At 48.4% G+C, this 135,136-nt stretch overlaps 3 protein-coding genes and 3 long non-coding RNA genes across 9 annotated transcripts; 3 read left to right on the plus strand and 3 right to left on the minus strand.

Annotated features, from left to right (window-relative positions):
* Nucleotides 1-15,918: 15,918 nt before the first annotated feature.
* Nucleotides 15,919-16,426, minus strand: LOC140421617 (uncharacterized). The gene is made up of 2 exons (XR_011946945.1): nucleotides 16,331-16,426; nucleotides 15,919-16,206 (listed from the first exon to the last, which is right to left on the minus strand). It is a non-coding gene; the product is annotated as an uncharacterized lncRNA (long non-coding RNA).
* Nucleotides 16,427-16,856: 430 nt separating this feature from the next.
* LOC140421615 (uncharacterized) lies at nucleotides 16,857-68,480 on the plus strand. Of its 3 annotated transcripts, none has more exons than XR_011946941.1 (3): nucleotides 16,857-16,961; nucleotides 30,762-31,057; nucleotides 67,844-68,480. It is a non-coding gene; the product is annotated as an uncharacterized lncRNA (long non-coding RNA). The 3 variants fall into 3 exon arrangements; XR_011946942.1 differs by having other exon boundaries at nucleotides 30,762-31,033; XR_011946943.1 differs by lacking the exons at nucleotides 16,857-16,961; nucleotides 30,762-31,057 and adding an exon at nucleotides 65,872-65,964.
* Nucleotides 51,661-65,535, minus strand: LOC140421599 (uncharacterized). The gene is made up of 2 exons (XM_072506391.1): nucleotides 65,365-65,535; nucleotides 51,661-52,766 (listed from the first exon to the last, which is right to left on the minus strand). The coding sequence occupies exon 2, from the start codon at nucleotides 52,671-52,673 to the stop codon at nucleotides 51,804-51,806; it is 870 nt and encodes a 289-aa protein (XP_072362492.1). The 5' UTR covers nucleotides 52,674-52,766; nucleotides 65,365-65,535; the 3' UTR covers nucleotides 51,661-51,803.
* A 3,015-nt stretch (nucleotides 68,481-71,495) lies between the features above and the next one.
* On the plus strand, nucleotides 71,496-78,248 carry LOC140421596 (uncharacterized). Of its 2 annotated transcripts, none has more exons than XM_072506384.1 (2): nucleotides 71,496-71,573; nucleotides 72,491-78,248. In XM_072506384.1, exon 2 carries the CDS (start codon nucleotides 72,840-72,842, stop codon nucleotides 73,872-73,874), a length of 1,035 nt encoding a protein of 344 aa, XP_072362485.1. In that variant the 5' UTR covers nucleotides 71,496-71,573; nucleotides 72,491-72,839; the 3' UTR covers nucleotides 73,875-78,248. The 2 variants fall into 2 exon arrangements, with proteins under 2 accessions (XP_072362485.1, XP_072362486.1); XM_072506385.1 differs by lacking the exon at nucleotides 71,496-71,573 and adding an exon at nucleotides 71,599-72,086.
* Nucleotides 78,249-85,342: 7,094 nt separating this feature from the next.
* On the minus strand, nucleotides 85,343-89,017 carry LOC140421607 (uncharacterized). Its single transcript, XR_011946934.1, has 2 exons — nucleotides 88,925-89,017; nucleotides 85,343-86,631 (listed from the first exon to the last, which is right to left on the minus strand). It is a non-coding gene; the product is annotated as an uncharacterized lncRNA (long non-coding RNA).
* A 12,677-nt stretch (nucleotides 89,018-101,694) lies between these two features.
* LOC140417839 (uncharacterized) lies at nucleotides 101,695-111,402 on the plus strand. The gene is made up of 3 exons (XM_072501287.1): nucleotides 101,695-101,706; nucleotides 102,195-104,014; nucleotides 107,837-111,402. The coding sequence occupies exons 1-3, from the start codon at nucleotides 101,695-101,697 to the stop codon at nucleotides 107,841-107,843; spliced, it is 1,839 nt and encodes a 612-aa protein (XP_072357388.1). The 3' UTR covers nucleotides 107,844-111,402.
* The last annotated feature ends 23,734 nt before the right edge of the window (nucleotides 111,403-135,136 follow it).

The raw sequence follows: 135,136 nt of genomic DNA on the forward strand, positions 1-135,136 counted from the left end.
AATCAAATATATATTTTACTCAATCAATCTCGATATGAAGTCTCCATTGTTACATTAGCCAAGCTAGCTTAAAACCAGTTTACTGCTGGTAAAGATTAGCAGAATATCGCATTCCATAACATGCAGACATGAAACAATTAAAAGCTAATGTTGCACATTGAAGATGGACGGCTTGCCATCAAATCAAATGTGTTTGTGTCTAACCCAAACCAATTAGGATTATATTGGGGTGTGATTAGATGACTTAAGACAGATATGAAAGTGTTTAACTGAAAAGTTTCCGCCCGCCATTTTAGTCTTTTTTCGGGGTGTTAGTCTGTGTCAGTGATGTAGTCTGTCAGTGTGTTAGTCTGTCGGTCTGTCCTTAATTGTCTGTCCTTAATAATCTGTCCTTAATAGTTTGTCTTTAGTTTTCTTTAATTTTGGGGGTTCTGTCTTTGATTCTGTCAGTCTGTTAGTCTGTTTCGTACTTTGAGTTTGAGTTTAGTTGAAGATTATCTCTCTCTCTCTCTTCATGTTTCATTTCCAGACTTTGACCTTTTAAAAGTTACTTTCGTGCTGTCTGCCTAAGCAAAGAAAGATAATGTCTGTAATTCTCTGAAAGCTTCAAATTGTCTACGAATTGCCTTTTAAATGACTTTCAAATTGTAATCAATAGAAGACAAAATAAAAGAATTCCTTTTGGCACCTGAGAAGTTTTAACTGCAAATTTCTGCTCAGTCCCAGTAATCGCAAAGTGCTACTGGTAACCGAATAGTAGAAATAATATAAATTCCTTCAACTTTACACAGTCAAATAATACTAGGAATCCATCAACTTGGCATAGCCCAGAAATATTACAGATCTTTCAACTTGTCGTAGTGCGCCAAGACTTTAATTCATCAACTAAGCTTCCCCCAACTTGGCGTAGTTCGGCAGGTTAAGATCCTTCAATTAAAGATTCCAACAGGTTCCCCACGGTAGGCTACTGCAGAAAATACAGAGGCATGGGATTCAGGGAGATTTAGCAGTTTGGATCAGAAATTGGCTAGCTGGAAGAAGACAAAGGGTGGTGGTTGATGGGAAGTGTTCAGACTGGAGTCCAGTTACTAGTGGTGTACCACAAGGATCTGTTTTGGGGCCACTGTTGTTTGTCATTTTTATAAATGACCTGGAGGGCGTAGAAGGATTGGTGAGTAAATTTGCGGATGACACTAAAGTCGGTGGAGCTGTGGACAGTGCGGAAGGATGTTACAAGGTACAGAGGGACATAGATAAGCTGCAGCGCTGGGCTGAGAGGTGGCAAATGGAGTTTAATGCAGAAAAGCGTGAGGTGATTCATTTTGGAAGGAATAACAGGAAGACTGAGTACTGGGCTAATGGTAAGATTCTTGGCAGTGTGGATGAGCAGAGAGATCTCGGTGTCCATGTACATAGATCCCTGAAAATTGCCACCCAGGTTGAGAGGGTTGTTAAGAAGGCGTACGGTGTGTTAGCTTTTATTGGTAGAGGGATTGAGTTTCGGAGTCATGAGGTCATGTTGCAACTGTACAAAACTCTGGTGCGGCCGCATTTGGAGTATTGCGTGCAATTCTGGTCGCTGCATTATAGGAAGGATGTGGAAGCATTGGAAAGGGTGCAGAGGAGATTTACCAGAATGTTGCCTGGTATGGAGGGAAGATCTTATGAGGAAAGGCTGAGGGACTTGAGGCTGTTTTCGTTAGAGAGAAGAAGGTTAAGAGGTGACTTAATTGAGGCATACAAGATGATCAGAGGATTGGATAGGGTGGACAGTGGGAGCCTTTTTCCTCGGATGGTAATGTCTAGCACGAGGGGACACAGCTTTAAATTGAGGGGAGATAGATATAAGACAGATGTCAGAGGTAGGTTCTTTACTCCGAGAGTAGTAAGGGCGTGGAATGCCCTGCCTGCAACAGTAGTGGACTCGCCAACACTAAGGGCATTCAAATGGTCATTGGATAGACATATGGATGATAAGGGAATAGTGTAGAAGAGCTTTCGAGTGGTTTCACAGGTCGGCACAATATCGAGGATCGAAGGGCCTGTACTGCGCTGTAATGTTCTATGTTCTGTGTTCTACAGTAGCTCAGAATTTGAGGATTTCACAACAATTCCTCAAAAAACATAATTCCTAAGAATTCAGCAACATCATTGAAAATGGCGAACAAAACACCAATACATTTAATACCAAATGTGATGGCCTCATTTAATTCTTTGAATTCAATTACTGGTCACAGTCACATAGTTTCACCACCATCAGGTGCACCAACCTGTACCGCAGATATGACCCGACTGGCAGCCCCGGTCCAGGCACAAACATGGGGCGCGATTCTCCCAACGGGAGTCTAAGTGCCGACGCCGGAGTGAAAACCGGAGTGTTTCACTCCGGCGTCAGCGCCCGCTCCCAGCCCCCTATTCACCCACCCCCGGGGGGCTAGGAGAGGCGTCGAGTATTTTACGCGCGCTGGGCCTTGGCGCTGTGCAAATGACATCACCCGCGCTTGCGCGGGTTGGCCGGCGCCATCGGAGGCCTCCCCCGGTGCAGGAACACCCCTCCCCCGCCACAGGCCCCCCCCCCCAGCGTTCCCGCGCAGTTCCCACCGGCAGCGACCAGGTGTGGCCAGCGCCAGCGGGAACCTGTCGTGTTGGGCCGGCCGCTCAGCCCATCGGGCCGGAGAATCACCGCTAGGCGAGCGGCGATTCTCCGAGCGGCCAGGCATGATTCCCGCGGCGCTGGTTTGGGGGTGTGGGTGGGTGGGAGAATCGCGTGCAGGTGTCGGGGCGGTGTGGCGGGACTCGCGCGGTGCCCCGGCGATTCTCCCACCTGTCGTGGGGGGGGGGGGGAAGAATTCCGCCCATGGTTCCACACTGCTGACAGCCCAGTTGAAAATAAAAACAGTCCTGTACAAACACCCAAAATGGACGTATCTTCTACCACACAGAAAAACCACATTGATGATGTCTCAACACCCTCATACATACTACAAAAATAAAAAATTGTTATTAGTTCCAAAAAATCCACACTGGCCATAGGGGACTCCAATCTCTCCAAAATTAACAGTTGCCCAGTCCCCAACATCCAATTCGACTGTTTCCCTAGAGCCAAATTTATCCATATTATATTCATTTTAAATAAACTAAAACATTATCCCAAAATAGAGAGGATAATATTTTCAATTGGTATTTTTAACCGGACACAGAGAGCTACTACTGCGATTAAACAACTCCAAATACTATTAAAAGTAGCAAAAGAGAAATTCCCCAAAACAGAAATCTTCATCACTGAATTTAATTACAGCCAGTCTCCCCAAAAAACAAATGGAGACAATTGTCGCCCAAATCAATTCATCAGGAGTAAAATGTTCATCCCAAGTATACCAAATGAGCTTTTCAGAGTGTCACATAACAACATACATTGGACAAGTGACACTGCCATTGCAATCCTAAACAACTGGATAAAATAACATACAACCAGAAAACAAACAACAATTAAATTATTTTTAACCCTAACCTGACCCAGGGACTAGCCCTCAGTCCCCTGATGGTTTTTGTGGTTCCGACCCTATCCCAAACCTCAATGACTCCTACCTTTGTCCTAATTTAGTTTAACCCCTTATTTAATATATCTCTACAGTTTAGTTGGCTTAATGCTAAAAAAAAAATGTCAAATTTTAATTTTTTGTTTTGAATTTTTAACCTATTACTTTCCATGGGATATACATAGTTTTCCAGGGTGGCAATATAGCACAAAGGTATAGGAGGCTTTTACGGTAACCATTGGCAAAGACAGTTGTAACAAGCGGTTTTCTGCAGCTGCTGATTGGCAGTTTGCCAGCAGGTTCCAGACACAATCAGGAGCCACTGGCGTTGTCAAGTTCTCCACAATTTGAGACATTTCTCAGAACAGCTTTGCTATTTTTGACTTTTTTGAGGTAAAACCATTTCAATAATTGAATATTTTTTCATAGTTGTAAGATTTACTAATCACGTAATTTGATTTTTTATAAGGATTTTTTTAATTTGGAAATTGGTGCTGCACACTTAGTGAGAGGAAGGCTCTTAGTGGACGAAAAACAGTCCCCTGAGGAGCAGTATTGTCTACGAAACATGTAGGGACCAATGTTTGCCTAAGAAACAGGTTTTAGTAGCCCACATAAAGAACTGTACTCTCTACTTTGATGCAGATAGCACATTTTTAAATTCTGTCGTTTTTTAATGTTAAAAAAAACTTGGAACATTTACAAAGGACGATTCCCATCGCTAAACAATCGAGGGTTAGTCTACCATCCGATTCAAAATTTCAATAGGACAACTCTTCAGGTAGCATTTTTCAATTCAAATATTTTTAATAAAACTAAAAATAAAGTCTAAAACAAAAAATGATTCCTTCCGCCAGACAGTCGAGTGTTAGACTACCATCTGATCCAAAATTTCAACAGGACCACTTTCCAGGTATGTCACAATTTGTTAGAGAAAAACTCCTCTTTGATCATCTTATATTTATTAATTTGTTTCTTAAAGTTCCTTTACAGTCTCACATCTGATTGATCTCAGGCTCTCTATCTTTATCACATTAAAATAATTTAAAGTGTAATAATAATTGCATTAATATTTTGATATATTTTTTAAAACAAATCATTTTTCATTTATCTTTCTCAAAAAATTGTTCTGATTTTAGATTGCATTCATTCTCGGTTTTTTCAAAAATAATTTATAGGTAATTATTACTCACATATAAAACGTTTAAAATTATATAAGAATTTAATTTTTTCTGTTTTCTTTTAAGGATGAATACCACCAGTCTTCCTACTGAAGAAAATATTGGTTCAACAACCAAAATTATATATAAAATGCTACAATCTATGCATCATCTTACAATAATAGGAGATATCCCCAAAAGTATCAAAAAATTGTCAAAAACATTAATTAATTCAATCCGACCCACAGGAGTCACCCCTGAAATAAGTACAAAATTGATGACTAATGCAAACAATTGGGCCCAAAATACTCAAATAATTCTAATGGACCATTATATAACAAATTTAAAAATAATACTTAATAAATTTAGAAAGAATTGATAATAAGGATAGATCACAAGAAGCATTCTGCACAGCAAAAAGATGGTACAAGAAAAACTTTAAGGAAAATGCTAAATTCGATATAATTTTTTTTAAAAACTTCATTTTCAACTCAAAAATAAATGTATCACCCAAGGATACTGACATCATTGATTCACCTAAGACACAGGACATGGATTCAGATTTCCATCATACAATGCCTCGTCACAACAACAGGATTTCACCCTCACCAGTAGTTCCAACTTGTACCGCATATCTCAACCCCGCATATCTCAACCCATTAACAGCTCCGGTCCAGGCACAATCATGGGTCGACACAATTGATAGCCCAATTGAAAAGAAAATCAATGCTACACAAACACCAAAAAAAGGACTTTACCCACTACCACAAATAACACAACCACAGATATCTCATACATATTAAAAGTGGCTTAGTCCCAAAAAAATCCATTCTAATCATAGGAGACTCCAATCTGTCCACAATTAAGAGTTGTCCAATCCCTAACATTCAATTTGACAGTTTTCCCCGAGCTAAATTCATCCACATTACTTCCATTCTAAATAAATTAAAATTCCACCCATAGTAAACACAATTATATTTTCAATTGGCATTTTAACCGTACGCAGAGCTACCACTGCAATCAAACAATTACAAATTCTTTTAAAAGTAGCCACACAAAAATTCCCCAAAACTAAAATCTTTATCACGGAAATTAATTATAGCCAGAGTCTTCCAAAAAAACAAATACAATTATCACCCTCAAAGAATTTATTAGAAAAAAATGTTTTATCCCACGTATATCAAATGTGGTGAATGTATTCACCATAATATAAATTGTCTGTATCGTACAGTGGCCTCTGGCCAGGGAATGGTAATATGATCTCCTTCCACGTATTGTTATGGAACCCTGGTGGGCTCTGCCTCTGGCTCCGCTCCCCCCTCCCCCGGGGAGGTATATAGACCTGCCGCCTGTGGGCGGTGCTCATTGTTACAGCAGTCACAGGCAGGAAAGTTCTTGGCTAATAAAGCCTATGTTCACTCGTTCTCATCGTCTTGTAGTGAATTGATGGTACCTCAATTTATTATCCAAAGACATCACGATGGAAGCCGCTCTGAAGCCTGATGAACTCGTCGCACGAGCAGCAGAAGCTAAAGAAATCTTCACCCACTGGCTCCACTGTTTTGAGGCCTACCTCGACTCCTCTGAAACGCCTCCGTCCGACGCCCGCAAGCTGTGCCTCCCCCACGCCCGGGTGAGCCACCGAATCTCGGGTATGATTGAGGACGCAGTCACACACGAAGCGGCGGTCGCGATTCTAAAGAGACATTTTGTGAAGCCCGAGAACGAAGTGTTCGCGCGGCTCCTCCTCACTGCCCGCCGTCAATGCGCCGGGGAATCGCTGGACGAGTATCTAGAGAACCTGACACTACTCGCCTGCAACTGCAACTACAGGGATGTGAAGGCCGATGGGCACATGAAGCTGATGATCCGGGACACCTACGTGGCTGGGGTCCGGTCGAACTACGTTCGGCAGCGACTGCTGGAAAACGGGGCCACTGATCTACAGGACACGGTAAAACTAACCACCTCATAGATCATTACTAGGGGGCATAGGTTTAAGGTGCGAGGGGCAAGGTTTAGAGGAGATGTACGAGGCAAGTTTTTTTACACAGAGGGTAGTGGGTGCCTGGAACTCGCTGGCAGAGGAGGTGGTGGAAGCAGGGACGATAGTGACATTTAAGGGGCATCTTGACAAATACATGAATAGGAATAGAGGGATATGGACCCAGGAAGTGTAGAAGATTGTAGTTTAGTCAGGCAGCATGGTCGGCATGGGCTTGTAGGGCCGAAGGGCCTGTTCCTGTGCTGTACTTTTCTTTGTTCTTTGTTCTATTTACACAATAACAAAACAAGCCTGCAAAAAGAACCACTTAATCTCGACAATACAATAGTTAACATATCAAACACATTCAAACTCACCACCATACAAGAAAAGATTTTAAATAAAGGTTTAACCTTCGTCCCAGTACAAAAGCCAGACAATACACAAATTCAAATAGATCTTGAAAGATTTTACAGAAGAATTAAAATTCTGAGTTTCTTTGAATACTCAACATCAGAGGATGAACAACCCTTCCTACCCCAATCGGATTGGAACCCACCGGAACAGAAAATCGACCCGAAAATGCAAAGTTTTATCCAAAACATTAACTCAGACATTACAAAGATCAAACAAGTAAACGATAAACAAAACTTAACAAGAATAGAGGCAAGCAATCATGCAGCTTAAATCTAACTCAAGATATCATTATAAAACTAGCAAAGGGAATAATATTATTATTATGAATCGGCAACAATACCTTTTTGAAGCTTATCGGCAACTCAACAACACTAAATATTATACTAAATTACCAGCACCAATATACCACCAAACATATGAGCAGATCACAGACTTGTTAGTACAATTATACAATTTACACTGTATTACTGAGAAACAAATGGACTATTTTAAACAATTTCAACCTTTACCACGAATATTTTACCTCCTCCCAAAAATACATAAAAATCCGGAAACATGGACTGTACCACATAAAATTCCCCCAGGTAGACCCACAGTTTCAGACTGTGGGAGCGAGTCCTATTGGATTGCGGAATACATTGACTCATTTTTAAATCCCTTAGCCCCAAAACATCCGAGTTACATTAAAGACACACATCATTTCATTGAAATTGTTAGATCCCTAACTATCACTTCTAACACAATACTATTCACCATGGACGTCGATAACCTCTACACCAACATTGAGACGGATAGAGGAATTGAGGCGGTGAGAAATATTTTCAAGAAATAGTGGCAACCTGACAGACCGGATGCAATCCTTGTTCAACTATTACACTTCGGACTGACAACAAATGACTTTCAATTTAATAACAAACATTATCTACAGATTAAGGGTACAGCAATGGGCAAAAAATCTGCACCGGTTTATGCCAATATCTACATGGCCGAATGGGAAGAAACTGTCTTCAAAAAGTGCCCCAAGACACCATGATGCTGCTGCAGATATCTAGATGATATGTGGGGCATTTGGACACACACACAACTGGAATTTGACCAATTTGTACATATCCTGAACAATCATCACCCATCTATTAAAATCAAAGTCATTACACATGAACACACAATTGATGTTTTGGACACCACTGTATATAAAGGCAAATGGTGAATACAAATTAGCTCCTAACGTTTTCTTTAAACCGACAGACACTCACGCACTTCTGCACACGAACAACCATCACCCGAAACACGTTTTTCGGGGCCTCATCAAATCGCCATTGACAAGGTTCCACCGCATTTGCTCAGAAAACTCAGATTTTGAGACTGCAGTACATACTTTATTTACAGCTTTACAACATAGAGGATACACAAAAAGATTTCTTAGATATTTTAAGTCAAACTTTCTCGCAGAATTACATAATCCCTCCAGCAATAAAACTTTGTCCTCAAAAATACCTTTTGTAATACAGTACAACAGTAAAACCACACAAATAAATAAACTCATCAAAAAACATTTGAGAAATTTAAACAGGACATTGTTCCATTAGCCCATTGGGATATAGTCTCTGCCGACAAGAGAAGCAAGAACCTAAAAGACCTTTAGGTCAAGAGCAAACTACCCTTGGAAAAGACCTACAATTGTGGACGTGCCAACTGCACAAGCTGTAAATATTTTAAAATCACATCTATAATTCACAATCCCAGAGTAGGAAAAGTACCTCAATAAAACAAAAAATAACATGCCAACATAAAAATTTGGTCTATGCTATACGGTGTAAAAGGTGTGATATTTTGTACATCGGCGAAACAGACTGACAGGACATTGCAGTGAGATCCGTACTTAGAAAATACATCAATTAATTAACATACATTTTGTAGAGCTTGGCCTTGATGCATTACAAATTATAGGCTAAGAAGCAAATAGCAAATGGTCAACTCCACAAAGAAAAAGACGTGAAAGACATTGGATTCTAAATCTTAGAACAAAGTCCCCGAACAGTCTAAATGAAAATTGAACAGAATTTTCAAACATGAATACATATTCCCTTGATAACAACGCTTATTCAGTCTTTCATCATACCCTGACCCCGAGTCTCGACCTTAACCTTAAACCCTGACCCCGGCCCTTGATCCCCACCCGAAAACCTTGGGCCTTGAGCTTTGTATCTTGGACCTCACCCTAATCTTAACCCTAACTAGGGTATAGTAAACACAAATCTATCCCTAAACCACCACCCCCACCCCAATCCCCCCCAAAAAAACCTGGTCGCTTGAAGTTGTAGCCCCAGGTAAGGGACAGGGAACAAAAACAAGGTAAATTATGATCTTTTCATAACACCAAAATATATGTTCATATGTATGTTATATGACATACGCAAACCCTAACCCCAATACAACAATAACTTATACATCACCTATCCACACCCTAAAACACAACCCTAAGTCCCTGGAGGGGTAGATTTATCCAGACTCGAACCCTAAATTACAACAACCTTTACATCACCTATCCACACCCTAAAATCTAACCCGAAGCCCCTTGAGGGATACATTTATCCAGACACTGAGCCTAACCCTGGATTACAACAACCTTTACATTACCTATCCACACCCTAAGACCTGACCCTAACCCACCCGAACCTGACCATAATCACCCGAACCATAACCCTAACCTAACCTAACCCCAATTCTTGGCTAACCCTAACCGTAATTTCTTCCCTCATCCTAAAATTACTACAACTTTTACATCACCTATCCACACCCTAAAACCTAACCCCAAGTCCCTTGAGGGGAACATTTATTCGGATCCTAACCTGGCGCTTCAATTACAACTTTTAGACCATCAATTCACACCCTACACCCTAACCCCAAGTCCCTTAATGGGAACTGTGGTAGTATCAGGTATTGCGGTACCCAAGAGGCTGATGTCCATTGGTTAGACCCAGGAGTCTACCATTGGCAGTTGTACGTAGCTCCGCCTGTCAAACGGTGCCGTCCCAGCAGCCTTCACTTTCTGTATCAAAGCTGCTGGGGAACAAGGTCTAGTAGATTAAAGCCTTCGGTTATGAAATCACTTCATCTTGAGTGTAATTGATCGCGCATCAATTTAATCTACTAGACTTAAGCTGGCAGGATGGATCTCCGAATCAAACCGGAGTGCCTTCAACTCAGCCCCCACGCGGAGAACTCGGCTGCAATATTTAAACGCTGGCTGGCGTGCTTTAACGGCTACCTCGAGACGGCCGGAGGCACCCCCACTGGACAGAAAATGCATCTCCTGCGCTCAAAGGTCAGCCCTGGGATCTACCCACTTATCGAGGAGGCGGAGAACTATGATGCCGCGATCGAACTGCTAGAAGGACATTATATCCGTCCTGTAAATCAGGTCTACGCACGTCACCTGCTTGCAACTAGACGGCAATGCCCCAGGGAATCGTTGGAAGATTTCTACCGGGCGCTACTGGTGCTGGGCTGAAACTGTGGCTGCCCGCACGTTTTGGGGGGCGAGCACACGGAACTTTAAATCAGAGATGCTTTCGTATCAGGTATGAGCTCCTCAGATATCCGCCAAAGACTTCTAGAAAGGGACACCCTGGGACTTAGAGAGGCACGGGCCCTGGCAGGGTCCATGGACGTTGCCTACAAAAACGCGCAGTCCTATGCGCCCGACCACGCGACGGCCCCCTGGGCTGCGTAGCACCCTGCAGACCTTCTCCCTGACCCCGCAGGCCTGCACTACGAGACGGCCCGCTATCGCCGCCGGGCCCCGGTTTCTTCTGCGGGCAGGCGAATCATCCCCGCCCGCACTGCCCGGCCCACACCGCCACCTGCAAAGGGTGCGGCAAGAAGGCCACTTTGTGGGGGTCTACTTGGCCCGCGCCGTGGTCGCGGTCTCCAGCGACCCCAGAGTGCCGCGGCAACCCCCCTTCAGGCCCCGACCGGCCAGCGCTCACCGCCACCCCCCTATCCTAGGGCCACGTGCGACCCACGGGCGCGGCCATCTTGCCCCCCGGACACCACGCTGGACAGGTGGGCGCCGCCATTTTGTCCATTGCCGCCGCCATCTTGTTCATCCACGGACACCATGTGCGACCCATGGGTGACGCCATCTTGGATGGGGCCCCAGGTCCCCAGCACGGCCGACTACAGGCTGCCCGATCAGAACTCGCAACTGCTTCATCTGGCCTCGGTGACACTGGACCAAAGTCGACCCCGGACACTCGCAACAGCTACAACGACGGACTTCATCAGCGGCCATGAGACGTCTTGCCTGATTGACTCTGGGAACACGGAAAGCTTTGTTCACCCCGACACGGAGCTGTTCACTTGTAACCCACCCTGTAAACCAAAGGATCTCCCTGGCCTCCGGGTCACACTAGGTGGAGATAAAGGGGTTCTGCCTCGCAAACCTCACTGTCCAAGGCAGGAAATTCGACAATTTCCGCCTGTATGTCCTGCCGCACCTCTGCGCGGCTACCCTCCTGGGGCTGGACTTCCAATGCCATTTGCAAAGCCTGACCTTTAAATTCGGCGGCCCTATACCTCCCCTTACTGTCTGCGGCCTCGCGACCCTTATGGTCGACCCGCCTTCCCTGTTTGCGAACCTCACCCCGGATTGCAAACCCATTCGCCATCCCCTGCCCAGACATGACCACAACCACCGTCATCAAGGCCCTCCAGGGTATCTTTACACTGTTCGGTTTCCCCGCGTACATACACAGTGATAGGGGGTCCTCCTTTATGAGCGACGAACTGCGTCAATTCCTGCTCAGCAAGGGCATCCTACAGACCAGGAATCTCCCAGTTTCCCGCTGGCAAGAAGTCCTCCCGATGGCCCTCCACGCCATCCGGTCGCTGCTCTGTACAACCACAAATCAGACACCTCATGAACGTCTCCTTGTTTTCCCCAGGATGTCCTCCTCCGGGACCTCGCTCCCAACCTGGCTAGCGACACCCGGACCCATCCTGCTTCAGAAGCACGTGAGGGTCCACCTGCTGCACGCTAACCCCCAGTACGCCTACGTGGCATTCCCTGACGGCCGGCAAGATACAGTCTCCCTTCGGGACCTGGCGCCCGCCGGAACCCCACACGCACCCGAACCATTACCCCCACCACTCCTGCCTAGGCCCGCCCACCCACCAATGCCCCCTACAGGCACCCCCCCCCCGCGTGTCAACAGTTTGCCCCAACAGCGCCGCCTAGGGTTGACGAAGCTGCCAGGGAGGCCAAAACCATGGTCCCGGAGTCGCAACCACCGGGACGCCCACCAGAATCACCACCGAAGCACAGACGCTCCAAAAGGACGACCAGGCCACCCGATCGACTGATTGCTTCACTGTGAACACTTTGTAAATATCCTCGACACCACGGTACCTCCATACCTGGTCATACCATGCTAAAGGCGACTGTTACCACTGGCCACCACCCCGGCCGGACTCTTTTTTAACAGGGGGTGAATGTGGTAGTACCAGGTATTGCGGTACCCAAGAGGCTGATGACCATTGGTTAGACCCAGGAGTCTACCATTGGCTGTTGTACGTAGCTCCGCCCTGACAGGCGGAGTATAAGAAACGGTGCCGTCCCAGCAGCCTTCACTTTCTGTATCGAAGCTGCTGGGGAACAAGTTCTAGTAGATTAAAGCCTTCGGTTATGAAATCACTTCGTCTTGAGTGTAATTGATCGCGTTTCAAAACATTTTCCAGGACCATACCCCTAAATATTAACCACTGTCTAACCCTCAGAAACCCACAACACTACAACTTAACCCGAGCTCACTACTATCCCATATTAGAAAAAAAATTATCTGAAGTGAATAAATTAACAGATATATCTGTATGAACGGCAATGTGTGGAGTGAACTGGTGCAAGGAACGCTTACTTGGTGCTACTTAACCCCATAAAGGGTGATCTCCTCGCTGCAAAACCTTCCCAGCTACACGTTCGGACATTGAATCTGTTCAAAAATTCAAATAACTTAATAAATATTTTAACTTAATAAACTATATATGTTTTTTCACTTGGGATGTTAGTTAATAAATTTTTTTAATTTTAAAACCCTAACCCAACAACTTCTACATTTTTTTAATGCACCATCCTCCCAACCTTCTCCTTAATACAACTACAATCTAATCTTTGCTTCGAACTTTCTACTTTCCATTTGTCTCAAATTTCCAAAATACGTGTTTAGTTTCGCGAAAAGAGATGACGTAAAATCCTATGCGGAAAAGAAAGTTGAACGTGCGCCAGTTAAAGTGGCAGACGCTCCGGCACTGTATCCCTCATTGGGTGCAGACGGAAAGGGGAATCCCTCATCTGTCCGCAACCCTATAATTTCTCATCTTCTACTTCCTTCCCTTCTTAAATTGGGGTGTTACATTAGCCATTTCCTTGTCCTCTGTGAGGCCCTTCACTACAGTGATCCCTGAAGGATCATCACCAATGGCTCCACAACCTCTGCAGTTATCTCCTTTGGTACCCTGCAGTGTACTCAATCCAGTCTGGGTGATTTATCCACCTTCAGACCTTTCAGCTTCCCCAGCACCTTCTCCTTAGTGATGGCCACTACACTCACCTCTGCCCCCGACTTTCTTTCCCCCACTCCCAGTTTTCCCTTTCCTCTGTTGAACTGCCCTCCTGCCCCTGGATTTGGAGCATCTTGTGAAGGCACTGCTAGAAGTTCCGCTCCAGTGCTTTTGAGCTGCCTGCTCCAGGTTTTTCGTGATTCTAAAGCCTTTAGAGGGTAGAGTGAGGGATAGCCAACAGCTCATGGAAAGCAATGGCATGCATGGTTTTATCAGCGCTGCCAATACAATTGATGACCTAAGCAGTCAATGGCCCACCCCACTGAGAGCAAAGTGTGGAGGGGAACTCATCAAGGACAGACAGTCAGTCAGTGCTCACTGGAGGGAACATTCTGAAGAATCCCTCGACCGAGACTCTGTCTTTGACTTCAACGTCCTCAAGTCAATTCCTCAGTATCCTGTCCCCGTGGTACCCAGTGAGTGAAAAAGCCATTCAACAGCTGGAAAACACCACGGCCTCTGGAGCAGAATGAATCCCTGCTGAAATTCTAAAGCATGGCAGGGTTACACTCCTGGCATAGCTACACAATCTCATATTCCTCACCTGGGAAGAAGGATGCATGCCGGGGATCTCAGACACTGTGACTGTATTGAAGTCAGACAAGTCAGGTCAGATTGTGGTAATTACACAGGGGACTCGCTGCTGTCTGCCAGAGAAGATCATTGCCAGGGCAGCACGGTGGCGCATTGGTTAGCATTGCTGCCTCATGGCACCGGGGTCCCAGAATCGATCCAGGCTCTGGGTCACTGTCCATGAAGAGTTTGGACATTCTCCTTGTGTTTGCGTGGGTTTCGCCCCCACAACCACAAAGAAGTGCCGGTTAGGTGGATTGGCCACGCTAAATTGCCCCTTAAATTGGAAAAAATGAATTGTGTACACGAAATCTATTTTTTAAAAAAGAGATCATTGCCAGGATCCTCCTCAATGATCTCATCTTAGCGGCAAAGAGTCACAGTTAGGTTTTCTCACTTCGTGAGGCACCAAAGACATTCTACAATATGTGACAAAATCAAGCAAAATACAAGGAACAGCACCAATCACAGGTCTTTTCCTTTTTTTAAATAAATTTAGAGTACCCAATTCTTTTTTTTTTCCAACTGAGGGGCAATTTAGCGTGGCAAATCCACCTACCCTGCATATCTTTGGGTTGTGGGGGTGAAACCCACGCAGACATGGGGAGAATGTGCAAACTCCACACGGACAGTGACCCAGGGCCGGGATGCGAACCTGGGTCCTCAGCGCAGCAGTCCCAGTGCTAACCGCTGTGCCACATGCTGCCCCTCACAGGTCTTTTCTGACATCACAAAAACACTTCACAATGTCAAAGTGATCTTTCATTCAGTATGTTCCTCAAATGTGGCTGTCCTCAGAACTTGTCCACCATCCTCCACCACGATGACACACAAGCCATATTCTCATCAATGGAAACACCCCAGACACTATCTCAATGAAGACTGGGATCAGACAAGACTGTGTCACTGCAGAAACCCTCTCCCCCTTCACGGTAGCACAGTGGTTAGCATTGTTGCTTCACAGCACCAGGGACCTTGGGTCACTGTCTGTGCGGAGTCTGCACGTTCTCCCCGTGTCTGTCTGGGTCTCCCACAAGTCCCAAAAGACGTGAGGTGAATTGTAAATTGAATTGGACATTCATTATTATTCTGATTTTCCCTCAATTTACCCCAACAGGCGCTGGAGTGTGGCAATTGGGGGATTTTCACAGTAACTTGATTGCAGTGTTACATAGAAGATACATAGAAGATAGCAGCAGGAGGAGGCCTTTTGGCCCTTCAAGCTTGAAAGTTACTTGAAATGAAATGGATGAAAATGAAAATCGTTTATTGTCACAAGTAGGCTTCAAATGAAGTTACTGTGAAAAGCCCCTAGTCGCCACATTCCGGTGCCTGTTCGGGGTGGCTGGTACGGGATTTGACCCGTGCTGCTGGCCTGCCTTGGTCTGCAAGGTTACTTAATGAAAGCTTACTTGTGACACCAATAAAGGTTATTATCCCACCTCCAACAAATTACCCATGGGTGTGGAGATAATCGACAGGACAGGAAACGAACACCACCTTCAAAACAAAAACAGAATCGGTTCAACCGCAAACATTGAGCTCCAGTTTGCAGATGCCTGATCTGTTTGTTAAATCCATCCATCTCCCTTGATTCTATAACCATTAATACTTTCATGTCACAAACTTCTATCAATCTCAGTTTTTATAGTTTCTGTTGACTGAATCTGAACAGAATTCCAGATTTCACTATATTTTGTGAAGTGATTTCTGACATTGCTGCTGAACAGCCCAGTCTCAGTTAAACAAATAATTATTGATTTGGACATTTAAATGGTGACAATTATATTACTCTGAACTGGTAATGTAACACAATTTCAAAACCATAATAATAATTTGAGTAAAACACTGCAGAAGCTGGAAATGTGAAGTGAAAACACAAAGTTGTGGAAATCCTCAGCAGGTTTGGCAGCTTCTGTGAAGAGAGAGAAAGAGAGTTAACATTTCCAATGCAACCTGATTCTTCTTCAGAACGGAGTGTTTGCAGCATTGTGATTTCATTTGCCAAACATACTGAATGTGAACTTTGTGGTTCTTACAGATATCTGGCTGTAAATCTGATTTCAGACCTTCCTCTGAACACTTTTCAACCTCAGCTCCAGCTCATTGTCCTTCACTAAAGACCCGGGTAGAAAGTCCCGCCACAAGATGGCGGCGGCCGCTGGGTGATGTCACCGGGGAGGAAGTCCCGCCCACTACCTCGAAGTCCCGCCCACTCCCTCTTCCCGTACTAAGATGGCCGCCCAAGCGCACTGCTCCAAGAACAAAAGACCCGACTTCCATTCCCAATATGGCGGCGTTCGCCGGTTGATCCGGGGCCTGTCACCGGGGAGGAAGTCCCGCCCACCCCGTCTTCCCTAACCAAGATGGCTATCCCAGCGCTCCGCGCCAAGAAAAGACCCGACTTCCATTCCCAAGATGGTGGTGGTCGCCGGTTGACCCGCGCCTGTCACAGTGGAGGAAGCCCTGCCCACTCCCTCTTCCCATACTAAGATGGCCGCCCCAGCGCTCCGCTCCAAGAACAAAAGACCCGACGCCCTTTCCCAAGATGGCGACCGGTTGCAGGGAAAATCCAGACCCGGATTACTTTCTTCCGATCGGCGTCAATCACTCCCCAGCCATTATGAGTTGGAGCAGACACAGTGCGGGTGTGAAGCTGGACTCAGGCGGGTGAGTAGAGGCCCCAAACCCCCCCAATAAGACCCATTGATTTGTTGTCAGTCTGCAGCCAGGAGCTGGAGAACTGAACCCAGGCAGAGGAGAGGGAGGGAGAAAACTGGGAGTGGAGGAAAGAAATGGTGCAGATGGTGAGATGGGTTTGGATTTCAGCCCAGGGAGAGTGTGTGGGACTGGGATTTACAGCTTTGGGGGAACAAGAGAGGAAAAAATGTTCCAGAGAAACTAGAATTGTCTGTTCAGAATTGCTATCCTGGACTTACAGTGATGACTTTTATAAACTCCTTTTACAGGATATTGGAAGTGGAGAATTGGCTGACAGAAAATTCAAACCAAACATCAAGGTCTGACAGAGTCACTCAATTTTTTTAAGCTGAATATCATCGGTATTTGAATGTGGAAGGAGTACTGTTTGTCTCAGGAAAAAGATAATGTTGTGGAGGAGAATGCTGAGACCCAGGCTATTAGAATAGATGGCATGGAGGTACGTAGAGAAGAGGTGTTGGCAATTCTGGACAGGCTGAAAATAGAGAAGTCCCCGGGGCCCGACGGGATTTATCCTAGGATTCTCTGGGAAGCCAGGGAAGAGATTGCTGAGCCTTTGGCTTTGATTTTTATGTCATCATTGGCTACAGGAATAGTGCCAGAGGACTGGAGGATAGCAAATGTGGTCCCTTTGTTCAAAAAGGGGAGCAGAGACAACCCCGGCAACTATAGACCGGTGAGCCTCACGTCTGTAGTGGGTAAAGTCTTGGAGGGGATTATAAGAGACAAGATTTATAATCATCTAGATAGGAATAATATGATCAGGGATAGTCAGCATGGCTTTGTGAAGGGTAGGTCATGCCTCACAAACCTTATCGAGTTCTTTGAGAAGGTGACTGAACAGGTAGACGAGGGTAGATGTGGTGTATATGGATTTCAGTAAAGCGTTTGATAAGGTTCCCCACTGTAGGCTATTGCAGAAAATACGGAGGCTGGGGATTGAGGGTGAGTTAGAGATGTGGATCAGAAATTGGCTAGCTGAAAGAAGACAGAGTGTGGTGGTTGATGGGAAATGTTCAGAATGGAGTTCAGTTACAAGTGGTGTACCACAAGGATCTGTTCTGGGGCCGTTGCTGTTTGTCATTTTTATCAATGACCTAGAGGAAGGCGCAGAAGGGTGGGTGAGTAAATTTGCAGACAACACTAAAGTCGGTGGTGTTGTCGACAGTGTGGAAGGATGGAGCAGGTTACAGAGGGACATAGATAAGCTGCAGAGCTGGGCTGAGAGATGGCAAATGGAGTTTAATGTAGAGAAGTGTGAGGTGATTCACTTTGGAAGGAATAACAGGAATGCGGAATATTTGGCTAATGGTAAAGTTCTTGGAAGTGTGGATGAGCAGAGGGATCTAGGCGTCCATGTACATAGATCCCTGAAAGTTGCCACCCAGGTTGATAGGGTTGTGAAGAAGGCCTATGGAGTGTTGGCCTTTATTGGTAGAGGGATTGAGTTCCGGAGTCAGGAGGTCATGTTGCAGCTGTACAAAACTCTGGTACGGCCGCATTTGGAGTATTGCGTACAGTTCTGGTCACCGCATTATAGGAAGGACGTGGAGGCTTTGGAGCGGGTGCAGAGGAGATTTACCGTGATGTTGCCTGGTATGGAGGGAAAATCTTATGAGGAAAGGCTGATGGACTTGAGGTTGTTTTCGTTGGAGAGAAGGTTAAGAGGAGACTTAATAGAGGCATACAAAATGATCAGGGGGTTAGCTAGGGTGGACAGTGAGAGCCTTCTCCCGTGGATGGAAATGGCTGGCACGAGGGAACATAGCTTTAAACTGAGGGGTAATAGATATAGGACAGAGGTCAGAGGTAGGTTCTTTACGCAAAGAGTGGTGAGGCCGTGGAATGCCCTACCTGCAACGGTAGTGAACTCGCCAACATTGAGGGCATTTAAAAGTTTATTGGATAAGCATATGGATGATAATGGCATAGTGTAGGTTAGATGGCTTTTGTTTCGGTGCAACATCGTGGGCCGAAGGGCCTGTACTGCGCTGTATCGTTCCATGTTCTATGTCTGTTCTGTTTGTTGGAAAAGATTTCAAACATCAGTGTAACTGGAAAAGCACAGAGACACACATACACAGTGAGTGTTCCAGTAAACTGAGTGTAGAAAGAGCTTTAAGCAGTTACACAGACAGAAAAACCATCACACCATTTACAGCGGAGAGAAACCCTACACGTGTTCTGTGTGGGCGAGAGTTCTATATAACTAACATAATTTTCGAGCTTTTACTCGATACTCGTCCTATGAAGGCAAGCATGCCATATGCTTTCTTTACCACCATTTCCACCTGTGCTGCCACTTTTAAGAATCTGTGGACCTACATGCCCAGATCTCTCGGTGTTTCTGCTCCTGATGGTTCTGCCATTTATTTTATAGGTCCCACCTGAATTGGATCTACCAAACTGCATCACCTTGCATTTGTCCGGGTTAAATTTTATCTGCCATTTCTCTAGCTAATTTTGCAGCCTATCTCTGCAGTTCTATTCTCTGACAATCTTCATCACTATCCGCAACTCCTGCAATCTTAGTATCATCCGCAAACTTGCTAATCAGACCCGCTATGTTTTCTTCCAAGTCGTTTATATATATATTACAAAGAGCAGAGGTCCCAGTACTGATCCCTGTGGAACACCACTAGTTACAGACCTCCATTCGGAAAAACACCCTTCTGCTGCTACTCTCTATGGCCAAACCAGTTCTGGATCCATCCAGCTAGTTCACCCCGACCCCATGTGATCTATGTTTTTGCACCAGCCTGTCATGAGGGACCTTATCAAATGCTTTACTAAAGTCCATGTAGACTTCCCTCGTCAATCATTTTTGTCACCTCAAAAAACCCAATTAAATTAGTGAGACATGATCTCCCTCGCACAAAACCATGCTGTCTGTCGCTAATAAAACCATTCGCATCCAAATGTGCATTGATCCTATCTCTGAGAATCTTTTCCAACAATTTCACTATCACTGAAGTCCAGCTCACTGGCCCATAATTACCCGGATTATCCTTGCAACTCTTCTTAAATAACGGTACAACATTGGCTATCCTCCAATCCTCTAGGATCTCACCAGTGACCAATGAGGACACAAAGATTTATGTTCGAGACCCAGCGATTTCATCTCTTATGTCCCTCAGTAATCTGGGATAGATGCCATCTGGCCATGGGGATTTGTCTACTTTAATGCTTTTTTAAAAAAAAAGATATTTTATTGAAAATGTTTGGCCAAACATCACCGTACATTGTGTATCCTTTACACAGTAATATAACAGTACAAATAACAATGGCCTGTTTTATAGACAAAAAATAAATAATATATAACAAAAACTAAAACTAAATGGCAACTGCCTTGTCTCAGATAAACACTCTCCAAAAATATGATTTAACGGTCCAATATACAATTATCTATAACAACAACCGATACATATTATACATATATATTAACAACCCTGAGAGTCCTTCTGGTTCCTCCCCCCCCCTCTCTTTCCCCCCCCCCTCCCCCTCTCTTCCCCCCCTCCCCCTCTCTTCCCCCCTCTCCCTCTCTTCCCCCCTCTCCCTCTCTTTCCCCCCCCCCTCTCTTCCCCCCCCTCCCCCTCTCTTCCCCCTCCCCCTCTCTTCCCCCCCTCCCCCTCTCTTCCCCCCCCTCCCCCTCTCTTCCCCCCCCTCCCCCTCTCTTCCCCCCCCTCCCCCTCTCTTCCCCCCTCCCCCTCTCTTCCCCCCTCCCCCTCTCTTCCCCCCCTCCCCCTCTCTTCCCCCTCTCTTCCCCCCCTCCCCCTCTCTTCCCCCCCCTCCCCCTCTCTTCCCCCCTCCTCCCCCTCTCTTTCCCCCCCCTCCCCCTCTCTTTCCCCCCCCTCTCCCTCTCTTTCTCCCCCCCCCCCCCACCGGGCTGCTGCTGCTGTCTTCTTCTTTTCCATTCCCTCTATCTTTCTGTGAGGTATTCGACGAACGGTTGCCACCGCCTGGTGAACCCTTGAGCCGATCCCCTTAGGACGAACTTAATCCTTTCCAGCTTTATAAACCCTGCCATGTCATTTAGCCAGGTCTCCACACCCGGGGGCTTGGCTTCCTTCCACATCAACAGTATCCTGCGCCGGGCTACTAGGGACGCAAAGCCCAAAACATCGGCCTCTCTCGCCTCCTGCACTCCCGGCTCTTCTGCAACCCCAAATATAGCCAACCCCCAGCTTGGTTCGACCTGGACCCCCACTACTTTCGAAAGCACCTTTGTCACCCCCACCCAAAACCCCTGTAGTGCCGGACATGACCAGAACATGTGGGTGTGATTCGCTGGGCTTCTCGAGCATCTCGCACACCTATCGTCTACCCCCAAAAATTTACTGAGCCGTGCTCCAGTCATATGCGCCCTGTGTAACACCTTAAATTGTATCAGGCTTAGCCTGGCACACGAGGACGATGAGTTTACCCTACGTAGGGCATCAGCCCACAGCCCCTCCTCAATCTCCTCCCCCAGCTCTTCTTCCCATTTCCCTTTCAGCTCATCTACCATAATCTCCCCCTCATCCCTCATTTCCCTATATATGTCTGATACCTTACCATCCCCCACCCATGTCTTTGAGATCACTCTGTCCTGCACCTCCTGCGTCGGGAGCTGCGGGAATTCCCTCACCTGTTGCCTCGCAAAAGCCCTCAGTTGCATATACCGGAATGCATTCCCTTGGGGCAACACATATTTCTCGGTCAGCGCTCCCAGACTTGCAAACTTCCCATCCACAAACAGATCTTTCAATTGTGTTACTCCTGCTCTTTGCCATATTCCAAATCCCCCATCCATTCTCCCTGGAGCAAACCTATGATTATTTCTTATCGGGGACCCCATCAAGGCTCCTGTCTTTCCCCTATGTCATCTCCACTGTCCCCAAATTTTCAAAGTAGCCACCACCACCGGTGAGAGCGGCAATGGGGCCGTCACCATAGCTTGTAGGCTAGTCCCCCTACAGGACGCCCTCTCCAATCTCTTCCACGCTGCTCTCTCCTCTTCTCCCATCCACTTACTCACCATTGAGATATTGGCGGCCCAGTAGTACTCACTTAGGCTCGGTAGTGCCAGCCCCCCCCCCTATCCCTACTACGCTGTAAAAATCCCTTCCTCACTCTCTGGGTCTTCCCGGCCCACACAAAACTCATGATACTCTTTTCAATCCTTTTGAAAAAAGCCTTTGTGATCACCACCGGGAGGCACTGAAACACAAAAAGGAATCTCGGGAGGACTACCATTTTAACCGCCTGCACCCTCCCTGCCAATGACAGGGATACCATGTCCCATCTCTTGAAGTCCTCCTCCATCTGTTCCACCAACCGCGTTAAATTTAACCTATGCAATGTGCCCCAATTCTTGGCTATCTGGATCCCCAAGTAACGAAAGTCCCTTGTTACCTTCCTCAGCGGTAAGTCGTCTATTTCTCTGCTCTGCTCCCCTGGATGCACCACAAACAACTCACTTTTCCCCATGTTCAGTTTATATCCTGAGAATTCTCCAAACTCACGAAGTGTCCGCATTATCTCTGGCATCCCCTCCGCCAGGTCCGCTACATATAGCAGCAAATCGTCCGCATACAGAGATACCCGGTGTTCTTCTCCTCCTCTGAGTACTCCCCTCCACTTCCTGGAACCCCTCAATGCTATTGCCAGAGGCTCAATCGCCAGCGCAAACAATAATGGGGACAGAGGGCATCCCTGCCTTGTCCCTCTATGGAGCCGAAAGTATGCAGATCCCCGTCCATTCGTGACCACACTCGCCATCGGGGCCCTATACAACAGCTGTACCCATCTAACATACTCATCTCCAAAACCAAATCTCCTCAGCACCTCCCACAAATAATCCCACTCCACTCTATCAAATGCTTTCTCGGCATCCATCGCCACCACTATCTCCGCTTCCCCCTCTGGTGGGGGCATCATCATTACCCCTAGCAGCCTCCGTATATTCGTATTCAGCTGTCTCCCCATCACAAACCCAGTTTGGTCCTTGTGGACCACCCCCGGGACACAATCCTCTATCCTCATTGCCATTACCTTAGCCAGAATCTTAGCGTCTACATTTAGGAGGAAAATAGGTTTATAGGACCCGCATTGCAGCGGGTCTTTTTCCTTCTTTAGGAGAAGCGATATCGTTGCCTCAGACATAGTCGGGGGCAGCTGTCCCCTTTCCTTTGCCTCATTAAAGGTCCTCATCAGTAGCGGGGCGAGCAAGTCCACATATTTCCTATAAAATTCAACTGGAAATCCATCCGGTCCCGGAGCCTTCCCCGCCTGCATGCTCCTCATTCCTTTCACTACTTCCTCTATTTCGATCTGTGCTCCCAGTCCCACCCTCTCCTGCTCCTCCACCTTAGGAAATTCCAGCCGGTCCAGAAAGCCCATCATTCTCTCCCTCCCATCCGGGGGTTGAGCTTCGTATAATCTTTTATAGAATGCCTTGAACACTCCATTCACTCTCTCCGCTCCCCGCTCCATCTCTCCTTCCTCATCCCTCACTCCCCCTATTTCCCTCGCTGCTCCCCTTTTCCTCAATTGGTGGGCCAGCAACTTGCTCGCCTTCTCCCCATATTCGTACTGTACACCCTGTGCCTTCCTCCACTGTGCCTCTGCAGTACCCGTTGTCAGCAAGTCAAATTCTACGTGTAACCTTTGCCTTTCCCTGTACAGTCCCTCCTCCGGTGCCTCCGCATATTGCCTGTCCACCCTCAGAAGTTCTTGCAGCAACCGCTCCCGTTCCCTACTCTCCTGCTTTCCTTTATGTGCCCTTATTGATATCAGCTCCCCTCTAACCACTGCCTTCAGCGCCTCCCAGACCACTCCCACCTGGACCTCCGCATTATCATTGAGTTCCAAGTACTTTTCAATGCACCCCCTCACCCTTAGACACACCCCCTCATCTGCCATTCGTCCCATGTCCATTCTCCAGGGTGGGCGCCCTTCTGTTTCCTCCCCTATCTCCAAGTCCACCCAATGTGGAGCGTGATCCGAAATGGCTATAGCCATATACTCCGTTCCCCTCACCTTCGGGATCAACGCCCTTCCCAAAACAAAAAAGTCTATTCGCGAATAGACTTTGTGGACATAGGAGAAAAACGAAAACTCCTTACTCCTAGGTCTGCTAAATCTCCACGGGTCTACTCCTCCCATCTGCTCCATAAAATCTTTAAGCACCTTAGCTGCTGCCGACCTCCTTCCAGTCCTGGACCTCGACCTGTCCAGCCCTGGTTCCAGCACCATATTGAAATCTCCCCCCATTACCAACTTTCCCACCTCTAGGTCCGGGATGCGTCCTAGCATACGCCTCATAAAATTGGCATCATCCCAGTTCGGGGCATATACGTTTACCAAAACCACCGTCTCCCCCTGCAGTTTGCCACTCACCATCACGTATCTGCCCCCGCTATCCGCCACTATAGTCTTTGCCTCAAACATTACCCGCTTCCCCACTAATATAGCCACCCCCCTGTTTTTCGCATCTAGCCCCGAATGAAACACCTGCCCCACCCATCCTTTGCGTAGTCTAACCTGGTCTATCAGTTTCAAGTGCGTCTCCTGTAACATAACCACGTCTGCCTTAAGTTTCTTCAGGTGTGCGAGTGCCCGTTCAGCCCTCTCACATTCCACGTGATCAGCCGGGTTAGGGGGCTTTTTACCCCCCCCCCCTCGTCGATTAGCAATCCCCTTTTTCCAGCTCCTCACCCGGTTCCCACGCAGCTGTGTCCCCCCCAGGCGGTGCACCCCCCCGCCCACCCCACCCCATGCCAGCTCCCCCCTCTCCCCAGCAGCAGCAACCCAATAACCCCCCCCCCCCCCCCCCGCTAGATCCTCCACTAGCGTAGTTACACCCCCATGTTGCTCCCAGAAGTCAGCAAACTCTGGCCGACCTCGGCTTCCCCCCGTGACCTCGGCTCGCACCATGCGACGCCCCCTCCTTCCTGCTTCCCTATTCCCGCCATGATTATCCTAGCGCGGGAACTAAGCCTGCGCTTCCCCCTTGGCCCCGCCCCCAATGGCCAACGCCCCATCTCCTCCACCTCCCCTCCTCCCCCCATCACCACCTGTGGAAGAGAGAAAAGTTACCACATCGCAGGAGTAATGACATAAAACTCCTCTTTCCCCCCTTTTTACCCCCCTCTTCGCCCCCCATACTCGCCCCACCACTTTGTTTCAAACGTTCTTTTTTAATATCCCGCTCATTCCAATTTTTCTTCTACAATAAAAGTCCACGCCTCATCCGCCGTCTCAAAGTAGTGGTGCCTCCCTTGATATGTGACCCATATATGGTTGCAGCATTCCGAATTTTATCTTCTTTTTGTGAAGCACCGCCTTGGCCCGATTAAAGCTCACCCTCCTTCTCGCCACCTCCGCACTCCAGTCTTGGTATACACGGATCACCGTGTTCTCCCACTTACTGCTCCGAGTTTTCTTTGCCCATCTAAGGACCATCTCTCTATCCTTAAAATGGAGGAATCTCACCACTATGGCTCTAGGAATTTCTCCTGCTCTCGGTCCTCGCGCCATCACTCGGTATGCTCCCTCCACCTCCAGCGAACCCGCCGGGGCCTCCGCTCCCATTAACGAGTGCAGCATCGTGCTCACATATGCCCCGACGTCCGCTCCCTCCGCACCTTCAGGAAGACCAAGAATCCTTAAGTTATTCCTCCTCGCGTTGTTCTCCAGCACCTCCAGTCTTTCCACACATCGTTTATGGTGTGCCTCGTGCATCTCCGTCTTCACCACCAGGCCCTGTATGTCGTCCTCATTCTCGGCAGCCTTTGCCTTCACGACCTGAAGCTCCCGCTCCTGGGTCTTTTGATCATCCTTTAGCCCTTCGATCGCCTGTAATATCGGGGCCAACAGCTCCTTCTTCATTTCCTTTTTAAGTTCTTCCACACAACATTTCAAGAACTCTTGTTGTTCAGGGCCCCATGTTAAACTACCACCTTCCGACGCCATCTTGGTTTTTGCTTGCCTTACTTGCCGCTGCTCTAGAGGATCCACCGCAATCTGGCCACTTTCCCCTCCTTTTTCCATCGGTATCCAGGGGGATTCCCTTCTGGTTTACCGCACAGTGTTTTTAGCCGTTAAAATTGCCGTTGGGGCTCCTATCAAGAGCCCAAAGGTCCGTTCCACCGGGAGCTGCCGAAACGTGCGACTTAGCTGGTCATCGCCGCACCCGGAAGTCCACTTTAATGCTTTTTAACATACGTAACACTTCCTCAATCATAATAACGACCTGTTCTAAAGTGTTTACACATCTCTGAGACACCACCAATCAGCATGTCCCTCTCCTTTGTGAATACCGATGCAAAATACTCATTAAGGACCACACCTACTTCCTCTGGTTCTACACATAATTTCCCTCCTTTGTCCTTGAGTGGACCAACTCTTTCTCTACCTACCCTCTTGTTCCTAATATATGTATAAATGCCTTGGGATTCTCCTTAATCCTATCTGCCAAGGACATTTGGTGACCCCTTTTTCCCCTCCTAACTCCCTGCTTGAGCTCTTTTCTACTTTCCTTGTATTCCTCAAGTGCTTCATCTGTTTTTAGTTGCCTTTACCTCACATATGCATTTTTTTCATTTTGACAAGATTCTCAATTTCCCTGGTCATCCATGGTTCCCGAATCGTGGGCGGGATTCTCCACTCCCGCGCCGAAGTGCCCACGCCCTCGTGAACGGCGTCGAGGTTCACGCCGGCGCGAAACGGCCCTTATCCAGACCGATTCAGGGCCCGATAATGGGCTAGGAGCGGGGCCGCGTCATCTACACGCGCCAGGTCTTGTCATCGCGTAAAGGCGGCACCGCATACCTGACGCGGCCGGCGCCGCATAACTGGCGTCACCCGCGCATGCGTGGTTGCCGTCCTCCCCGAGTCCGCCCCGCAAGACGATGGCGGACGGATCTTGTGGGACTGCGGAAGGAAGGAGGTTCTCCTTCAGAGAGGATGGCCCGACAATCAGTGGGCACCGATCGCAGGCCACCCCACATTTGAGGTACCCCCGGTGCAGGATCCACCCACCCCCCGCAGGCCGCCGCCCCCCCCTCCCCACCCCCCCTCCTCACCCCCCAGCATTCCTGCGCTGTTCCCTACGGCAGCGACCAGGTGTGGACGGCGCCGCGGGGAACCCGCCGTTTTGGGCTGGCCACTCGGCCCATCCGGGCCTAAGAATAGCAGGGGTGCCGGAGAATCGCCATTTTGGGTGTCTCGGGCGATTCTGCGGCCCACGGAACTCAACGGGGCCGTTCCCGCCACTTGGGAGAATCGTGGGAGGGCGACGGACCGGTGTCGCGGGAAATTTTGGCGGCCCAGGCGATTCTCCCAACCGGCGCGGGAGTGGAGAATCGCGCCCCCTGCCTTTCCTGTCCTTCATTTTTACCGGCACATGCCTGTCCTGCACTCCCATCTACTGCTCCTTAAGAGACTCACACATGTCAAATGTGGATTTTCCCCTCAAACAGCCTCTCCCAAACAACAGCATCCAAATCCTGCCTAATCTGGTTGTAGTTAGGCTGATCCCAATTTAGCACCTTAACCCGAGGACAGCACTCATCCTTTTCCCTGAATATCCGAAAGCTTACGGAATTGTGGTCACTGTTCGCCACATGTTCTCCCACTACAACTTTGATGACATGGCCAGGCTCGATCCCTAGTACTAGGTCCAATACAGCCCCCTCTCCAGTCGGACTACCCACATATTGCTCCAAAAAACCATCTTGGACACACTTAACAAATTCCTCACCATCCAGACCCCTCGCCCTAACGGATCTCCACTCACTATCAGGAAAATTAAAGGCTCGTGGGAGGGAGGGAAGCAGCAGAGGCGGCTGATCGGATTTACTCAATCTCAGTCACAAAGAAGCAACACAAGCTCCTCACACTTTTTGTTGGAGGTGAGGATGGAAGAGACAGGGGAGAGCGGGAGTACTTCAAAAGGAACTAACCTGTGTCAGAGATATTAAAACGTTTCAGCACTCTGCGTATTTCACACAAATCTAATTTATTTGACTTTTAGCCAGAATATTAGCCCCCTGTAAATGGGCTGGAGTTTGTTATCAGCAGAAAGAGACCCAAATGAACATGGTTCAGTCCTGAATGTAAGGAACAGCAAAATCCAATCACCGTGGTTACTTGTGGCCTCGTTGGTGTCTTAGCAGGTGGGATGAAGTGGTGAATCCCTTCCCACACTTGGAGCAGGCGAATGGCCTCTCCCCAGTGTGAATTCGCTGGTGTACAGTGAGCTGAGATGAATGTCTGAATCCAGTCCGCAGTGAGAGCACCTGAACGGTCCCTCGTCAGTGTGAACACGTTGATGGCTCATCAGTTCCCCAGAACTTTTATAGCACTTCCCGCAGTCTGGACATTGAAACGGTCTCTCATCAGTGTGAACTCGTTGGTGCTTCTGCAGGTTGGATGACTGAGTGAATGCCTTCCCACACTTGGCGCAGGTGAACGGCCTCTCCCCAGTGTGAATTCGCTGGTGACTCAGCAGGTGGGATGACTTAGTGAATCCCATCCCACACTTGGAGCAGGTGAATGGTCTCTCCCCAGTGTGAACTCGCTGGTGTGCGGACAGAGTGGATGACTCAGTGAATCCCTTCCCAAACTGTGAGCAGGTGAATGGTCTCTCCCCAATGTGAACTCGCTGCTGTGTGGACAGAGTGGATGACTCAGTGAATCCTTTCTCACACTGTGAGCAGGTGAATGGTCTCTGCCCAGTGTGACTGCGTTGATGAGTTTCCAGCTGGGATGGGGCAGTGAATCCTTTCCCACAGTCCCCACATTTCCATTGTTTCTCCTCAGTGCGACTGCATTTGTGGCTTGTGAGACCTGATGATTGACTGTATCCTCGTCCACACACACAACACGTGTACGGTTTCCCCGCACTGTGAACGATGCTTTTTCCTTCCATGTTCAAAGTACGATGATATTCAGGAGATGATAAATTGAGGACTCTGTCAGATCCTGATGTGATGCTTGGTTTGAGTTTCCGGACTTTGAATCTTCCCCTTCGAACACCCTGTGAAACTGATTTAAAACAGAAAATTGGGAATGAGAGAGAACCCACAAAACACAAAGGCAGGTTGTGAAATTGAGCTGAATGAATCTGGTCATTTGTGGGGACGGCTCTGGGAAAAAGTGACCATGAAAACTGCTGGATTGTTATAAGAACCCAACTGGCCTCTTTGGGAGGAGAGAGATAGATTGTGGTCTGAAGCTTTTTAAGTTACATCAATTCAAATGTCTGTTTAGCACAGGGCTAAATCGCTGGCTTTGAAAGCAGACTAAGGCAGGCCAGCACGGTTCAATTCCCATACCAGCCTCCTCGAACAGGCGCCGGAATGTGGCGACTAGGGGCTTTACACAGTAACTTCATTTGAAGCCTACTTGTGACAATAAGCGATTTTCATTTCATTTTATTCATTCATTCATTTCATCTTGAGTTTCATAAACAGTAACCAAAGAGAAAATGCTAGAAAACCTCAGCAGGTCTGGCAGCATCTATAGGGAGAGAAAAGAGCTAACTTTTCGAGTCTGCTGACCCTTTGTTAGCTCTTTTCTCTCCCAACAGATCCTGCCAGACCTGCTGAGGTTTTCCAGCATTTTCTCTTGGTTTCAGATTCCAGCATCCGCAGTAATTTGCTTTTACTCATAAACAGTAATCTTGATACCAAAACGTTGCTTCTGGTGGCACGGTGGTTAGCACTGCTGCCTCACAGCGCCAGGGACCCGGGTTCGATTCCGGCCTTGGTGACTGTCTGTGTGGAGTTTGCAATTTCTCCCCGTGTCTGCGTTGCTTTCCACCCAGTGCTCAGGATTTCTCCATCAGTCCAAAGAAGGGCAAGTTTGGTGGATTGGCCTTGATAAATTGCCCCTTAGTGTCCAGGGATGTGCAGGTTAGGTGGGGCTATGGGGTTACAGGGACAGGGGTGTGGGCCTAGGCAGGGTGCCCTTTCAGAGAATCAGTGCAGCCTCGATGGGCCAAATGGCCTTCTGCACTGTAGGAATTCTATGGTTCTAATTCTATTCTATGAATCTTTATAAAGCTCTGGTCACCACTCTTCAGGAAGAATGTGAAGGTTCTTGGAGAAGGTGCAGAGGAGATTTACCAGAATGGTTCCAGCAAAGGAGGTTGAGGGGAGATTTGATTCAGGGACACAAGATTATGCCAGATTTCCATCGGGTGGACAAAGAAACTCTGTTTCCATTCACTGATCGTACAAGCAGCCGGGACACAGATTTAAAGTTTTGGGTAAAACCTGGATTGAACGATATAAGATCCTGAGGGGTCTTGACAGGGTGGATGTGGAGAGGATGTTTCTCTTGTGGGAGAATCTAGAACGAGGGCATCCATTTCAGATGGAGATGAGGATTTTTTATTCTCTTGAGGGTTGTAAGACTTTGGAAATCACGTCCTTAAAAGGCAGCGGAAGCAGAGTCCTTGGATATTTTTAAGGCAGAGCTGGATAGATTCTTGATGAGCAAGGAAGTGAAAGGTTATCGGGGTTGTGGTAATACCAGGTATTGCAGTACCTGAGAGAGGAATGACCATTGGCTAGACCGCGGGGTCTACCATTGGGCAATGTACATAGCCCCGCCCTGAGAGGCGGGGTATAAGAACAGATGCCGTCCCAGCAGCCTCCATTTCTGTAACATCGCTGCTGGGTACAGTTCTATCTGATTAAAGCTGAATCGATATGACTCCTCGTGGTCTCAAGTGTATTGATTGTGCATCAATTTAATCAGATAAGTACTTTTGAAGGATGGACCTCCGCATCAAGCCGGCGTGCCTTCAGCTCAGCCCGCACGCAGAAAACTCTGCCGCGATTTTTAAGCATTGGCTGGCATGCTTCCAGAGCTACCTCGATACGGCTGCCGACACCCCCACGGAAAGGCAGAAGATACACCTCCTACGCTCGTGGTTCAGCCCGGCGATCTACCCCCTGATCGAAGGGGCAGCGAACTATGATAAAGCCATGGAACTGCTGGAAGGACATTACATTCGTCCACTGAACCAGGTAGCGTGCATCAGGGGTAGACAGGTATGTGGAGTTAAAGTGAGAGTTTGGTGAGTGAGGGAGTTCGGTGAGGAGGGAGCAAGGTGCTCCTTTCATTTAATTTCCGACATTTCCTCAAAAAGTGTGAAGGGAGCTGGGAGTTTACAGAGAGAGCAGCTGCCTGGGAGCAGCGTCGGAGGGCAGAGTTCCAGTTGGTTCACAGGGCAGCGACATTCCAGAAGATAACAGTTGTTTGATTTTGGGTTTTTAATTTTTTTAAATTATTTTATTCGTGTTTGTTTTGTTTTTTGGGGGCAGCAAGCTATCTTTGTATCGTTTAGCAGAATCACCAATTTTAGAGGCTTCACTTGAGAGAGTAGCAGCAGTGTATATGTATTTTATTTTTAAGGGCCTAACGCATGTTTAATCTTTTTTTTCCCCTTTAAATCTCTTTGGGAATTCAGATCAGAGGGGATGGAAGCTAGGGCAGTTGTTTGCTCCTCCTGTAGGATGTGGGTGGTGAGGGACACCGGTACACCTGCGGTAAGTGCATCCAACTCCAGCTCCTCAGAGACTGCGTTAGGGAACTGGAGCTGGATGAACTTTGGATCGTCCGGGAGGCAGAGTGGGTGATAGAGAGGAGTTACAGGGAGGTAGCCACACCCAAGGTGCAGGACAAGAGTAGCTGGGTTACAGTCAGGGGAAGGAAAAGGAACGGGCAGACAATGCAGGGATCCCTCGTGCGTTCAAAACAAGTATAACGTTTTGGATGCTACCAGGGGAGGCCCTAGCAGCCAGGTCTCTGCCTCTGAGCCCACCTCTGTGGCTCAGAAGGGAAGGGGGAGAATAGAAAAGCAATAGTGGTAGGAGACTCAATGGTTAGGGGAACTGATAGGAGGTTCTGTGGTCACGAACGAGACTCCCGGAAGGTATGTTGCCTCCCGGGTGCCAGGGCCAGGGATATCTTGGATCGAGTCTACAGGATTCTTAAGGGGGAGGGGTAGCAACCAGAAGTCGTGGTGCACATAGGCACCAATGACATAGCTGAGAAAAGGGATGAGGATTTAAAAAGTGATTTTAGGGAGTTAGGTTGACAGCTAAAGAGCAGGACAAGCAGAGTAGTGATCTCAGGATTGCTACTGGTGCCATGTGCAAGTGAGGCAAGGAACAGAGAGCGAGTGCAGCTGAACACGTGGCTACAAGGCTGGTGCAGGAGGGAAGGCTTCAGATATGTGGATCACTGGAATAGCTTCTGGGGAAGGTGGGACTTGTGCATGAAGGACGGATTGCACATAAACTGTCTTGGGTGGGTGGTTTTCTGGAGCTGTTCAGGAGGATTTAAACTAGTTTGGCAGGGGGATGGGAACCAGAGCTATGGATCAGAGGACAGGGTAGCTGTTGAACAGGCAGAAATCGTATGCAGCGAGTCGGTGAGGAAGGATAGACAGTTGATAGGGCAAAGTTGCACTCAGCGGAATGGGTCAAAGTGCGTCTGTTTCAATGTAAGGAGTGTCAGGAATAAGGGAGATGAACTTAGAGCGTTGATCGGCGATGTTGTGGCCATTACGGAAACATTACTGCAGCAGATCTTGGAAAGGTGCAGAAGTAACAGAGTTGTTGTCATGGGTGACTTCAACTTCCCTAATATTGACTGGAACCTCCTTAGTGCAAATGGTTTGGATGGAGCAGATTTTGTCAGGTATGTACAGGAAGGATTCCTGACTCAATATGTAGATAGGCCGACTAGGGGGGGGGGGCATATTGGACTTGGTGCTCGGCAACGAACCAGGCCAGGTGTCAGATGTCTCGGTGGGACAGCATTTTGGTGACAGTGACCACAACTCCTTGACCTTTACCATAGTCATAGAGAGGGATAGGAACAGACAATATGGGAAGGTATTTAATTGGGGGAGGGGAAATTATACAGCTATTAGACAGGAGCTGAGGAGCATAAAGTGGGAACAATTGTCCTTGGGGAAATGCACAACAGTAATGTGGGGGATGTTTAAGGAGCACTTGCTGCGAGTGCTGAATAGTTTTGTCCCAGTGAGACGAGGAAGGAATGGTAAGATGAAGGAGCCTTGGATGACAAGAGAAGTTTGCACTGAGTGCTGAATTTGGTGCATTTGAGTGCTATAGTGAGCGTTTGGTGACTGAGGGAGTATAAGGCTTCATTTTTATCTAAAGTCTAGACTTTCTTTTCTTTAGTTAATTAACTTAAAAGTTGCTGTTTGGTTTAGAAGAAGGTGAATTTTCAATCAGCTATAAACAAAGCTTCTACTTGTAGGCACTTGCAGCTGGAGCTTGTTAATTAGTTAATTGGATTAGGCCAGTTTTCAGAGGCTAGATTCACAGTATAAAAGTGATCCCCTACAGTGCAGACTTTGTTTGCACTGAGTGCTGAATTTGGTGCATTTGAGTGCTATCGTGAGAGTTTGGTGACTGAGGGAGTGCTGAATTTGGTGCATTTGAGTGCTATAGTGAGAGTTTGGTGACTGAGGGAGTGCTGAATTTGGTGCATTTGAGTGCTATAGTGAGAGTTTGGTGACAGAGAGTTAGGTGAGGAGGAAGTAAGGTGCTCCTTTCATTTTGTTTCCTACATTTCCGTAAAGAGTGAGAAGAGAGCCAGCAGTTTCCAGAGAGTGGAGCTGACTGGGAGCAGAGTCGGAGGGCGGAGATCCAATTGGTCCACAGGGCAGCTATATTCTGTCAGGTAAGAGGGGATGGAGGCTAGGCCAGTTGCATGCTCCTCCTGTAGGATGTGGGTGGTGAGGGATACCACCGGTGTCCCCGCTGACTATACCTGCGGGAAGTGCACCCAACTCCAGCTCCTCAAAGACCAAGTTAGGGAACTGGACCTGAAGCTGGATGAACTTTGGATCATCCGGGAGGCAGAGGGGGTGATAGAGAAGAGCTACAGGTAGGTAACCACACCCAAGGTACAGGACATCAATAGCTGGGTTACAGTCAGGGGAAATAAAAAACAGGCAGACAGTGCAGGGATCCCTCATGGCCGTTCCCCTTCAAAACAAGTATACCGTTTTGGATGCTGTTGGGGGGGATGACCTACCAGGGGAAGGCCCTAGCGCCAGGTCTCTGGCACTGAGTCTGGCTCTGGGGCTCAGAAGGGAAGGGGGGAGAATAGAACAGCAATAGTTGTAGGAGATTCAATGGTTAGGGGAATAGATAGGAGATTCTGTGGTCGCGAGCGAGACTCCCGGAAGGTATGTTGCCTCCCGGGGGCCAGGGATGTCTCGGATCGTGTCTTCAGGATCCTTAAGGGGGAGCGGGAGCAGCCAGAAGTCGTGGTGCACATTGGTACCAACGACGTAGGTAGGAAAAGGGGTGTGGAGGTAATAAATGAGTTTAGGGAGTTAGGCTGGAAGTTAAAAGCCAGGACAGACAGAGTTGTCATCTCTGGTTTGTTGCCGGTGCCACGTGATAGCGAGGCTAGGAATAGGGAGAGAGTGCAGCTGAACACGTGGCTGCAGGAATGGTGTAGGAGGGAGGGCTTCAGGTATTTGGATAATTGGAGTGCATTCTGGGGAAGGTGGGACCTGTACAAGCAGGACGGGTTGCATCTGAACCAGAGGGACACCAATATCCTGGGAGGGAGATTTTCTAGTACTCTTCGGGAGGGTTTAAACTAATTTGGCAGGGGAGTGGGAACTAGAGTAGGGCCAATCAGGGATAGTGGAGGGAACTTGTGCCTAGAATCTGAGGAGATGGGGGAGGCACTAAATGAATACTTTGCTTCAATATTCACAAGAGGGACCTTGTTGCTCATGAGAACAATGTGAACCAGGTTAATAGACTCAAAGAGGTTGATATTAAAAAGGAGGATGTGCTGGAAATTTTGAAAAGCATCAGGATAGATAAGTTCCCTGGGCCTGACGGGATTTACCCAAGGTTACTACGGGAAGCGAGGGAGGAGATTGCTGAGCCGTTAGCGATGATCTTTGTGTCCTCACTCTCCACTGGAGTAGTACCGGATGATTGTAGGGAGGCGAATGTTGTTCCCTTGTTCAAGAAAGGGAATAGGGTAATCCCTGGGAATTACAGACCCATCAGTCTTACGTCTGTGGTGAGCAAAATGTTGGAAAGGATTTTGAGAAATAGGATTTGATGATTATTTAGGAAAACATAGTTTGACTAAAGATAGTCAGCATGGCTTTTGAGGGGTAGGTTATGCCTCACAAGCCTCATTGAATTGTTTGAGGATGTGACAAGACACATTGATGAAGGTCGGGCAGTGGATGTGGTGTATATGGATTTCAGTTCGGCATTTGATAAGGTTCCCCATGGTAGGCTCATTCAGAAAGTTAGCCGACATGGGATACAGGGAAATTTGGCTGTCTGGATACAGAATTGGCTGGCCGAAAGAAGACAGCGAGTGGTAGTGGATGGAAAGTATTTAGCTTGGAGGTCGGTGACCAGTGGTGTCCCGCAGGGATCCGTGCTGGGACCTCTGCTCTTTGTGGTTTTTCAATGACTTGGATGAGGAAGTGGAAGGGTGGGTTAATAAGTTTGCCGAAGACACTAAGGTTGGTGGCGTTTTAGCTAGTGTTGAGGGCTATTGCAGGTTACAACAGGACATTGACAGGACGCAGAGCTGGGCTGAGAAGTGGCAGATGGCGTTCAACCTCAATAAATGTGAAGTGATTCATTTTGGAAGGTCGAATTTGAATGCTGAATACAGGGTTAAAGGCAGGATTCTTGGAAGTGTGGAGGAACAGAGCGATCTTGTTGTCTACGTACATAGATCCTGCAAAGTTGCCACCCAGGTTGATAGGGTTGTTAAGAAGGCGTATGGTGTGTTGGCTTTCATTTACAGGGGGATTGGGTTTCAGAGCCGTGAGGCTTTGCAGCTTTATAAAACCCTAGTTGGACCAAACTTGGAATATTGTGTCCAGTTCTGGTCGCCTCATTATAGGAAGGATGTGGATGCTTTGGAGAGGGTACAGAGAAGACTTACAAAGATGCTGCCTGGACTGGAGGGGCATGTCTTATGAAGAAAGGTTAAGGGAGCTAGTGCTTTTCTCACTGAAGCGAAGAAGGAAGAGAGGTGACTTGATAGAGGTGTACAAGGTGATGAGAGGCATGGATAGAGTGGAGAGCCAGAGACTTTCCCCAGGGCGGAAATGGCTGTCATGAGGGGACATAATTTTAAGGTGATTGGAGGAAGGTACGGGGAGATGTCAGAGGTAGGTTCTTTACACAGAGTGGTGGTTGCGTGGAATACACTGCCAGCAGAGGTGGTGGAGTTGAGTCATTAGGGACACTTAAGCGACTCTTGGACAGGCACATGGACTGCAGTAAATTGAAGGGGTGTAGGTTTGGTTGATCTTAGATTAGGATAAATAGTCGGCACAACATCGTGGGCCGAAGGGCCTGTACTGTGCTGTACTGTTCTATGTTCGATATGTTTTTACACAGCGAGCGGCAATGACCTGGAACTTGCTGCCTATGAGGGAGAAGGTAAAATTTGAATTCATTTAAAGTTGACCAAAGACCCTGAAACCATTGTCGATTGTTGGTTCACTCATGTCCTTCAGTGAAGGAAATCTATCCTTCCCTTGTCTGGCCTACATGGGACTCCAGATCCACAGTCAGCTAGTTGACCCTTCAAATGCTCTGAGTACACTTCCTGGACCAGCTGGAGTTCCCGAGGGTTGAGGAGCAGGAGGTGGCAGGTTTGGGAGCGCAGATCGAGGTGGAGGAGGTGATTAAAGGAATTGGGAACATGCAGGCAGGAAAGGCCCCGGGACCAGATGGGTTCCCGGTGGAATTTTACAGGAAATATGTGGACCTACTGGCCCCACTCCTGACGAGAACCTTCAATGAGGCTAAGGAAAGGGGGACACTACCCCCGACAATGTTGGAGGCGACGATATCGTTGATCCTGAAACGAGACAAAGACCCGCTGCAGTGCGGGTCATACAGGCCCATCTCCCTCCTAAATGTAGATGCCAAGTTACTGGCCAAAGTGATGGCGACAAGGATAGAGGACTGTGTCCCAGGGGTGGTACATGACGACCAGACAGGGTTTGTTAAAGGGAGGCAATTGAATGCCAATATACGAAGGTTGCTGGGGGTGATGATGATGTCCCCACCGGAGGGGGAGGCGGAGATAGTGGTGGCGATGGATGCAGAGAAGGCATTTGATAGAGTGGAGGGGGACTACCTGTGGGAGGTACTGAAGAGATTTGGATTTGGAGAGGGGTTCATCAGATGGGTTCAGCTCCTGTACGGGGCCCCGGTGGCAAGCGTGGTTACAAATAGGCAACAATCCGACTATTTCCGATTACATAGGGGCACAAGACACGGGTGCCCCCTGTCCCCGTTACTGTTCGCGTTGGCAATCGAGCCATTGGCCATAGCACTGAGGGGCTCTAAGAAGTGGAGGGGGGTGCTCAGAGGAGGAGAGGAACATCGGGTGTCATTATATGCGGATGATTTGCTGCTATATGTGGCGGACCCAGTGGAGGGGATGCCAGAGATAATGCTGACACTCAGGGAGTTTGGAGAGTTCTCGGGATATAAATTGAATATGGGAAAGAGGGAACTTTTTGTGATGCACCTCGGGGAACAGGGCAGGGGGATAGACGATCTGCCACTGAGGACAGTAGCAAGGGATTTTCGATATCTAGGGATCCAGGTGGCCAGGAACTGGGGAACCTTGCATAAGCTTAACTTGACACGACTGGTAGAGCAGATGGAGGAGGACTTTAAGTGGTGGGACATGGTGCCCCTGTCATTGGCGGGCAGAGTACAGGCGGTTAAAATGGTGGTCCTCCCGAGGTTTCTTTTCGTGTTTCAGTGCCTCCCCATACTGATTACAAAGGCCTTTTTCAAGAAAGTGGACAGGAGTATTATGAGCTTTGTGGGGGCTGGAAAGACCCCGAGGGTAAAGAGGGGGTCCCTGCAGCGCAGTAGGGACAGAGGGGGACTGGCACTGCCGAGTCGGAGTGACTATTATTGGGCCGCCAACGTGTCTAAGATATGTAAGTGGATGAGGGAAGAAGAAGGGGCGGCGTGGAAAAGGCTGGAGATGGCGTCCTGTAAGGGAACAAGTTTAAAAGCACTGGCGACGGCGCCGTTACCGTTCCCCCCCGAAAAAATACACCACAAACCCAGTAGTGGTGGCGACTTTGAAGATTTGGGGGCAGTGGAGACGACATAGGGGAGTGACGGGTGCCTCGGTGTGGTCCCCGATAAGGAACAATCACAGGTTGTCCCGGGGAGGATAGATGGGGGATTCCAATCTTGGCAGCGAGCAGGAGTTGGGAAGTTGAAGGACTTGTTCTTGGACGGGTCGTTCGCGAGTTTGGGAGCATTGGTAGAAAAATACGGGTTGCCACCTGGGAATGCCTTCCGATATATGCAAGTGAGGGCATTTGTGAGGCAACAGGTGAGGGAATTTCTGCAGCACCCAGCGCAAGGGATCCAGGACAGAGTGATTTCGGGGGCATGGGTCGGTGAAGGTAAAGTGTCCGATATATACAGGGAAATGAGAGACGAGGGGGAGACAATGGTAGAGGAGCTGAAGGGTAAATGGGAGGAGGAGCTGTGGGCAGATGCCCTAAGTAGGGTAAATTCCTCGTCCTCGTGTACCAGGCTTAGCCTGATCCAATTCAAGGTTCTACACAGGGCACATATGACGGGAGCAAGGCTGAGTAGATTTTTTGGAGTGGAGGATAGGTGCGGGAGGTGCACGGGAAGCCCGGCGAACCACACCCACATGTTTTGGTCATGTCCGGTATTGCATGGGTTCTGGGTGGGTGTGGCAAGAGTGATCTCAAAGGTGGTGGGGGTCCGAGTCGAACCGAGCTGGGGGTTGGCTATATTTGGGGTTGCAGAAGAGCCGGGAGTGCAGGAGGCGAGAGAGGCCGATGTTTTGGCCTTTGCGTCCCTAGTAGCCCGGCAAAGGATTCTACTTATGTGGAAAGAAGCCAAACCCCCGGGCGTGGAGGCCTGGATAAACGACATGGCAGGGTTTATAAAATTGGAGCGAATAAAATACGCACTGAGAGGTTCGGCTCAAGGGTTCACCAGGCGGTGGCAACTGTTCCTTGACTATCTCGCAGAGCGATAAGGGAAAACAGGAAAGACAGCAGCAGCAAGCCGGGGGGCGGGGGGGGGTGGGGGTGTATTCGGTGTTTGGGTTTCATGTTCTTTTCTTTCTTTCCATGCTAGTTGTTGTTTATATTTATTTTTTCAGTATTATTATTTCTCTTTTCTTGTTCTTTTTCTGCACTTGTTGTTAGTTTAATATATTGTTTAAATAACGGTCAATGTACATTTTGTTACAAAGTTGTAAAAATGGAAAATTCTTTTTGATCGAGAAACTTTAAATATATATATATTTTTTAAATGATTGTAGCGCACAATGACTTACGAGAGACGAGAAGTGATGAAGTCGATCCAGGCTTTATTAAGCGATGCTTGTCCCCAGCAGCTCAGCAACAGAATGAAGCTGCAGGGAGAAGCTCGGGTTCTTATACTCCGCCTTCAGGGCGGAGTCAGAAGTCGGCAGATCCAACCAGGACCCGGGATCTGTCAGCCAATAGCATCTCGGCTTCACAGGTCCCACATGACCCCTAATACATACCACCACATTCACCCCTTGTTAAAAAGGAACCCGGCGGGGTGGTGGTTCGCATGGTGGTAGGGGTTTACAAAGCTGGCCCTGGAACAAATTTCGGACAGTGTTACTACAGCTTTAGCCCTACACTGGGCTATGTACAAGTTTGTGAGAACTATTTACAATATGAGCAAAAACAATTTTTTTTTTTGTTACAACAACATTCTTGGTGTCACGCGGATTCCCCGACTCAAGCGGGCGGTCTGGTCTTCCTCGTCGATCGCCTCAGCCCCGGTGGTGGTGCAGGTGCTTGCTCGGGCGTTGTCGTCTCAGGGAGCGTTTCGCTGTTTATTCCTGTTTTACTCCTGGGCGGGCACGGGAGGAGGACCGATCCCCCCGGGAAGGGGGCGGTCGCGGTGTGCGCCAGTGACAGGGAGGGGGATGATCGGTGTCGGGGATGTGTGTGTGTTTCCGGCGGGCGCCAGGTCCCGCAGGGAGACTGTGTCCTGTCGGCCGTCGGGGTACGCCACATAGGCGTACTGCGGGTTTGCGTGGAGAAGGTGAACCCTCTCGACCAACGGGTCCGATTTGTGCGCCCGCACATGTTTCCGGAGCAAGATGGGTCCTGGGGCCGCCAGCCAGGTCGGCAGCGACGTTCCGGAGGAGGACTTCCTGGGGAAGACAAGGAGGCGCTCATGAGGCGTTTGGTTAGTGGTGGTACACAGCAGCGACCGGATGGAGTGGAGAGCGTCCGGGAGGACCTCCGGCCACCGGGAAACTGGGAGATCCCTGGACCGTAGGGCCAGTAGGACGGTTTTCCAGACCGTGCCGTTCTCCCTCTCTACTTGCCCGTTCCCCCGGGGGTTGTAGCTGGTTGTCCTGCTCGAGGCTATGCCCTTGCTGAGCAGGAACTGGTGCAGCTCGTCACTCATGAAGGAGGACCCCCTGTCGCTATGGATATATGCGGGGCAACCGAACAGTGTGAATATGGTGCCAAGGGCTTTAATGACTGTGGCCGCTGTCATGTTGGGGCAGGGGATGGCGAAGGGGAAACGAGAGTACTCGTCCCCCACATTCAGGAAGTATGCGTTGCGGTCGGTGGAGGGGAGGGGCCCTTTGAAATCCAAACTGAGGCGTTCAAAGGGGCGGAAGCCTTGATCAGGTGCGCTCTATCCGGCCTGAAAAAGTGCGGTTTGCACTCTGCGCAGATGTGGCAGTTCCTGGTGACTGTACGGACCTCCTCCACAGAGTAGGGGAGGTCGCGGGACTTTACGAAATGGTAGAATCGAGTGACCCCCGGGTGGCAGAGGTCCTCGTGGAGGGCTTGGAGGCGGTCTATTTGTGCAGTGGCACATGTGCCGCAGGATAGGGCATCGGACGGCGCGTTCAGCTTTCCGGGACGATACAAGAACTCATAGTTAAAGGTGGAGAGCTCGATCCTCCACCTTAGGATCTTGTCATTCTTAATTTTGCCCCGCTGTGCATTATCGAACATGAAGGCTACCGACCGTTGGTCGGTGAGGAGAGTGAATCTCCTGCCGGCCAGGTAATGCCTCCAATGTCGCACAGCTTCCACTATGGCTTGGGCTTCCTTTTCCACTGAGGAGTGGCGGATTTCTGAGGCGTGGAGGGTCCGGGAGAAAAAGGCCACGGGTCTGCCCGCTTGGTTAAGGGTGGCCGCCAGAGCTACGTCGGATGCGTCGCTCTCGACCTGGAAGGGGAGGGACTCGTCGATGGCGCGCATCGTGGCCTTTGCGATATCCGCTTTGATGCGGCTGAAGGCCTGGCGAGCCTGTCGACAGGGGGAAGGTAGTGGACTGTATTAGCGGGCGGGCCTTGTCTGCGTACTGGGGGACCCACTGGGCGTAATATGAAAAGAAACCCAGGCAACGTTTCAGGGCTTTGTAGCAGTGGGGGAGGGGGAATTCCATAAGGAGGCGCATGCGTTCGGGGTCGGGGCCTATTACTCCATTGCGCACTACGTATCCCAGGATGGCCAACCGGTTTGTGCTAAAAACGTATTTTTCCTCGTTATATGTGAGGTTCAGGGCATTAGCGGTCTGGAGGAACTTTTGGAGGTTGGCGTCATGGTCCTGCTGATCATGGCCGCAGATGGTTACATTGTCGAGATACGGGAACGTGGCCTGCAACCCGTGCTGGTCAACCATTCGGTCCATCTCCCGTTGGAAGACCGAGACCCCGTTCGTGACGCCAAATGGGACCCTTAGGAAGTGGTATAGACGCCCATCTGCCTCGAAGGCGGTGTACTTGCAGTCACCTGGGCGGATGGGGAGCTGGTGGTAGGCGGACTTGAGGTCCACGGTGGAAAAGACCTTATACTGGGCAATCCGATTGACCATGTCGGATATGCGGGGGAGAGGGTACGCATCTAGCTGAGTGTACCTGTTGATGGTCTGACTATAGTCTACGACCATCCTTTGCTTCTCCCCGGTCTTTACTACTACTACCTGGGCTCTCCAGGGACTATTGCTGGCCTGGATTATGCCTTCCTTCAGCAACCGCTGGACTTCAGACCGAATAAATATCCGGTCCTGGGCGCTGTACCGTCTGCTCCTAGTGGCGACGGGTTTGCAATCCGGGGTAAGGTTTGCAAACAAGGACGGCGGTTCAACCTTGAGAGTTGCGAGGCCGCAGGTAGTGAGTGGGGGTATTGGGCCGCCGAATTGGAATGTTAGGCTCTGCAGGTTACACTGGAAATCTAATCCCAGTAATGTGGGCGCGCAGAGTTGGGGAAGGACGTAGAGCCTATAGTTCTTAAACTCCCTCCCTTGCACCGTTAGGTTTGCGATGCAGAACCCTTTGATCTCTACGGAATGGGATCCTGCAGCTCGGGAAATCTTTTGCGTGCTTGGATGGATGGTCAGAAAACAGCGTTTACCGTGTCTGGGTGAAGAAAACTTTCAGTGCTCCCGGAGTCGATCAGGCATGGCGTCTCGTATCCGTTGACCAGCACCGTTGTCGTCGTCGTCTGGAGCGTCCGGGGCCGCGATTGATCCAGTGTCACCTAAGCCAGTCATGGTAGTAGTGTCGCGGCGTCTTCTTCGGGCCCCGTGGAGCCGTCGATGCTGGGGTCCTTTGATGTCAACCAAGATGGTGGTGTCCATGAATCGCATGCGGCCGGGGCTGGACAAAATGGCCGCCCCCATGAATCGCACGTGGCTGGGGGTCACAAGATGGCGGCACCCATCCTCCCCTCGTGGTGCCCGGGACCCAAAATGGCAGCGCCCGCGGGTCGCACATGGGGCGCTGGGGGGGTTGGGGGGTGTTTGGGATGTGCTGGGCTCGTTCTTCTCCGGGGATTGCGGCGACCCCCCGGGACCGGCACACTGCCACGTAATGGCCCTTTTTGCTGCAGCTTTTACAAATAGCTGCACGGGCCGGGCAACGCTGCCGGGGGTGTTTTGCTTGTCCGCAGAAATAGCAGCGGGCCCCCCCGGGATGGTCTGGCGCTTTAACCGCGCAAGCTTGCGAGGGGGGGGGTTTGTCGCGACGGGGGTCCACGGAGCCCATTGGGCTGCCGCGCAGTCGGGGCCGTAGGCGCAGGCGTTTTGCGAGGCCACATCAAGGGAGGCTGCAAGGGCCCGTGCCTCTGAGAGTACTAGCGACTCTCTTTCCAAAAGTCTTTGGCGGATTTGGGGAGAGTTCATACCTGCCACAAATGCATCACGAATTAGCAGGTCCGTGTGTTAGATCGCGTTCACCGGCGGGCAGCTGCAGCCTCGTCCCAAAATTAGCAGCGCGGCGTAGAATTCCTCTAGCGATTCTCCGGGACTTTGCCGTCTCGTCGCGAGTTGGTGGCGCGCGTAGACCTGGTTAACGGGCCGAAAGTAGATGCCCTTCAACAATGCGAGCGCCGTCGGGAAATCCTCTGCGTCTTCTATGAGAGGGTAAATTTCCGGGCTTACCCTCGAATGCAGCACCTGCATTTTCTGGTCTTCTGTGATACGGCCGGGGGCCGTTCGGAGGTAGCCTTCAAAGCATGCTTGCCAGTGTTTGAATACTGCTGCCGAGTTCGCTGCGTGGGGGCTGATCCGCAGGCATTCCGGGGCGATCCGGAGCTCCATAGTTTTTTAAGCTCGCTTAATAAATTGTAGCGCACAATGACTTACGAGAGACGAGAAGTGATGAAGTCGATCCAGGCTTTATTAAGCGATGCTTGTCCCCAGCAGCTCAGCAACAGAATGAAGCTGCGGGGAGAAGCTCGGGTTCTTATACTCCGCCTTCCGGGCGGAGCCAGAAGTCGGCAGATCCAACCAGGACCCGGGATCTGTCAGCCAATAGCATCTCGGCTTCACAGGTCCCACATGACCCCTAATACATACCACCACAATGATCTGTTGAGTTGCTTGCAGAAAAATACTTTTCACTGTACCTCGGTACACGTGACAATAAACAAATCCAATCCAATCCCAAAACACAACACCCAACAATAACAGGTGAGCAGCAGCTGAGGAATGTTAGTTAGTTTTTTTAACTTGCAGCTATACTGTAAATCAATTTCACAAATCAATTTATGGCGCTTTCACTCACGTTTTGCCGTTTTGTGATCTTGTCATGTCTTTCGAAAGCAATATGAAATCCTTTCTCCATTTACACTCTCAGTTTGTAGGTCTCTCAGACCACAGCCGACACATGGTGTCTATTTGGCTAGAGTATTTTGCTGGTAACAAGCCGGGAGCTCAGAATTACCTCAATGTTTATTTACCTTCTGGTTGAATGTTTTCTGACACAATTCACAGCCCAATTCTTCCCCCTGACAATAACCAGATGACCGGGGCCATTCCTACCCCGTGCCTAACAATGAAACCTGTATTCTTACCAGGATACTGAGTAGATCTCTGTTCGGGTTGTTTAGATTCACTGACAGCCAGTTCCCCAGGTTCAGATGCTAAAGCACCATTGGGCTGCGGTGGAACAGTGGTTAGCTCTGCAAAAAGCTGCTGAGACGGACCTTTTTGTAACACTGTCGCTGGAAAACGTCCCTCAGTCGCCCGAAGTGAAATCTGTTTCTGATCTCCGTTTATTCTTTTTCTACTTAAGTCTACATTAGACACCGTGTTCTCTCCACGGCCGTTTCTGATAATGGTAAGTCTATGTTCAAAGGGACATTGTCTATTCCATGTGTTAGAATCCATCCCAGACTTTGACACAGCCTGTGTTCTGTTGCCGCAACAAGTAATAGACTCACTACTCCTGGATCGCCTCTGTTGGAACATCAATATTCAAGGTAAGCTCCGAAATAATTACCGAGGTGATATAACTCGGATCATGGAGATAATTCTCAGCGTGTCCTATACCGGCTTTCTGTTCATGTGGCCAAGGATAAAGACAGAATTCAAATGTGACTTATATAAACCTGTTAGTTTTGTTCACTGAGAACATGGTAACAAACTCATTTCGCAGTTAGAGGCATCAAAAACACTCAGCCGAGAAAAAAATAGTCGCGGAGGTTGTTGTACGAGTTTTTGTCTTTTATCTAACACTGTGCCTCCCTGTATAGTAATAAACCTCTCCGCCCGCCACATTCAGGGCGCTTATATTCAGGTAACCAGACTTTGTCGACTCATCATCAGTCGCCAGATATCGTCCTAAGATTTCATCTTTCTTCAGTCCTGCTACTTTGTAAATTATGCAAATTGGAGGCTGTGCCTGTTTCTGCCGATACCATTACATAGTGCTTATAACCTGATCTGTAAACTCGCAAATTAACTGCGCTGAACGCCCTTCTAATACAGTTAATGTCACTGGAGACTGATTCGCTGCACATAATCCGCCTGTGAAAGTAGATGAACAAAAGAGCACAAGATTAAAGAGAATAAAGCGAAACGTGTGTCTATCGAGACCTGAGTGTGTAAACTCTCATTTGCCAAGCTGCACATAATATGTATATATCTTATCGTTAACGATATTAAAGTTTAGTGCAAACACTTTGCAATCAATATGCTAAACTGTCATGATGAACCTAATCGTATACTTACTGTCCCACAGCGTCGCCAGTATTAACAGAGACATGTCTGACTGAATCTCTGAGTGAATGTGAATGGAATGAGGCAGAGATTGAGAGGAGAGAGGGAACCCGGGCTCTGTTCAGCTCATTGTTCCACCCACACACTGCAGGGGCCAGGCCCATTGTGACATCACTCAGGATACCATTCCTATTGGCTTTGGCATTGATCTCACGTGAATTTCTAATTAGCAAACTGCTGCTTGCCGCCCCCTGCTGACGGATTCTGTTCACTCCAATTTAGAACTACTGAGTGGGTTTATTGAAATACACATCAAAACACCAATGTTAAATATTCTCTCCCAGAAACCTAAATTGAAGGTGACAAACGCAATCTTGTTTTTTCTTGACATTTATCCTGGAAAACGATGTTAATAAGTCAGCGGTTATACATCAGGAAAACAATAATTGATTGATTTGATTTCTTGTCACATGTTCTGAAGTAGAGTGAAAAGTATTTTTCTGCGGCCGAGGGAACGTACACAGTCCGTACATAGTAGACAAAGTGAATAATCGACAGAGAACATTGACAAATGGTATATTGACAAACAGTGATTGGTTACAGTGTGGAACATGGGGCCAAACAAAGCAAATACATGAGCAAGAGCAGCACAGGAAGTCGTGAATAGTGTTCGTACAGGGAATGGATCAGTCCGAGAGGGAGTCGTTGAGGAGTCTAGTAGCTGTGGGGAAGAAGCTGTTCATATGTCTGGATGTTCGGGTCTTCAGACGTCTGTACCTTCTGCCTGATGGAAGGATCTGGAAGAAGGCACTGCCTGGGTGGGAGGAGTCTCTGATAATGCTGTCTGCCTTCCTGAGGCAGCGGGAGTTGTATACAAAATCAATATGCATGTGGCAAGCTTGTGTAATGCGTTGAGCTGAGTTCATCACACTTTGCACTTTCTTGCGATCTTGGGCCGAGCACTTGGCAAAGCAAGCTGAAAAAGTAAATGTCAAGTCCTGGATAAAGGTATGGATGGGGTACACCAGAATCACTCCTGGAATGAGACTTCCCAAAAGAGAACCGGTATGCTCTTGACTATCTTCTGGCCCGTGAGGGTGGGGTATGCGCCATAAGTGCAGGGCAAGTGTATCATGGGAGTTCAAGACCTAACCGCTAACATCACTAAGTTTATGGATCGCATACGGGATCGCCTGGACGGAATGCAGGACCCTGGCTCTTGGGGTAACTGGGGATTCGGAGGTTGGAAGGACTGGTTGATAAATATGGCCATGTATTTAGCAGTGGCACTCGGCTGCATCTTTGTGGGCCTGGCCATCCTTAAATGCGTGATGGGTAGAATGCAGGGTGCACTGGAACGGACAAACACCCCTAGAGTCTTGGCTGTTAGGATCCACGAGGGTGCAGCGGATGACGGAGTGCTGCAACAAGAATTGGAAATGCAGCGACGAATCTTCTTAGATGAGGGGCCATAGCTACAGGTTGGACAGATAGGTCATCATGAAATGATAAAAGGAGGAATTGAGGAATTGAACAAACGAATGTGATATAAAATAGATAGTTCAAATATTAGTTACCGTAATGTGGATGTGATCAGTCTAATAGTACTGAGTTCACAGACAAAGGATTTCAGAAAGCATGGCAAGGAAGGAGGGAGGGGTGTCTGGTGGAGGATGGGAAAAGGATGCTGGGGAACAAGAGGCCCAGGGTGAAGGAATGAGAAGTGAGCCAATCAGGATATATGGCCAGGTCAGGAGGTGTATAGGATGGCCTATAGGAATCTTGTATGTGAAACTTGATGCCATTTGAATGTATTTGTAGAGATTCCTTTATCTCCGATAGCACTCGGCTCCTAGGGTTTCAGAAGAAACCTTGTGTGTTCTGAGGCTCATTATGAAGCGAGTCAGACTTGCAAGTTGGTTAAAAATAAATAATACTATGCCTACAAATCCATCTCGAGTTTTATTGAGGCCAGACTGACGGGTAAAGAATTCAATATTGTCACAGCCAGATCCATCTTTTCCACTCTTGCCACTAAGCGGGATCCAAGATAGGGTCATGTCTAGTGGGGGAGGGAAGTGTCTCGGAAAATTTACAAGGAGCTCATGGGAGCAGAGGAGACGCAGTCCGAGGAGCTGAGGCATAAATGGGACGAGGAGTTGGGAGGGGAGATTGAGGAAGGCCTGTGGCAGATGCGCTGAGCAGGGTTAATGGGACTGCAACATGTGCCAGGCTTGGCCTGATTCAATTTCAGGTCGTCCACCGGGCCCACATGACAGTGTCCCAGATGAGCAGATTCATCGGCGTGGAGGACAGGTGTGTAAAGTGTCTGAGAGGACCGGCAGACCATGCCCACATGCTTTGGGCGTGTCCAAAACTTAGGAGATAATATCAGGGGTTTGAGGACGTCATGTCTAGAGTATTGAACACGAGGGTGGCAATTAGTCCAGAGATGGTGATTTTTGGGGTTTCAGTGGCCCAGGAAGTCCAGGGGGAGAAAGAGGCCGACGTCTTGGCCTTTGCTTCCCTGGTCGCCCGGAGACGGATACTTCTAGCTTGGAGGGACTCGAAGCCCCTGAAGTCGGAAGCCTGGCTGTCAGACATGGCGAGTTTCCTGGGCTTGGAGAAAATCAAGTTCGCCTTGAGAGGGTCGTTGTTAGGGTTCGCCCGGAGGTGGCAACCGTTCATTGACTTCTTTGCAGAGAATTAATCATCAGCAGGGGCGGCGTGGGGGTTAGGGGAATGTGGTATAGGGGGTCATTTAGGCAGCTCTGGGTGGGTTGGGCTACGGCAATTGCACTATGTACTTTGTTTACTGTACAGCCCTCTCGTGCTGGAATTCCTCTGTTTACAAGGCCGAAAAATACCTCATTAAAATTGTTTGTTAAAAACAATGTTTCAACACACTGCTTTTTTTTTTAAACAAACAATTTTTATTAAGGTATTTTAGGCATATAGAAAAAGTGACATTGTACAGTACAAAAAAAAAGTCAAGTCACAAATTACAAATTAAACATAGTGCAAACCACGGCTCTGTTCACGCACGGGCCTGCCTCAATATCCCCCTACTCTACTCTACTCTACCCTAGCCACCCCCCTCCACCCCCTCCTGCTGACGCTTACTCCTCTGCAAAGAAGTCAATAAATGGCTGCCACCTTCGGGCGAACCCTAATAGCGAACCTCTCAAGGCGAACTTGACTTTCTCTAGGCGAAGAAAACTATTCATGTCCGATAACCATACCTCAGCCCTCGGGGGCTTTGGGTCCCTCCATGCTAACAGTATTCGTCGCCGGGCTACCAGGGAAGCAAAGGCCAGAACGTCGGCCTCCCTCTCTTCCTGGACTCCCGGGTCCTCCGAAACCCCAAAGATTGCCACCTCAGGGCTCATTACCACCCCAGTTTTCAATACCTGGGACATGACATCTGCGAATCCCTGCCAATACCCCCCGAGTTTAGGGCACGACCAGAACATGTGTACATGGTTAGCCGGCCCTCCGGCGCATCTAGCACACTTGTCCTCCAGCCCAAAGAATCTGCTCATCCGGGCCACCGACATGTGGGCCCGGTGCACGACCTTAAAACGGATCAGGCTGAGCCTGGCGCATGTTGCGGTCGTGTTTACTCTGCTCAGGGCATCTGCCCAAATACCGTCCTCCAGCTCCCTCCCCAAGCTCCTCCTCCCACTTAAGTTTCAGGTCCTCGGTCTGCGTTTCCTCAGCTCCCATTAGTTCCTTGTAGACATCTGAAACTCTACCCTCTCCCGCCTCTCCCCTAGAAACTACCCCTGTCCTGCCTCCCCTTCGGCGGGAGACATGGGAAGGACGGCACCAGTCTGCGTACAAAATCTCTCACCTGCAAGTATCTACAGTCGTTCCCTCTCGTCAGCCCAAACTTCTCCTCCAGTGCCCTCATGCTCGGAAAGCTCCCTTCCAGGAACACATCCCCCATCCTCACAATCCCCGCCCTCCTTCACAGTCGATACCCCCCGTCCATGTTCTCTGGGGCAAATCGGTGGTTGCCGCAGATTGGGGTCCACACTGATGCTCTTACCTCCCATACATGCCTCCTCCAGTGGCCCCAGATCCGAAGAGCCACCACCGCTATCAGGCTGGTGGAGTACCGTGCCGGCGGAAGCGGCAGAGGTGCCGTGACCAGGGCTGCTAAGCTAGTGCCCCTTCACGAAGCAGCCTCCATCTGATTCCAAACCGACCCCGCACCATCCATTTCCTTATCATCACTATGTTGGCCGCCCAGTAAGAGTTTCATAGATTATCATAGAATTTACAGTGCAGAAGGAGGCCATTCGGCCCATCGAGTCTGCACTGGCTCTTGGAAAGAGCACCCTACCCAAGGTCAACACCGCCACCCTATCCCTATAACCCAGTAACCCCAGCCAACACTAAGGGCAATTTTGGACACTAAGGGCAATTCATCATGGCCAATCCACCTAACCTGCACATCTTTGGACTGTGGGAGGAAACCGGAGCACCCGGAGGAAACCCACGCACACACGGGGAGGACGTGCAGACTCCGCACAGACAGTGACCCAAGCTGGAATCGAACCTGGGACCCTGGAGCTGTGAAGCAATTGTTCTATCCACAAGGCTACCGTGCTGCCTGTAAATAAATAGTTGAAGTTCGGCAATGCCAGCCCCCCTTCTCCTCTGCTCCTTTTAAGCATTGCCCTCTTCACCCGTGGGGACATCCCTGCCCATACAAATCCCAGAATAATTTTATTCAGTTTCTTAATGAAGGACCGGAAATAAAGATGGAGAGACACTGAAAAACAAACATGAACCACGGGAGAATCGTCATTTTAACAGTCTGCACCCTCCCTGCCAATGACAGCGGGAGCGCACCCCACCTCTGGACCTCCTCCCTCACTCGTTCCACCAGTCGGGACAGGTTGAGCTTATGCAACCAACCCCAGTCCCGTGCCAACTGAATCCCCAAATATCGGAAACCCTCTCCCACCACCCTGAACGGTTGCCATAATACCGTTCATCCCACCATTGGGTCCGATACATATAACAGCAGATCATCCGTGTATAACGAGACTCTGGTTCCACTCTCCCCCGGACCAGCCCTTTCCAGCCCCTAGAAGCTCTGTGCAATTGCCAGCGGCTCTATGGCCAGCGGAAACAGCAGTGGGGAGAGAGGGCAGCCCTGTCTTGTCCCATGTTGCAGTCTAAAGTAACCCGATGTCGTCTTGTTCATCCTTACACTCGCCTCCGGGGCCTGATACAATAGCCTAACCCAGTCGATGAACCCCGCCCCGAACCCGAACCGTCCTACTACCTCCCACAGATAATCCCACTCGACCCGGTCAAAAGCCTTTTCAGCATTCATGGCTACCACTATCTCTACCTCCCTACTCTCCGGGGGCATCATAATCACGTTGAGCAGCTTTCTTAGGTTGGCCACCAGCTGCCTCCCCTTTACAAACCCGGTTTGGTCCTCCACAATTACATCCGGTACACAGTCCTCAATTCTGGTCGCCAAACTCTTGGCCAGTAACTTGGCATCTACGTTGATCAGAGAGGTCGGCCTGTGTGACCCACAAGCCTCCGGGTCCTTATCCCGTTTCAAAATGAGCGAGATGGTGGCCTGCGACATCGTCGGGGGTAAACTCCCTCTGTCTCTTGCCTCGTTAAAGACCCTGACCAGCACCGGCCCCACTATCCCGGCAAATCTTTTGTAAAACTCCACCGGATACCCGTCCAGCACCAGGGCTTTACCCGGCTGCATGACCCTCAGGCCCCCCAATACCTCTTCAATCCTGACCAGGGCCCCCAGTCCATCCACCAACCCCTCCCCACTCTTGGGAAGGTCAGTCCGTCCAGGAATCGCCTCATCCCCCCAGGTCCCCCGGGTGGTTCCGAAGTGTACAGCTTCCTATAAAAGTCCCTGAAGACCTTGTTCAGCCCTGCCGGGTCACCCACTAGATTACCTTCCCCATCCACAACCCTCCCTACTTCCATGGCCGCTTCCCTCTTCCTCAGTTGCTGCGCAAGCATTCTACTGGCCTTCTCCCCATGCTCATAAATCGCACCTTTTACCATTAACACACTGCATATTTAACACAAATCTAATTTATTTGACTTTTAGCCAGAATATTAGCCCCTGTAAATGGGCTGGAGTTTGTTATCAGCAGAAAGAGACCCAAATGAATATGGTTCAGTCCTGAATGTGAGAAACAGCAAAATCCAATCACTGTCATTACTTGTGGCCTCGTTGGTGTCTCAGCAGGGAGGATGACTGAGTGAATCCCTTCCCACACTGAGAGCAGGCAAATGGCCTCTCCCCAGTGTGAGTTCGCTGATGTTCAGTGAGGTCAGATGATCGTCTGAAGCCAGTCCCGCAGTGAGAGCACCTGAAAGGTCTCTCGTCAGTGTGAACACGTTGATGGTACATCAGTTCCCCAGAACTTTTATAGCACTTCCCGCAGTCTGGACATTGAAACGGTCTCTCATCAGTGTGAACTCGCTGGTGATTCAGCAGGTGGGATAACTGAGTGAATCTCTTCCCACACTTGGAGCAGGTGAATGGTCTCTCCCCAGTGTGAACTCGCTGATGGACAGTGAGGTGAGATGAGTGTCTGAACCCAGTCCCACAATCAGAGCACCTAAACGGTTTCACATCAGTGTGAACACGTTGATGGCACATCAGATTCCCAGAACTTTTGTAGCACTTCCCGCAGTCTGGACATTGAAACGGTCTCTCCCCAGTGTGAACTCGCTGGTGTCTCTGCAGGTCGGATGACTGAATGAATCCCTTCCCACACTTGGAGCAGGTGAACGGTCTCTCCCCAGTGTGAACTTGCTGGTGACTCCGCAGGGCTGTTAAATGAGTGAATCCCTTCCCACACTTGGAGCAGGTGAATGGTCTCTCCCCAGTGTGACTGCGTCGATGAGTTTCCAGCTGGGATGGGGAAGTGAATCCTTTCCCACAGTCCGCACATTTCCACGGTTTCTCCTCAGTGTGACTGCATTTGTGGCTTGTGAGGCCTGATGATAGAGCGAATCCTTGTCCACACACACAACACGTGTATGGTTTCTCCCCACTGTGAACAATGTTTTTTCCTTCCATGTTCAAAGTACGTTGATATTCAGGATTCGATAAACTGAGGAGTCTGGTGCTTGGTTTGAGTTTCCAGACTTTGAATCCGCCCCTTTGAACACCCTGTGAAACGGATTTAAAAACAGAAAATAGAGAGTGAGAGAGAACCCACAAAAACATAAAGGCAGGTTGTGAAATTGAACTGAATGAATCTGGTCACTTGTGGGGCCGACACTTGGAAAAAGTGACCATGAAAATGGTTGAATTGTTATAAAACCCAATTGACCTCTTTGGGAGGAGAAAGAGGTGAAGAGGGATTTTGTATATCTACAAGACATATTAAGAGAGCAGTTGGCAAAGCAAATTCGATCTGAGCATCATCAAGAGTAATATTGATACTGAAACTATGCTTCTGGTGGCACATGGATTAGCACTGCTGCCTCACAGCTCCAGGGACCTGGGTTCAATTCCGGCCTTGGTGACTGTGTGTGTGGAGTTTGCACTTTCTCCCAGTGTCTGCGTGGGTTTCCTCCCACAGTCCAAAGACGGGCAAGTTAGGTGGATTGGCCTTGATAAATTGCCGCTTAGTGTCCAGGGATGTGCAGGTTAGGTGGGGCTATGGGGTTACAAGGATAGGGTAGGGGTGTGGGCCTAGGCAAGGTGCCCTTTCAGAGAATCGTTGCAGACTTGATGGGGCGAATGGCCTCCTTCTGCACTGTAGGAATTCTATGGTTCTAATTCTATTCTATGAATCTTTATAAAGCTCTGGTCACCACTCTTCAGGAAGAATGTGAAGGTTCTTGGAGAAGGTGCAGAGGAGATTTACCAGAATGGTTCCAGCAAAGGAGGTTGAGGGGAGATTTGATCGAGGGCCACAACATTATGCCAGATTTCCATCAGGTGGACAATGGACAAAGAAACTCTGTTTCCATTCACTGATCGTACAAGCAGTCGGGACACAGATTTAAAGTTTTGGGTAAAACCTGGATTGAACTATATAAGATCCTGAGGGGTTTTGACAGGGTGAATGTGGAGAGGATGTTTCCTCTTGTGGGAGAATCGCGAACGAGGGCTTCACTGTTGCAAAATAAGGGGTCACCCATTTCAGATGGAGATGAGGATTTTTTATTCTCTTGAGGGCTGTAAGACTTTGGAACTCACGTCCTTAAAAGGCAGTGGAAGCAGAGTCCTTGAATATTTTTAAGGCAGAGCTGGATAGATTCTTGATGAGCAAGGGGGTGAAAGGTCATCAGGGGTAGGCAGGAATGTGGAGTTGAGGTTAGAATGAGATCAGCCGCAATCTTATTGAATGCTGAGCAGGCTCGAGGGGCCGAGTGGCCTGTTCCTAGTTTGTGTGTAAAAGGTACAGGAGATATGAGGTGTCTGAGATGTATGTTTTTACACAGCGAGCGGCAATGACCTGAAACTTGCTGCCTATGAGGGAGTTTGAAAATAGACACAATGAACGATTTGATTTCAAAAGGAAAGTGGATAGACATCTGAGGGAAATAAACCTACGAGGATACAGGGATAGAGCAGGAGAATGGGACTGACTGGATTGCTCCAGAGAGCTAGCAGGACAGTGATTGACCGTCAGCTAAACAACCTTTATCCCATTTTCAATATTTTTATATCCGCTGAAGAGAAATGTTCAAAGGGGCTGGTTTAGCTCACTGGGCTAAATCGCTGGCTTTTAAAGCAGACCAAGGCAGGCCAGCAGCACGGTTCAATTCCCGTACCAGCCTCCCCGAACAGGCGCCGGAATGTGGCGACTAGGGGCTTTTCACAGTAACTTCATTGAAGCCTACTCGTGACAATAAGCGATTTTCAATTTTCATTTCAAGAAAATTACAAAAAAAACCTTTTCTCTGGAAAAGGGAATGAAGGATGACCTGATCCTGTAAGATTATGAAAAGGTTTGATATGATAGACAAGTGGAAAATGTTTCCACTGGATAAGAATAAATAGAAGTTAGTCATTAGTTAATCGAATGTGCAGTTCAAGAGCAGTTCAGACGGATTTCACTCATACATTTCACGTGAGCAAAGAGATTTCCTCAGTTTTCCCACTGGCTAACACTCCAGCTTTAAATGCCCAGGCCATTTGATCCGATTTCAGCACATTGTTATTGACGAGGGGCAGTTTAACTGTTCTGTCCAGGAAGACAAAAATCACTGTTCACCTGAACCTGCTCAGACCCCAACACGTTAACAACTCCCTGATCATGTTTGGTCTGTTGTCAATCACACCCAGGACAGACCTGTGGTGGACGGCCTGTACTATTTAGTTGCTTTATTAATTTATGTAATAAATTTCTTACCTTGGCCAAATGGTACCAATCGTAATCGGTTGGCAAAGCATAGTTTCTATCTGCAATATCGATTTCAATGGCTGGGGTATTACTCATCATGCATAGCAGCTGAGAATGTGCTCTATCCACATTACAGATGGTCCTCGCACATGCACAGAGTCCGGCTGTGCCCGGCGCATGCGCTGTTCAGGTTGTCGCTGACGGTGCGAGGGGCGGGATATAAACAATTGAGCGACTTTCAGGATTGGAGCCGGTGGGTGGCCGGGGAGCGATAGAAGCTGCGGAGTGAGCTGGGAGGTTTCATAAATACCCCGTGGAGGCTTCAACTCCCGAGGAAAATGTTAACGGTCCCGTCTTAAACAGCACCGAACAGAGTGAGAGCTGAGCGGTGACAGGCCCGGGTTACCGGTCGCCATCTTTACAGAGGACAAGGTGCCGCAGGCACATGCGCTGCGAGCCTGGACCGGATGCCAACTACATAAGAACATAAGAAATAGGAACAGGAGTAGGCCATCTGGCCCCTCGAGCCTGCTCCGCCATTTAATGAGATCATGGCTGATCTTTGTGGACTCAGCTCCACTCTCCGGCCCGTACACCATATCCCCGAATCCCGTTATTCTTTAGAAAGGCATCTATCTTTTTCTTAAAAACGTTTAAAGAAGGAGCCTCAACTGCTTCACTGAGCAAGGAATTCCAGAGATTCACAACCCTTTGGATGAAGAAGCTCCTCCTGCACTCCGTCCTAAATCTACTTCCCCTTATTTTGAGGCTATGCCCCCTAGTTCTGCTTTCCCCGACCAGTGGAAACAACCTGCCCGCATCTATCCTATCTATTCCCTTCATAGTTTTATATGTCTCAATAAGATCCCCCCGCATCCTTCTAAACTCCAATGAGTACAGTCCCAGTCTACTCAACCTCTCGTCATAATCTAATCCCCTCAACTCTGGGATCAACCTAGTGACTCTCCTCTGCACTCCCTCCAGTGCCAATATGTCCTTTCTCAGGTAAGGAGACCAAAACTGAACACAATACTCCAGATGCGGCCTCACCAACACCCTATACAATTGCAGCATAACCTCACTAGTCTTGAACTCCATCCCTCTAGCAATGAAAGACAAAACTCGATTAGCCTTCTTAATCACCTGTTGCACCTGCACACCAACTTTTTGCGACTCGTGCACCAGCACACCCAGGTCCCTCTGCACAGCAGCATGTTTTAACATCTTACCGTTTAAATAATAATCCATTCTGCTGTTATTCCTCCCAAAATGGATAGCCTCACACTTGGCAACATTGAATTACATCTGCCAGACCCTAGCCCATTCACCTAACCTATCCAAATCATTCTGCAGACTTCCGGTATCCTCTGCCCTTTTTGCTTTACCACTCATCTTAGTGTCGTCTGCAAACTTTGACACATTGCACTTGGTCCCCAACTCCAAATCGTCTATGTAAATTGTGAACAACTGCGGGCCCAACACTGATCCTTGAGGGACCCCACTAGTTACAGGTTGCCAACCAGAGAAACACCCATTTATCCCCACTCTCTGCTTTCTGTTAGTTAACCAATCCTCTACCCATGCTACCACTTTACCCTCAATGCCATGCATCTTTAGTTTATGCAGCACCCTTTTGTGTGGCACCTTGTCAAAAGCTTTCTGGAAATCCAGATATACCACATCCATTGGCTCCCCGTTATCTACTGCACTGGTAACGTCCTCAAAAAACTCTACCAAATTAGTCAGACACAACCTACCCTTTGTGAACCCATGCTGCGTCTGCCCAATGGGACAATTTCCCTCCAGGTGCCCCACTATTTCCCCCTTAATGATAGATTCCAGCATTTTCCCTACAACCGAAGTTAAGCTTACCGGCCTATAATTACCCGCTTTCTGCCGACCTCCTTTTTTAAACAGTGGTGTCACGTTTGCTACTTTCAAATCCTCTGGGACCACCCCAGAGTCTAGTGAATTTTGATAAATTATCACTAGTGCGTTTACAATTTCCCTAGCCATCTCTTTTAACACTCTGGGATGCATCCCATCAGGGCCAGGAGACTTGTCTACCTTTAGCCCCATTAGCTTGCCCAATACTGCCTCCTTAGTGATTACAATCATCTCAAGGGCCTCACCTATCATATCCTTATTTCCATCAGTCACTGACATGTTATTTGTGTCCTCCACTGTGTAAAAACCTGTTCAACTCCTCAGCCATTTCCCCATCTCCTATTATTAAATCTCCCTTCTCATCTTCCAAAGGACCAATATTTACCTTAGCTACTCTTTTTTGTCTTATATATGTGTAGAAGCTTTTACTATCTGCTTTTATGTTCTGAGCCAGTTTACTTTCATAGTCTACCTTACTCTTCTTTATGGCTTTTTTAGTAGCTTTCTGTTGTCCCCTAAAGACTTCCCAGTCCTCCAGTCTCCCACTAATGTTTGCCACTTTGTATGTTTTTTCCTTCAATTTGATACTCTCCCTCATCTCCTTAGATATCCACGGTCGATTTTTCCCCTTTCTACCGTCTTTCTTTTTTGTCGGGATGAACCTTTTCTGAACACTGTGAAAGATCGCTCGGAAGGTTCTCCACTGTTCCTCAACTGCTTCACCATGAAGTCTTTGCTCCCAATCTACCTTAGCTAGTTCTTCTCTCATCCCATTGTAATCGCCTTTGTTTAAGCACAAAACACTAGTGTTTGATTTTACCTTGTCATCCTCCAACTCTATTTTAAATTCCACCATATTGTGGTCACTCCTTCCAAGAGGATCCCGAACTATGAGATCATTAATCAATCCTGCCTCATTACACAGGACCAGATCTTGGACCGCTTGTTCCCTTGTAGGTTCCATTACATACTGTTCCAGGAAATTATCCTGGGCACATTCTATAAACTCCTCCTCAAGGCTGCCTTTACCAACCTGGTTAAACCAATCGATATGCAGATTAAAATCTCCCATGATAACCGCTGTACCATTTCTACATGCATCCGTTATTTCTTTGCTTATTGCCTGCCCTACCATCCTGTTAGTGGCCTATAGACTACTCCTATCAGTGACCTTTTCGCCTTACTATTCCTGATTTCCACCCAAATTGATTCAACCTTGTCCTCCATAGCACCAATATCATCCCTTACTATTGCCCGGATGCCATCCTTAAACAACAAAGCTACACCACCGCCCTTACCGTCCATTCTATCCTTTCGTATAGTCTGATACCCTTGGATATTTAACTCCCAGTCGTGACCATCTTTTAACCATGTTTCAGTAATGGCCACTAAATCATAGTCATTCACGATGATTTGCGCCATCAACTCATTTACCTTATTTCGTATACTACCAGCATTCAGGTAAAGTACACTTATGCTGTTTTTTATGTCTTTGTTATGAATCCTAACACCTTGATCAGTAACTTTTCGCAATTTATTTTTCCTCTTACCCTTTCTCCTAATTTTCCTTGTCTTTGAACCCATATCTCTACATAATAACCTGTCACGTAACCTGCTGCCTTGATCTCCATTAACCATTATACTGTTCATAGCTTTACACTTCCCTTCCCCCCAACTTGCTAGTTTAAAGTCCTTGTGACCAACCTATTTATCCTATTCACTAGAACACTGGTCCCAGAATGGTTCAGGTGAAGACTGTCCCAACGGTACTGGTCCCTCCTGCCCCAGTACTGATGCCAATGCCCCATGAAATGGAATCCCTCTTTCCCGCACCACTCCTTTAGCCACGTGTTAACTTCTCTAATTTTCTCAACCTATGCCAATTGGCACGTGGCACGGGTAGTAATCCAGAGATTATAACCCTGGAGGACCTGCTCTTTAATGTAGTCCCTAGTGTTTGATAATCCCCAAACAGGTCCTCTTTCCTAGTCTTACCTATGTTGTTACTCCCAACGTGGACCACAACAACTGGATCCTCCACCTCCCTCTCCAAAATCCTTTCAAGCCGATCAGAGATGTCCCTCACCCTGGCACCGGGCAGGCAACATACCATGTGGGACTCTCGATCTGGCTTACAAAGGATGCCATCAATCCCCCTAATTATAGAATCCCCTACAACTACCACTTGTCTTTTTCCTCCCCCCTCTTGAATGGCTTCCTGTACCACGGTGCAGTGGTCAGTCAACGCATCCTCCCTACAGCCCTCTTCCTCATCCACACAGGGAGCAAGTACCTCATACCTGTTGGACAAGGTCAAGGGCTGAGGCTCCTCAACTCCTAAACTCAGGATCCCCCTACCTGCCTCCCTTGCAGTCACACCACTCTGTCCCTGACCACTGTCCGAATTAACAGAACTTATTCTACCGGGTGTGACTGCCTCCTGAAACAAAGCGTCCAGGTAATGTTCCCCCTCCCTGATGTGCCGCAGTGTGTGCAGCTCGGTCTCCAGCTCATCAATTCTGAGCCAAAATTCCTCGAGCAGCCAACACTTGCTGCAGATGTGGTCACTGACGGTCTCAATGGGATCCACCAGTTCCATCATCATACAGCAACAGCACATCACCTGTCCAGCCACATTCAACTAGTTAATTAATTTAAATATATATTTTTAAAATTTTCTTTATAGAACCTCAAGGATAAACAAGAACACCAACCAAAACACAGCCCTCTCTCGCCACTCACCTAAACTCAGTCACTCACCTAAACTCAGATGCACTCTGTTCCAATCAGCACTCCGTGACTAAAGGCACTCCTGCCACACCTTTTGTGTACTCACCTCTCCCAGCACTGTCCCGGCTCTCTCCTCCCGCGCTTTTTAAATCTCCCGGCTCTCTCTTCCGGCGCTGTTTTGCTGTCCCGGCTCTCTCTGCTCCCGCGCTGTTTTCGCTCTCCTGGATTGAATGGAGTCTCCAGGATTTGATTTGATTCATTTGTGGGAGTCACTGGCTGGGCCAACATTTATTGCCCATCCCTAATGTTCCTTAAACCGAGTGGCTTGCTCGGCCATCTCGGAGGGCATTAAAAGAGTCGACCATATTGCTGTGGTTTGGAATCGTGTCGGGCAGATCAGGTAAGGATGGCAGATTTTCTTTTCTGTTCATTCACGGGATGTGGGTGTCGCTGGCTGGGCCAGCATTCACTGCCCAGCCCTAATTGCCCTTGAACTGAGGGCATCTCAGAGAGCATTTTAAGAGTCAACCGGCTGACTGGATCTGGATCTGGAGTCACATGTAGGCCGACCAGGTAAGGATAGGTTTCCTTCACTGAAGGACAGGAGTGAACCAGATGGGTCTTTGCAACAATCGGCAATTGTTTCATGGTCATCAGTAAACTTTCAACGAGTTCAAATTTCACCTTCTGCCTTGGTGAGATTCATGGGTCGTTACAATAATCGACAATGATCATAGAATTTACGGTGCTGAAGGAGGCCATTGGCCCCATTAGGTCTGCAAAGTATTGAATTCAAATATTACCTTCTGCCTTAGTGAGCGTCAAAGCTCGGAAATCATTAGGACAATGCTGCCTGAAATGATGGCAGAAACCCTCATAACATTTAAAAAGTATTCAGACAGACATTTGAATTGATGTAACTTAAAAAGCTACAGACCACAATCTGGAAATTGAGATTAGGCTGAATACCTACTTTGTAGCCACGATGAGCTGAATGACATGCAACAGAAACAACAAACTTTAACAAAATCTGGGATAGTAACTCTCACTGCAAACAAGGTCAGCAGTTTGCCCAGTTTACCTGCCAAGTATGCTAATGCGGTAGTTTTAAAATTTACCTGCATACGTAAGAGTACTGTGGTGAACCACTGTGTATACATATATTAGGGGATGTAAGGTAGGACCTGCACTACAGGTTCGCCGGTAGCCTCTGCCGGCTGGCTCCATCCACTAGGAGCTGTATAAATATGCGTGTCCTCCATTGATCTGCCATTTTGCCAGCTGCAGTAGGAGGCCACACATCTGACTGCAATAAAGCCACAGTTGTACCCAATCTGAGTCTTTGTGCAATTGATCGCGCATCAATTTATTGCAGTCAGGTTTTCAACAAAATGGATATCAAAATCAAACCAGATCGCCTGCAGCTGGATCTGCACTCGCCCGACGCCAGAAAGGACTTTACTCACTGGCTAGCTTGTTTTGAGGCTTACATCAACGCTGTGATCCCGACGCCAATGGAGGCTCAGAAGATAAACGTCTTGTATTCTAGGTTGAGCTCCAGCGTGTTCCCGTTGATCCAGGACGCCTCGGGTTATGCGGAAGCGATGGCGCTCCTAAAAGAACACTATGCGCAGAAAACCAACACGCTCTTTGCCAGGCACGTACTCCCCACTCGTTCTCAACTCCTGGTGCGTCCATCGAAGACTTCTGGTGGGCCCTAATCCCACTCGTCCAGGACCGTGACTGTCAGGCTGTTACGGCTGCTGAACATGCTAATCTCCTCATGCGCGATACTTTCGTAACAGGGATTGCGTCGGACCGCATCCGAGAACGACTGCTGGAAGGGGCCATGCTTGACCAAGCGGAGATGAAAACGTTAGCGCTCTCCATGACGGTCGCATCCCGTAATGTCTAGGCATACCCCCCTCGCCACGCGACCTACCGTCCTACCCCTCGTGGACCCCGCAAACAACCCCCCCAGCTGGGGCCCAGCCTAGCCAATCCGCCTAGCCGCATGCCGATCCACACACCCAGGGGGTCCCCGCTGCTACATCTGTGGTCAACAGAAGCCCCCCCCGCCAACTCTGCCGGGCCCCCACCTCCACTTGCAAGTCCTGTAGTAAAAAGGGCCACTTCACAGCTGTGTGCCAGGCCCACGCAGTCACCGCTTTCGTGCCCGCTATCGCCCCCTCCCCCTGCCAAATGCACAATGGGCGCCGCCATCTTCTCCTCCCGGGGCCATTTGTGGGCAGTCGGTGCCGCTATCTTCCCCCCCTCAGTCCACATGCGGCCATGGGCACCGCCATCTTGCCCAGCACCACCAACGTGCGTCCCATGGGTGCCGCCATCTTGTCCCGCCCTGTAATGTGCGCCGCATAGGCGCCGCTATTTTGTTCCCCACAGGACCTCCGGACATCCCACAATCTGGGTCGCTGACACTCTCCATCCAAAACATCTGATGACCACCCGCAGCTCACCTCGATGACGCTGGACCAATCTCGTCCACACAACCGGGCCACCGCTTCGACAACGGTGAAAATCAACGGCCACGTGACCTCTTGCCTGCTTGACTCCGGGAGCACCGAAAGCTTCATACACCCGGATACGGTAAGGCGCTGCTTCCTTGCGGTCCAACCCGCCAATCAAAGGATCTCCCTGGCCTCCGGATACCACTCCGTCCCGATCCGAGAGTTTTGTATGGTCACTCTCACTGTTCAGGGCATAGAATTCAGCGGTTTCCTTCTCTACGTCCTTGCTAATCTCTGCGCTGCACTATTGCTGGGCCTGGATTTTCAGTGCAATCTCCAGAGCCTCACCATTACATTCGGCGGGCCCCTACCTCCACTCACCGTTTGCGGTCTTGCGACCCTCAAGGTTAACCCCCCCTCCCACTTTGCCAATCTAACTGCGGATTGCAAGCCCGTTGCCACCAGGAGCAGACGGTACAGCACTCAGGACAAGGCCTTCATCAGGTCCAAGGTCCAGCGGCTGCTTCGGGAAGGCATCATCGAGGCCAGCAACAGCCCCTGGAGAGCCCAAGTGGTAGTAGTAAAAACTGGGGCGAAACACAGAATGGTCGTGGACTACAGCCAGACCATCAATCGGTACACGCAGCTCAATGCGTGCCGCCTCCCACGCATATCTGATATGGTCAATCAGATTGCGCAGTACCGGGTCGTCTCAACAATTGACTTGAAATCCGCCTACCACCAGCTCCCCATCCTGAAATCGGACCGTACGTATACTGCCTTAGAGGCGGACGGTCGGCTTTATCACTTTCTTTGGGTTCCTTTCGGCGTCACTAACAGGGTCTCGGTCTTCCAAAGGGAGATGGACCAAATGGTCGACCAGTACGGTTTGCGGGCCACATTTCCGTACTTAGATAATGTCACCATCTGCGGCCATGATCAGCAGGACCACGAGGCCAACCTTGCTAAATTCCTCCGCACCGCCACTCTTCTCAACATTACGTATAATAAAGAGAAGTGTGTGTTCAGCACGACCCGCTTAGCCATCCTCGGCTATGTAGTCCAAATTGGACTTCTGGGACCTGACCCCCGAACGCATGCGCCCCCTCATGGAGCTCCCCCTCCCCCACTGCCCCAAGGCACTCAAACGCTGCCTGGTGCTATTTTCCTACTACACCCAGTGGGTCCCAAACTATGCAGACAAGGCCCGCCCATTCATACAGTCCACTCAATTTCCCCTCGCGGCCGAGGCACAACATGCCTTTGCCCGTATCAAAGCTGACATAGCCACGGCCGGGATGCATGCAGTGGACGAGGCACTGCCCTTTCAAGTAGAAAGCGACGCTTCAGATGTCGTCCTTGCCGCCACTCTAAATCAGGTAGGCAGACCCATGGCATTCTTTTACTGCACCCTTCATGCCTCTGAAATTCGGCACTCATCTGTCGAAAAGGAGGCACAAGCTATCGTTGAAGCTGTGCGCCATTGGAGGCATTACCTGGCCGGCAGGAGATTCACTCGTCTCACTGACCAATGGTCGGTAGCCTTCATGTTTAACAACACGCAGCGGGACAAGATCAAAAATGATAAAATCTTACGGTGGAGAATCGAGCTCTCCACCTATAATTACGAGATTTTGTGTCACCCCGGCAAACTCAACGAACCCCCAGATGCCCTCTCCCGAGGTACATGTGCCAGCGCACAAGTAGACCAACTCCGGGCCCTGCATGACAGCCTTTGTCACCTTGGGGGGGGGGGGGTCACATGGTTGTACCACCTCGTCAAGGCCTGCAATCTGCCCTACTCCATCGAGGAAGTACGGACAGTAACCAGGGAATGCCAGGTTTGTGAGGAGTGCAAGGCGCACTTCTACCAGCTGGACCGTGCGCGCCTGGTGAAGCCTTCCCGCCCCTTTGAACGCCTCAGTGTGGATTTCAAAGGGCCCCTCCCCTCCACCTACCGTAACACGTACATTCTCAGTGTGGTCGATGAATACGCCAGATTCCCCTTCACCATCCCATGCCCGATATGACGTCTGCCACCGTCATAAAGGCCCTCAACACCATTTTTGCTCTGTTCGGTTTCCCCGCCTACATCCACAGTGATAGGGGATCCTCATTCATGAGTGATGAGCTGCGTCAGTTCCTGCTCAGCAGGGGTATTGCCTCCAGAAGGTCGACCAGCCACAACCCCCGGGGTAACGGCCAAGTAGAAAGGGAGAATGGGACGGTTTGGAGGGCCGTCCAGCTGGCCCTAGGGTCCAGGAACATCCCAGCCTCTCGTTGGCAGGAGGTCCTTCCTGAAGCACTACACTCCATCCGGTCACTACTGTGCACCGCCACAAATAACACACACCATGAACGTGTTTTTACCTTCCCCAGGAAGTCCACATCTGGGGTGTCGCTCCCGACTTGGCTCGCAGCTCCAGGACCGGTCCTGCTCCGTAGGCACATCCGACTCTACAAGGCGGACCCCTTGGTGGACAGGGTACACTTGCTCCACACCAACCCTCAGTATGCCTACGTGGAGTTCCCCGACGGCCGCCAAGATACTGTCTCCCTCAGGGACCTGGCACCATCAGGTTCCACCCCAGCACACTCCCCCGCCCATGCGCCTCCCTCCCCTCTCCCGGCGCTACCAACATTAACCCCACCAGACCCATCCCCCCCCCCCCCCCCCCTCCCCCCCCTGCCCACACAAGTGGATGAAGAAGATGTTGGCACGCTCCCGGGGTCATCCGACTACTGGCCAGCACCAGCACCGACATCGGCGCCACCGTTACGTCGCTCGCAGCGAATTGTCAAAGCACCGGATCAACTGAACCTCTGACGGCTCCGGACCGTTAAAATGGACATTTTTTTCCTTTCCCACTCATATTATAAGACACTGTACATAATTTGCAACGTTGTATATAGTTCCACACCACCCCGCCGGACTCATTTTTAAAGGGAGTGAATGTGGTGAACCACTGTGTACACCTGTATTAGGGGATGTAAGGTAGGACCTGCACTACTGGTTCGCCGGTAGCCACTGCCGACTGGCTCCGCCCACGAGGAGCTGTATAAATATGCGTGACCTCCATTGATCTGCCATTTTGCCAGCTGCAGTAGGAGGCCACACATCTGACTGCAAAAATGCCACAGTTGTATCCAATCTGAGTCTTTGTGCAATTGATCGCGCATCAAGTACAACAACAAATTATTTAATTACACCGATCACATTGGGGAAGTTAGCCTCAAATTTAACCCGGAATGGTCATTAAAAATTTCCCAGTCACTCTGATATCTGAAATCTTTATCCACGGACAGAACAGACAAACCATTTTACCTCCCAATGATATTCAGGTCCTGATGATCCGAGTAACTCAGTCAGACGATGATGTGATGTTTGGTTTGAAGTTCCCGTTAGTAAATCCTCCTCTTTCGAAAGGGGTTTCCAAAGGAATTTCACTCTCAGTCCAGGCGAGAAATTCACAATATTCTCTCTTCCGGCTTCCGGGTCCTGGACGGCCGCGCATGCGCCCTGTTGCACCTGAGAAAGATGGCGGCCGCGCAGGCGCCCTGTGGCATAGCACCCACAAAACAGATGACAGCCGTCAACTGGGGCCGATCAGAGAGAAAAACACCGATGCGGCCTCTCCATTCGGGACATACACCGAATTGTATCAAAAGTACCGGAACTAATATATCACCCTGAGGAACGTAAGGAAATAATGGCGGATAAGGCTACCCAGAATGCCGGGCGCGGATGAAAACGCCCTATGTTGGTCACAGGAGTCAGAACGCGCAGGCGTCAGAATGTCCCGCCTCCGGAAGTCGCCTTTCTGTGTGGAGCATGCGCGGTGCTGCTCCGGGCTGAGCGCAGCCGCAGTGAGAGTGAGTGCGGCTCCCAGAGGCTGAATGAGAGCCGCCGCGAGCGGGGACAATGGTGAGAATCCAAACCCCCCAATAAGACCCATTGGTTTTATTGTCAGTCTGCAGACAGGAGCTGGAGAACTGAACCCAGGCAGAGGAGAGGGAGGGAGAAAACTGGGAGTGGAGGAAAGAAATGGTGCAGATTGTGAGATGGGTTTGGATTTCAGCCCAGGGAGGAGGGAGAGTGTGTGGGACGGGGATTTACAGCTTTGGGGGAGCAAGAGAGGAAAAAATGTTCCAGAGAAACTAGAATTCGCTGTTCAGAATTTCTATCCTGGACTGACAGTGATGGCTTTTGCAAACTACTTTTACAGGATATTGGAAGTGGAGGATTGGCCACAGAAAACTCAAAACCAAACATCACATCGAGATCTGACAGCCACTCGATTCATCAGGAGTTGAATATCATCAGGCTTTGAAACTGGAAGGAGAAATGTTTGTCTCTTCCGTTTAAGGAAAAAAAATGTCAATGATCAGTGTGACTGGAAAAGCACCGAGACACACACAACACACACTCGAATGAGAGTGTTTCATTGCACTGACTGGAAAGAGCTTGAACTAGTTACACAGCCTGAAAGAAAATCACCATTCACAGCAGGGAAAAACTATACTCCTGTTGCGTGTGTCGACAAGGCTTTAAGCAGGAGAGACATAAAGACCCCTCACAATGGAGAAACCCTGGAAATGTGCAGACTGTGGGAGGGGTTTCAGTTACCATCACAACTGGAGGTTCATCGGCACAGTCACACTGGGGAGAGACTTTTCACCTGCTCCATTTGTGGGAGGGATTCACCCATTCATACAACCTTCACACACACCAGCGAGTTCACATTGAGGAGAGGCCATTCACCTGCCCTGTGTGTGGGAAGGGATTTGCTTGATCATCCCACATTGTGACACACCAACTTGTTCATACTGATAAGAGACCGTTTACATATCCTAACTGTGAAAAGAGTTTTAAATGTAAAAAGGATCTGCTGACACATCAACGTAGTCACACTGGGGAGAGACCGTTCACCTGCTTAGTGTGTGGGAAAGGATTCATTCAGTCATCCCACCTGCAGACACATCAACGTGTTCACTCTGATAACAAACATTTTAACTGTCCTGACTGAGAAGAGCTTTAACAAAAAGGATTTACCAACACACCAATATGCTCACACTGGGGAGAGACCATTCACCTGCTCTGTGTGTGGGAAAGGATTCAGCCATCCATATGCCCTACTGAACTACCAGAGAATTCACACCGGGGCGAAGCCATTCACCTGCTCTGATTGTGGGAAAGGATTCATTAATTCATCCAACCTTCTGATACACCAGCAACTTCATACAGGGGACAGACCGTTCACCTGCTCTGAATGTGGGAAGGGATTCACACGTTCATACAACCTTCTGACACATCAGCAGGTTCACAGTGAGCAGACCGTTCACCTGCTCAGTGTGTGGGAAGGGATTCACTCGTTCCTCCTACCTATTGAATCATCAGCGAGTTCACACTGGGGAGAGGCCATTCACCTGCTCCATGTGTGGGAAGGGATTCAGTCAGTCATCCAACCTGCTGACACACCAGAGAGTTCACAGTGGAGAGAGGCCATTCACTTGCTCCATATGTGGGAAGGAATTTTCTCATTTATCTTATATTCTGAAACATCATCGAGTTCACACTGGGGAGCGGCTATTCAACTGTAATGTCTGTGGAAAGGGAGTTTACTCACTCATCCCACCTGCTAACACATCAGCGAGTTCACAAGCGACTACAAGGTTTAGATTATACCATTATTGATGCTGTTAATTATGTCCAGGACTGAATAATGTTCACTCTGACTGTCTTAATCTGCTGATGAGGTTTATAAATGTGAAATAAATCAACTTTATTTGAAACGTTGTTGCAGATCTTTCACACCTGAGTGTTTAACATCACCTGTCTGGAGCTCAGAAAGGACAATCTGTGGAAGGATCATACGGCAGGAACAGAACTTCAGCCTGGACACAGTCCTTCAGGGTCACGCTGAGAGGGACAAACAACACTTTGGTCTTTCTCATCTCGTTTCACTGTCAGCAAAGCCCCCGTGTGGGTTATTCCTGAGGCGTGTAAGAAATGTGTCCCAACCGCTCTCTTCCATGTTTCAGAGCTCCTAGAACAGAAGCTCCTTCACAACTGTGTTCAGAGTCAAGAAGAACAATGGTGAATGCTGGAAATGTGCTGTCAGATCTGAGATTGGTGTAAAACTGTGATGTTCCTGATTGAATTTAAAGCAGCTGGTTTAAGTTTCCAGACTGAAAATGTGTTTGTGTGACAGTCACAATGAAATAATTGAATAGAAACCTACTTAACATAGATTGGTTGAAGTCTGCGTTAAAATAGCAGCTGTTAACTGCTGGGATAATTGGACAACAGTTTGATTCCCAGATAATGAAGGAGCTGCAGTGTGTATCCAAGAATTCCCAGTTTTGTTTATGTGTGCTTCCCACATTCTGTCTTTTTAAATAAACCTCAGCCCTGCGGGCCTTTAACAATCAGAAACATAACAGAGTAAGGGCAAAGCTGTGCCCGCCCCTTTAACTGGGAGCTGAACAGTGTCAGAACCCCGGATGTCCCTTTAAGAATAAGTGATGTGTTCAGCTGAAGATTCCTATTGGCTGCTTTCTGGGTGGTCTCCTTATTCTGATTATTCTCAGTGATCCTCAGGTATATGAACCTGCTCTCCTGTCTCTCACACACTGAACATCTCTGTTCTGTTTCAGATTCTGACTTAATCTCTCTCCGCTCTCACACTCACTCATTCCACAGACCTCCTACCTCTCTATCTTTCTCTCAGACATTCACTCCTTTAACATTTCTATTTCACAGAGCGCCTAAACTCACTTAATTTCTCTCTCTGAAGAAGCACAGAACACACTGAACCTCTCCTCCAACATCTCATTTATGGAGACTGAATCTTTTCTCTCTCTACCTCTCACTTTCTCTCTCTCTCTGATCGGCCCCGACTAACTTTACATCTCCAATTTTCTAATAACCCTCATTGAGGAAAATTTAATTTTGGATAATGTCCCCTCATTTCTCCCAGTAATATCCTCAGTCCATCTTCCTGTTCAGTTAATATGTTAAAAATCTAAATAACCTCATATTTTAATGTTTAAAATGGGAATGGAGGTGAATGTAATGCTGGGACTGGCAGCAATATGTGTGGGTGTTCTTGATACTGTCAGAGTGAGTTCACCCTCACAGACAGGAAGACTGTTCATGGTGATAACATGAAACTGACGCCTGCGTTTCATTCTCAGGTAACACAACTTCCTGTTTCTCTGCTGCCAGTTCCAAACCACACATCTCACTTCTGAGCAGAAAATAAATCCAGGGACCACAATCTGGTGAGAACATCTGTCAAGGCGGCCTGTATCTGTCCACAGAGTCAGGGCAGAGTCACACAGATCACATTGTGGTGACATTTACAAATGAGCCGGTTATTTCTATTCAGAGTCTCCATTCCCGGACAGCACCGGCTGTGTCTGTGGATCAGTCACTGAGTTCTTTCTGCTCTTTGTAGCTGGGAACTGATCACCTGCTCCCTTATATTTTATATTATTCTTTCTGTGTTACTTGTTTCCTCTATTTCTCAGCATTTATCTCTCGCCACCTCATCTTTCTGCTGTTTAAAATCTCAGTTTTGTCTCTCCTTTCTCTCTCTCTCTCGGTGTCTGTATGTTCCTATTTAATAGAGGTGTAGAATTTCATGAAGGGGTTGTAATAGATTAAAGAAAGAAAGAAGGAGAAAAACAGTAAATGTTGGAAAAACTCAGCAGTTCTGGCAGCATCGGTATTGAGAGAAAAAGAGTTAACATTTTGTGTCCCTGTGACTCAGAGCAGGAGAAACAGGAATTGTCCCTCTGAGATCAGGGAAGGTGAAGGGGAGATTTAATAGAGGTGTTTAAAATGAGGAAGGATTTGTGATAGTGTCGATGGGGAGAAACTGTTTCCCAAGAGCAGGAGGGTTTGTAACCAGAGGACACAGAGATTTAACATATTTGACAACAGAACCCAAGGGGGTGGTGAGGAGAATTGATTTTACACCGTGATGTGATGTAATGTGGAATTGACACTGACAGGCTGCTGGAAGCAGATTTACAGTAACTTTCAAAGGGAGTTGCACTTGTAGAGTGTAAATTGGCAGTGTTATCGTGAATCAGATGAATTCGACAGTTCACTCAGAATCTCTACAGTGCAAAAGGAGGCCATTCGGCCCATTGAGTTTACACTATGCCTAGGCACAATCCCCCATCCTATCCCTGTAACCCCACCTAACCCACACATTTTTGGACACTGAGGGGAAGTTGATCATGGCCAATCTACCTAAGCTGCAAATCTTTGAATGCTGGTAGGAAACCCATGCAGACACTGGGAGAAAGTGCAAACTCCACACAGACAGTGACCCAAGGCCAGAATTGAAACAGGGTCCATGGTGCCAAGAGGTAGCAATGATGCCCTTTGCGACAGTGTCAATTTCCTCTCATGATGTTTTAACATTTGATCTTTTCAATCACAATGTGTCTCAAAGAGAAGACTGAAACACTGGTTTTAGCTGTCATATATTTTTCCTGTGTGACTGTGCAAATCGAGAACCACTAGAATGATTTCAATTCCTCTACAGATCTCCCTCAGATACCAGAAATCTCTGGAGTTTCCCATTGCTTTCACCTTGGGTAGAACAGCTCTGAATCAGGTGGAGTCAGTCACACGTGCCTCTGTCATGGTGTTTCCATTTTATCACACACCTCCCAGTGACATTGACTATAACACAGAAACATCATATTATCATTGCTACCTTGCATCTTGCCCTCCTACTATTGTCTAATGATAACAGCGACGGAGTGACACACACCGGAATTGGAATAACAGGCAGGTTATTGTCTAATAATAATAGTGACAGAGTTATTATCTGGGACCCTGGATATGGGAAGCAACAGTGCTACCTACTGTGCTACCATGCCGCCCGAGATTGGCCCAGATAGGGTGATATTTCACAGGGTCGGTGCAGATTCGATGGGCCGAATGGCCTCCTTCAGCACTGTAGGGATTCAGCACTGTAGGGAGGAAACCCACGCACACACGGGGAGGATGTGCAGACTCCGCACAGACAGTGACCCAAGCCGGAATCGAACCTGGGACCCTGGAGCTGTGAAGCAATTATGCTATCCACAATGCTACCGTGCTGCCATATGTTCATATATGTTCACTCACACACTGCAGTCTGACTTATTATGGGGAGAGACACAGTGTTTGTTCCTGTCAAAGTGAGTGAATCCGTTGCTGTTTCTCCTCTGGGCCCATCTCCACTATTATTGTCTGATTGTCCCACTGAGACTCTCACTGTTATTATTGGACAATCAGCGAGTCAGCCTGAGCCTGTGGCCGCTCTCACCATCTGGAACCGTCACAATGCCCGGGTGATTGACGGCAGCACCGGACCAATAGGAAGAGGAGGGGCGGGACTGGAGGACGATTGGGAGCGCCTGATTCTCCAACTAATCGGAGTTAATGAGGGGCGGAGCCCGCTGTGATTGAAGCATGCGCAGTGTGGGTAATGGTGAAGGAGAAGGTTTATGCCGTCAGATGTGAAATTGGTAAGGGGCGTTTGACAATATGGAGGGAGCGAGAGGTCGCGGGAGTGCGCGGAAACGTTGTGTAAAGCTGTTGTAAGCCGCAAACCTCGGAAAAGTTACGGAAAACAGTTTGGATCGAGCGAGGCTGCAGCTCCTCATTTTAGGCTCGGGTTAACGGCCGCCATCTTTATTGGATGTGCATCAGGGCGCATGCGCGTTTGTTATCTTTGTCGGGGCGATGTTTCAATGAGTGGGAGGAGCTTGTTCCCATTGTTCAGAATGGAGACAACTTGTCCATCAAACTGGATTAGTCTTTGAGTCCCAATGTCTTATTGATGATGCAAAGCGGTGGCAGAGATGGAAAGAAAAGGAAGCCAATCCTGCTCTCCAGATTTCACTGTCTGCGTGGGTTTCCTCCGGGTATTCGGGTATTTATAGAGTAAAATCTGAGATGAGGAGGGATTTCTTCACTCGTGGATGTGGTGAAGCTTTGGAATTCGCTACCCCAGAGGAATGTGGAGCCTCAGTGGTCAGGTATGTTCAAGACAAATGTTGATAGGTTTCTAGATATTGAGGGATATGGGGATCGTGTGGGAAAATGGTGCTCAGGTAGATCGGCCAAGGATCTCATTGAATGGTTGAGCAGACTCGGTGGGCCGAATGGCCTACTCTTGATCCTGTTATAATCTCTGTGTCCTGGTCAGGAAGCAGTGAGCTGAGCTTGGATCTGTCAATCAACATGAATCAGCACCTTCAGGAGAATTGAGAGGGTGAATATTAGATACAGCAGAGTGAGAATGGAGGGAGATTGTGTAGGATGGAGATTTACAGCTTTTGGAGAACGAGAGGGGAAATAATGTTCCAGAGGAACTAGAATTGTCAGTTCTGAGTTTCTATCTTGTACTAACAATAATTACTTTTGTAAATTGTTTTTAAAGGATATTGGAAGAGGCGAATTATAGACAGAAATCTTAACGTTTCAATATGCTAAACTCACTCGATTCCTTCTGATCTGAATATCATCGTGAGAAGGAGAAATGTTTGTGTCGATCTGTCGCTTCAAAAGATTTTAAACATTTATGTGACTGGAAAAGCACCGAGACCCACACAACACACACCCCAGTGAGAGTGTTCCAATGAACTGACTGTGGAAAGAGCTTTAACCAGTCACACAGCCTGGAAAAACATCACACCATTCACAGTGAGGTGAGACAGTGCACATGTTCTGTTTGTAGACGAGGCTTCCACTGATTGTCCAGCCTGGAGAGACACAAGGAGACCCAAAACATGGAGAAACCGTGGAAATGTGGGGACTGTGGGAAGGGATACAGAGCCCCATCTCAGCTGGAGATTCATCGCCGCATTCACACCGGAGAGAGGCCGTTCAGCTGCTCTCAGTGTGGGAAGGGATTCAGTCATTTATATGCCCTGCGGGCACACCAGCGAATTCATACTGGGGAGAGGCCATTCATCTGCTCTCAGTGTGGGAAGGGATTCACTCAGTTATCTCACCTGCAGGCACACCAGCGAGTTCACACTGGGGAGAAGCCATTCACCACCTCTGAATGTGGGAAGGGATTCATTGATTCATCCAGCCTGCAGAAACACCAGCGGGTTCACACTAGGGAGAGGCCATTCACCTGCTCTCCGTGTGGGAAGCGATTCATTAATTCATCTACCCTGCTGAGACATCAGCGAATTCACACTGGGGAGAGGCCATTCACCTGCTCTCAGTGTGGAAAGGGATTCACACAGTTATCCAGTCTGCAGACACACCAGCGGGTTCACACTGGGGAGAGGCCATTCACCTGCTCTCAGTGTGGGAAGGGATTCATTAATTCATCCACCCTGCAGACACACCAGCGAGTTCACACTGGAGAGAGGCCATTCACCTGCCCTGTGTGCGGGAAGGGATTCATTAATTCATCCAACCTGCAGGCACACCAGCGAGTTCAGACTGGAGAGAGGCCATTCACCTGCTCTCAGTGTGGGAAGGGATTCACTCGGTTATCTAACCTGCAGGCACACCAGCGAGTTCACACTGGAGAGAGGCCATTCATCTGCTCGCAGTGTGGGAAGGGATTCTCTCAGTTATCTCACTTGCAGGCACACCAGCGAGTTCACACTGGAGAGAGACCATTCACCTGTTCTCAGTGTGGGAAGGGATTCATTGATTCATCCAGCCTGCTGAGACATCAGCGAATCCACACTGGGGAGAAACCATTCACCTGCTCCCTCTGTGAGAAGAGATTCACATGTTTATACAACCTGCAGACACACCAGCGAATTCACACTGGGGAGAAGCCATTCACCTGCTCTTAGTGTGGGAAGGGATTACATAGAAACATAGAAAATGGGAGCAGGAAGAGGCCATTTGGCCCTTTGCGCCTGCCCCACCATTCATTCAGATCATGGCTTATCATCAATTCAGTAGCTTAATTCTGCTTCCCCTCCATATCCTTTGATCCCCTTCGCCCTAATTGCTATATCTAACTGCTTCTTGAAAACATACAATGTATTGGCCTCAACTATTTCCTGTGGTAACAAATTCCACAGGCTCTCTCCTCTCTGGTTGAAGAAATTACTCCTCATCTCTGTCCTAAATTGTTTACCCCGTATCCTCAGACTGCGCCCTCTGGTTCTGTACACTTCCACCCTCGGGAAAATCTTTCCTGCATCTACCCTGTCAAGTCCTGTTAGAATATTATAGGTTTCTATGAGATCCCCCATTCTAATGAACTCCAGCGAATACAATCCTAACTGATTCACTCTCTCATACGTCAGTAGCACCATCCCAGGAATCAGTGTGGTCACCCTTCGCTGCACTCCCTCTAGAGCAAGAACATCCTTCCATCAGATAAGGAGACCAAAACGGCACTCAATATTCCAGGTATTGGCCTCGCCAAGGCCCTGTATAATTATAGCAAGATAACCATGCTCCTGTACTCGAATCCGCTCGCAGTGAAGGCTAGCAAACCATTTGCCTTCTTTACCACCTGCTGAATTGCATGCTTACCTTCACTGACTGGTGTACAAGGACACCCAGGTCTTGTAGCACATTCCCCTCTCCTAATTTATGGCCATTCAGCTAATAGTCTGCCTTCTTGTTTTTGCTACCAAAGTGGACAACCTCGCATTTCTCCAAATTATACTGTATCTGCCATTCATTTGCCCACTCACTCAACTTGTCCAAATCACACTGAAGGATCTCTGCATCCTCCTCACAGCAAACCCTCCCACGCATCTTGGTGTAATTTGCAAATTTGGAGATATTGCATTTTGTTCCCTCATCTAAATCATTAATATATAGGGTGGCACAGTGCTGCCTCACGGCACCGAGGACCAGGGTTCAATCCTGCCACCAGGTCACTGTCCGTGTAGAGACAGGTTCTCCCCGTGTCTGCGTGTGTCTCACCCCCATAACCCAAAGATGTGCAGGGTAGGTGAATTGGGCATGCTAAATTGCTCCTTAATTTGAAAAAAAGAATTGGGTACTTTCAATTTTTAAAAAAAATTATTAATACATCTTGTGAATATCTGGGGTCCTAGCACCGACGCCTGAGGTACCCCGTCCTGCCTGCCAATTTGAAAAAGACCCATTAATTCCAACACTTTCTTTCCTGTCTGCCAACCAGTTTTCTATCCATCTCACTACACTACCCCTAATCCCATGTTCTTTAATTTTACGCACTAATCTCTTATGTGGGACTTTGTCAAACGCCTTCTGAAAGTCCAAATATACCACATCCACTGGCTCCCCCTCGTCAACTCTACCAGTTACACCGTTGAAGAACTCCAGCAGATTTGTCAAGCATGATTTCCCCTTCATAAATCCATGCTGACTCTGTCCGATCCTGCCACTGGTTTCTAAGTGCTTTGCTATAAAATCTTTGATAACGGATTCTCGAATTTCCCCACTGCCGAGGTCAGGCTTACTGATCGAGAATTCCTCAATTTTTCTCCACATTTCCCTTTTTAAACAGTGGAATTACATAAGCCACCCTCCAATCTGCAGGAACTGTTTCAGAGTCTATAGAATCTTGGAAGATGACCACCAATGCCTCCACTATTTCTAGAGCCACTTCCTTAACTACTTTGGGATGCAGATTATCAAGCCCTGGGGATTTACCAGCCTTCAATCCCATCAATTTCCCCAACATCATTTCTCTACTTATATTAATCTCCTTCAGCTCCTCCCTCTCACTAAATCCTGTGTTCCCCAACATTTCTGGCATAAGATTTGTGAAGACAGAACCAAATTATGTATTTGCCCAGCTGTAAGGAACCTACATTTGTCTTCACCAATCTTTTTCTCTTCATATACTTATAGAAACTTTTACAATCAGCCTAATTTCCTGTTTTATGCTATTCCTAACATCACCACTGCAGTTTGGGGGCCTCTTTACTAATTTATTTTCCCCTTGGTGTTTCTGAGCTCTATCCATACAGATTCTACATTGTTGGAGCTAATACCCTTCCTCACTATTGCATTAATTTCCTCTTTAAGCAGCACTGTCACTCCACTGCCTTTTCCTTTTTGTCTGTCCTTCCTAAATATATTAAATTCCCTTCCCGGGTCATCTTGCAGCCATGTCTCCATAATCCCGATTATCTCACACCCGTTCACATCTTTTTGCGCGATTCACTCGGTTATGCCGTCTGCAGTCACACCAGGGAGTTCATACTGGGGAGAGGCCGTTCACCTGCTCTCAATGTGCAAATCTCGGATTTTGTAATTCATCGCACTTCCTGAGACACCAAGTTCACAACTGATTACAGGGATTGGATTCTGCTGTTATTGTTTCTGGTCTCAATTACATCCAGGACTGCATTTTGTTCATTCTGTTGGAGGTGATAAGATGTTTCATTCTCTTTTCTGTTTGGAAACTGCAAAAATCACGCCACTTTGTCATGAAGATGGTCTAAGGTGGTTACACGGTTGTTTTGTTTAATTTATCTTGGTGCTTCTCGCAGGAGAAAACTATCAGGTTATGAGGGGCAAGTTGGCTGAGATGCACTGGGAAACTACATTAAATAGTATAGTGGGAGACAGGCAATCACTAATATTTAAGGAATTATTACAGATTTACACTGGCATCGGTTAGCTCAGTTGGCTGGTTTGTGCTGAGTGACACCAACAGCACAGGTTAAATTCCCATACCAGCTGAGGTTAGCCATGGTCTGTGTCAGTATTGATGCTCCACATGATCCTCCACCCACCCCTCTACATCTCCCCCATCAGCATCTCCTTCTATTCTTTCTCCCTCATGTAAGTATCTAGCTTTACGTACATATGTATTCATGCTGTTCACCTCAACCACTCGCTGTGGAGTGAGTTCCACATTCTCACCACTCGCTGGGTAAAGAGGTTTCTATTGAAATTCCTATTGGATGATTGAATCCCTTCAGAATCTGAAAGACTTCCAACAGGTCACCCATCAGTCTTCTCTTTTCCAGAAAAAGCAGCCCCAGCCTTTCCTGAGTGTTAAATGCTCTCAGTTCTGTACATTATGAATCTTTGTTGCACCTTATCCAGTGCCTCCATTTCCTTTTTCTAAATGGAGATCACCAATGTTGACAGAGCTCCCAGTGTAGTCGAACCATCGTTTGAAACAAGTTGAACATTTCCTCCTTGTTTTTCAATTCTGTCCCTCTGGAATGGAACCCAATATATGGGCCTCACACTTTAGGAAAGATGTGAAGTTCTTCGAGGGTGTAGAGGACATTTACGAGAATGACACCAGAGATGAGGGACTCCAGTTAGTTGGAGTGACTGGAGCAGCTGAATTTCTCTCCTGAGATCACAGCATCTGGAGGGTGGGGAATGGGGCCATTCAGCCCTTTGAGACCGTGTTGGCTCCCTGTGGAGGAAGCCAGTCTGTCCATTGCCCCGTTCTATCCCCGAATCCCTGTGGGTTTATTTCTCTCAGTACCTGTCCAATTTCCGATTGAAATCCTTCCGTCATCTCTACATCTCCTACCTCATAGGCAGCAGGTTCCAGGTCGTTACCACTCCCTTAACATGTACACAAGGCTCCCAGAGCACAGAGGAGCCTATTTGGCCCATTTTTCACATACCAGCTCTTTGTACAGTGACCCATTTAATCCCAGAGTTCGACTATTTTGTTTTCTTTTTCAGAATGCATCAATTTCCCTTTTGGAAGTTAGACCAATGAGACTCGACCACCATTTATAGACAGTGTATTCCAAATCACAACAACTCGCTGTGTTTTACAACAAATAATTGTGCATATGGTGTGTCTGGAGTTTCACAGAATATTCAAAATGGTGTCGACGTGATTATTACACAAAATTAAGACTCAATTTTTATCAATGATTTTGGTGAGGACACCAAGTGTAATATTTCCTAGTTTGTGGACAATTAGAACAAATGTACATTTCTATAAAACCTCTCACATCCCCTGGACCTCCTAAAGTGTTTTAAAGCCAATGGAGTTCCTTTGAAATGTATTCACTGTTGTAATGTAGGAAGCTGTAAGTACCATGTGTAATCACATTTAGTTTTTAAATTGTTATTTTCATAGTGTATTCACTGTCATTAGTAACAAGGTCAAGGAAACCCTTTTACATCTCTAACATGTGGTTTCCTGTAGGCATGTAACTTTTTCTATATTAACTATGTATAGATTTCATAGCAATAAACACTAATTAAATTAACGATTATTCTGTACTGAATATTGATTATCATTGATGAATTGGTGTATTAGGTAATTATATTGCAAAGACTAGATCTTTGTTTTTAAAAAAAACACCATCAACCAGAATGTTTCCAGAAACAGCAGAACTACCAGAATTTGTTTGAAAAAATTAATTACTTTATAATTGAGAATTTACAAGACATCATATTCTGCCAAGACTATGTGGGCTCAGCAGTGCTGTAATGGTATTGTTACTGGGCTAGTAATCCTGAGACCCAGTTTAATGCTCTGGGATCGAATCTGGCTATGACAGATATTGAAATTTAATAAAAGTCTCAAATTAAAAGTCTAATGATGACATTGTTGATTGTTGTAAAAACCCGTCTGATTCACTCATGCCCTTTAGGAAATCTGCTCTCCTTACGTGGTCTGGCCTGCACGTGACTCCAGATCCACAGCAATGTTGTGGTTGATTTGTAAGTGCCCTCTGAAATTGCCTCAAGACACGCAGTTCAAGGGCAATTGGAATGAGCAATAAATGCTGGCCCAGCCAGTGACCCCCACCTCCGATGAATGAATAATTTTTAAGACGACTGTACAATTTGAAGACGAGTAAGAAACTGTCTCTTTGATTGGATTTGATTTATTGTCACGTGTCCCAAGGTACAGCGAAAAATATTGTTCTGCGTACAGTCCAGAAAGATCATTCGATACATGAAAAAACCTCGGACATACAATAAAGACACAATGTAAATACATAGACACCGGGTGAAGCATAGGGAGTGTAGTACTACTCAGTAGAGAACCAGTGTATCTTGTATCAATCAAATATATTAATTAAAAATTACTGTATTAATTAGCTACCAGTCTGCCACAGATGATGAAATAAGCAGTGATCCGTAACTGAGTTACAATTAATGAAACAATAATTAATCAGTAGTTGTAGTAATAGTCTGAGTTTTATTTGTTGTAAAAATGTAAAAGCTTCATTGCTGTGTATATAAAGAATGTGCAATGGGGATAAATGTAACCGCAATAGAGAGACCTACCAACTCTGATTAGCCTCAACATTTGAAATTGTATGAATAAGGAATTGTACAGAATCGAGTAAAGGGATAGTATGAAACAGTTTGATTGTATTCCTGTCTGAGGTAATGAGAGAAGGTGGTGTCAGTAATTGGAGATCCAATTAAATTAAACTGGTGCCCAATTGACCAATGGTCATGTTACCACAGGCCCAACTCAGACATGAGGTAATGGTCACTTTGGGGATAAAAGTCGAGGTTCCGAAGGTTTTCCTTGCTGGCCAAGTACTGAAGACTCTCAAGGCCGAGTTCCAAGGAAATTACTGTCAAAGAAGGAGCCAGGGAGGGTTACACTTCTACAGACTGATCACCTGCTTGAAGTTGTAAACGTCAATGTCTTCAAATTGTTCAGTAAAGCTTTTCTTTAAAAAAACTTGTTTTTAAATTTACTGTCCAGAATTCTGCCTTTGCTTTAATTGGTTAAAGTCTTGTCTGAACCAAAGCAAATCTATAAATTGGGGATGTCTGAAATCAATTAAGGATCAGAAAGCATCAATCTTCAATTTAAAACTTGCACTTCTGTAGCACCTTTCACAACCACAGCATGTTCCAAAGTGCTTCTGAAGTGTCGTCACTGTTGTAGGAAATGCAGCAGCCAATTTTTACAAAGCAAGATGTCACACAGCAATGTGGCAATGAGCAGATGATCTGATTTTGGTGATGTTGATTTAAAAAAAAACATTTTATTAAGGTTTTTGTAATTTTATAATAATAAGTGACAACAGTAAACAATGCAAATCCGTGCATAAATCATCACCATCCCTAACAAGTCCCCCCTACCCTCAACAGAAAATAGCCTAACTACTCCCCTCCCCTTTTTTTGCCTCTGCTGAGAGTTAATTTTCTCTGAAGAAGTCGACAAACGGCTGCCACCTCCGGACGAATCCTAGCGTTGACACTCTTAGGGCAAACTTGATTCAAGACTGAGAAACCCAGCCATGTTGCTAACCCAGATCTCTGATTTTGGGGGCTTAGATCCCTCCACGCTAGGGAGGACCAAGATATCAGTCTCTCTCGCCCTCTGGACTCCCAACACTCCAAAATCCGCCACCTCGGGACTCGGCACCACCCGTGTTTTTAGTACCATGGACATGACATCTGCAAAACCCTGCCAGAATCCCCCAAGCTTAGGGCATGCCCAGAACATATTGATATGATTTGCTGGCCCCCCTGCAGACCTGTCCTCTACCCCAAAACATCTGCTCATCCGGGCCACCTTCATGTGTGCCCAGTGAACGGGGCAGCACAGTGGCTAGCATTGCTGCCTCACGGCGCTGAGGTCCCAGATTCGATCCCGGCTCTGCGTCGCTGTCCATGTGGCGTTTGCACATTCCCCCCACGTTTGTGTGGGTTTCGCCCCCACAACCCAAAGATGTGCAGGGTAGGTGGATTGGCCACGCTAAATTGCCCCTTAATAGGAAAAAATAAATTGGGTACTCTAAAATTAAAAAATAAAATGTGCCCCCAATGAATGACCTTAAATTGTATCAGGCTGAGCCTGGCACATGGTGAGGACGTATTGACTCTGCTCAAGGCATTCGCCCACAGATCTGCCTCTATCTCTCCCCATAGCTCCTCTATCTGAGTTACCTCTGACTCCATGAGTTCTTTGTAGATATCCGATACCTTTCCCTCTCCCACCCCCATTCTCGAAACTACCTTGTCCTGTATCCCCCGTGGTGGTAGGAGCGGAAAGGTTGAAACCTGCCTTCACAAAAAATTCCGTACCTGCAGATACCCAAATCCATTTCCTGCTGGCAATTCAAATTTCTCCTCTAAATCCTTCAGACAGGGGAAGCTCCCATCCTCTTGATCCCTGCCACCTCTGGAACTCCCCATCCAGCCTTCCCGGTACAAACCGATGGTTGTTACAAATCGGGGCCCAGACTGATGCACCCTCCACTCTCACGTGCTTCCTCCACTGCCCCCAGACTATCAGGGCCGTCACCACCACCCGGCTTGTGGAGTACCGGGCCGCCAAGAACGGCAGAGGTGACGTTATCAGACTTGAGTCCTTACACAATGCTACCTCACTCTCACACCGATTCCCCCCCCCCCCCACCCCCCCCCACTACCCACTTCCTAACCATGGCTATATTTGCCACCCAGTAATAGTTGCTAACATTCGGCAGCGCCAACCCACCCTTCCCTCGACTACGCTCCAGCAACACTTGCTTCACTCGCGGGGTTTTATCCACCCACACAAAACCCAAAATCGCCTTGTTTACCGGTTTAAAAAAGGCCTTTGGGATAAAGAAGGGAAGGCACTGGAAAACAAACAGAAATCTCGGGAGAACCGTCATTTTCACTGTGTGCACCCTCCCCGAAAGTGACAGCGGGAGCATGTCCCACCTTCTAAAGTCCTCCTTCATTTCCTCTACTAGCCGGGTCAGATTTAACTTATGTAATGTCTCCCATTCCCGTGCCATCTGGATTCCCAAATAACGTAAGCTCCCCCCCGCCCAACCATTCTAAACGGCAGCTCTCCCAGTCTCCTCTCCGGCCCCCTCGTCTGGATCGCGAACATCTCGTTTTTCCCCATATTCAATTTATACCCTGAAAACCTACCGAATTCCCCTCGGATCCGCATAATCTCCCCCATCCCCCTAACGGGTCGGAAATATACAGGAGCGGGTCGTCAGCGTAAAGCGAGACCCTGTGTTCCCCTCCCCCACTGAACCAACACTTTCCAATTCCTAGATGCTCTTTAAAGCCATCGCCAATGGCTCTATGGCCACAGCAAACAACAGCGGGGAGAGGGGACACCATTGCCTCCTCCCTCGGTGCAACGTAAAATAACCCAACATCAGCTGATTCGTTCGTACGCTTGCTACTGGTGCCTGGTACAGCAGCCGATCCCAATCAATGAAGTCCTGCCCAAACCCGAACCTTCCTAACCTCCCACAAATATTTCCACTCCACCCGATCAAAGGCCTTCTCCGTGTCCATCGCAACTACCACCTCCATCAACCCACGCCCGCGCCCCCCCCCCCCCCCCCCCCCCCCCTCGGAGGGCATCATATAACGTTTAAGAGCCTGACATTGGCCGCATGTTGCCAGCGCTTTACAAACCCCGTCTGGTCTTCCCCGATCACCTCCGGAGGCCAATATTCTGGCCAACAGTTTGGCATCCACATTCAATAGGGAGATTGGCCTATATGACCCGCATAGCTCTGGGTCCTTCTCCCGCTTCAGGATGGAGGCCTGCGACATTGTTGGGGGAAGGGCACCCCGCTCCCTTGCCTCATTAAATGCCCTCACCAGCAGCAGGCCCAGCATCTCAGAGAACGTCTTATAAAATTCCACTGGGTAGCCGTCCGGTCCCGGGGCCTTACCCGATGACTGGCCTCCAGCCCCTCCACTATTTCTTCAATTCCAATTGGGGCTTCCAACCCCCTCCACCAGTCTTTCCTCCAACTTCGGGAACTTCAACTCACCCAGGAACTGCCTCATCCCCTCTACCCCAGTTGGGAATTCCGGCTCATATAGCCTGCTATAAAACTCCTTAAACACCCCGTTCACCCCTGCTGGGTCCAAGACCGCGTTCCCATCTCTGTCCTTCACTCTTCCTATCTCCCTGGCCACCTCCCTTTTCCTCAGCTCATGCGCTAGCATCGTACTGGCCTTCTCACCATACTCATATACCACCCCCCTCATGTTGCTCCACTGCCTTCCCTGTAGATAACGGCCCAAACTCCATCTGCAGCCTCTGCCGCTCCTTCAATAACCCCATGTCCGGGGCCTCCGAATATCTCCTGTCCACCTGGAGTATTTCCCCAACCAACCTATCCATCTCTGCTCGCTCCACTTTCTCCCTCTGAGCCCATATCAAGATTAACTCCACCCGAACCACTGCCTTCAGCGCTTCCCAAACCGTTGCTGCCGAGACTTCCCCAGTGTCATTTATTTCCAAATAGTTCTGGATGGACTCCCTCACCCGCCCGCACACCCCCTCATCTGCTAACAGTCCCACATCCAACCTCCATTGCGGGCGCTGCCTTCTCTCCTTGCTCACCCGTAAATCCACCCAATGTGGGGCATGGTCCAATAGAGCAATCGCCGAATATTCGGTATCAACCACCCCCGCCAGTAGAACCCTGCTCAGAATTTTTTTTTTTTATCCGGGAGCATGCTTTGTGCACATGAGAGAGAAAAGAAAACTCCTTCACTCTTGGCCGTCTGAACCTCCATGGGTTTACCTCCCCCCCCCCCCCCCCCAACCCCCGCATCTACTCCATGAACCCCTTTAGTTCCTTCGCTACTGCTGGCACCCTCCCTGTCCATGACCTCGACCGGTCCAACCTTGGGTCAATGACCATATTTAAGTCTCCCCATGACCAGCTTATGCGACTCTCAGTCCGGGATCTGACCTAACACCCCCCTCATGAATTCCACATCGTCCCTGTTTGGTGCATATATATTCACAAGTACCACCAGCATCCCCTCAAGCTTCCCACTCACCAGGATGTACCTGGCCCCCACGTCCACCACTATTCTCCCTGCCTCAAATGCCACCCGTTTGTTGATCAGGATGGCGACCCCCCTGGTCTTAGAGTCCAGCCCTGAATGAAATACTTGGCCGTCCCATCCCTTCCTCAATCTAACGTTCCATGTGATCAGCCTAGTCGGGAGGCCCACCTAACTATCCTGGTAACCCCCGCCCATGGTGCCAGACATCCTATCCCCTCCCCCCCTCCACTCAAACATACATATTCAAAACATCACAGTGCCCAAAAAAGTCGAAAAAATCCCTCCACCCACTGAAACAAAGTTAACTTACAAATCTGAGCAACGGCCTAAAAACGTTACAGAGAGCACTGCATATGCAGATAAAAACTAAGAACACTTAAACAGAATCGATACCGCAATACCCTCCCCCGAGGTTCAATGTCATAGATTATCATAGATTATCATAGAATTTACAGTGCGGAAGGAGGCCATTCGGCCCATCGAGTCTGCACCGGCTCTTGGAAAGAGCACCTACCCAAGGTCAACACCTCCACCCTATCCCCATAACCCAGTAACCCCACCCAACACTAAGGGCAATTTTGGACACTAAGGACAATTTGTCATGACCAATCCACCTAACCAGCACATCTTTGGACTGTGGGAGGAAACCGGAGCACCCGGAGGAAACCCACGCATACACGGGGAGGATGTGCAGACTCCGCACAGACAGTGACCCAAGCCGGAATCAAACCTGGAACCCTGGAGCTGTGAAGCAATTGTGCTATCCACAATGCTACCGTGCTGTCCACCCCATGTCCTCAAACCCCTGCCAGCCTTTTGTCTTTGATAAAGTCCATCGCTTCGTCTGGCGATTCAAAGTAAAAGTTCCTGGCCCTCAGTGGTGACCAGTGCCACCAAACTGGGATCCTGCGCCTCCGCCATGCTTTTCCGTGCTGCAGGTTCTACAGTCACCTTCGCTGCTCAACTAATTCTTCTTATACGACCACTTCTGGTCCATGGCTCCATATACCAGTGGGGGATTTCTCCTCACTGTCTCACTCTCCACTGATGTTTCTAATACAATTCCGAAAAAAATTGGGAGAAAAGTCCAAAAGGTCCGTCACGAGCGGGAGTTACCAAATTCGCGACCTCCGACTCCATGGCCGCCACCAGAAGTCAAAAGGATGAAATTTAGAGACAGTTTGGTCTGGTGGGATCGTGGAAGGGAGGGAAGCAGCAGAGGCAACTGATCGGATTTACTCGGATTTTTTAAAATTTAAAGTACCCAATTATCTTTTCCAATTAAGGGGCAATTTAGTGTGGCCAATCCACCTAACCTGCACATCTTTGGATTGTGGGGGCGAAACACACGCAGACACGGGGAGAATGTGCAAACTCCACACGGACAGTGACCCAGAGCTGGGATCGAACCTGGGACCTCAGCGCCGTGGGGCAGCTGTGCTAAGCACTAGGCCACCGTGCTGCCCAGCGCTCCTCACAATTCTTGTTGGTGAGGATGGAAGAGAATGTGAGAGCGAGAGTACTTCAAAAGGAACTAACTTGTGTCAGAGATATTAAAAAGTTTCAACACTGCACATTTAACATAAATCTAATTTATTTGACTTTTAACAAGAATGTTAGCCTCTGTAAATGGGCTGGAGTTTGTTATCAGCAGAAAGAGACCCAAATGAACATGGTTCAGTCCTGAATGTGAGTAACAGCAAAATCCAATCACTGTGGTTACTTGTGGCCTCGTTGGTGACTCAGCAGGTGGGATGAAGTGGTGAATCCCTTTCCACACTTGATGCAGACGAATGGCCTCTCCCCAGTATAAATTTGCTGGTGACTGTGCAGGTGGGATGACCGTGTGAATTCTTTCCCACACTTGGCACAGATGAATGGTCTCTCCTCAGTGTGAATTCGCTGGTGCTTCCGCAGGGCGGATAACTCAGTGAATCCCTTCCCACACTTGGTGCAGATGAATGGCCTCTCCCCAGTGTGAATTCGCCGGTGCCTCTGCAGGTGGGATGACCGCGTGAATCCTTTCCCACACTTGGAGCAGGTGAACGGTCTCCCCCCCAGTATGAACACGCTGGTGGTTCTGCAGTGCGGATGAGTGAATGAATCCTTTTCCACACATGGTGCAAACAAATGGCCTCTCTCCAGTGTGAATTCGCTGGTGGTTCTGCAGGTCAAATGATCGAGTGAATCCCTTCGCACACTTGGAGCAGGTGAATGGCCTCTCCCCAGTGTGAATTCACTGATGTTCAGTGAGGTAATATGCTCGACTGAATCCAGTCCCACACTGTGTGCACCTGAACGGTCTCTCATCAGTGTGAACACGTTGATGGCGAATCTGACACCCAGAATCTTTATAGCACTTCCCACAGTCTGGACAATGAAACGGTCTCTCATCAGTGTGAACTTTTTGGTGTCTCAGCAGGTGGGCTGAAACAGTAAATACTTTCCCACACTCTGAGCAGGTGAATGGTCTCTCCCTGGAGTGAACTCGCTGGTGGTTCTGCAGGGCCGCTGACCGAATAAATCCTATCCCACACTTGGAGCAGGTGAATGGTCTCTCTCCAGTGTTTCTGCGTCAATGAGTTTCCAGGTAGGATGGGTAAGTGAATCCTTTCCCACAGTCCGCACATTTCCAAGGTTTCTCCTCAGTGTGACTGCATTTGTGGCTTGTGAGGCCTGATGTTTGACTGAATCCTCTTCCACACACACAACACGTGTACGGTTTCTCCCCACTGTGAACGATGCTTTTTCCTTCCATGTTCAAAGTACGTTGATATTCAGGATATGATAAATTGAGGACTCTGTCCGATCCTGATGTGATGCTTGGTTTGAGTTTCCGGACTTTGAAGCCTCTCCTTTGAACACCTTGTGAAACGGATTTAAAACAGAAAATAGGGATGGAGAGAACACCCACAAAAACACAAAGTTTGTATGCAAAAGGTACAGGAGATATGAGATTATGTTTTTCTACAGCGAGCAGCAATGACCTGAAACTCGCTGCCTATGAGGGTGTTTGAATAATTTGATTTCAAAAGGAAATTGGATCGAAATATTTTAAAAATAAATTTAAAGTACCCAATTCTTTTTTTCCCCAATTAAGGGGCAATTTCGCGTGGCCAATCCACCTACCCTGCACATCTTTGGGTTGTGGGGGTGAGACCCTCACAGACACGGGGAGAATGTGCAAACTCCACAGGGACGTTGACTCTGGGCTGGGATCGAAGCTGGGAAGCCCAGTGCTGTGAGGCAGCAGTGCTAACCACTGTGCCACCATGCAGCCCATGGAAATTGGATAGACATTTGAGGGAAATAAACCTGCGAGGATACAGGGAGTAGGAGAATGGGTCTGACTGGATTGCTCCAGAGAGCTAGCATCGACTCAATGGGCTGAATGCCATTCTCTGCGCCATCATGTCTCTGACTCTTTTGTGTAATCTAGTTTTGTAATTTAACCCCAGGGGGGGTTCAGATATCACTCCGGTAAATCTGTGCTACACTCCCTCCAAGGCCATTCTATCCTTCCTCAGGTTTGTTGCCCAGAACTGAACACAGTTTTCCCGATTTGGTCTAACCAGGGTTTGTGATTCTCAGGGCATTTCCAGTCACACTGAGACCTGAAATCTCCCCTCACAGACAGAACAGACAAACCTTTTATCTGCCACACGCAGATGCTGCTGATATGGGCAGCACGGTAGCATTGTGGACAGCACAATTGCTTCACAGCTCCAGGGTCCCAGGTTCAATTCCGGCTTGGGTCACTGTCTGTGTGAAGTCTACACATCCTCCTAGTGTGTGCGTGGGTTTCCTCCGGGTGCTCCGGTTTCTTCCCACAGTCCAAAGATGTGCAGGTTAGGTGGATTGGCTATGCTAAATTGCCCTTAGTGTCCAAAATTCCCATTAGTGGTGGGTGGGGTTACTGGGTTATGGGGATGGGGTGGGCTTGGGTAGGGAGCTCTTTCCAAGAGCCGGTGCAGTCTTGATGGGTCGAATGGCCTCCTTCTGCACTGTAAATTCTATGGTAAGACACACTGCCTTCCTCGGCCAATTGGGAAGCAAAAGGACTCATTCCCTTACAGGACAGTGTTTGACTGTCAGACAATCAACCTTTATCCCATTTTCAATATTTTTATATCCGCTTAAGAGAAATGTTCAAAACAATCTTTTTGACTGTCATAATGATTTTCCAGAGACCCAGGTGTGAATCTCATCAACGCAGAAGGTAAAATTTGAATTCACTGAAAGTCTAGTCGGCAGGGAGCGGGGTTGGTGCGAATCCGGGGAGGAGCAGCTTCGGGACAGTCAGTATAAATAACTGACCTCGGGGATTCACGGCCTAGTCGGCAGGGAGCGGGGTTGGTGCGAATCCGGAGAGGAGGAGCTTCGGGACAGTCAGTATAAATAACTTACCTCGGGGATTCACGGCCTAGTCGGCAGGGAGCGGGGTTGGTGCGAATCCGGGGAGGAGCAGTTTCGGGACAGTCAGTATAAATAACATACCTCGGGGATTCACGGCCTAGTCGGCAGGGAGCGGGGTTGGTGCGAATCCGGGGAGGAGGAGCTCCGGGACAGTCAGTATAAATAACTTACCTCGGGGATTCACGGCCTAGTCGGCAGGGAGCGGGGTTGGTGCGAATCCGGGGAGGAGGAGCTCCGGGACAGTCAGTATAAATAACTTACCTCGGGGATTCACGGCCTAGTCGGCAGGGAGCGGGGTTGGTGCGGGAGCGGGGTTGGTGCGAATCCGGGGAGGAGCAGCTCCGGGACAGTCAGTATAAATAACTTACCTCGGGACCGGGAGAGTGGAGAATATTCAGTGTTCCACACTCGGTATTCTAAACCCTGACCTCTCACCAGACACCTCACAATGGCCGGGCAACGATTGAAGGCAGCACCGGACCAATAGGAGGAGAGGGGGCGGGTCCGGAGGACCGGTCGGGAGTAACTGGTCCTCCAACGAATCAGCGTGAATAAGGAGGCGGCACTGGGCTGAGTGAAGCATGCGCAGTGTGATTAATGGCGACGCAGGAAAACGTTCGTTCTCGGATCCACAATCATGAAGGTGGGAATGGCGGGACGGAGGGAGAGATGAATCAGTCGGTTCGTTAGACACGCTTCGTGAACATGTTATTTACATCGACAATCCGGAAAAATAACCTACCGGTGCCTGGGGATCTGAGCGGAGGCCGCAGCTTTGTTACAGCCGAGACTATGCAGCCGCCATCTTTATTTGGTACTGAGAGAGGTGCGCATGCGCACCCACCATCTTTATCGGGGCACGAGCAGCAGAGCGCAGGCTTGGTCGCCATCATTGTTGGGGGCAACGTTTTTCCATGACAGAATGTCCAGCAAACTGCTTCACTCTGAGTTACAAATTCCTATTTATGGGGCAGAATATTTGTCCAGGGCAGTGACAATAATTCGAATTTATATTATGACATGAACAGAATAAAACTTTTAAGACTTTCATTTAAACATTACAAAATGACAAAATTGACACTGAGCCACATGAGGATATATTAGCTTTTAAAGAGAATCTTAATGGAGGGAAGTGAGTCGGAGAGTTTTAAGGAGGAAATTCCAGAAATTGAGGCCTTGGCAATGGTGGAGAGATTAAAATCAGGAATTCTCAAGTGGCTGGAATTAAATGAGTGCAGAGATCTCAAAGGGATGTGAGAGGGGGGAGGGGGGGGGGAAGAGGCTGCAAAGCACATGTGCGGCCATCCCAATAACATAAGAATAAGATTATCAGAATTAGGAGCAGGAAGAGGCTGCTCTGCCATTTAATAAACTCGTGGCTCATTTGATCATTGTCTTAACTCCATTTTCCTTCAGACAACCAACATCCCTAACTTTTTACTCCTCAGTCGGTAAAACAGCCTTGAATAAATTCAATGGCCCCGCCTCCACTGCTCACTAGGGAGAGAGTGCCACTGGCTACTGGCCCTCTTGAGAGAAGCTATTTCTTCTCATCTCTGTCTTAGACACTCATTTTTAAACTGGCCTTGTAGTTCGAGATTCCCTGTTGAGGAGAAACATCCTTCCAGCACCTGTCAAGTACTCTCAGAATCATTTCTGCTCCTTTAAGATTACCTCTTATTTATTGGCAGCATGGTAGCACAGCTCCAGGGTCCCAGGTGTGGGTCACTGTGCAGAGTCTGCATGTTCTCCCCATGTCTGCGTGGGTTTCCTCCGTGTGCTCTGATTTCCTCCCACAGTCCAAAGATGTGGATTGGCCATGATAAATTGCACTTAGTATCCAAAAAGGTTGGGTGAGGTTGTGGGGATAGGGTGCAGGTGTGGGCTTAAGTGGGGTGCTCTTTCCAAGGGCCGGTGCAGACTCAATGGGCCGAATGGCCTCCTTCTGCATTGTAAATTTTATGATCTAAAATCCAGTCAGTATACACGCACCCTGTGCAACCTTTCCTCATAAAACAAACCCCTTCATGCCAGTAATCAGCTGAGTGAACCATGTCTGAACTGCTTCCAATGTAAGTATATCCCATCTTAAGTAATCCTACGCCAGGAAATGGGGAGAGTGTGTTAGGAATTTATATCATGGACTTTGGAAACTACTTTTACAGGGAGCTAGAACGGGAGGATTTACACACAACAATCTGAGAGAAAGAAAAAATGGTAATCTCTGACGACAATTGACACGTGACTCTTGTAATCTCATTTTACAGGGAGTTAGAAAATTGGAAGACTGTGATTTTTCACTGATTCCAGTGCTTCTGATATCTTTCCAGCTGCAGACTCCATAAGAGGTTTTAAATTTGAAAACAGTGAAATTATTCCAGAGGTGAGTATTATTGAGCATTCACCTATAATTTAGAGTTTTCAGTGTTGTGCTTTATTATCTGTGCTTTGTTATCCAATGTCTCTGAATTATGTTTTCACTGCTGCCCATCCCTCGGCTATGTGCTGCTGATTTACCATCGTTATCTTGCCGTGGTCAGGAATTGTTTTTCTTGCACCAGATGGGTGAGTAAATTTGCAGATGACACTAAAGTCTGTGGACAGTGCGGAAGGATGTTACAAGTTACAGAGGGACATAGATAAGCTGCAGCGCTGGGCTGAGAGGTGGCAAATGGAGTTTAATGCAGAAAAGTGTGAGGTGATTCATTTTGGAAGGAATAACAGGAAGACAGAGCACTGGGCTAATGGTAAGATTCTTGGTAGTGTGGATGAGCAGAGAGATCTCGGTGTCCATGTACATAGATCCCTGAAAGTTGCCACCCAGGTTGATAGGGTTGTTAAGAAGGCATACGGTGTGTTAGCTTTTATTGGTAGAGGGATTGAGTTTCGGAGTCATGAGGTCATGTTGCAGCTGTACAAAACTCTGGTGCGGCCGCATTTGGAGTATTGCGTGCAATTCTGGTCGCCGCATTATAGGAAGGATGTTGGAAAGGGTGCAGAGGAGATTTACCAGAATGTTGCCTGGTATGGAGGGAAGATCTTATGAGGGAAGGCTGAGGGACTTGAGGCTGTTTTCATTAGAGAGAAGAAGGTTAAGAGTTGACTTAATTGAGGCATACAAGATGATGAGGATTAGATAGGGTGGACAGTGAGAGCCTTTTTCCTCGGATGGTGATGTCTAGCACGAGGGGACATAGCTTTAAATTGAGGGGAGATAGATATAGGACAGATGTCAGAGATAGGTTCTTTACTCAGAGAGTAGTAAGGGCGTGGAATGCCCTGCCTGCAACAGTAGTGGACTCGCCAACACTAAGGGCATTCAAATGGTCATTGGATAGACATATGGACGATAAGGGAATAGTGTAGATGGGCTTTAGAGTGGTTTCACAGGTCGGTGCAACATCGAGGGCCAAAGGGCCTGTACTGCGCTGTAATGTTCTATGTTCTAGACATAATTTCTCTTCTGTTCATCAACTGATTAACCATTAAATTCTGCTCCATATTTATTCCCTGTAATTGAAGATTTGAGATTATATCAGACCAGCCATGATCTTATTAAATGATGGAGCAGACTTGATGGGCTGAATGACTGTCTCCTGCTCCTATTTCTTGGAATATCACGATCTCTCGGTCAAGATCAGGAAATGCTGAGTGTCGATCTGTCAATCAGCATGAATTAGCACCTTCAGGAGAATAAGGAGTGTGTATATGGAGTGAGAATGGATGGGGCGAGATAGGAGAGAGTGTTTTTTGTTTGTACAGATGCGTACGTGAAAATTTACAGCTTTTGGGGAACGAGCAACTAGAATTGTCTGTTCTGAATTTCTGAGCTGTACTGACAGTGATGACATTTGTAAACTCCTTTAACAGGATGTTCAAAGGGGAGGATTTGCAGCAAGAAATCTCAAACGAAACTTCACATTGAGATCTGACAGTCACTCGATTCATCAGGACGGGGAATACCATTGGCCATTTTATCATCAATGTCACTGGAAAATCACCGACATAGGACAGCCGCACCATGGGGAAACCGTGGAAATGTGGGGATTGTGGGAAGGAATTCATTTTCCTGTCTGCGCTGGAAACTCATCGACACATTCACACCAGGGAAAGACTGTTCATTTGCTCTCAGTGTGGGAAGGGATTTACTTCATACAACCTGCTGACACACCAGCGAGTTCGCACCGGGGAGACGCCATTCACCTGCTCGGTGTGTAGGCAAGGATTCATAGATTCATCCAACCTGCTCACACACCAGCGGGTTCACACCGCAGAGAAGCCATTCACCTGCAAAGTGTGCGGGAAGAGATTTATTAATTCATCCAACTTGGTAACGCATCAGCGAATTCACTCTGGGGAGAAGCCGTTTACCTGCTCAGTGTGTGAGAAGGGATTTATTAATTCATCTAACCTGCTGACACACCAGCGGGTTCACACCGCGGAGAGACCATTCACCTGCTCTGTGTGTGGGAAGGGATTTATTAATTCATCCAACTTGGTAACACACCAGCGAGTTCACACTGGGGAGAGACCATTCACCTGCTCTGTATGTGGGAAGGGATTTGTTAATTCATCTAACCTGCTGAGACACCAGCGAGTTCACACTAAGGAGAAGCCGTTTACCTGCTCCACGTGTGGGAAAGGATTCAGCAGTACATCCTACCTGCAGAAACACCAGCGAGTTCACAAGTAATTACAGGGGTTGGATCCTGCTGATTTTTGCTGCTCTTGATCACATTCAGGACTGAACCATGGTCATTCTAACAGTGGGTGAAGTGGGCGATCAGAAGGTTTCTCTGTGGGCTGGCCAGTCTTCCAATGTTCACTCCAGTGGGCTGATACTCTTTCAGCGAGAGCACTTTTCCACTGAAATGATCCACAGAAGCAGATGTGATACATTAATTTTATCCTGGATAGTACGCAGGAATATAGGAATTTGGAGCAGAAGTAGACAATTCGGCCCTTCGAGCCTGCTCCGCTGTTCAATCAGAACACGGCTGATCTGTTCCTGGTCTCAAATCCACCTCCCCATCTATTCCCTTTATCCCTTTAATCTGTTTTGTATATCAGAAATATATTTATCTTCTTGAAAGCATTTAATGACTCCAATTCCACTGCACTATGGTACGAAGTCTTACAACACCAGGTTAAAGTCCAACAGGTTCGTTTCGATGTCACTAGCTTTCGGAGCGCTGCTCCTTCCTCAGGTGAATGCACCTGAGGAAGGAGCAGCGCTCCGAAAGCTAGTGACATCGAAACAAACCTGTTGGACTTTAACCTGGTGTTGTAAGACTTCGTACTGTGCTCACCCCAGTCCAACGCCAGCATCTCCACATCACTGCACTATGGGGCAACGAGTTCCACAAATTCACCACCCTCTGTGAGAAGTAGTTCCTCCTCGTTTCAGTTCGAAATCTATCACCTCTCGTCCTCGATTGCCCCACAAGGGGGAACATTTGGTCTACGTTTACTTTATCAATCCCATTTAGTATTTCATACACCTGATCATTTCCCCTCTCATCCTTCTCAACATCTGGCTTGTATTCGCCTAAACTGCTTAATCTCTCAACCCTTTCATTCCGGGAATCAATCTGGTGAACCTCCTCTGAACTGCCTCCAAAGCCACCGCATCCTTCCTCAAATCAGGAGACCAAAACTGGACACAATACTCCTGATGTGGTCTCACTAACACCCTATACAATTGCAACAACATTTCTCTACTTTTATACTCCAGTCCTTTTGCAATAAACACAAACATTCCATTTGCCTTTTTAATTACATGCTGTATCTGCAGACCGACTTTCTGCGATTCATGAAAAAAGACACCCAGATCCCTCTGTCCAACACATCTTTAATCTGCTTTCCATTTAGATAATTGTCCTTTCTATTTTTTTGGCCTAAACGGATAACCTCACACTTGTCTACATTAAACTCCAACTGCCAAATTTTGGTTCAATCTCCTAGACTACCTATATCTGTCTGTAAATCTTGATCTCCTCTTCACTGTCTGTTTTCCGACTTATTCTACTGTCATCTGCAAATTTTGCTATGTTAAACTCTCTCCCCGCTTGCAGATCATTTATATAGATTGTAAATAGTTGAGGTCTGAGGACTGAACCCTGTAGCACCCCGCTAGTTCCAGTTCACCAGCTAGAGAAGGAACCATTTACCCCAACCTCTGCTTTCAGCCAATCCTCAATCCAATCTAATACTCTACCCCCAAGTAAATAATCTTTTTCCCACCACTACATGTATCTTGTCGTTCCGAGTGTTGACCGCACTCTGGACAATCTTTCTCCACTGAATTCTCTACTGCTCTTACTGCCTGTACCATTGAGAGGCCAGTCCACATTCTGATATTATCCGTCCATGCGATCTGAGAGCATCATTGTGCACAATTTCCAGCTGTTTTGCCTGGCAGTACCTCTTTTTTCAACCACTTGTAGTGATCTCTGTATATGTAAATACATGAAGGGTTAATGTGCAGTCTGTATAGTTAGATGATCACTAGAGGGCAACACTAACAGGGAGTACATAAACAAGCTCAATCTGTTTTCCTGTTCTCTTCGGGTGTGTTGTAGCTAGAGAACAGAAGTATAGTAAACTCAGTGTATAGGATAATATTCATAGTTAATCTAATTTTATCTTGTTTAATTTGACAACTAGTAAAAGTATTGAAGAATCAAGTAAATTGGTTAGCTACTCAATAAATAATTTGTTATCACTGGAAGACTTTGAGTATTCATCATCAAAGTTAAGTTAAACTCGGCATAAACAAATGAGTAACATATATTACTCCCAAGTAATATAACACCACTCCCTTCCTATTCACAACACATGTCCAAAATACGTTATCTTCCTCGATATCACTGCCTCAAACAGGTTCCTCTGAACACCAGCTTTCTCCAGCACCCCTCATTCCACCACTTTGCCACCCGTGACACACGGAATATCCGTCTGAGTCCTTTCATTTCAAACACTTTTTTTCTAGCCTCGTCGCTCTTCTTGATGGTGCAGCTTTCACAGCCGCACATTGTCACCGGCCACACAAGGGCTTTCAGAAGATGAATGTTCATTGTAACTGCAGTCACATAGAAAACAGAGAGTTGGAATAAATGGGTCCTTTTCAGAGTGGAAAGATTTAACGAGTGGATCAGTTCTTGGCTGCAATTGTTCACTTTTCCACTAATGATCTGGAGGAAGGAGGTTTCCACATTTGGACTGTAGTTTAATTTAAAGCGTTCAATTCTTTAATTTAAGATATCCAATTTAAATGGGCTCAAAACTAGGCCCCGTCAGATTACCACAATGGAAATTGTCTTATCTGATCACAGTGATCGGATTTCTTCATTAGAAACCAGTCTATCATCAGTAGTGGAAATTAATAATCGTCTAAGGGCTAAGGTGAGTGACTTAGAAAATCGTTCGCGGAGGCAAATCACCCTCTTCGTGGGTCTGACTGAGGGGATGGAGGGTAAATCCCCACCCCCACGGAATATTGCACCAACATGATTTCCAAAATGGTGGGTGAAAATGTGCTCTCCTCCCCAACCCCCCCCCCCCCCCCCCCCCCCCCCCCCCCCCCCCCCCCACCTCCCCAAAACCGAAGCTAGATCATGCGACTAAGACCTCTTGCTGGGGACCCCCCACGTGTGGTATTGTTCGGTTCCATAATTTTAAGAAGGAGGAACAGGGCCAGGGAGAACCAGGATGGCCGCTCCGGTTATACCAGGACATAAGCGTGGACCTGGCGAAGAAAAGGACAGCCTTTAACGGGGTGAAATCTGTTTTATATAAACGTTTCTCTGTTTGGCTTGATCTATCCAGCCCGCCTCCGTGTATCTGTCGGGGAAAAGGGTCAATTCTTCAACTCTCCTGAAGAGGCAAATTCATTCATTCAGAATCTCAATTTGAACTCTGTCTGATTCTCTTTCTTAGAATCATAGAAGTTTACAGCATGGAAACAGGACCTTCGGCCCAACCAGTCCATGCCGCCCAGTTTTTACCATTAAGCTAGACCCAGTTGCCCGCACTTCGCCCATAACCCTCTATACCCATCTTACCCATGTAACTATCTAAATGCTTTTTAAAAGACACAATTGTACCCGCCTCTACTACTACTTCTGGCAGCCCATTCCAGACACTCACTACCCTCTGAGTGAAGAAATTGCCCCTCTGGGCCCTTCTGAATCTCACCCCTCTCACCTTAAACCTATGCCCTCTAGTTTTAGACTCCCCTACCTTTGGGAAAAGATGTTGACTATCTACCTTATCTATGCCCCTCATTATTTTATAGACCTCTATAAGATCACCTCTAAGCCCCCTACGCTCCAGAGAAAAAAGTCCCAGTCTATCCAGCCTCTCCTTATAACTCAAACCAACAAGCCCCGGTAACATCCTAGTAAATCTTTTCTGCACTCTTTCTAGTTTAATAATATCCTTTCTATAATAGGGTGACCAGAACTGCACACAGTATTCCAAGTGTGGCCGTACCAATGTCTTGTACAACTTCAACAAGACGTCCCAACTCCTGTATTCAATGTTCTGACCAATGAAACCAAGCATGCCGAATGCCTTCTTCACCACCCTGTCCACCTGCGACTCCACCTTCAAGGAGCTATGAACCTGTACTCCTAGATCTCTTTGTTCAGTAACTCTCCCCAACGCCATACCATTAACTGAGTAGGTCCTGGCCTGATTCGATCTGCCAAAATGCATCACCTCACATTTATCTAAATTAAACTCCATCTGCCATTCGTCGGCCCACTGGCCTAATTGATCAAGATCCCGTTGCAATCCTAGATAACCTTCTTCACTATCCACTGTGCCACCAATCTTGGTGTCATCTGCAAACTTACTAACCATGCCTCCTAAATTCTCATCCAAATCATTAATATAAATCACAAATAACAGTGGACCCAGCACCGATCCCTGAGGCACACCACTGGTCACAGGCCTCCAGTTTGAAAAACAACCCTCTACAACCACCCTCTGTCTTCTGTCGTCCAGCCAATTTTGAATCCAATTGGCAACCTCACCCTGGATCCCGTGAGCTTTAACCTTCTGCAACAACCTACCATGCGGTACCTTGTCAAAGGCTTTGCTAAAGTCCATGTAGACAATCTACTGCACTGCCCTCATCTACCTTCTTGGTCACCCCCGCAACTCCTTATTGGAGTTATTCTGCGTTGTGACATTCGGGAGTTCTTACTGTGTTTGGATATATCAGAGTTACTGTGTTTGGCTGTATATATTCGAGTTACTCTGTGTTTTGAGGTTCAGGAGTTTTACATCGTATAAAATTTAGGGTATGAAGCTATTGTTGGGTTTTACACGTGTTGTACTTTTTCTTCTTCGCACTCTGGTTGCATTGTGAATTATATCAGTGTAAGAGTTTTCCTTTGAATCTATGGTTGAGTGGAGAGCCTCCCAGCTCAGGATGAGGTTAGCTGACGGGAGGGACTGCGAGGTGCTGCAGCTCCTCGTCCCAAACACCATGTGAATAGGAGCTCAGAATATTGTTGTGGTCGGATTATGTTATGTAGAGATTTGGAGATAAGGGATTGTTGGGTAATATTACTGATGGGTGTTATTGGGTTAGGGAGGGATGGGGAGGGCGTTAGTTGTTTGACGGTGTCATTACTCTGTCTGTCTGGTCATTGGGCCAGGCTTGGTTACCGTCCTGGATGGATCTCCTCACCTTTGGCTTGTCAAGATCCCTTGTTTGATATTCTTCACAATTTATGGCTGACCCGATGTAGAACTTAATGGGAGATCTCCACTTGGCCTTGTAACCTGGAATGTTAGGGGTAAATGGTCGAGTGAAGCAGACTGGGGTTTCTGCTCATCTTAAGGGTCGAAACTCGGATGTCATATTTCTATAGGAAACCCATCTATGTGTGAAGGACTAGATGAGGCTTTGCAGATATTGGGTGGGACAAGTCTTTCATTCAGGCTTTAACAGTCGAGCTAGAAGCACGGCAATGCTAATCCATAAATAGGACAATTTACCCCCTCTCGGATTATGGACAATCCCAATGGTCGCTATATTATTGTCTGTGGTTCACTGGAAAACACTCCGGTTATTTATGCTCTCAACTGGGAAGATCCAAATTTTGTAAACTCTTTGGTGAGCCTGCTCCCTGACATTTATTCACATCGGATGATTCTAGGAGGTGACTTGAACTGTGCCTTGGACCCGAAATTGGACGTTCCATGTCTAAATCTCTGACTCCGTCTGGGATGTCCAGGGCACTGCCCTCATTTAAGGGATGGATTGGTGGGGGGGGGGGGCGTGGCCTTTTCTGCATCCAAACAGGAAAGAATTTTCCTTTTTTTTCTCATGTTGACCGTGCCTATTCCTGAATTGTTGTTTTTATTGTTAAGTCCCTCCTCCCTTCAGCGGTGACAGCCGAATACTCGGTGATTGTCATCTCTGAATGTGCCCCTCATTTTGTTGATTTTCAAAAAGAACAGGACAGTCGAGGGTTAAGGGGGTTAGGGTAAAATGGGGATAGTTTGATTGTTGTTATAAAGACCTGTGTGTGTCACTTTTCTGAATCTTTACCGATATATTCTGTATACTTGTCTGTTGATATTGCTGTTATTGTTCGTCTTTGGAAATTTAATAAATATATTTTTCAAAAACAAAGTACATTGTATCTGTGTTCACCAGGGAGAAGGACATGACGGATGTTGAGGTCAGGGAGAAGGACATGACGGATGTTGAGGTCAGGGAGAAGGACATGACGGATGTTGAGGTCAGGGAGAAGGACATGACGGATGTTAAGGTCATAGATCGGTGTGTGAACTCTCTTGAGAACGTCAATTTATCAAAGGAGGAAGTGATGTTCATAGAACAGTACAGCACAGCACAGGCCCTTCAGCCCACGATGTTATGCCGACCATTTATCCTAATCTAGGATCAACCTAACCTACACCCCTTCAATTTACTGCTGTCCATGTGTAGTTTGAGCTTCCTCTCTGGAAATCCACCCATTCTTTCTTTATAGAAATTTAGAGTACCCAATTCTTTTTTTCTAATTAAGGGGTAATTTGGCCAATTCACCTACCCTGCACATCTTTGGGTTGTGAGGGTGATACCCATGCAAACACAAGGAGAATGTGCCAACTCCACTCGGACAGTGACGCGGGCTGAGAACATCTGTATTTTTCAGTATTTTCCTGTTTGGACCCATCTGGTTGAGTAAACCATGTCCCCAACTGTTTCTGTGTTCTGACAGCTCCTGCAGACAGCGCCCAGCCACTCAACTCTGGCAGCACCTCATCCACCACTTGCATGGACTCCCAGGGCAGGCTTTTCACCAGGAGAGTTGGTATGCCCACTAAACCTATTACATTATCTTCATGATTCCTTTCCTCACTCACAATTTCCTCCCTTACTGCACTCTGACTGGGTTCAGTTGTCAGGCCCCTCTGTGCAGCGTGACAAGAACATCAATGAATCAATTATTTTCTCTCCTGGTCACTGGGACCCTGAAACTCACCCAGTCACTGTTTCTTTACCAAGTTGGCTGCACATGACTCAAAAGCCCTGGGAGCTGCAAACTTGGGATCTGCAGGTTCTTAATGGGGGATTTGGGGCTTCCAGTGGGTGGAAGCATCCGCTCTACATCTACTTTGTCAATATCGTTTATCATCTTTTATTCCTCAATAACATCTCCTCTCAAGCTTCTAAACTCAAGAGAGTATTGGCCTAAAGCGCTCAATATCTGTTCAGAAGACAAACTCCTCATCTCTGGAATCAATCCAGTGAACCTCCTCTGAACTGCTTCGAGTGCAGTTTTTCAACTACATCCCTCCTCAAGGAAGGGGACCAAAACTATTCACAGTATTCCAGGTGCAGTCTCACCAATGCTCATAGCTCAGAGAGAGGAAGGTTTGTGTTACAGCTGATGAGAAACAGCTACACACACTCACACACAGACCTGTATACACACACACACTTGAATGCACACCTCATACACAAAGAACCACAGTCACACACACCATAACACAGGACTATACCCTGTCCCATAGGTGGACAGTATCATCCACCCTGACATATTGGGGGTAAGGTAGCAGTGTTTGAGGGTGGCATGTGGTGCAGTAGTTAGCACTTGGAATGCGGCGCTGAGGACCCTGGTTCGAATCCCAGCCCTGGCCATTGCCCATGTGGAGTTTGCACATTCTCCCCATGTCATCGTGGGTTTCACCCCCACAACCCAAACATGTGCATGTTAGGTGGATTGGCTACTCTAACTTGCCCCTTAATTGGGAAAAACAATAATTGGGTTCTCTAAATTTTTTTCTTTTTAAAGTAGCAGTGTTTGTGAATGTAGACAGAGGGAGACCAGGTGGGAAATGTAGACAGAGCGAGACCAGGGTGGGGAATGTAGACAGAGGGAGACCAGGTGGGGAATGAGGACAGAGGGAGACCAGGTGGGGAATGAGGACAGAGGGAGACCAGGTGGGGAATGAGGACAGAGGGTGACCAGGTGGGGAATGTAGACAGAGGGTGACCAGGTGGGGAATGTAGACACAGACCAGGTGGGGAATGTAGACAGAGGGTGACCAGGTGGGGAATGTAGACACAGACCAGGTGGGGAATGAGGACAGAGGGAGACCAGGTGGGGAATGAGGACAGAGGGTGACCAGGTGGGGAATGTAGACAGGGGGAGACCAGGTGGGGAATGTAGACAGAGGGAGGCCAGGTGGGGAATGTAGACAGAGGATGGCCAGGCGGGGAATGTAGACCGAGGGAGGCCAGGTGGGGAATGTAGACAGAGGATGGCCAGGTGGGGAATGTTGACAGAGGGAACCAGGTGGGGAATGTAGACAGAGGGTGACCAGGTGGGAATGTAGACCGGGGGAGACCAGGTGGGGAATGTAGACAGAGGGAGACCAGGTGGGGAATGTAGACAGAGGGAGGCCAAGTGGTGAATGTAGACAGAGGGAGGCCAGGTGGGGAATGTAGACAGAGGGAGACCAGGTGGGGAATGTAGACAGAGGGAGACCAGGTGAAGATGATCTGAATAACTTTAATAAACATTATTAAATAGTTTATTGAATAATGAGACTTTAAAACTAAGAACCCACAATAGAAGCAGGTTTTCAGAGGTCAGATTGAGGATAAAGTTAGACATAAACTGGTAAATAATCTGAAAGAGGGGCAGCACAGTGGGTTAGCCCTGTTGCCTCACGACGCCGAGGTCCCAGGTTCGATAGCGGCTCTGGGGTCACTGTCCGTGTGGAGTTTGCACATTCTCCCCGTGTTTGTGTGAGTTTTGCCCCCACAACCCAAAGATGTGCAGGTTAGGTGAATTGGCCGTGCTAAATTCCCCTTAATTGGAAAAAATGAATTGGGTACTCTAAATTTATAAAGAATATAAAAATAATCTGAAAGGACAGACAATGTATGTTCTCGACACTGAGCCAGAGGGACAGGAGATGGACTGGATACAAAGACATTCTTAAGTCTTTAAAAAGAGATGAGATATTCAATTATAAACCATGAGAAACGTGGTGACCGCATCACACAGACTCACTAAAGAGCATTCCACTCTCTGTAATCTCCCCCAGTCCCTTCTCTATCTCTCTGTAATCTCCTCCATGCTCTTGTCTCTCTCTGTAATCTCCTCCATGCTCTCATCGCTCCCAGGAGGGGGGAGAGGACAGGCCCGGGCGGCCGGGCCAGCGCGGCGCTACGGACGGTGAGTTGGTTGAGGCCGCTGAGGTCGGCCCAGGCCAGCTCGGGGGAGCCAGGCAGGGCGGCCAAGCCGCGGAAGATGTGGTCGCCGAGCAGCAGCGGCGGGTTGCCGGCCAGCTCCAGGCTGCATCCGTCACCATGACACAGCCTTTTCCACCTTCCCGCTCGGACCGTCTCCCCCACATCGTCATCCCCTCTTGTTGCTTCACCTCGCTCCCACAAACACCTTTGTGTCCTTCCCAAATTTCTATGCAAGGTCGGGCTTCGGGATACAGAGCGAGATGGGAGGGGTGGGGTTGTGTAGGGAGGGATCGATGCGCCTCCTCCTATCCCCTTACATGTTTCATATTTGATCGAAAATCGTGATTATCTCACTAGCATCCGGCAGGGAGAGGGCGCTCCTTTCCCGGGGACACGGTTCAGATCCAGGCCCTTGGACTCTGGCGGGCAGGGAGCGCTCCTTTCCCGGGGACACGGTTCAGATCCAGGCCCCTGGACTCTGGCGGGCAGGGAGCGCTCCTTTCCTGGGGACACGGTTCAGATCCAGGCCCCTGGACTCTGGCGGGCAGGGAGCGCTCCTTTCCCTGGGACACGGCTCAGATCCAGGCCCCTGGACTCTGGCGGGCAGGGAGCGCTCCTTTCCCGGGGACACGGTTCAGATCCAGTCCCTTGGACTCTGGCGGGCAGGGAGCGCTCCTTTCCCGGGGACACGGCTCAGATCCAGTCCCTTGGACTCTGGCGGGCAGGGAGCGCTCCTTTCCCGGGGACACGGTTCAGATCCAGGCCCCTGGACTCTGGCGGGCAGGGAGCGCTCCTTTCCTGGGGACACGGTTCAGATCCAGGCCCCTGGACTCTGGCGGGCAGGGAGCGCTCCTTTCCTGGGGACACGGTTCAGATCCAGGCCCCTGGACTCTGGCGGGCAGGGAGCGCTCCTTTCCCTGGGACACGGCTCAGATCCAGGCCCCTGGACTCTGGCGGGCAGGGAGCGCTCCTTTCCCGGGGACACGGCTCAGATCCAGGCCCCTGGACTCTGGCGGGCAGGGAGCGCTCCTTTCCCGGGGACACGGTTCAGATCCAGGCCCCTGGACTCTGGCGGGCAGGGAGCGCTCCTTTCCCTGGGGACACGGTTCAGATCCAGGCCCCTGGACTCTGGCGGGCAGGGAGCGCTCCTTTCCCGGGGACACGGTTCAGATCCAGTCCCCTGGACTCTGGCGGGCAGGGAGCGCTCCTTTCCCGGGGACACGGTTCAGATCCAGTCCCTTGGACTCTGGCGGGCAGGGAGCGCTCCTTTCCCGGGGACACGGTTCAGATCCAGTCCCTTGGACTCTGGCGGGCAGGGAGCGCTCCTTTCCTGGGGACACGGCTCAGATCCAGTCCCTTGGACTCTGGCGGGCAGGGAGCGCTCCTTTCCCGGGGACACGGTTCAGATCCAGTCCCTTGGACTCTGGCGGGCAGGGAGCGCTCCTTTCCCGGGGACACGGTTCAGATCCAGTCCCTTGGACTCTGGCGGGCAGGGAGCGCTCCTTTCCCGGGGACACGGTTCAGATCCAGTCCCTTGGACTCTGGCGGGCAGGGAGCGCTCCTTTCCCGGGGACACGGTTCAGATTCAGTCCCTTGGACTCTGGCGGGCAGGGAGCGCTCCTTTCCTGGGGACACGGCTCAGATCCAGTCCCTTGGACTCTGGCGGGCAGGGAGCGCTCCTTTCCTGGGGACACGGTTCAGATCCAGGCCCCTGGACTCTGGCGGGCAGGGAGCGCTCCTTTCCCGGGGACACGGTTCAGATCCAGGCCCTTGGACTCTGGCGGGCAGGGAGCGCTCCTTTCCCGGGGACACGGTTCAGATCCAGTCCCTTGGACTCTGGCGGGCAGGGAGCGCTCCTTTCCCGGGGACACGGTTCAGATCCAGTCCCTTGGACTCTGGCGGGCAGGGAGCGCTCCTTTCCTGGGGACACGGCTCAGATCCAGTCCCTTGGACTCTGGCGGGCAGGGAGCGCTCCTTTCCTGGGGACACGGTTCAGATCCAGGCCCCTGGACTCTGGCGGGCAGGGAGCGCTCCTTTCCCTGGGACACGGTTCAGATCCAGGCCCTTGGACTCTGGTGAACTTTCTCAATTAACAACAGGGAGGTAACTTTTTAGAAATGAATCCATGGACTATAAAGCAATGTGGATGTTGCGGAATTAAAGCCTCTGAACGGGAAGTGGGTGTAATTCTGGATTTAATAATCCTGGAATAAATAAGCCTGTGTTTCAGACTGAAATGTGAGGCTGGAATGAAATGGAGTTTCTGCTGCTGCGGTTGTCACTGTTGGATTGCTGTGGGTGTGAGGGCCTGGGGACAGAGACGGAGAGAGGGTGGAGGGAGCGAGTGAAAAGGCTCTCTCTCTGCCTTTCCGTTCCCCTCTGTCTCACTCTCTGTCACACTCTCTCGGTGAGTGCTGCAACAGGCTTTTAAGTTTAATAAAGCGTTTCTCCAGCCAAAAAAATAATCAATTGACGTTTAGATTACAAAAGCAAGGAGGTCACGTTGGAGATGCATTGAACTTTGGTGAGGCCACAACTGGAGTACTGTGAGCAATTCTGGTCGCCACATTATAGGAAGGATGTGATTGCACTGGAGGGGGTGCAGAGGAGATTCACCAGGATGTTGCCTGGGATGGAATTTAAGTTGTGAAGAGAGGTTGGATAGGCTTGAGTTGTTTTCATTGGAGCAGAGAAGACTGAGGGGCAACCTGATGGACGTGTATAAGATTATGAGGGATATGGACAGAGTGGATAGGGAGCAGCTGTTCACCTTGTACAAAGGGTCTGTCACAAGGGGGACACACGTTCATGCTGAGGGGCAGGGGGTTTTGAGGAAATTAAGCCTGTTTTCGCTAGAATTTAGAAGGTTAAGGTTATAGCCATCTGGGATGGCCACTTTCAGCATATAAAATGGACACTCGCAGAGCACACGGAAAAATGGACAATGCAAAGTAACAAGCAGGCACAGAGCCTGAATGTGTATTTAGAAGACCGACTGCAGACGGAACCAAAACTCTTGGCCAATTTGCACATTGATGGCCCATCTCCGATAAACAAAGGATTAGTGCTCAGGTAGCCAATACCATCTCAGACATTCTGGCGCCACTACCTCAGCAAGAAGGTACAAAAAAGCAAGGCCAGCGCCCACTTAGGCCACGCCCAACCATCAAGGCACCCGCCCCTTTATTGGCTCAGATCGATGACGGTGATCGAGAAGCTGCCCAATTGATTGGGACCAAGTTTAAGGCCCACGTAAAAGTGCGAGAAGCCCCCCCCCCCCCCCCCCCCCCCCCCCGAGTATAAGAAGGAACCCCACCATGTGTTTGCTCTCTTGGAATCGACTCTCAACTGGAGAGACCCCTCCACCTGCACCACCAGAAGCAAGTAAGTTCAAGTTCAACGCTCGCTACCAGACATACGACCAGAGCTATGCTCCTGCTACCTCTTCGAACCCAACAGCCTCAGATCCGAACAATGGCCACTGTTCCTCTGACTGAAGTGGCACCCGAAGTTAAATATAGGTGTTAGTGATAGATATAGTTTAGCCTGTAGTGTTATTGTGCATGAGTAAACCATACTGTGTGTAAATAAAGTACCATTGACTTTGAACTAACTAACTGGTGTATTGGCTCTTTGATCGATATTCGGTTGAACCTTATGGCGAGAGATACCTGGCGACTCTGAAAGCATATTCATAATTAAGATTAAGAAAGGTGACCTTATTAACCGCCATATTTGTAGCCACTAAAAGAGAGCAACGAGGTGTGATCTGATTGAAGTATTTAAGATATTAACAGGAAAAGACAGGGTAGATAAAGATAAACTATTTCCACTGGTTGGAGATTCTAAAACTGGGATCATTGTCTAAAAATCAGAACTAGACCATTCAGGAGAGATGTTAGGAAGAACTTCTTCACACTCAGGGTGGGAGAGGTTTGGAACTCTCTCCCACAAACAGCAGGTGAAGCTGGATCAGTTGTTAAGTTTAAATCGGAGGTAGAGTTTTGTTAAGCAAAGATATTCAGGGATATGGAGTTAGGTCACAGATCAGCCATGATCTCACTAAATGGCAGGACAGACTCGAGAGGCTGAATGGCCTACTCCTGTCCCTATGGGTATTTCAGTGATTCTGAAATTCAGACAACACCATGACAGGGAAAGAATCCGGATTAGAACCTGAGTTAGTCCGAGCTGCAAACCATCCCTCCAGATCCTTCCCCTTCAAGGATTTAATGAAGGCCAAGGCAATAGTTGGATTATTGAAAGACTTGACGGAGTTGTTCGATACCATTTTTCGGGTTGCAGGATAAAGCCTGACGGAATTCACTCCCCACAGCCTTGAACTGCCTTTGAACTTCATCGAAGTCTCGACGCTTCGTTTGTGTTGCTGCCGAAAAGTCCTGGAAGAAGTAAATCCTCACTCTTTCCTGGAGCCAGATGCCACCTCGCCGTTCCCCCTCCAGGACATTCTCTCAAGTTGTGGAAGTGAATGATTACAGGCCTGGGATGAAAACTATCCCTCTGCCTCAAAGACCAATGCACCCTTTCTAATTTGAAACGCCCTGGCTTCACATCCAGCTTGAGAAAAGGTGGCAGTCGGTCCTCGAAGAACCTAACGGGAGCCTTACCCTCCACACTAAATGGACAGAAAATTTATGGGAGGCACGGTAGCACGGTAGCACAGAGGTTAGCACAGTTGCTTCACAGCTCCAAGGTCCCAGGTTCGATTCTCGGCTTCGGTCACTGTCTGTGTGGAGTCTGCACGTTCTCCCCGTGTCTGCGTGGGTTTCCTCCAGGTGCTCCGGTTTCCTCCCACAGTCCAAAGATGTGCAGGTTCGGTGGATTGGCCATGATAAATTGCCCTTGGTGTCCAAATAAAAGATTAGGTGGGGTTACTGGGTTACGGGGATGGGGTGGAGGTATGGGCTTGGCTGGTGTGCTGTTTGCAAGGCGCAGATTCGATGGGCCGAGTGGCCTCCTTCTGCACTGTAAATTCTATGATGACCATCTGACAGGCCGACGACTCGGATGTTCTTTCTCCGACCCTCAGTTCCCCAAGTTCTCCAGGACCTCCGCCAGCCACTCGGCTGGTTTTCAAAGGATTGAATTCTTGTCTCCGTCGAGGAGGCATCTTGCTGAATGACAGAGATAATGGGAAATATTTATACATGAAAGATGACTCCATTCTCACTCCATAGTATAAATATTTCCCACTTTCCGTCTTTTAGCTTTGACAAAGAGTCACCTGGACTCGAAACGTTAGCTCTTTTCTCTCCCTACAGATACTGCCAGACCTGCTGAGATTTTCCAGCATTTTCTCTTGTTGCAGCTCATATTTGTTGTGACCTCCTGGACAGAAAACTGTGAGCTGAGCTTGGATCTGTCAATCAGCCTGAATCAGCACCTTCAGGAGAATAGGGAGGGTGACTAGCGCCGTAGAGTGGCGACTAGTGGATTTTCACAGTAACTTCAATGCAGCGTTAATGTAAGTCTACTTGTGACACTAATAAAGATTATTATTATTAGATACAGCATGATAAGAATAGAGGGCGAGAGGCAGCACGGTGGCACAGTGGTTAGCACTGCAGCCTCAAGAGTGCCAAGGTCCCAGGTTTAATCCAGGCTCTGGGTCACTGTCCATGTGGAGTTAACACATTCTCCCCGTGTTTGTGTGGTTTTTGCCCCCACAACCCAAAGATGTGCAGGCTAGGTGGATTGGCCATGCTAAATTGCCCCTTAATTGGAAAAAAATGAATTGGGTACTCTAAATTTATAAAAGAAAGATAACAGAGGAATTGTGTGGGATGAAGATTTGCAGCTTTCGGGGAATAAGAGAGAGGAAAAAATGACATAGAAACTAGAATTGTGTGTTCTGAGTTTCTATCCTGTACGGACAGTGATGATTTTTGTAAAATGTTTTTACAGGATATGAGACGAGGAGGAATTACAGACAGAAATTCCAAACGTTACGTCTTGATCTGATAGTCACTCCCTTCCTTGGAACCTGAATATCCTCAGACTATGATTGTGGAATGAAAAATGTTGACCCCAAACTGTCAGCTACAGATTTCAAACATCAGTGTGACTGGAAAAGCACCGAGACCCACAGAACACACACCCGAGTGAGAGTGTTCCAGTGAACTGACTGTGGAAACATCAGTGTGACTGGAAAAGCAGCGAGACCCTCACAACACACACCCGAGTGAGAGAGTTCCAGTGAACTGACTGTGGAAACATCAGTGTGACTGGAAAAGCACCGAGACCCACACAACACACACCCGAGTGAGAATGTTCCAGTGAACTGACTGTGGAAACATCAGTGTGACTGGAAAAGCCCCGAGACCCTCACAACACACACCCGAGAGAGTGTTCCAGTGAACTGACTGTGGAAAGAGCTTTAACCAGTTACTCAGCCTGAAAAACTTAACATTCAGAGTGGGGAGAGACGGTACCCGTGTTGTGTCTGAGGCTTCAACTGATTGTCCAGCCTGGAGAGACACGAGGGGACCCAAAACATGGAGAAACCGTGGAAATGTGGGGACTGTGGGAAGGGATACAGATTCCCATCTAAGCTGGAGGTTCATCAACGCAGTCATACTGGGGAGAGGCCATTCACCTGCTCTCGGTGTGGGAAGGGATTCACTCAGTTATTCAACCTGCAGACACACCAGCGAGTTCACACTGGGGAGAAGCCGTTCACCTGCTCCCTCTGTGGGAAAGGATTCACTGTGTTATCCAACCTGCAGATACACCAGCGAGTTCACACTGGGGAGAGGCCGTTCACCTGCTCTCAGTGTGGGAAAAGATTCTGTGATTCGTCCCACCTATTGAGACACCAGCAAGGTCACACGGGGGAGAGGCCATTCATCTGCTCTCAATGTGGGAAAGGATTTACTCAATTATCTCACCTGAAGACACACCAGCGAGTTCACACTGGGGAGAGGCCGTTCACCTGCTCTCAGTGTGGGAAGGGATTCAGTGATTCATCCACCCTGCGGAAACACCAGCGAGTTCACACTGGGGAGAGGCCGTACACCTGCCCTCAGTGTGGGAAGGGATTGACGCGGTTATCTATCCTGCGGACACACCAGCGAATTCACACTGGGGAGAGACCATTCACCTGCTCTCAGTGTGGGAAAGGATTTACTCAGTTATCCAACCTGCAGAGACACCAGCGAGTTCACACTGGGGAGAGACCGTCCACCTCTTAATGTGAGACGGGATTGTCTGTTTCATCAGACCTGCTGTGACACCAACAATTTCACAATTGACTTACAGGGGTTGGATTCTGCGGTTATTGTCTCTGCTCTACACCCAGGACTGCATTTTGTTCATTCTGACAGGTGGTCAGTGGGGATGGTCGGAGGGTTTCTTTCTGCTGGACTGACCGGTCTCACCACTTTGCCTCCAGTGGGCTGATGCTCTTTGAGCCTTGTTGCTAATACCTGGCTTCAAATTGTACAAGGATCACAGAGTGAAAGGATGTTTGGAAGTTTGAAGATATTTAGTTTCCATTTCTGTTTGGAACCCCCAAAGCATGCCGCGTTGCCATGGAGATGGGCCCTAGTGGTTACATGTTTTTTTTGTTTATCTGGGTGTTGCTCACAGAGGAAAACAACACGGTATGAGGGGCAAGTTGTCTGAGGTGGACTGGGAAACTGATTGGTACAGGGAATACCTAATGTTTAAGTAATTATTACATATTGATCAGGGGGTCGGTTAGCTCAGTTGGCCGGACGGCTGGTTGGTGATGCAGAGCAAGGCCAACAGTGAGGATTCAACTCCCGTACTGGCTGAGTTTATTCATGAGGGCCCCACCTTCTCAATCAGGCCCCTCGCCTGAGGTGTGCTGACCCTCGGGTTAAATCACCTCCAGTCAACTCTCTCTCTGTTAGGGGAGAGCAGCCTATGGTCCTCTGGGATTTTTGCAACTTTTATTTCACATATATACAACAAATATAGATTCCTTTAAGGAACAAAAATCCAACAGGAAAAGTAATGTAACCGTAGCTAACAGGAAAAGTTAAAAGATTCCATGAGATCCATTAGAATTCAGCAAAGGAGGACCAAGAAACTGATGACAGCATAAAAACCAACTGGAAAAGCTTCTACAGGAATGTGAAAAGGAAAAGATTAGCGAAGACCAATGTGGGTCCATTCCAGGCAGAGACAGGAGAGTTTATAATGGGGACTAAGGAAATGGCAGAGAAACTGAACAATGTGTGCCTGACTTCACAGAGGAAGATCCCGAAATTGTCCCCAAAACACCAGAGAACCAAGGGACTGGCAGAGATTAGTATTGGTGAAAAAGTCGTATTGGAGAAATTAATGGGGTTGAAAGTGAATAAAACTCCAAAAGCTGATGATCTACATCCCAGAGTGTTGAACGAGGTGGCTGTAGAGATCTCTATTCCTCATTCTAAATTCTCCTGACTCTATCTGGAACGGACAAACCTTTGTCTGAGCCAAATGTTTCCTTTTTACGTAGCCACAGAAGCTTTAACTCCATTTTTATGTATTTTGCGAGTTCACATTCTATTCTATTCTCCCTTTTTTCCTCAGTGTCTTGGTCGAAGAACGGAAGTAAATCCTCGGGAATTAATCATCACTTTGGACAGGTTCTGAGACAATTAAGTTCCAGGACAGAGTAATTATAATCGTGGAGTGTGATTTTAGATTGTGTAAAAGGGCAAAGTTCTAGTTTATAGTTTACTGTGTAGGTTTCCGAGTTAAAGTAGCTTCTAGTTTGTTTGTTTGTTGCATTAAAACTCATAATTGAAGACCCGTCGTGTGATCCTTTAATTTGTTTACTGGGAATTTGATTTTTTCTGAGAAGTTGCTGACCTTTATGGGGGTCCAAATCCACAAATGTTGTCCTCCTATTTGACCCTCGGGCACCTTTCTGTCTCTATTGCTCGTGTCACTGACAGCCAGGTGATGGAGCTGAGGGCTGAATTTAGCTGAGAATAACGGGGACTGTTCCCCAGTAGGGGAACTGCCATGGGCATCGCTACTAGAGCTAGTAAGGTGCTGGAGGCCTGACTGAAATGAAATGAAATGAAAATCGCTTATTGTCACAGGTAGGCTTCAAATGAAGTTACTGTGAAAAGCCCCAAGTCACCACATTCCGGCGCCTGTTCAGGGAGGCTGGTACGGGAATTGAACTGTGCTGCTGGACTGCCTTGGTCAGCTTTAAAAGCCAGCGATTTCGCCCTGTACTAAACTGGGTACTGGACCTCCAAACAATCAGGGTTCGGGGGATGGGGAGGTGACCGGGGCTGATGGTGATGTGACCTCCAGGGTTCAGTGCCCCCGTGTCCAAAGCGGGGAGTCACGGGAACAGGGTACAGAGGAGCCGAAGGGAAATCATTTGGGACCCAGAACATTGTGAACATCCTGTTACTCTGACTGTCTTTGATCCTCAAGTAATTTTCTGTTAGTTTTTTTTAACCATGTTTCTGTTTCGTCAATAAACTTTTAACAGGAAAATATTTGAATTTGTTGGACTTTTCCTGATTAAATTTGTTCACTTTAGGAAAGTGGGTGAGAGGGGTTGACAGGCTCTTTAACAGAAAGTGAGGCCCTCTAAGGTAATTGGCAAAGGAGCCAGAGGGGTAGAGCAGATTTGATTTTTCTTTTGTCACAGTGTTTTGAAAATGGAGTTTCATAGATTATCATAGAATTTACAGGGCAGAAGGAGGCCATTCGGCCCATCGAGTCTGCACCGGCTCTTGGAAAGAGCACCCAACCCAAGGTCAACACCTCCACCCAACACTAAGGGCAATTATGGACACTAAGGGCAATTTATTATGGCCAATCCACCTAACCTGCACATCTTTGGACTGTGGGAGGAAACCGGAGCACCCAGAGGACACCCACGCACACACTGGGAGGATGTGCAGACTCCACACAGACAGTGACCCAAGCCGGAATCGAACCTGGGACCCTGGAGCTGTGAAGCAATTGTGCTATCCACAATGCTACCGTGCTGCCGAGTTCAGGGAATCAATTGTGGCTGATTAATTTGTCAAGGTTCTCTGAGAAAGTAACAAGGGATGTCAATAAAGGGGTACCTGTAGATGTGTTTATCTGGATTTCCAGAAGGGATTTCCCAAGGTGCCACATCAAAGGTTATTACACAACATAAGAGCTCATTGTGTGGGGGGCAACATATCAGCATATAGAGGATTGGTTAGCGAACAGGAAGCAGCAAGTAGGTATAAATGGGTCATTTCTGGGTGGGTAAGATGTGACAAGCGGAATGTCACCAGGATCAGTGCTGGGCTCTCAACCATTTACAATCTGTATGAATGTGGTGGATGACGGGATTGAATGGCGGCTAAATTTTCTGATGACTCAAAGACCGGGAGGAAAGTAATTTGTGAAGTGGATTTAAGGACTCTGCAAAGGACTATAAATTGGTTAAGTGAGTGGGTAAAAAACTGACAAATGGAGCATAACTTTGGAAAAATATGAATTGTCCACTTTGTCAGGAAGTATTAAACAAAACAATATTATTTAAATGGAGAGAGATGCAGAACTCTGAGTTACAGAGGGATCGGGGTGCCCGATCCCAAGTTAGTCTGCAGGTACAGCAAGTGATCAGGAAGGTCCATGGAATGTTATTGTTTATTGCAAAGGAAATCTAATATAAATGTAGGGATGTTTTGCTGCAGTTGTATAGAGTGAGAGAGGTTTACAGTATGAAAACAGGCCCTTCGGCCCAACTTGTCCATGCCGCCCAGTCCCAGCTAGTCCCAATTGCCCACATTTGGCCCATGGCCCTCTATACCCAGCTTTCCCATATAACTGTCTGATACTCGCAACCCTCTGTGTGAATAAAATGCCCCTCTGTACCCTTTTGTATCTCTCCCCTCTTACCTTAAACCTACGCCCTCTAGTTCTAGACTCCCCTACATTTGGGAAAAGGTGTTGACTATCTACCTTATCTATGCCCCTCATTATTTTACAGACCTCTATAAGATCACCCCTAAGCCTCCTACACTCCAGGGCAATAAGTCCTGGTTGCTTCCGAGTAAATCTTTACTGCACTCTTTCTAGTTTAATAATATCCTTTCTATAATAGGACCAGAACTGTACACAGTACTCCAAATGTGGCCGTACCAATGTCGTGTACAAGTTCAGCAAGACGTCCCAACTCCTGTATTCCATGTTCTGACCAATGAAACCAAGTATGCCGAATGCCTTCTTCACCACCCTGTCCACTTGTGACTCCACTTTCAAGGAGCTATGAACCTGTACTCGGAGATCTCTTTGTTCTATAACTCTCCCCAACTCCCTCACATTAACGGAGTAGGTCCTGCCCCGATTCGATCTACCAAAATTTATCACCTCACATTTATCTAAATTAAACTCCCATCTGCCGTTCATTGGCCCACTGGCCCAATTGATCAAGTTCCGTTGCAATCCTAAATAACCACCTTCACTGGTCATTATGCCACCAACCTTGGTGTAATTTGCAAACTTACAAACCATGCTTCCTACATTCTCATCCAAATCATTAATATAAATAACAAATAACAGAGGATCCAGCACTGATCCCTGAGGCACATCGCTGGTCACAGGCCTCCAGTTTGAAAGACAACCCTCTACAACTCTTTGTCTTCTGTCGTCAAGCCAATTTTGTATCCAATTGGCTACCTCACCCTGCATCCCGTGAGATTTAACCTTGTGCAACAACCTACCATGCTGTACCTTGTCAAAGGCCTTGCTAAAGTCCATGTCGACAATGTCGACTGCACTGCCCTCATCTACCTTGTTGGTTACCCCTTTAAAAACCTCAACCAACAATAAAAAGATTTTTTTTTAAACTGAACCAAATTCGTGAGGCTTGATTTTCCACTCAAAGCCATGCTGACTGTCCCTAATCAGTCCTTGCCTCTCTAAATGCCTGTAGATGATGTCTCTCAGAATACCTTCTAACAACTTACCCACCACAGACGAGAGGCTCACCGGTCTGTAGTTCCCAGGCTTTTCCCTCTGGCCTTTCTTAAACAAAGGCACAACATTTGCTACCCTCCAATCTTCAGGCACCTCACCTGTGGCTGTCAATGATTCAAATATCTCTGCTAGGGACCCGCAATTTCCCCCCTATGCCCACAACGTCCTGGGATACATTTAATCAGTTTCCAGGGATTTATCTACCTGGATACGCTTTAAGCTTGATCTAATCCCATTCCCCCACTCCACTTTGTGGGTAATCTGCGATCCCAAAACCAAATTTTAACAGTCCCAGCTTGCCATACCTTCCATTCTGTCTCTCCTAGCCTTGGCATCCAGGGATGGTTTTGCTAACCTGCCTGTGTATCTGCACCTGGCAGTGTTTGATGATAGAGTGTAACAGGAGCTTTACTCTGTATCTAACCCCGTGCTGTTCATGTCCTGGGAGTGTTTGATGGGGACAGTGTGGAGGGAGCTTTACTCTGTATCTAACCCCGTGCTGCACCTGGCCTGGGAGTGTTTGATGATAAAGTGTAACTGAAGCTTGAATCTGCATCTAACTCTGTGTTGTACCTGTCCTCGGAGTGTTTGATGGGGACAGTGCAGCAGAGGATATAGATGTTTCTAACCTTGTGCTATACCTATTGTGGGAGTGTTTGATGGGGACAGCATAGAGGGAGATTTACTCTGTATCTAACACCATTTTGTATCTGCCTTGGGAGTGTTTCATGGGGCAATGTAGAGGGAGCTGTGCTGTAACTGATTGGAGAATGGTTCAAGCTGGCACTTGGTACTCAGATTTTCCAGTACAGCCACCCTTCACTTTTAAAAATAACATTTCATTCAGAGATCGGAGAAACCATCACCGGTTCCCCCACTGCGCCCCCCACCCCGCAGGCCCAGAGGGACAGTGAGAGTCCTGAACATTGTTGTACAGTCTGCCTGATATTTCCTATGAGCCTTTTTTTGGTCCATAGAATCCCTTCAGTGCAGAAGGAGGCTATTCGGCCCATCGAGTCTGCACCGACCCTCCAATACGGCACCCCACTCAGGATCACTCCTCCACCCTATCCCCATAATCCCACCTAACCTTTGGACACTCGGGAAATCTTTTAGAATGGCCAGTCCATCTAATCTGCGCATCGTCGGACTGTGGAAGGAATCCGGAGCACCCGGAAGGAACCCACGCAGACACGGGGAGAAAGCACAAACTACACAGTCACCCAAGGGCGGAATCAAACCCCCCTCCCTCTGATCTCCAGTCAGCCTCTGTTCGAATGAAAAGAGCCCCAGTTTCTCTCATCTCTGCTGGTAACTAAAGCCTCTCTTCCCTGGGATCATCTCAGTGAATCTCGTCTACACCCTCTCCATGACCTTGACATCCTTCCTGGTGTAAGGTCCCCAAAACCTGATCTAATATTCCAACTGCAGCCTAACCAATGATTTGTACAGATTTACATGACATCTGTCCTTTTGTACTCCACACCCAGAATTATAAAACCTTGGAACCCATGTGTTTTTTAAACACTTTATCAACTTGTCCCTCCACATTTAATGTATCTGAACTCCTTTTAGGGTTTTGGAGACATTAACATAACATGGCTGAAATACATTGACATCCAATGTCTGATATAATGCGTGTTATGGGAGAGAGAAGTTTAGTCTGAGTTAGAAACCTCATGCAGACGCTTCACTGCAGACAGGTCACCTTGGAAACGCTGATAAGACATTCCTTCACTGCAGGCAGGTCACCGTGGAAACGCTGATAAGACATTCCTTCACTGCAGACAGGTCACCTTGGAAACGCTGATAAGACATTCCTTCACTGCAGGCAGGTCACCGTGGAAACGCTGATAAGACATTCCATTCCACAGAATCGACTCATTGGAAACTCTAATCGGATTGGGGAGAGGACAGAGTTTGTCTGTTATTAACCTCAACATAAACTTAAACCAGAGTGAATAATGGAACAGAGTAAATTCTAATGTGTGATGTTTATAGCTACAGTAATGGAATTATCAGAAATAATAAAATTAACAAGCAGGGTAGGTTAGGGAAAATGAGGAAATTACTGCTGGGAACTAAGAATGTGTCCTTGTAAATCACAGATTAGAGAAATTCCTGCTGTCTTCCTCACTTCCTGAATGAACTGTGTTCTGTACTGGCCACCAAACCTCAGGAAAGATACATTGCACTTGATAACAGTCCAGTGCTGCGTCCAGCAGCGCGGTTCAATTCCCGTACCAGCCTCCCCGAACAGGCGCCGGAATGTGGCGACTAGGGGCTTTTAACAGTAACTTCATTTGAAGCCTACTTGTGACAATAAGCAATTTTCATTTCATTTCATTTCTCTCCTGGTCACCGGGATCCTGAAGCACCGCCTCTGTTACGTCATCACGATGGCCCCTCAGCCGCTCTGCTAAACAAAGATGGCGGCCGTGGAACTGGTCCTGACACCGGATAAAAGCTCTGCAGCTGCAAACGCGGGATTTTTTAATTAAAAAAAAAATATGTTTATTCAGAATTTTGCAACAAAAATTTTCAACCATTCAAACCCCCTCCCCCGTAACAAAAAAGAAAAGAAAAGTTGCAGAGCAAGACATAAACATATCAATCCAACGTAATACAGAACTTTGTACAATGGGTTCCTCCCGCACATATTGACTTTCCCATGTTTATGTTTTTCCTTTCTCAAGTGCCGCTAGGAAAAACCCCTTTCCCCGCCCACCCTTCTACCCCCCCCCCCCCCCGAAAGAACCCCCCCCCCCTCCTCTCCCTCCCTGGGTTGCTGCTGCTGCTGACCGACCTTCATCTAGATAGTCTATCCGCGAGATAGTCTAGGAACGGTTGCCACCGCCTGAAGAACCGCTGCGCAGACCCTCTCAAGGCAAACTTTATCCTCTCCAGCTTGATGAACCCTGCCATGTCGTTTATCCAGGTTTCCACACTGGGGGGCTTCGCGTCTTTCCACATTAGCAAGATCCTCTGCCGGGCTACCAGGGACACAAAGGCCAGGATACCGGCCTCTTTCGCCTCCTGCACTCCCGGCTCGTCCGCCACTCCAAATAGTGCTAGCCCCCAACTTGGCTTGACCTGGACTTTCACCACCTTAGACATAGTCCTCGCAACACCCCTCCAGAACCCATCCAGTGCCGGGCACGACCAGAACATATGGGAGTGATTAGCCGGGCTTCCTGAGCACCTCCCACATCTGTCCTCCACCCCAAAGAACCTACTCAGCCTCGCCCCTGTCATATGCGCTCTGTGAATAACCTTAAACTGTATCAGGCTGAGCCTGGCACACGAGGAAGAGGAATTAACCCTACTTAGGGCATCAGCCCACAGACCCTCTTCAATCTCCACCCCCAACTCCTCCTCCCATTTGCCCTTCAACTCCTCTACCAGAGCCTCCTCCTCTTCTTTCATCTCCTGATATATCGCCGAAACCCTGCCTTCTCCAACCCATAGAACCGAAATCACCCTGTCCTGAATCCCCTGTGCCGGGAGCAGCGGGAATTCCCTCACCTGTCGCCTCACAAACGCCCTCACTTGCATGTACCTGAAAGCGTTTCCCGGGGGTAGCCCAAACTTCTTCTCCAGTGCCCCTCAGCTCGCAAACGTCCCATCGATGAACAGGTCCCCCATTCTTCTAATCCCTGCCCGATGCCAGCTCTGAAACGCAAACGCGGGATTTGCAGGGTCTTATTCCGGCCTTATGACCAGCAGGGAGTGTTAATGACGCCTTCACTCCCTCCCCACCCCGACTCCCGGCTCCATTCCTCCCTCCGCCTCACCGACTCTCACCGCCCCAAACAACCGATCCCGCACCTGCAGACCTCCTAGCAAAGTGACACTGCCCATGCTCCAGATACTGCCCAGCATTGTGTCTGAGCACTGGGCTCCTGTGGAGTGAATAGGGCACATTCACAGCCGCATGGAATGTTGGGTAAGAGCTGCACCATTGAAACTGCAAACAGAAAATACAAAATAACTTGGTTGCCAATTGTTAAAAATAATCGAACAAATTATTGTCAATGGATATTCAGCTATTCTCCATTTCTCAAAATGATTAAATGCTGCTCTTTTAAAAAATCAAATTTTTTTTAGTGTACCCAATTCATCTTTTCCATTTAAGGGGCAATTTAGCATGGCCAATCCACCTAACCTGCACATCTTTGGTTTGTGGGGGCGAAACCCACGCAAACACGGGGAGAAAGTGCAAACTCCCCACGGACAGTGACCCAGAGCCGGGATCGAACCTGGGACCTCAGCGCCGTGAGGCTGCAGGGCTAATCCAGGGCTAATCCACTGTACCACCGTGCTTCCCTAAATGCTGCTCTCCTGTGCAACAATGCAGAACTTAAGATTTTTTTCCCCCAATGAGTCCTTCCTCTCTCCTCCCCAGAAAATGCAAACTCTTGCTGGGTTCAATCCCAGAATCAGTTATTCCTCCATCTTCTTCCCTCCTGCTTGTGATACTGAATGTTCAATGTTTTCCAGAATGATCCAGCCACACATCATGTCTGCACTGACTCTGGACAAGAGCTACCACTTCTTCTGGTTAAATTCCATTTGCCACTGTTCTGCCCCCATATGACCAGCCCATCTGTATCATCCCATAATTTAAGGCTTTTGTCCTCGCGAGTTACCACGCCAACAATTTTCCATCTGCAAACTTATCGATCATACTTTCACATATTTCAAGTCTTTGATTTTATATACCATTATTATTGGCGACTGACGATGTATCAGGATCTCCATCAGCACCTGAACCTGTGTTTCCTTCCTGTGAGACAAGCGAGAGCTTTAATAGCTCTGGAGAATCAATGCTGAAAAAGCTGGTCTTCTGGTCAAGGCTAATAACTGGATACTGCCTTGCCTGTCTCTGAATTTACCCGACTCCTGTTCACTCCCCACTTATGTTAAAAGCTTTGACTGTAATTACTGGGGAGACTTTTCTGCCCATCAGTCACTATCGTGACAATGTGCCCATCAAATTGCATCATTAGGGCGGATCGGTAGCACAGTGGTTGCTTCACAGTGTCAGGGTTCTGCGTTCGATTCCGGCTTGGGTCACTGTCTGTGCGGAGTCAGCACGTTCTGCCCAAAAGACATGCTTGTTCGGCAAATTGGTCATTCTGAATTCACCCGAACAGTCGCCGGAGTGTGGTGACTAGGGGATTTATTATTTTTTTTAAATATATTTTTATTCTACATTTTCACATTTTCCTTCAAAGATTTACACCCCACCCACAAACAGTAAACGGTAACAAATACAAAATCAAAATCAATCCCCTTAACAATACCAACGATCCCACCCTCCCACCACCCCAAACAACGGCCCACCTGTCAATATATGCATCCAATAAACCAAACCCTCCCACGGTGGAAACAAAAAACAAAAGAGAAAAAGAAAAAGGAGTCCGGGACCGCCCATGGTCACCATTTACCTATAGAGTCCACTCCCCCCCCCCCCCCCCCCACTCAACACCATCCAGCCTCTGAAAGAGTACCGTACATGATACCCAAGAGTTGTACCCCCCCCCCCCCGCCAAAGTCTTCAGCTCCTCCCGTCCACTGCCTCTTGTAAAACCCCTCCCCCCAACCTCGGTTCCTTCCCCCAACTTTCCACCCCAGCTAGACCACTCGGACCCTGTTCTGCCAGGCTCCGATGGCCACAGACCCTCCCCCCACCTCACTCTTGTTCACTGGCCGGCTTAAACTGGCCAGCGTGGAGGCCCCCGCCTGGGTTCCTTTCCCCCTTGCCCAGAGCCCTAGGAAAGCCCAGAGATCCCCTTTCAGCACACAAACCCCGCATATCCACCTGCACCACAAAGAGCCCTCATTTCGAGTGAAAGTCCCATCACTTCCCTTGTCCAAATATATACAACATTGGCTCCTTTATCCCCTCCACCCGCGCGCAGTGAAACAAAAAAGAAGAAAATACAGTCATGAGGTTACATCGGCACATGACCATTTCTCAATTTGTCAGTTCTGCCACAGTCCTTCTGCCTTCGCAAATTCCTCCGCTGCTTCCGCCGTTCCAAAATAAAAGTCCCTGAGCTTATAAGTCACCCTCAGCTTCGCTGGATATACAATGCCGCACTGCACCTTGCTAATGTACAGTGCCCTCTTCACCCGGTGAAGGCAGCCCGCCTCCTCTCCAGCTCCACTTAAAGTCCTGGTATACACGTATACCAGCTCCAGCCCACTGCACCACCCGCTTATGCTTGGCCCAACTCAGGACCTTCTCCTTCACACTGTACCTACGGAAGCACAGAGTCACTGCCCTTGGCGGCTCACTCGCCTTTGGTACAGGCCTCCACGACCGATGAGCCCGATCCAGTTCATATCGGGAGGGATCCTCCCCCTCACCCAATAGTTTTGCCAGCATCGTGGCAAAATACTCAGTCGGCTTCAATCCTTCAACTCCTTCGGGCAGCCCTACAATCCTCAAATTCTGTCGCCTGGATTTGTTTTCCAGGTCTTCCATTTTTCCTCGCAGATCCTTGTTAATGTCCATCACCTTCCGCATCTCCTTCCCCATCGAGGCAAGTTGATCACCGTGCTGCAATATCGTCTCTTCCACTTCCTTCAGCGCCTCCCCTTGCTCTCGCGCCACTGCGCTCGCCACCGCCGTCCTCACCGGGGAAATCACCTCCTCCACCAGCGCACTCAAAACTTCCCTCATCTCCTTCCTCACCGTCTCCATGCATTTCGCAAACTGCGCAAACTACTTTTCGAATTCCGCAGCCATCACCTTAGTTATTCCTTCAGCTGTAAGCACTGTGGCCTCCCCTGGTACTCCAGCCTCCATTTTCTTGACAGACCCCGCGGTGACCTTTCCACTCCCCAACGGACTTTCAGCCGCTTTTTTCATGGCTGTTTTTTGGCTGGTCTTCGACATTCCCCTCCTCTGTACTGTCTCCCGACTTTTACTGCCTTCGCTGGCCCTAGGACCGGGCGTTAACCCCCGACAATGCCGTTCCCGAACGGGAGCCCTCCAACACGCGGCTGCCTCCCGCCCGCCGTCAATGGAAGTCTGACTAGGGGATTTTAAAAGTAATTTCATTGCAGTGATAATGTAAGCCTACTTGTGACAATAATAAAGATTATTATACTTTTGAGTTCCAACACCTCAATGAAGTGGCGGAGAGGGATCTCTGCCAAAGACGTTGAGCAACAGCTTCTCCAATCGCAGAAAGACCACAAGAGAAACCCATGACTCGGCGTAGATATCATCCTCGAAATGAGGAACAGCCAGCAACATAACAACAGAGGAGGAGCAGGTCATGAAGGTAGGACAGTTAATTGGACTTTCTGCATTTGAGCAGTTCAGTTGGAATTCCATCCTTGCTGGGTGTTTTTCTGCTTGCTCAACAATCAATGGCCTTTTCCGGCTCAAATGATGAGGATTCCTCGTCCAACTCAACCATGACAGGAAGCTGCAGAAGAGTCAAACAGAGACTGGGAGATGCCCGTCTCACAGGGGTACAGCTCACTGTTGTGTTCAACCCAGCTGTTTACTTCTGTCAGTGAGAACTTAACAATCTGATGATTTCAGGACACCAACTTTGGTGAAAGCAGAACCAAGTGTCCTGTTAATCCCATCAAATACATAACAGATAGATTTCCATTGTCATAGGCAGTTTGGAATTCTTGATGTCGGCTGATCCCGTGTTTATTACACAGTATCTGCCTGTCTTTTGCTGCTTTCACATGAGGCAGTGTTCTCAGTGTTGGTTTTATGTTGTACATCAGGTTGGTTTTGCTTTTTGCTTCAATGACAGATGTCATCTCTGCTGAGTGGCTCTCAAACCACTCAGTGTTGTGGGTTCCACCTTTACCAAATGTTGCTGCTGCTGTGTCAGAAACGATTCAACTCAGCGACTTCCAAACTTCATCAATAACAATGTTGATTGATGAAGCTTTATTGATGTGTCTGTGAAATACTTTACTGTTTTGTTCAATGTGCTGTGATAATATAATGGAGCTCCCAATGTGAAGAACGTATATGTCAGAGAGAATTGTCAGCAAGGATTAATCAGCATGTTACAATTGGAGATGTTCATCAATGGAACCTTTCAGACACGGAATTGTAGATTTTACATCATAGAGCAATTTAGGATTCAAATAGAAATTAATAATTTTATTGTACGTAGTTTCTGTTGCGAGTTCTTGAATGAAGGGGAAAGATCCCAGATGGTGTTTGAAACAGGGACATTGCAACCCCAAAAATCAGGGAGGTATCCAGAACATTACAGTTCCGTCTGTTATTGGGTTGTTAATTTCACCAGAAACAAACCAAATATTATCAGACTAACAATCCTGGATGTGTGTAACAGCAACAATAACAACATAATCCAATCCCTGCAGTTACTTGTGAACTCTCTGGTGTGCCCGCAGATTGGATGACCGAGTGAATCCCTTCCGACACACAGAGCGGGTGAAACGGCCTCTCCCCAGTGTCAACACGCTTGTGTACGTTGAGATCAGATGAAGATCTGAAACTCTTTCCACAGGAGGTGCAGCTGAACGGCTTCTCCTCAGTGTGAACTCGCCGGTGTGACCAAAGGCCGGATGACTGAGTGAATCTCTTTCCACAGACGGAGCAGATGAATGGTCTCTCCCCAGTGTGAACATGTTGGTGTGCAGTGAGGTCGAAAGACTGCCTGAATCTCTTTCCACAGTGATTGCAGCCGAACGGCCTCTCTTCAGTGTGAATTCGCTGGTGTAACACGAGGCTGGCTGACTGCGTGAATTCCTTTCCATACACAGAGGAGGTGAATGGTCTCTCCTCAGTGTGAATTCTCTAGTGTGTCAGCAGGGCCGATAATTGAGTAAATCCCTTCCCACAGACAGAGCAGCTGAATGGCCTCTCCCCAGTGTGCTCTCGCTGATGTAATGAAAGGCCAGACGACTGAGTGAATCCTTTCCCACATACGGAGCAGATGAATGTCTCCTCCCAGTGTGAGTGTGTTGGTGAATCAGCAGGGTGGAGGACAGTGCGAATCTCTTCCCACACACGTAGCAGTTGAATGGTCTCTCCCCAGTGTGAATTCGCTGGTCTGCAGTGAGGGTGGATGACTGCTTGAACATCTTTTCACAATGAGTGCATCTGGACGGTCTCTCCTCAGTGTGAATTCGCTGGTGTGACACCAGGCTCTCTGCCTTTGTAAATCCTTTCCCACACACAGAGCAGACAAACGGCTTCTCCCCAGTGTGACTGCGTTGATGGATTTCCAGCAGCATGGTTAATAGAATCCTTTACCACAATCTTCACATTTCCACAATCTTTCTGTGATGGTGGTCCCAGTGAGACTGCGTCGATGGATTTCCAGCCGGGATGGATAATTGAATCTCTTGCCGCGATCATCAGATTTCCACAGTTTCTCCATGGAGCTGGTGTCCTTGTGACTCTCCAGGTTGGACAATCATTGAAGCCTCGTCCAGACAACACGTGTATGGTTTCTCCTCACTGTGAATGGTGTGATGTTTTTTCAGGCTGTGTAACTGGTTAAAGTTCTTTCCACAGTCATTTCACTGGAACACTCTCACTCGGATGTGTGTGTGGGTCTCGGTGTTTTTACAGTCACACTGATGTTTGAAATCTTCTCCCACAGACAGAACTGAGAAACATTTCTCCTGCCACATTCAAAGGTCGATGATATTCAGGTCCTGAAGAATGTATCTGATTTTGACGTGATGTTTGATTTGATTTTCTGTCTGTAAATCCTCACCTAATTTCCTGGAAAATGATTTGAAAACAGTGCTGACTGTGAGTACAGGATAGAAATTGAGAACAGACAATTCTAGTTTCTGTGTAATATCCTTTTCCCAACCTGTCAATCCCAGTCTTTGTCTCTCAGAGTGTGAACCCTGTCCAAGATGGCAGCGGCTGGTTGCCTGGGTAACCCGGGCCACCGGGGCAGAAACCCCGTCTCCCTGATCCGCCCCGACTCCCACTCGCAAGCTGACGGCCTGTGAGCCCGCTCCCTCCGGGCCTGTCACTGTGGGCTAAACAGGCCTCTTATTCGGGGCCTCAGGCCTACCCCAGAAGTTGATAAAGTTCCCAGTGCAGCCACGGTTTCCATTCCTACACTGTGCCCAAAATCTCCTCCTGAACCATCCGCTCCTCCTCACTCTCTCACCATGACTGACACTGAGCATGCTCAGAGCACACACCCACACTGCACCTGCACACTGACCTCCTGCACTCATTGATAGGGATCTTTCTGCAGCGCCGGAGATTCAGGGTGACTCAGCCGCCATAGAAAGCAATTAGTAAACAGGAAGATTCTTTTTCCCAGTCAGCAAAACAGAAGATCCACGGATAAGCAAGATGCTGGGCATGAAGCACAATGAGAGGTTTGGTTACTTTATTTAATACAGAAGCACATTATTCTGATAAGATATCACTTAGACATAGGCAGCACGCAGGCTGATCTCCAGTATGTACAGTATTTACAACACCTGGGACACGGTATATCATCTCATCAAACCAGTGATAGATTTGTTTTCTGTTCATAATTGTGACTGGGTCGGGGACTTCCGGGTGCGGCGATGACCAGCTGAGTCGCACGTTTCGGCAGCTCCCTGTGAAACGGACTTTTGGGCTCTTGATAGGAGCCCCAACGGCAATTTTAACGGCTGAAAACACCGTGCGGTAAACCAGAAGGGTGTTCCCCCTGGACACGGATGGAAAAAGGAGAGGAAAGTGGCCGGATTGCAGCGGATCCTTTGGAGCAGCGGCAAGGAAGGCAAGCAGAAACCAAGATGGCGTCGGAAGGTGGCAGTTTCATATGGGGCCCTGAACAACAAGAGTTTTTGAAACGCTGCGTGGAGGAGATAAAAAAGGAAATGAAGAAAGAGTTGTTGGCCCCGATATTACAGGCGATTGAAGGGCTGAAAGAGGAACAAAAGACCCAGGAGCAGGAGCTTCGGGTCGTGAAGGCGAAAGCAGCAGAGAATGAAAACGATATACAGGGCCTGGTGGTGAAGTCGGAGATACAAGAGGCACACCAGAAACGATCTGTGGAGAGGTTGGAGGCACTGGAAAATAACGCAAGGAGGAACAACTTGAGGATTCTTGGCCTTCCTGAAGGTGTGGAGGGGGCGGACGTCGGGGCATATGTGAGCACGATGCTGCACTCGTTAATGGGAGTGGAGGCCCCGACGGGTCCGTTGGAGGTGGAGGGAGCATACCGAGTTATGGTGCGAGGATCGAGAGCAGGAGAAGCTCCCAGAGCCATAGTGGTGAGATTTCTCCGTTTTAAGGATAGAGAAATGGTCCTTAGATGGGCGAAGAAAACTCGGTGTAGTAAATGGGAGAACGCGGTGATCCGCGTCTATCAAGATTGGAGTGCGGAGGTGGCGAGAAGGAGGGCGAGCTTTAATCGGGCCAAAGCGGTACTTCACAAAAAAAAGATAAAGTTTGGAATGCTGCAACCGGCAAGACTGTGGGTCACATATCAAGGGAGGCACCACTACTTTGAGACGGCGGATGAAGCATGGACTTTTATTGTAGAAGAAAAATTGGAATGATTGGACTACGAAAATGAACGTTTGGACAAAGTGGTGGGACGAGTGGGGGGGGAGGGGCGAAGAGGGATTGTATGATTAATCCTGCGGTATGGTAACTTTTCTTTCTCCCACAGGTGGTGATGGGGGGAGGTGGGGAGGGAGAGGAGATGGGGCGTTGGCCATGGGAGGCGGGGCCGAGGGAGAGGCGCGGGCTTGGTTCCCGCGCTAGGATAATTATGGCGGGAGTAGAGAAGCAGGAAGGAGGGGGCGCCGCACGGGGCGAGCCGTGATCACGGGGGGAAGCCGAGGTCAGCCAGAGTTTGCTGACTTCTGGGAGCAACATGGGGGAGTAATTACGCTAGCGGGGGGTCTAGCGGGGGGGGGGGGAGGGGGGAATTACTGGGTTGCTGCTGCTGGGGAAAGGGGGGAGTGGGTACGGGAAAGGATGGGCGGGGGGGCACCGTCTGGGAGAAATACAGCTGCGTGGGAACTGGGCGAGAAGCTGGGAAAAGCTAAAGGGATGGCTAACCGGCAAGGGGGGGGGGGGGGGGGTGGGAAGCCCCCCAACTCGGCTGATCACGTGGAACGTGAGGGGGCTTAACGGGCCGATAAAGAGGGCACGAGTACTCGCACACCTTAAGAAACTTAAAGCAGATGTGGTCATGTTACAGGAAACGCACCTGAAACTGATAGATCAGGTTAGGTTGCGCAAAGGATGGGTAGGGCAGGTGTTCCATTTGGGGCTGGATGCGAAAAACAGGGGGGTGGCTATATTAGTGGGGAAGCGGGTAATGTTCGAGGCAAAGACTATAGTGGCGGATAACGGGGGCAGATACGTGATGGTGAGTGGCAAATTACAGGGAGAGATGGTGGTGTTGGTAAACGTGTATGCCCCGAATTGGGACGATGCCAATTTTATGAGGCGAATGCTAGGACGCATCCCAGACCTAGAGACCGGAAAGCTGATAATGGGGGGAGACTTTAACACGGTGTTGGAACCAAGGCTGGATAGGTCGAAGTCCAGGACTGGTAGGAGGCCGGCAGCAGCCAAGGTGCTTAAGGATTTTATGGAGCAGATGGGAGGGGTGGACCCGTGGAGATTCAGTAGACCTAGGAGTAAGGAGTTCTCGTTTTTCTCCTATGTCCATAAAGTCTATTCACGCATAGACTTTTTTGTGTTGGGTAGGGCATTGATCCCGAGAGTGAGGGGAACAGAATATACGGCTATAGCCATTTCGGATCATGCCCCACACTGGGTAGACTTGGAGATAGGGGAGGAAACAAGAGGGCGTCCACCCTGGAGAATGGACATGGGACTAATGGCGGATGAGGGGGTGTGCTTAAGGGTGAGGGGATGCATTGAAAAGTACTTGGAACTCAATGACAATGGGGAGGTTCAGGTGGGAGTGGTCTGGGAGGCGTTGAAGGCGGTGGTTAGGGGGGAGCTGATATCAATAAGGACACATAAAGGGAAGCAGGAGAGTAAGGAACGGGAGCGGTTGTTGCAAGAACTTTTGAGGGTGGACAGACAGTATGCGGAAGCACCGGAGGAGGGACTGTATAGGGAAAGGCAAAGGCTGCATGTGGAATTTGACTTGCTGACCACAGGCACTGCAGAGGCACAATGGAGGAAGGCGCAGGGTGTACAGTATGAATATGGAGCGAAGGCGAGCAGATTGCTGGCACACCAATTGAGGAAAAGGGGAGCAGCGAGGGAAATAGGGGGGGTGAGAGACGAAGATGGAGAGACGGAGCGGGGAGCGGAGAGAGTGAATGAAGTGTTTAAGACATTTTATAAAAAATTGTATGAGGCTCAACCCCCGGATGGGAGGGAGAGAATGATGGAGTTTTTGGATCGGCTGGAAATTCCCAAGGTGGAAGAGCAGGAAAGGATGGGATTGGGAGCACAGATCACGGTAGAAGAAGTGGTGAAAGGAATTAGGAACATGCAGACGGGAAAGGCCCCGGGACCGGACGGATTCCCAGTTGAATTTTACAGAAAATATTTGGACTTGCTCGCCCCGCTACTGACGAGGACCTTTAACGAGGCAAAGGAAAGGGGACAACTGCCCCCGACTATGTCAGAAGCAACGATATCGCTTCTTTTAAAGAAGGAAAAGGATCCGCTACAATGCGGGTCCTACAGACCAATCTCCCTCCTCAATGTAGATGCCAAGGTCTTGGCCAAGGTAATGGCAATGAGAATAGAGGAATGTGTCCCGGGGGTGGTTCATGAGGACCAAACTGGGTTTGTGAAGGGGAGACAGCTGAACACGAACATACGGAGGTTGTTAGGGGTAATGATGATGGCCCCACCAGAGGGTGAAACGGAGATAGTAGTGGCGATGGATGCCGAGAAAGCATTTGATAGAGTGGAGTGGGATTATCTGTGGGAGGTGTTGAGGAGATTTGGGTTCGGAGAGGGGTATGTTAGATGGGTGCAGCTGTTGTATAGGGCCCCAGTGGCGAGTGTGGTCACGAATGGACGGGGATCGGCATATTTTCGGCTCCATAGAGGGACAAGGCAGGGATGTCCTCTGTCCCCATTACTGTTTGCACTGGCGATTGAGCCCCTGGCGATAGCGCTGAGAGGTTCCAAGGGATGGAGGGGAATACTTAGGGGAGGAGAAGAACACCGGGTATCTTTATATGCGGATGATCTGCTACTATATGTGGCGGATCCAGCGGAGGGGATGACAGAAATAATGTGGATACTTGGGGAGTTTGAGGATTTTTCAGGGTATAAATTGAACATGGGGAAGAGTGAGCTGTTTGTGGTGCATCCAGGGGAGCAGAGTAGAGAAATAGAAGATCTACCGTTGAGGAAGGTAACAAGAGACTTTCATTACCTGGGGATCCAGATAGCTAAGAATTGGGGCACATTGCACAGGCTAAATTTGACGCGGTTGGTGGAACAGATGGAGGAAGATTTCAAGAGATGGGATATGGTAGCATTGTCAATGGCAGGGAGGGTGCAGGCGGTTAAGATGGTGGTCCTCCCGAGATTCCTCTTTGTGTTTCAGTGTCTCCCAGTGGTGATCACGAAGGCTTTTTTCAAAAGGATAGAAAAGAGTATCATGGGTTTTGTTTGGGCCGGGAAGACTCCGAGAGTGAGGAAGGGATTCTTACAGCGTAGTAGGGATAGGGGGGGGGCTGGCACTACCGAGCCTAAGTGAGTATTATTGGGCCGCTAATATTTCAATGGTGAGTAAGTGGATGGGAGAGGAGTGCTGAATTTGGTGCTTTTTGAGTGCGATAGTGAGAGTTTGGTGACCAAGGGAGTGCTGAATTTGGTGCTTTTTGAGTGCGATAGTGAGAGTTTGGTGACCAAGGGAGTGCTGAATTTGGTGCTTTTTGAGTGCGATAGTGAGAGTTTGGTGACCAAGGGAGTTAGGTGAGGAGGGAGTAAGGTGCTCCTTTCATTTTGTTTCCGACATTTCCGCAAAGAGTGTGAAGAGAGCCAGGAGTTTACAGAAAGTGTAGCTGACTGGGAGCAGAGTCAGAGGGCGGAGATCCAGTTAGTCCACACAGCAGCTATATTCTGTAAGGTAAGAGGGGATGGAGGCTAGGCCAGTTACATGCTCCTCCTGTAGGATGTGGGTGGTGAGGGATACCACCGGTGTCCCCACTGACTATACCTGTGGGAAGTGCACCCAACTTCAGCTCCTCAAAGACCGTGTTAGGGAACTGGAGCTGAAGCTGGATGAACTTCGGATCATCCGGGAGGCAGAGGGGGTGATTGAGAAGAGTTACAGGGAGGTAACCACACCCAAGGTACAGGACAAGAATAGCTGGGTTACAGTCAGGGGGAAAAAAACAAACAGGCAGACAGTGCAGGGATCCCTTGTGGCCGTTCCCCTTCAAAACAAGTATACCGTTTTGGATGCTGTTGGGGGGGATGACCTACCGGGGGAAGGCCCTAGCGGCCAGGTCTCTGGCACTGAGTCTGGCTCTGGGGCTCAGAAGGGAAGGGGGGAGAATAGAAAAGCAATAGTTGTAGGAGATTCAATGGTGAGGGGAATAGATAGGAGATTCTGTGGTCGCGAGCGAGACTCCCGGAAGGTATGTTGCCTCCCGGGTGCCAGGGCCAGTGATGTCTCGGATCGTGTCTTCAGGATCCTTAAGGGGGAGGGGGAGCAGCCAGAAGTTGTGGTGCACATTGGTACCAACGACATAGGTAGGAAAAGGGGTGTGGAGGTAGTAAACAAGTTTAGGGAGTTAGGCTGGAAGTTGAAAGCCAGGACAGACAGAGTTGTCATCTCTGGTTTGTTGCCGGTGCCACGTGATAGCGAGGCTAGGAATAGGGAGAGAGTGCAGTTGAACACGTGACTGCAGGAATGGTGTAGGAGGGAGGGCTTCAGGTATTTGGATAATTGGAGCGCATTCTGGGGAAGGTGGGACCTGTACAAGCAGGACGGGTTGCATCTGAACCAGAGGGGCACCAATATCCTGGGAGGGAGGTTTGCTAGTACTCTTCGGGAGGGTTTAAACTAATTTGGCAGGGGAATGGGAACCGGATTTGTAGTCCAGCAACTAAGGTAGCCGATATTCAGGACGCCAAAGCATGTAATGAGGCAGTGGGGAAGGGAACACTGACAAAGGAGAGTATTTGCAGGCACGGAGATGGGTTGAAGTGTGTATACTTCAACGCAAGAAGCATCAGGAATAAGGTGGGTGAACTTAAGGCATGGATCGGTACTTGGGACTACGATGTGGTGGCCATCACGGAAACTTGGATAGAAGAGGGGCAGAAATGGTTGTTGGAGGTCCCTGGTTATAGATGTTTCAATAAGATTTGGGAGGGTGGTAAAAGAGGTGGGGGGGTGGCATTATTAATTAGAGATAGTATAACAGCTGCAGAAAGGCAGTTCGAGGAGTATCACCCTATTGAGGTAGTATGGGTTGAAGTCAGAAATAGGAAAGGAGCAGTCACCTTGTTAGGAGTTTTCTATAGGCCCCCCAATAGTAGCAGAGATGTGGAGGAACAGATTGGGAAACAGATTTTGGAAAGGTGCAGAAGTCATAGGGTAGTAGTCATGGGCGACTTTAATTTCCCAAATATTGAGTGGAAACTCTTTAGATCAAATAGTTTGGATGGGGTGGTGTTTGTGCAGTGTGTCCAGGAAGCTTTTCTAACACAGTATGTAGATTGTCCAACCAGAGGAGGGGCAATATTGGATTTAGTACTGGGTAATGAACCAGGGCAAGTAATAGATTTGTTAGTGGGGGAGCATTTTGGAGATAGTGACCACAATTCTGTGACTTTCACTTTAGTAATGGAGAGGGATAGGTACGTGCAACAGGGCAAGGTTTACAATTGGGGGAAGGGTAAATACGATGTTGTCAGACAAGAATTGAAGTGCATAAGTTGGGAACATAGGCTGGCAGGGAAGGACACAAGTGAAATGTGGAACTTGTTCAAGGAACAGGTGCTACGTGTCCTTGATATGTATGTCCCTGTCAGGCAGGGAAGAGATGGTCGAGTGAGGGAACCATGGTTGACAAGAGAGGTTGAATGTCTTGTTAAGAGGAAAAAGGTGACTTATGTAAGGCTGAGGAAACAAGGTTCAGACAGGGCATTGGAGGGATACAAGATAGCCAGGAGGGAACTGAAGAAAGGGATTAGGAGAGCTAAGAGAGGGCATGAACAATCTTTGGCGGGTAGGATCAAGGAAAACCCCAAGGCCTTTTACACATACGTGAGAAATATGAGAATGACTAGAGCGAGGGTAGGTCCGATCAAGGACAGTAGCGGGAGATTGTGTATTGAGTCTGAAGAGATAGGCGAGGTCTTGAATGAGTACTTTTCTTCTGTATTTACAAATGAGAGGGGCAATATTGTTGGAGAGGACAGTGTGAAACAGATTGGTAAGCTCGAGGAAATACTTGTTAGGAAGGAAGATGTGTTGGGCATTTTGAAAAACTTGAGGATAGACAAGTCCCCCGGGCCTGACGGGATATATCCAAGGATTCTATGGGAAGCAAGAGATGAAATTGCAGAGCCGTTGGCAATTATCTTTTCGTCCTCACTGTCAACAGGGGTGGTACCAGGGGATTGGAGAGTGGCGAATGTCGTGCCCCTGTTCAAAAAAGGAACTAGGGATAACCCTGGGAATTACAGGCCAGTTAGTCTTACTTCGGTGGTAGGCAAAGTAATGGAAAGGGTACTGAAGGATAGGATTTCTGAGCATCTGGAAAGACACTGCTTGATTAGGGATAGTCAGCACGGATTTGTGAGGGGTAGGTCTTGCCTTACAAATCTTATTGAATTCTTTGAGGAGGTGACCAAGCATGTGGATGAAGGTAAAGCAGTGGATGTAGTGTACATGGATTTTAGTAAGGCATTTGATAAAGTTCCCCATAGTAGGCTTCTGCACAAAGTAAGGAGGCATGGGATAGTGGGAAATTTGGCCAGTTGGATAACGAACTGGCTAACCGATAGAAGTCAGAGAGTGGTGGTGGATGGCAAATATTCAGCCTGGATCCCAGTTACCAGTGGTGTACCGCAGGGATCAGTTCTGGGTCCTCTGCTGTTTGTGATTTTCATTAATGACTTGGATGAGGGAGTTGAAGGGTGGGTCAGTAAATTTGCAGATGATACGAAGATTGGTGGAGTTGTGGATAGTAAGGAGGGCTGTTGTCGGCTGCAAAGAGACATAGATAGGATGCAGAGCTGGGCTGAGAAGTGGCAGATGGAGTTTAACCCTGAAAAGTGTGAGGTTGTCCATTTTGGAAGGACAAATATGAATGCGGAATACAGGGTTAACGGTAGAGTTCTTGGCATTGTGGAGGAGCAGAGAGACCTTGGGGTCTATGTTCATACATCTTTGAAAGTTGCCACTCAAGTGGATAGAGCTGTGAAGAAGGCCTATGGTGTGCTCGCGTTCATTAACAGAGGGATTGAATTTAAGAGCCGTGAGGTGATGATGCAGCTGTACAAAACTTTGGTAAGGCCACATTTGGAGTACTGTGTACAGTTCTGGTCGCCTCATTTTAGGAAGGATGTGGAAGCTCTGGAAAAGGTGCAAAGAAGATTTACCAGGATGTTGCCTGGAATGGAGAGTAGGTCTTACGAGGAAAGGTTGAGGGTGCTAGGCCTTTTCTCATTAGAGCGGAGAAGGATGAGGGGCGACTTGATAGAGGTTTATAAGATGATCAGGGGAATAGATAGAGTAGACAGTCAGAGACTTTTTCCCCAGGTGGAACACACTATTACAAGGGGACATAAATTTAAGGTGAAAGGTGGAAGATATAGGAGGGATATCAGAGGTAGGTTCTTTACCCAGAGAGTAGTGGGGGCATGGAATGCACTGCCTGTGGAAGTAGTTGAGTCGGAAACATTAGTGACCTTCAAGCAGCTGTTGGATAGGTACATGGATTACGGGAAAATGATATAGTGTAGATTTATTTGTTCTTAAGGGCAGCACGGTAGCATTGTGGATAGCACAATTGCTTCACAGATCCATGGTCCCAGGTTCGATTCCGGCTTGGGTCATTGTCTGTGCGGAGTCTGCACGTCCTCCCCGTGTCTGCGTGGGTTTCCTCCGGGTGCTCCGGTTTCCTCCCACAGTCCAAAGATGTGCGGGTTAGGTGAATTGGCCAATGATAAATTGCCCTTAATGTCCAAATTGCCCTTGGTGTTGGGTGGAGGTGTTGAGTTTGGGTAGGGTGCTCTTTCCAAGAGCTGGTGCAGACTCAGGGGGCCGAATGGCCTCCTTCTGCACTGTAGATTCAATGATAATCTATGATTAATCTAGGACAAAGGTTCGGCACAACATCGTGGGCCGAAGGGCCTGTTCTGTGCTGTATTTTCTATGTTCTATGTTCTATGTTCTATGAAGGAGCGGCGTGGAAGAGATTAGAGAGGGCGTCCTGTAGGGGGACCAGCCTGCAGGCTATGGTGACAGCCCCATTGCCGTTCTCACCAAGGAACTATACCACGAGTCCGGTGGTGGTAGCTACACTGAAGATTTGGGGACAGTGGAGACGACATAGGGGAAAGACCGGAGCACTGGGGGGGTCCCCGATAAGAAACAACCATAGGTTTGCCCCGGGGGGAATGGATGGGGGATATGGAATGTGGCAAAGAGCAGGTATAACGCAATTGAAAGATCTATTTGTGGATGGGAAGTTTGCGAGTCTGGGAGCGCTGACCGAGAAATATGGGTTGCCCCAAGGGAATGCATTCAGGTACATGCAATTGAGGGCTTTTGCGAGGCAACAGGTGAGGGAATTCCCGCAGCTCCCGACACAAGAGGTGCAGGACAGAGTCATCTCAAAGAAATGGGTGGGGGACGGTAAGGTGTCGGATATATATAGGGAAATGAGAGACGAAGGGGAGACTATGATGGACGAACTAAAAGGGAAATGGGAAGAAGAGCTAGGGGAGGAGATTGAGGAGGGGATGTGGGCAGATGCCCTAAACAGGGTAAACTCGTCGTCCTCGTGCGCCAGGCTAAGCCTGATTCAGTTTAAGGTATTACACAGGGCACATATGACTGGAACACGGCTTAGTAAATTTTTTGGGGTGGAGGATAGGTGTGCGAGGTGCTCGAGAAGCCCAGCGAATCATACCCATATGTTTTGGTCATGCCCGGCACTACAGGGGTTTTGGATGGGGGTGACAAAGGTGCTTTCGAAAGTAGTAGGAGTCCGGGTCGAACCAAGCTGGGGGTTGGCTATATTTGGGGTTGCACAAGAGCCGGGAGTGCAGGAGGCGAAAGAGGCCGATGTTTTGGCCTTTGCGTCCCTAGTAGCCCGGCGCAGAATATTGCTAATGTGGAAAGAAGCCAAGCCCCCGGGGGTGGAGACCTGGATAAATGATATGGCGGGGTTCATAAAGTTAGAGCGGATTAAGTTCGTCCTAAGGGGGTCGGCTCAAGGGTTTACTAGGCGGTGGCAACCGTTCGTCGAATATCTTGCGGAAAGATAGATAGGGGAGAACAAAGAAGGCAGCAGCAGCGGCCCAGGACTTGGGGGGGGGGGGGGGAGGGATGGGGGGGGATGGGGGGGGGGGGGTGGCCTGAGACAAGGCAGTTGCCAATTAGGGCTAGTTTTTATTTTTTGTTATTTAATATTTATTTATTTGTTGTTGTTTTTGTTTAAATTTAAAAAGGTCATTATTATCTGTATTGTTACAATGTTGTGTAAAGGATGCACAATGTACTGTATTGGTTGACCAAAAATTTTCAATAAAATATTATTTAAAAAAAAAAAAAAAAATTGTGACTGGGTCACACTTACGATTCATGCAAAATGCAACTCCCCAGGATCATTGACCAATTCCCTCCAGATTTGTTTTCGCTCCAAGAATCTTGACATTTGCCTTAGTCTTTATCCAGCCATGTATGTTCAGCTCACACTGCCTGACAACCAGCCTCTCCTGCACTGGGGCACAGGGTTTCCATTATATCGAGAGGGAGCAATCTGCCTCTCCTGCATTGGTGCACTGCATTTCCCTTATATCACAGTGACATAGGAAGGTGACAGCACAGAGTGAAGGGACTCGACAAATTGTATCTGTGCCAACTTTCTGCAACAGTCACAATCCCCTGTCATTGGCCCTGAACTCTGCAGATGTTTTTCTCCTCAAAAGATACCAACAGATGAGCAAGGAGCTGGAGTTGGCTATTCAGCCCAGTCTGCACCGCCATTTAATAAGGTCATGGCTGATCTGATAGTCACAGATAGTTGTCCAATTATTTTCACGGCATCAACTGAATCTGCCTCCACCACATTTTC

The sequence above is a fragment of the Scyliorhinus torazame genome, chromosome 5, assembly GCF_047496885.1.
Source record: "Scyliorhinus torazame isolate Kashiwa2021f chromosome 5, sScyTor2.1, whole genome shotgun sequence".
Taxonomy (NCBI): Eukaryota; Metazoa; Chordata; class Chondrichthyes; order Carcharhiniformes; family Scyliorhinidae; genus Scyliorhinus; species Scyliorhinus torazame.

Excerpts from the sequence above, each read along its gene's own strand:
- LOC140421599 (XM_072506391.1), bottom strand. The coding sequence starts at position 52,673 with ATGGAAGGAAAAAACATTGTTCACAGTGGGGAGAAACCATACACGTGT.
- LOC140421596 (XM_072506384.1), top strand. The coding sequence starts at position 72,840 with ATGGAGAAACCGTGGAAATGTGGGGACTGTGGGAAGGGATACAGAGCC.